General features: G+C 44.1%; 2 protein-coding genes and 1 long non-coding RNA gene across 15 annotated transcripts; 2 read left to right on the top strand and 1 right to left on the bottom strand.

The window, feature by feature from the left end:
- Positions 1 to 9,040: 9,040 nt before the first annotated feature.
- Positions 9,041 to 74,396, bottom strand: C12H6orf89 (chromosome 12 C6orf89 homolog). Of its 11 annotated transcripts, none has more exons than XR_007401426.1 (11): positions 74,262 to 74,329; positions 67,400 to 67,495; positions 66,281 to 66,382; positions 61,650 to 61,857; positions 60,982 to 61,195; positions 45,804 to 45,958; positions 45,346 to 45,485; positions 43,859 to 43,988; positions 40,950 to 41,073; positions 10,314 to 16,476; positions 9,041 to 9,597 (listed from the first exon to the last, which is right to left on the bottom strand). XR_007401426.1 is itself a non-coding variant. In XM_049092548.1 (9 exons), coding segments are annotated over exons 1-9 (1,281 nt in total). In that variant the 5' UTR covers positions 74,264 to 74,393; the 3' UTR covers positions 9,041 to 16,264. The 11 variants fall into 11 exon arrangements, 4 of the variants coding, with proteins under 4 accessions (XP_048948505.1, XP_025274385.3, XP_048948507.1 ...); XR_007401428.1 differs by lacking the exon at positions 74,262 to 74,329 and adding an exon at positions 73,956 to 74,206; XR_007401424.1 differs by lacking the exon at positions 66,281 to 66,382 and having other exon boundaries at positions 74,262 to 74,393.
- LOC112641502 (uncharacterized) lies at positions 43,788 to 47,807 on the top strand. The gene is made up of 2 exons (XR_003124666.3): positions 43,788 to 43,926; positions 47,699 to 47,807. It is a non-coding gene; the product is annotated as an uncharacterized LOC112641502 (long non-coding RNA).
- PPIL1 (peptidylprolyl isomerase like 1) lies at positions 74,263 to 100,212 on the top strand. 3 transcript variants are annotated; one of them, XM_049092551.1, is made up of 6 exons: positions 74,263 to 74,401; positions 75,238 to 76,233; positions 80,540 to 80,983; positions 84,104 to 84,258; positions 98,394 to 98,462; positions 99,015 to 100,212. In XM_049092551.1, the coding sequence occupies exons 3-6, from the start codon at positions 80,928 to 80,930 to the stop codon at positions 99,233 to 99,235; spliced, it is 501 nt and encodes a 166-aa protein (XP_048948508.1). In that variant the 5' UTR covers positions 74,263 to 74,401; positions 75,238 to 76,233; positions 80,540 to 80,927; the 3' UTR covers positions 99,236 to 100,212. The 3 variants fall into 3 exon arrangements, with proteins under 3 accessions (XP_048948508.1, XP_035553282.1, XP_025274386.1); XM_035697389.2 differs by lacking the exon at positions 74,263 to 74,401 and adding an exon at positions 74,489 to 74,763 and having other exon boundaries at positions 80,736 to 80,983; XM_025418601.3 differs by lacking the exon at positions 74,263 to 74,401 and adding an exon at positions 74,489 to 74,763.
- Positions 100,213 to 112,281: the final 12,069 nt, after the last annotated feature.

Below are 112,281 nucleotides of genomic sequence, written 5' to 3'. Positions count from 1 at the left end.
AGTATGGTACCTGGCACTGAGTAGCAGTAGACAGGAACTACCCACATGGCATGGCCTTGGCCAGCTCTCAGCCCCGTGAGGAGGCAGGACTCCTGCTCACAGGAGAAGAGATGGGGTGTTTCCCACTCTAGTTGTATCCTGGAATAGGGCTTTTCACTATGGTTAAAATATTGGCTTCTGCGTACCCTTTGTGAATGCATGTACTTGAGGTGCTTGTTTAGAAGTGGGATGCTGGAACCTTTCCTGCTCTGAATATCTAGAATATTGAATGTGTCTGTTTTTGAAATCGAGAGAGCAGAAAAGCAGAGGGAAGGGTGAGTTGATGCAGTAGGAGCTTGGAGGGGAGGGTATTAGAGGGGAAATAGGCCCAGTGGTCAAGCACTTGCACCATAATGACCATGCAGGGCAGGGACCAAGGTCTTGGCCCTTCATGGGTCAGGAGTCTGGAACTAGTACTATTGAGTTTAGCTGGGATCCTTAAAGCCTGTACTCTTAGTGAATGGGGACCTAGAAAAAGCCTGCTCATTGGCTTTGGAAGAAAACCCATTTCTGCTCACATCTCTGGGTTAAAACAAAAGCAGAGACAAAGACAGCTTGGATCACTCACACACACACACACACACACACACACACACACACACACCCCTATTGTGTAGAACTAATTTTAAAATCCAGCAAAGTTGTAAGATATGAAATCAACACACAAGTGGTATTTCTATATCCTAACAATGAATAACCCCAAAAAGAAATTAAGAAAATAATTCTGTATACAATAGCAATACAAATAATAAAATACTTAGGAGTGAACTTAACCAAGGAGGCAAAAAACTTATACATTTAAAACTATAGGGGCAGCCCCCGTGGCTCAGCGGTTTAGCACCACCTTCAGCCAAGGGTGTGATCCTGGAGACCTGGGATTGGTCCCACATCAGGCTCTCTGCATGGAGCCTGCTTCTCCCTCTGCCTGTGTCTCTGCCTCTCTCTCTGTGTCTCTCATGAATAAGTAAATAAAATCTTTTTTAAAAAAAACTATAAAACATTGCTGAAAGAAATTAAAGAAGATAGGAAATAAATGAAAAGACATCCCATGTTCATGGATTAGAAGTCTTAATACTACCGAAAGCAATCTACAGAGTCAATGCAATCCCTATCAAAACCCCAGTGATGGTTTTTTGCAGTAAGAAAAAAAAAATCCATCCCAAAAAATCATATGAATCTCAAAGGACTCCAAGTAGCCAAAACAACCTTGAAAAAGAAACAAAGTTGGAGGTTTCACATTTCCTGATTTTAAAAGTGACTTCAAAGCTACAGTAATCAAAACAGTGTGGCATTGACACACAGACAGACATATAGACCAATGGAATAGACTACAGATCCCAGTAATAAACTCTTACGTATATGATCAAATTATTTTTGAGAAGGGTGTCAAATCAAGATCGTTTAATGGGGAAAGGGCAGTCTTTTCAACAAATTGTGCTGGGAAAACTGGATATCCACATGCATAAGAATGAAGTTGGACCCTTACTTTGCACTGTATCAACTCAGATCAAAGACCTGTGCATAAGAGCTAAAGCTATAAGACAAGAGAAGAAAACATAGGGGAAGAGCTTCATGACATTGGATTTGTCAAGGATTTTTTCGATGTGACACCAAAATATAGGCAACAAAATAAAATATAGATGAATTTCATTCAAAGGATGAAATCAATAGAGCAGAAAGGAAACCCATGGAATGGGGGAAAATATTATCAAATCATATATCTGATAAGGGATTAATATATAAAGAACTCCTATATTCAAGAACAAAACAACATGATTAAAAAATGGACAAAGGACTTGATATCCTTCCAGAGAAGATATACCAAAAAGCATGTAAAAAGATGCTCAGTGTCACCAGTCATTAGGGAAATGCAAATCAAAACCACAATGAGATATCCCTTCACACCCATTAGGATGGCTATGATAACAACAACAACAACAACAACACTCCCCCCAAAATAGTGACTGTTGACAAAGAAATAGTGAAATTAGCACCCTTGGGCCTTGCTGATGGCAATGTAAAGTGGTACAGCCACTGTGGAAGACAGTATGGTGGTTACTCAGAAAAACTAAACAGAATTACGTTTTGATCCAACAAGTCCACTTCTGGATATATATCCAAAAGAATTTAAAGCAGAGATTCAAACAGATGGTGGAGCACCAATGTTCATAGCAGCACTATTTGCAATAGCTGAAAGGTGGAAATGACCCAAATGCCCATCAGTGAATGGTAGATGTATACAATTACATATTATTCAGTCTTAAAAAGGAAGGGAATCCTGTCATCTGCTACAACATAGATGAACCTTGAAGACATTCTGCTAAGTGAAGCAAGTCAGATACAAAAGGATAAAAATTGTATGATTCCACTTATATGAGGGACATAGAGTAGTAAGAATCATAGAAACAGAAGTAGAATGGTAGTATCCAGGGGCTGGAGGAGAGGAAAATGAAGAGTCTTCTTTTTAAAAGATTTTATGTATTAGAGAGAGAGTGAGCAAGCGCACACATGCACAAGTGGGGGTGGGGGAGGGACAGAGGGAAAAGCAGACTCCTCACTGAGCAGGAGGCTGGATGTGGGGCTCCATCCCAGGATCCCAGGATTATGACCTGAGCCAAAGGCAGATGCTTAACTGACTGAACCACTCAGGTGCCCAAGAGTCATTTTTTAATGGGTACAGTTTCAGTTTGGGAGGATGGAAAAATCCTGGAACTGGATGTGATGATAGTTGCACAACAATGGGAAGGTACTTAATGCCACTGAACTATATACATAAAAATGGGTAAGATAGGGGATCCCTGGATGGCTCAGCGGCTTAATGCCTGCTGTTGGCCCAGGGTGTGATCCTGGAGTCCTGGGATCGAGTCCCGCATCGGGCTTCCTGCATGGAGTCTGCTTCTCCGCTTCTCCCTCTGCCTGTGTCTCTGCCTCTCTCTGTCTCTAATGAAAAAATAAATGAAGTCTTTTTTAAGAAATGGGTAGGATAATAAATTTTATGGTACATATATTTTACCACAAACAAAACAAAACAAAACTTGGGGAAAAAAGACTTGGAAATTCTTTTTTAAGATTTTATTTATTTATTTATTTATTTATTTATTTATTTATTTATTTATTTATTTAAGAGAGTGAGAGAGAGAGAGTAGGGGGAGGGGCAGGGGAAGAGAGAGAAAGAGAGAAGCAGGCTCTCCACTGAGCAGGGAGCCTGATGTGGGGCTTGATCCCAGGACCCCGAGATCATGACCTGAGCCGAAGGCAGACACTTAACCGACTGAGCCACCCAAAACTTGGGAATTCTTAAACTGGTCCAGAGTGAGATGGATATGGAGTAGTAGTGGTGGTGGTGGTGGCGGGAGTAAGCTCAGCAGGAGTAAGTTAAAATCATGTCTGGAGGGAGCTTTCACAACCCAGGCCACTTGGACCATCCACGAGGGAAAACAATCCTCAGGTTTAGTGCACAATCAAAAATTCTGAAACACATGAGGAACTAAGCTCCTGTGAGCAGCAGTATACAACACAAATGGGAGGATTTCTGTCTCTCAAATTTGAGATAATAGAACAATCTGGAAACCTTTCAAATAACTATATTTAAGATGATGAAGGAAATAAATAGGTAGCTGGAAAAGGGAGCAGGTGTAATTTATTTATTTATTTTTGGGTGGGGAGCAGGTGTAATTTAGGAGGGAGAGTGGAGTATAGTCGGAGAGAGAATGTGAGTCTGTGGGGAGGAGAGAAAGCTACTGGGTAAAGTTCCAGTGTAGGAGAGAAGGGTAGGAGCCACCAGATTCACAATGGCTAAGCCCTCAAGGGGGCAGCTCTTCCAGCGTGTTTAGCTGATGAAACTGCAAGATGGGGTATCTTTCCTCTAGGGACAGAAAAAAAGTAGCAAGTGCCAGACAGCAGCTTGAGCTTGAAATAGAAATAAGGAGACTAGGGATCCCTGGGTGGCTCAGTGGTTGAGCGTCTGCCTTTCACTCAGGGCGTGATCCTGGAGTCCTAGGATCGAGTCCCGCATCGGGCTCCCCGCAGAGAGCCTGCTTCTCCCTCTGCCTGTGTCTCTGCCTCTGTGTATGTCCCTCATGAATAAATAAATAAAATCTTAAAAAAAAAAAAAAAAAAGGAAAGAAAGAAAGAAAGAAGGAAACTCAGAAGAATACTTCCCAGGGAGTAAAGTGCTCAAGAGCCAGCCTGGGAGGTGCTGGATGGAAGTGGGAAGGATAAGGTTCTCAGATGCCTCTCGGGCAGAAGCAGGCAGGTGCTCAGGGTGCCCTGTGTGGCCACCCCCAGGCCTCTGCCTTGCCCCTTAACAGCAGAGAAGAACAGCTTTGTAGGCTCAGTATGATGGGCAGCATTCACTCGCACCTCATTCATTCATTCAACAAGTAATCACGGAGCCTCCACTGTGCCAGGTGCTGAGCTGGAACATGTAGACCCGGTTCCCCCTGTCACAGAACAGGAGACCTAGCAGGAAACATGGATAGCATTGCAGATTAGAGTGTGGGGCTTTCAAGCTGGGTGGCCTCTGGCAAGTTATTTCTCTGCTCTTTGGCCTCAGTTTCCTCATCTGTAAATTGGGTTTATTTTATTTTTTTTTAAGATTTTATTTATTCATGAGACACACAGAGAGAGAGAGGCAGAGACACAGGCAGAGGGAGAAGCAGGCTGTATGCAGGGAGCCCGATGTGGGACTCGATCCCAGGACTCTAGGATCACACCCTGGGCCGAAGGCAGCTCTAAACCTCTGAGCCACCCAGGGATCCCCATGTAAATTGGGTTTAGAACAGAACCCACCCCATAGGATGGTTGTGGGCATTAAATGAGTTAATACATGGGTTAGGGCTTAGGATAGTGCCTGGCCCTTCTAAGTGCTCACTGACTTAGCCAGTGTGAATGTATTCATTTTTATTATCATTCTTGTTATTACAGGTGGGAGTGAATGAACAGGACCTCAAGTTGTAGCAAAGAAAAAAAATACAGTGGCTTCGTTTTGCTTTAACCCTGGGCAGCTGGAAGGGGAGGCACAGGCCTAACTCTGAGGGGCTGGGTTGCTCCTGTGAGTCCGGGGTAGAGGGGCCAGAGAAGGAGGAGCCTGGTTTTTTTGAGAGGGACGGGGTTAGATGGGAACAAAGACTAAGAGGTGGACCAGAGCTAGCCTCCAAGTCTGGGGACAAGGACAGGCTGCCAAAAGGGCCCGCTCTGTACGCGCTCATTCCCAAGTGGTTCTCAGAGCCCTTGCCACGTGGGTGATCTCATTTACTCCCCATACGACAGCTCCAAGGTGGGTCTCATTAACACCGCACGCAAGGATCTGCTCAGAGAGGGAATGACCCTGATACTGGGGGGGGGGGGGCGGGTACACAGTGGGGACCTGGTGGTTTGCAGGCCAGAAGCCCAGAGAGAGAGAGGCCGGGAGGTCAGGGAGATCAGGAGGTACAGTAAAGAGAAGGCAATAGGGAAGGAGACCTGGAGGGACAGGGAACAAAATCAGGCATATGGAGGATTGTGTGGTTTCCATCAACTGTGTTTTTTATCTATAAACCAGGATTGGGGAGGAAATAAATATTTTAATTATTTTAAAATTTCATTTAATTAATATAAATGTATATATAATTTATTTCTAAATGCAATTTTATATAAATGTGCATTTATTAGGATTTCTTTATTATTATGGTGTTATCAATCTATAGTTTATTATTATATTTTAATGATTTTTAAAATTTATTCATGAGAGACAGAGAGATACACAGGCAAAGAAGAGATACACAGGGAGAAGCAGGCTCCATGCAAGAGCCTGATGCAAGACTTGATTCCGGGACTCCAGGATCACGACCCAAGCCCAAGGCAGACACTCAACCACTGAGCCACCCAGGCGTCCCTCAATCCATACTTCAAATCAAGTTTCATTTCTAATAGCAAAATATATCTTCACTGCAAAAAAATTAGGCCTCTTTGGGGAAAAAAAAAATCCACCTCTAGTATTTTCTTCTTATCTCTGAGCAGGTGCTCCTCCAAGTGTGGTCCATGGCCTGATGCCACTCTGCCAGATGTTCGTGACTACCCCTCAGCCCGAGGTGCAGAAAACAAGAGTGAGCATTGAGAAACTCCTGCAGCAAGCCAGCATACTTGTTCTACATCTGTGTAATCTGTGATCTACAAATTGGGCTTTGAGTTTTGTTTATCTGCTTTTTTTGTTTTTAAGGTTTATTTATTTATTCATGAGAGACACACAGAGAGAGGCAGAGACACAGGCAGAGGGAGAAGCAGGCTCCATTCAGGGAGCCCAATGTGGGACTCAATCCCGGGACCCGTGGATCACGCCCTGAGCCAAAGGCAGATGCTCAACTACTGAGCCACCCAGGTGCCCCAGTTTATCTGCTTTTCATCTCACTTTCCTAATAACTAATTTTTTAACTTTTGATTTTGAAATAATCATAAACTCACAGAAAGACACAAAAATAACACAACCTTCCATGAATCCTTTGCCTCGTTTTTCCTCACGGTGACATCTTCTATAACCATGGCACAATACAAAAATCAGGAAATTGATGTTGGTACGGTACTATTAACTAATTATAGATTTTAGTCAGATTTCCTCAGCCATGTATGTGTGTATGCATATATACAGCTGTGTGTGTCATTCGTTCTGTGCAGTTTGACCTCAGATGATCGTCCTCACCACAAACAAGGCACAGAACTTGAAGCAGCTCTCTGTTTCTACCCCTTTAAAGTCACGCACCCTACCCCAACACTGTCTCTGGCAACCACTATTTTGTTCCCCATAACTATAGTTTTATTGTTTTAAGAATTTATGTAAATGGGGACACCTGGTTCGCTCAGTCAGTTAAGGGCCTGCCTTCAGCAGGTCATGATCCCAGGGTCCTGGGATGGGGATCGAGCCCCACATTGGGATTCCCTGCTCGCTGGGGATTCTGCTTCTCCCTCTTTCCTTTCTCATGCTCTCTCTCTCTCTCTCATTCTCTCTCTCTCTCAGATAAATAAAAATAAGATTTTATATTTATTTGATAGAGAGCATAAACAGGGACAGAAGGGAGAGGGAGAAGCAGGCTCCCTGCTCAGCGGGGCTAGCAGGGGCTAGATCCCAGGACCCTGGGATCATGACCTGAGCCGAAGGCAGATGCTTAACTGACTGAGCCACCTAGGCACCCCAAAAATAAGATCCTTAAAAAAATTCCTTAAATGGAGTCCTACAGCATGTATCCTTTTGAGATTGGCTTTTTCACTGAGCATAAATGCCCTGGAGATGCAGCCAGGCGTTACATGTACCAATAGCTCACTCCTTCCTATGGCTGAGCAGTATTCCATGATAGAGATGTATAGAGTTTGCTTAACCTTTCACTGGCTGAAAGGCATTTGGATTGTTTCCATGTTTTGTTTACTATGAATAAAGCTGCAATGAACATCACGTACAGATTTTTGTGTGAATATGAGTTGTCATTTCTCTGAGATAAATGCAATAGACTGTGATGGCTGAGATTTAGGGTAAGTACGTATTTAGTTTTATAAAACTTTCAAACTTCTCCAGTTGCAGCGAATGAAGGATCCAGTTCCTCCCGTTCTTGTCAGCATTTGTGGTTAATTCTTCTTTTTTTTTTTAATATTTTATTTATTTATTCATGAGAGACACAGAGAGAGGCAGAGTCCCAGGCAGAGGGAGAAGCAGACTCCCTGCGGGGATCCCAAAGACTCCCTGCAGGGATCCCAATGTGGGACTCGATCCCAGGACCAGGATCACGCCCTGAGCCCAAGGCAGACATTCAACCACTGAGCCACCCAGACGTCCCTAACTCTGTTTTTTTATTCTAGCCACTATTGTGGGTTGAATTGCGTTCTCCAAAAAGATATGTTCAAGTCCTAACCCTGGATACCTGTGGGTGTGAGTTTATGCAGATGTAATTGAATTAAGGAGAAGTCATCTGGGATTAAGGTGTGCCTGAAATCCAGTGACTGCTGTGCTTCCAAGAAGGCCATGGGACAGCTAGTGTGTAGTGACACAGCTACAAGCCAAGGAACATGAGGATTGCTAGCAGCCACATGGGGCTGGAAAAGGAAGGAAGAATTCTTTCGTAGCCTTGCTCCCTCCTTGGACCCGGCCAACACTTTGATCTCAGATGTCTAGCTTCTGGAACTGAGAAAATACATTTCTGTTGCTTGAAGCCACCGATTTGTGGTGATTTGTCGTGCGGCCCCCGGAACCCACCACAGGCCTTCTAATAGTATGTGGTGAGGCCTCATGAGGTTTTCATTTGTATTTCCCAGTGGAGAAGGAGAGTGAACATGATTTTATGTGCTTCCCTGCCATCCTCTTTGGTAAAGGGTCTATTCGTGTCTAATGCCCATTTCTAGTTGGATTGTTTTGTTTTGTTTTGTTTTCTCACTGCTGAATTTTGAGAGTTTTTATTTGTTTATTTTTTAAGACTTATTTATTTATTTGAGAGAGAGAGAGTCCTAAGCAGACTCCCTGCTGAGCTAGGATCTCAACATGGAACTTGATCCCATGACCCTGAGATCATGACCTGAGCCAAAACCAAGAGTTGAAACTCAACCCATTGTGCCACCCCTGCACCCCTTGAGGGTTTTTTAAAATACACATCCTTTGATAGACATGTATTTGTCATTTATGTTTATGGTATTTTACCAAACTGTTGGTTTGTGATGGACTGGAAATATTAGGGAAATAAACTGGCCCTTCACCTCTGATAGTTTGAGAAGCACAGTTTAGTATGTTTCCCTCTTCTTTCTTTCTTTTTTTTTTTTTTTTTTAAGATTTTATTTATTTATTCATGAGAGACACACAGAGAAAGGCAGAGACATAGGCAGAGGGAGAAGCAGGCTCCCTGAGGGGATCCCGATGCAGGACTCAATCCCAGGATCCTGGGATCATGACCCGAGCCAAAGGCAGACATTCAACCACTGAGCCACCCAAGTGTCACCCTTCTTTCCTTAGTGCAACAATAGCACCCGTACCAGGTTGGCTCCTGACTTTTGTTCCCCAGATATTTTATTGTGAATACTTTCTCCAACTTGCTCTGTGTTTTATAACAACCACTCATGGAGTTTGCACCATATGCACAGAGAAGGGCTGTGTATAGCTTCCTCAGCCAGTCCCCAAGGTCAGACATCAGGCTACTAACAACTGGGGGACTTAGAGACAACTGTGAGTCTCCCGCCTTTGGGCACAAAGCCTTTTCTCATATTTTGGATACTATCTTTTAGTTCTCGTTCTCACCATTGTAGCTCAGCTTGCTCTTTTCTTAGGATCCTGGTGTCAGGCTGGGTTGGCACATTCTTCGTTTGCATGGAAACAAAAGGTCACTGGCATTGACTGGAACACCCCGACCCCTTCATAGAAGCCTGGCTTTTACAGTCCCAGCCACTTGATAGAGCAGTAGCTAAAGTTTACTTTCATTCCATGGCAGTGGCTCCAGAGCAGGAGTAGCAGTTGGTGAGAAAAACACAGATCCTTTTAAAGGACAGACAAGGGCCTCAGAGAGCATCGGAGAACCATGTCGAAGAGTGGAAGGCAGTCTGCTCAAAATGCTGAAAATAGACAGTTCTGACTTAGGGGATCATAGAGAAGAATATGCCAGGCCTCCTTCCCTCACACTCACTCCATTTATGCCTCTTCCCCCGTACCCCAGGCCTCCAGCTCACGTGCAAACTGCCGTCCTGGTTTTCAGGACTGTGGTGTGGGCAGCTGCAAACATGCTTCCCTCTACCCCTTTGTCCTGAATCAAAGTATTGCTTCTTCTGGTTTACCTTATCTTGCTTCTCCTTTTCTTCAGCCCTGAACAAGGGATGTGAGACTTGTAGTTTGCCATGGACCACCTGAGCCAGTCTACCCATGGCCCTCTGTCCAGTGCTGTTGGGAAGTAGATGAGTGGGGAATGGCTCCACCCAAAGGTCAACCGCCAGCAGTCATTAAGGAGCTTCTGTGGCAGGGGCTCAGGAGACTGGAATCCTCTCTCATTCTATGCCGCCCACACTTATACAGTGCCTGGCACTTTCTCAGTTTATGGAGTAGCCCCCTGCCTTTGCCTCCCATTGCCCCCAAATCCTGGGCCCTAACACCTTCTTCCTGTCACCTCTTCCTCAAAAATGATACTTCTGTAGCAGTTTCAAGGACCCCTCTCCTCAGTCTTCCCCAGATGGTGGGGTGTGTGTGGTGTCCCCAGGGAGGGGAGCCCCCACAGAAGGGCCACCTTGCTCCTGTGGGCTGGCAGGCCTGAGTTCCTGAGGACACAGGCCTCACTCACCTGGAACCCATTGGACCTGCACTTCAGACCACTCTGGGAAGCCCACCTTCTTTGGACAGTGAGTTATCTTTGTGCCTCTGGGTCCCATCTTCAGGACAGGGCCCAGGTCTTCGTCCTTTGGGGATTCTCCAAGCCCAGCTAAGACGGGGCACCATATAAACCGGGGCTGAACAGATTTTTCCTAATAGCAAGTAGAAGTAATTTAATTTGCTTTGGGTATTTTTCAGTTAGGAAAAAAAAAAAAAGACATTTGAATGATTGAACTCACCTAAAAATAAGAATGGTGAGCTCAACACTTTACTCAACACTTGACTCCCATGATCAGGAAGGAGAGAGCAGAGCAGGGAGTCACAGGTGGACACCCAGAGGGAGACCGGGGAGGCCAGTCCGAGAGGCCAGATTGGCCAACTGAGCACCGGGGAAGAGAGAAAGAGCAGGTCAAGGGGGTTCAGAGGCAGAAGCAGGTTGGACCCATCCAGGCTGGTAAGCTCATTCACTAGCTGGGCAGAATCATTTACCCCTCGGACTTGACTTTGTTTGTATGTAAAATGAGATCCTGACGCCTGACCTCAGAATTGCTGGGGTGATTCAATAAAACGGATGCCAAACACTTGGCACTTGGTAAATGGTGGCTGTTTTGAATAGATGGAAAGAGGCAGGAGGTTCCCAGGTGCCTCAACAGGGACTGAATGGAATCTGCTAATCTGGTGGTGGTGATAGGTGTTTCATGGCTCTGGGAATGGGTGCTGAGGGGCTCTGAGAAGAGGGTGTCATCCTCAAGGCGAGGACTGCAACGTATTACCCCAAAGAGGAGGGCCTGGCTGCCTAGCTGACACCAAATATTAACCAGGCCCCAGCTCTTTGCAGCTCCACAGAGGCTTCCTCCCCTCCTGAAATACCAAGCTCAGCCAATGCCCAAAGCCTGCGGCCAGGAACCCTTGGCCTCCCCAGGGCTGGGCACTGGGCCCAGACCTCCCCTGGGCTGCTGGCTTCCTGGTGCAGACAAATTCCTGACGGAGCACAGCTGTCTCAGGCCTCACTGGGACTCTAATGGGGCAGAAATGGCCCTCTTTGATGATGCTAATCTTGCCCTTCCGGTGTCTTCCATCAGCGAGGACCTGTCAATTTAGGATGACTCTGCCTCAGTACTCTGCTGAATTCCCTTTTGTGCAAGCCCCTTCATGAATATGCATGCACCCTTAGCTTAAAACCTCTCCAATTCTGCAGACACTGCTTTGGGGAACATTCCCCGTGTTCTCCCCACTTGTTGCATGAAAAACCCTTCCTTTTTCCACTCTTTGTCTCGGTCGTGTCTCTGAGCTTCACACCCACTGAGAAGGGAACCCAACTTTGGGTAACAAATTTTGGCAACCCAGATAGTACCTCACCCTCTGGGGTCCTCGGACTTTCAGCAGGTGACACGGTGGGCGGCTCCCCCAGGTAATGCCATCTATGTTGCTGGGGAAGCTGCAGGGAAGGGCACAGGAGAATCTCTCTTGGCACCTGATTTGTTGGGTCCTTGTGCCTCCACTTGCTGAATGGGCTCATTGGCCGCTCTGATCATCTTAATTGGAGAGTCCCTTTAGAGAGACTAGTGGCAATTACCCACAAATCAGCTTTAGATCTCTGTCCCAATCTCAAGGCGAAGGGAGGAAGGACTCAGGTCTGCACAGTTCACTGGTCTGATCAGATTAGCTCAGGAGGGTGTTCAGGGTTTGTCAGGAAGCAAGAATCCCTGTCCCCTTCAAGGGGCCTTGTAGCTAGATTAAGAATCTAATTGACATGGGACAGATTAACAGGAAAAAAAATCAGATTTAATAGCATATATACAGGGAATCCATACAGACACAGAAATTTCAAAGGCAGCCAGGCAAAATAAGGTCTATATGTCATCCTGAACTAAGGAGAAAGGGATAGGGGTCTGAAACTTTGGAGGAAAGGAATGTATAATTCACAGAGCAAATAAGAAGAGAGGTGTTTGGTAAATTAGATGTTTTCCCTAGGATACAAATGGGTCACTTCAAATAAAATTTATCTCTGGTACTAAGCCTTATTCTGGGAAAGACCCCTAATATAGATTTTTCTACGTAATTAAAAAAAGGGGCAACAGTTTCTCCTGAGCCATAGGATCTCAACTGCCTTCATCTCCAAATAATCTTCATGCCAGAGCGGTCCATCTTAAGGCAGCCTGCCCTTGGCTCCTAGAGATTTTAAGACATCCCTGTCTTCCTGAGTCCTAGAGGCTGATCAGGGAGGCCTGATAATCAAAGGCCTCAATGAGGTAGATCACAGGTTTTGGGAAGTATTGGTAGAGAGGCAGCAGTTTGGTAAAGGTGAACAATCTGCTTGTGTACTTTTTTTTTTTTTTTAAGATTTTATTTATTTATTCATGAGACACACACAGAGAAGCAGAGACATAGGCAGAGGGAGAAGCAGGGTCCCTGCAGGGGGCCTGATGCAGGACTCAAATCCAGGACCCTGGGATCACCCCCTGAGCTGAAGGCAGATGTTGAACCACTGAGCTACCCAGGCGTCCCTGTGTGTGCACTTTTAAATTATCAATTGGAAGAGCTTACTTACTAGCTTTCTGGAGAAGGGAATTTTCAGTGGGCTCAGAGAAGCTGAATCTGTGTCTCCACTAACCCTTATTATAGACCTCTTGGCAGTTGAGGAACAAATCCTTTACAGACAGATCCAAGGATATGGGGAACCAAACATTGATCCTGCCAGACAGCCTGTTAGGGGACCTCCTGAGTCATTGGAAGCTCTTTGGGTATATCCCAATTACAAAGAAAACTCGTTTTCTTTTGTGATACAGCCTGGCCTCAGTACCAATGAGGAGACCAGAAGAAGCAGCCAGAAAACAGCTTGTTAAATTCTAATAGCATACTGCAATTAGACCTATTTTGTAAGGAGGAAGAGAAGTGGGATGTGCTCCCTTATGTACAGTGCTTTATGGCCCTCCACCAGAATCAGGCATTGCAGAAGAAATGTGGGCTTAAGCCTAACCAACTATCTTTTTTTTTTTTTTTTCCTATCCAACTATCTAACTCAAGGGGTAAGACCATGCTCTTTTGGAAGGACTCCTTAAGACCACTTAGGCTTCCCTTTGCCCCGAAGATCCCAAACAGATCCCCAGCCCTCAATCCCTTCTGTCCCCTCCAGATCCTGAGTCTTTGCCAGGTCCACTCTGAGCTCAGCCCCGCCACTACCAGGAGTGGTAATTCTTATCAGTCTGAGAACACCTGCCCTCTGAGGCAGGTCCCAGATGGGGAAGGAAATTTGATCACTGTGCTTGTCTCCTTCTCCACCTCAGACCCATACAGCTAGAAACTGGATACTCAAGGACTCAGGGCAGACCCTGAGGGGTTTGTGAATCTGATGAGCACCATTTTTATGAACCATAATGTAATATCAAAGGGGTGTCAGGAAACAGAAATACAAGAATATTTTTGGAATCTCTGAACTGTGAAATAGGCTCAAAACCTTTAAAGCATCCCTTCTTCTGTGTTACAGAATGCCCAATCCCTCTGGCCAGGAGAGATCTGCTGGTCAAATTGGGAGCCACTGTACATCTAAATTAAGACAAAGGGACAACCGGGTGGCTCAGCGGTTGAGCGTCTGCCTTTGGCTCAGGGCGTGATCCCGGAGTTCTGGGATCAAGTCCCACATCAGGCTTCCCATATGGAGCCTGCTTCCCCCTCTGCCTATGTCTCTGCCTTTCTCTCTCTCTCTCTCTCTCTCTCTCTCTGTGACTCTCATGAATAAATAAATAAAATCTGAAAAAAAATAAACTAAGATAAAGTTGAGATAAATGTGCCCAAATCACTAGAGGCTACACTTCTGGTGTTTCTTAATGAAGATCTCCCTGTGCCAGAACCTATTCCCACCCACACACTTGATCAAGTAAGGCCAGAGTTTGGGCAGGAGAGAATACTTTCTCTGAGCTGAGCTGTGAATGCCCAACCTGTGAGGGTTTGTGATTTTTTTGTTCTCCCCCAGGGACTGTTCTCCCCCAGGGGTTTAAAAACACTCCTGCTATCTTTGGGGATGTCTTTTATTTTTTAAGATTTTATTTTTTCAAGTAATCTCCACACCCAGTGTGCAGCTCGAACTTATAATCTTGAGATCAGGAGTTGCACGCACCACTGACCAAATTGGCCAGGTACTCCTGGAGTGGTCTTGGGTCAGGATTTGAGAGGACTACACCCATAAAAGGGGACAATCCTCCAATATGTTGATGACATTCTGATAGCCAGCCCAACAAAGGAGGACTTGGATCAAAGTTCAGAACTTTCTAGGAGAGAGAGGATATAGAGTCTCAAAGACAAAGACCCAGATACCTCAGATCCTTGATCTCTGAAGGACAGAGGAGACTCTCAGAGAAAGCAAGCCATATATTGGCTAACTGTCCCACACTTGAAAGCAATTGAGGGGTTTTTTTGGGAACATGGGGGTTTTGCCAAATAAGGATTCCCAACTTCCGTTTGATCACAAAGCCCCTTTATGAAAAATTGCACGGAGAGAGACTATTCCCCATTGAGTGGGACAGCCAAAGTAAACAAGACTTTCAGAAACTAAATGAACCACTGCTCAGTGTTCCTGGGTTGGGCATTCCTGATCTCTCAAAGCCATTTGGACTGTATGTCCATGAGAGGCAGGGACAACTCTGGGGACCCCTGAGAAGAGTCACAGTGTACTTTCTTGTGTGTGTGTGTGTGTGTGTGTGTGAGAGAGAGAGAGAGAGAGAGAGAGAGAGATAAAGAGAGACACACAAGGGGCAGATGGAGATGGAGAGAGAGAACCCTAAGCAGGCTTCACACCCAGTGCAGAGCCCGATGTGGGGCTCAATCTCACAACCCTGAGATCATGACCTGAGCCAAAATCAAGAGTCAGACACTTAACCAACTGAGCCACCCATGCGCCCCTATCGAATACTTTCCAAAAACAGTTACAAACTGTAGCAAAGGGATGGCCACCATGCCTGAGGGTAGTGGCCTGTTAACCTGCTAACTGATGAAGGAGACAAGAAAAACTCTTATGAGGCAACCTTTCATAGTATGGACCCCTCACCAAGTGAGACAAATTTTGGATGCCAAAGGCCACGGCAAATGGTAACAGATGGCAGACTAGGCCAATTTCAAGCCTTGTTACTTAATACCCGAGGACTACTTAGCAAACCCTGTCAAACTTTGAAACCTGCCACCTTGCTGCTGGCCTCCCAGGGGTCACATGTCCATAACTATAGTGAAACCACTGATTTGGTGTTTCCAGTGGCAAAGATCTAAAAAGGGAGGCTTTGCCAAATGCTGATGAAGCATAGTTTGTGGATGGAAGAGGCTTTATGGAGGGAGGCAAGCATCAAGCTGGATATGCTATGATCTTCCTGCATGAAGAAATAGAAGCCAAATGGCTGGCCCTGGGGACTTCTGCCCAGGAGACTGAGCAAATAGCCCCGACTTAGCCTTCTCAGTAACATATGCTCATGGAACTATCTGGAGAAAGGGAGGCCAACTCTCAGTCACTAATAAAGAAATCAAGCATAGCAAAGAGATTCTCCAGCTCTTAGAAGCCATCCGCAAACCAAAGAAATAGTTGTGCTTCATCGCAGTGGACACCAAAAGGGAGAAAAGGAAGAGGTCAAGGGACCTGGCAGACCAAAAGGGCAGCCCGAGGAATGGAAGCCTTAGAATTTCAATTTATTCCTTCATTCCCTTTACAGATTAAAAAAAAAAGAATTTATTTATTCATTCATGAGAGAGATACAGAGAGAGGCAGAGACACAGGCAGAGGGAGAAGCAGGCTCCCTACAGGGAGCCCGATGTGGGACTCGATCCCAGGAACCCTGGGATCACACCCTGAGCTGAAGGCAGACACTCAACCACTGAGCCACCCATGCATCCTTCCAGATTTATTTATTTATTTATTTATTTATTTATTTTTTAAAGATTTTATTTTTTTTTAATTATGATAGTCACAGAGAGAGAGAGAGAGAGGTAGAGACACAGGCAGATGGAGAAGCAGGCTCCATGCACCGGGAGCCCGATGTGGGATTCGATCCCGGGTCTCCAGGAACGCGCCCTGGGCCAAAGGCAGGCGCCAAACCGCTGCGCCACCCAGGGATCCCTCCTTCCAGATTTAGACCAACTACTCTCCCGAGGACCTGCAAGAGGCACAATCAAAGGGTTACAAGAGGGCAGCCCGGGTGGCTCAGCGGTTTAGTGCCACCTTCAGCCCAGGGTGTGATCCTGGAGCCCCGGGATCAAGTCCCATGTCAGGTTCCCTGTGTGGAGCCTGCTTCTCCCTCTGCCTGTGTCTATGCCTCTCTCTCTCTCTCTCTCTCTCTCTGTGTGTGTGTGTCTCATGAATAAATAAATAAAATCTTTTAAAAACACAAAGGGGTACAAGAGAACCCCAGTCTTCAAAGGCTGGCTAACCAATGATGCCAGGAAAATTTGGGTACCACTAAGTCTGGAGTGGGCAATTGTTAAAAGCACCCATGACCCCTCCACTCCTTTTTTTTTTTTTTTTAAGATTTTATTTATTTATTCATAGACACAGAGAAAGAGAGGCAGAGACACAGGGAGAGGGAGAAGCAGGCTCCATGCAGGGAGCCCGATGTGGGACTTGATCCCGGGTCTCCAGGATCACACCCCAGGCTACAGGCAGCGCCAAACCGCTGCGCCACCAGGGCTGCCCGACCCCTCCACTCCTGATGGTAAAGAGACAATGTACAACTGGCTGATGAGAATAATCAGCACACCTGGCTTATGAGACCTGGTTGAGGAACTCATGAGCCCGTGTGCATATGGCCAGAAAAACAATGTTAATAGCAGGCCTCCTGCCCCATCTCTCAAAAGGGCTGTTCAGCTTCAGGGGCACCCAGCTAAGGGAGGACTGGCAGGTAGATTTTACTGGGATGCCTCCTGCATCAGGTGGCTTCAAGTATCTCCTGATCCTCGTTGATTCTTTTACTGGCAGGGTTGAAGCTTTCTCTTGCAGAAGAAACAGGGGAAGTAGCTAAAGCCCTCCTACAAATATTATTCCTAGGCTGGGAATAAACCACCACCTCAAATAGTTCAAAGTAACAATGCTCTAGCCTTTACTTCCAACATGCTGGCTGGACTTGCTCACTCCTTGGGTATAAAATGGAAACTCCATGCTGCCTGGAAGGTCCCAGTCTTCAGGCAAAACTGAGAAGGCTATCAGACCCTGAAAAAGACATTAGACAAATTTTGCCAAGAATCCCACAAACTGATGCCTGGGTGGCTCAGTGGTTGAAAGTCTGCCTTCAGCTCAGGTCATGTTCCCGGGGTCCTGGGATCGAGTCCCACATTGGGCTCCGTGCAGGGAGCCTGCTTCTCCCTCTGCCTATGTCTCTGCCTCTCTCTGCATCTCTCATGAATAAATTAAAAAATCCTAAAAAAAAAAAAAAAAATCCCACAAACTATGGCTAAAGCTGTTGCCTGTAGCTTTAACCCCCTTCCAGGCAGCCCTCAAAGGAAAGAAAAGACTCAGTCCCTTTGAAATGAGGTATGGGAGGCCATTCCCAGGGACAAATGTGACCCTGCCTGAAGTAGATATGGAAACAGAAGATGCTGTAAAACCTATAGTACAGCTAGGGCAAGTTGTGCTCAGACCAAGCCACTATGCCAACCTAAGCCTTCCAGTCCCCAATTCATCCTTATGAACAAGGAGACTGGATATATCTAAGACTTGGAAAACAGGAACACCCTCAACTCAACTAAGCCCTTATGGGATGGGCCTTATCCAGTACCCCTGGCCACACACTCTTCCCTTCAGTTGGAGGGATTAACACCCTGGATCCTCCATCCCGAGTGAAAAGAGCAGCTGAGCCCCCATCAGGCAGCAGAGAAGGGGATCATGCAAACTACAGCAGTGAACCAGTATTGACTTTCAAGCCCCTCCTCAGAAAATCCAGCTAGATAGAGACTTAAGTTCCTAAGAGAAAACAAGGTAAGTCTAAAGCCCATGTCTTTGTGGGAAATGTCTCTTTTCCTCCTATTCTTGTTAATGGAACAAAGTCTTGGAACCTACAGATGCCCTCTCTCACCAGCCCTAGATAGTCTAGCAAAGAAGGCTAACATCTCCTCTTATTGGTTATGTGCTCAATGGAATCACACTGGAAATGAACCAAATATAGAAATACCCCTCATACTAGAGGAACTGTAAATATTCAGTTAAACTGATGGATATAACTATATAACTTACTTGATAAGGGAGAGGCCTGGAGTGGCCAAAAGAGGTGGGCTACCTTTGAGATTCCCTTCCCAGACAGGGGAATCAGATACAACTTTCCCTGAAGTGGTGGGAATAGTATACACCTTGCCTTTCAGTGCTGTCATATGCATGCACAGTCTACATGGATGGGAACCATTGCTTGGGACCTTGCCAGCTTCCTTTTGCAATTACGCAGTAGCATACAATCCCACTGACCCCTCTCTAGTTCCAGTAAATATAAGCACTGAGTGAGTATGAGGTTAATGAGAGCCTTGCTTGGGGTAATAATAAATATAATGCCTCTGGAAAATGGGAAGCAGAATAATCAGGCCTAATCCAAGTGGGAGCTATAGATGAATAGTCTGGCAACATTTGGCAGCTTGTAAATGGTTCCCCTGAATATATATTCCACCCATTCCTGTCCAGTCCCTTGATTCCTGCTCTAACGTAATCTGCTGCTGAACCCGTACACACCTTTCTTGCCCTTTGCACAGATGACTCTAGGCCAGGAACAGGAACAAAGGGTATAGATTCCTGGAAGCCCAGGGACCCTGCTGTCAACACTGATACTTGACCCGCAGAAACTAATCATACCTGGATCTGGGCCCAAGGGTACACCACAGCAAATACTCTAAAGAGTACTGGTGACTTCTTCCTCTGTGGAAGAAATCTCTTGCTTACTGTCCCATGAAAATAAAACCTTCTGCTGGAGGTTTATAACATGACTTCCCTAGGACCTACAGCCTCTATCTCTAACTTGGGTTCACTGTTTGCCACGGCCTTAAATGGGTCAGGAGTTGGATCGGGGGATCTGGGCTAAGAGGGACTTGGATTTTGGCATTGTAAGCACAAACAACCCCAACAATAGACTGGAATGGTCTTGGTAGTACTATCTATAGGGGCTTTTCCTGATTCAGTGAGATCCCAGAACTAGAAAAGTCAATCAGAAATACATCCATTCAGGACACCTGGGTGACTCAGTTGGTTGAGCATCTCTCTTCGGCTCAGGTCGTGATCCTAGGGTCCTGGGATCAAGTCCCACATCAGTCTCCCTACATGGAGCCTGCTTCTCCCTCTATGTCTCTGTCTCTCTCTCTGTGTCTCTCACGAATAAATAAAATCTTAAAAAAATACATCTAACCAAATTGAAGAAAGCCTAGAGGTCATAAAAAGATAATATAGAAATAGAGGCGCCTAGGTGGCTCAGTTGGTTGAGCATCTGCCTCTTGGCTTCAGCTCGGTCATGATCTCATGGGTTGTGGGATTGAGCACCGCATCAGGCTCCCTGCTCGGTGGGGAGTCTGCTTGAAGATTCTTTCCCTCTACCTGTACCCCCACTCTCTCACTCTCATAAAAAAATAAATCTTAAAAAAAAGAAAGATAGGGATGCCTGGGTGGCTCAGAGGTTGAGCATCTGCCTTTGGCTTGGGGCATGACCCCGGAATCCCAGATTGAGTCCCACATTGGGCTTCCTGCATGGAGCCTGCTTCTCCCTCTGCCTGTGTCTCTGCCTCTCTCTCTCTCTCTTTCATGAATAAATAAATAAAATCTTAAAAAAAAAAAGAAATATAGAAATACTAGAAAAAACTGAATTGTGGCCCTGGGACTCAATCTCTAACAGTCCATTTGAGGGATAGTTTTCACGGTTATGATCTTTGATGGGGCCCCCATTAACACTTATACTACTGTACTACTTTCATTGTTTGGCCCATGCATCTTCAGACTCCCAGGAAACCTGTCACAAATTCAGCTTCAGCTTGCTCTGCTGAAGGGACACCTGGAGCTGAAGGAAACTTGTCTAGCTTCAGTGAGAGTCTCACTCTTCCAGTGGGGGAGACAGCATGCACATTCTCAGCAGGAAGTGGCTATAGAAAAATGGACTTCAGCCCTATGCCCCTCAAGAATGAGGAGTGATAGATCTCCAGGAGGGATTTTCTAGGCAGATAGGGTTAGGAAAAAGAAAGATGAGACATCACAGGAGAAGTCATTTTAGGTCTACAGCCATTTTGTGATCTATGCCTGGCCAGCACTAATGGCCCACGCACATTTCCTGCAGAACTTCTTTGGATGTGTAGAAATGGCAAAAGAACTAGACCTCAGTAGTTAAGGGCTTTAAGGGAACCAAAGAACATAAGAACAAACAGCCACTACAAGGCCAGGAAGTAGTCTAGCCATATTAGAGACAAGAAGTCAGGGGTAAAACTCCCAGTGCTGTTTCAAAAGTAAAGATTGACCTGAAGCATTCTAGAGTTGAAGTCCTTCAAAAAGGATTTGAATCCCTTTGAGCACTCAGATACTCGACATGGTGGAGCCTGAGAACCAATGATGTTGACTCTTGCTGGTCCTCATGACTTTAATCAATTGAAACTTGTCAATCTAGGATGACTTTTACCCCAATTCAATACTGAATTCCCCTTTGTGCAAGCTCCTTCATGAATATGCATGTACCCTTAGCTTAAAATTTCCCAAATGTTGTGTTATATGCAAGTGATTAATCACTAAACTCTACCTCTGAAACTAATAACACACTGTATGTTCATTAATTGAATTTAAATTAAAAAATAAATTTAAATTTAAACAAAGAGTCCCCATTGTCATTGTTTGAAGAGACACTGCTTTGGGAAAGATCCTCAATGTTCTCCTGACTTGTTGCAAGTAAAACCCTTCCTTTTCCTGCTCTTCGGCTTGGTTGTCTTTGGGCTTGACACCCATCAAGAAGCAAACCCAGTGTCGGGTAACGTCTTTAGGAGTATGGGTGCCGGCTTGGTTTTAGAACTGAAGTTGGGGAGACTGGTGGGAAGGGGCATGCGGTCAGAGTGGTGGGGGCCACAGCTGAGCAAGAGAGAGGGACACCCATGAGGTGTCTGGGACCAGTAGGAGGTCAGCCTGTGCAGGTGTTCAGCTTGACCCCGTCATAGCTGGTGGGATGCTAGGTAACCACAGCCACAAGTACCAGAGGAGACTATCTATGAGGATGCAGGACCCTGGTCATCACGAGGGAACAAACGGCACACGTGGGATGGTGTGGATACAGAATGAGTAAGGTCAGATGTCCCCACAGCCAGTCCCTTTGCTCGGACTCCCAGGCAAGAAATCCAGGCTACTACAGTCTCTGTTTGTCCTAAGCTCAGTCTCCATCCCTGGTGCACCAATGTCCAGCCCTGCTTCTTTAGAAATGTTTTACTGTGGGGGGGTCTGGTGACTCGGTTGGTTGAGTGTCGACTCGGTTTCAGCTCAGGTCCTGATCTCTGAATTGTGAAATTGAGCCCCATGTCAGGCTCTGAACTCACTGGGGGAGTCTGCTTGAGATTCTCTCCCTCTACCCCTCCTCACTGCACTCTCTCTCAAATAAATAAATAAATCTTTTAAAAAAATGTTTTACTATGAAGTGGTTGTAATGAAAGCATAAAAGTATAGATAATAAAAAAGCATAGATAAAGGTATAGGTGTAAAAGTATAAAGTATAAATAATAAAAAGGCATAGGGCAGCCTGGGTGGCTCAGCGGTTTAGCGCCACCTTCGGCCCAGGTTGTGATCCTGGAGACCCAGGATCCAGTCCCACGTCAGGCTTCCTGCATGGAGCCTGCTTCTCCCTCTGCCTGTGTCTCTGCCTCTCTCTCTCTGTGTGTCTCTCATGAATGAATAAATAAAATCTTTAAAAAAATAAAAAATAAAATAAAAAATAAAAAGGCATAAATGAAATAAATAGGACTATAGATAATAATAATCTGCCTTCAGAGATAAAACATGGAAGCCCCCAGCATCTCTTCTCTGGGTGGAGTACTCTCACCTTTTCCAGCTGTAATTTTGGTCTGAGTGTGTTGTTTGACATTCGCATGATTTCCATTGTACTTTTACTAAACACTATCCACACACAACATGTAATACTATTTTGTAGGCTTTAAAACATTAGCACTGAGATGCCTGGATGGCTCAGTGGTTGAGCATCTGCCTTTGGCTCAGGGCCTGATCCTGGGGTCCTGGGATCGAGTGCTGCATCAGGCTCCCCGCAGGGAAGCCTGCTTCTCCCTCTGCCTATGTCTCTGCCTCTATCTGTCTCTCGTGAATAAATAAATTAAAAATATTTAAAATAATAATAAACTAAAATAAAACATTAGCACTGTCTGAAGGAACTCTATGGACATGTTCTTTGTCTGCGCTGTCCAAAATGATGGCCACTAACAGCATGTGGTTATCAAGCACTTGAAATGTGCCTAGTGTGATTAAAGAACCGCATGCTTTATTTTAATTCATTGAAGTTTAAATAGCCAAATGTGGGTAGTGGCTACTGTGTTGAATAGCATGTGTCAGATCCTGCTAAAACTTGTTTTTCTCTTTGTGTGTGTGTGGTTTTTTTTTTTTTTTTTTAATGCAGGGCTCAATCCCAGGACTCCAGGATCATGATCTGAGTCGAAGGCAGACGCTTAACCAACTGAGCCACCCAGGCACCCTACTTTCTCTCTCTCCTTCCGTTCTTCCTCCTTCCCTCCCTTCTGGCTGCCTGCCCCTCCTCGATTCCCCCTCCACACACCCATCATTCTCCTGCCATCCATCAGCCCAGCCAGTCAGACTGATGATTCTCAAGCATCCCTCTCACATGTGTCTTTCTCTCTCAGGAACTCATTGGCTACAACTGCCTACTACCTCTGTGCCTTCATTTTCCTTGTCAGGCACCCATCTCCTCACGCTGGAATGTATCTTCCTGCTCCTCCTTCACATGTGTAAGTCCATTAATATCTATGAGAGTCTTGCTCAGGCCTCATCTTCTCTGGGAGAGTGTTTCACTGCAGCATCCATTCCGGAAATGTTCATGAAGAGCCCTGCCCTCATGGAGTTCACAGTCTGGTTTTTGTCGGGACCTCAGTCCACTCGTTTCCCAGTTCCCAGCAGTCCACACTCTCCTTGCAGCTTGGCGTGGGTGCAGTGGTGAGATGGAGCCCCGGGTGGGTGAGGCCTGCGTTGGCCAGGGGTGAGGATCAGGCGTGGCTGGCTTCCTGGAAGTCTGCAAAGGAAACTGGAGGTGGCAGGAACCAACCACAGCACAGGCTTGGCCCTCCACTCACAGCGTCCTGCCCCAGAGGCTCCGACATGACCATGCTTCTCTTGGGTGCTGCCAAGACACTGACGCATATGAACAGGAATGCTTGTTTACAGGCTCACACTTCTCTTCTGGAGACACATCACATGGGAATCCAAGTCGTAGAAGGTTGCTTTGTGAGTAAGAAGGCAGAGAAAGGGAACGCTTGCTAGGATCTGAGGCTCACTGATGAGAATCAGGCCTCGACAGCTTGCAGTACTGCCAATACAACAGGAGCAGGCCTGGCAGCAGGCAGGACACTTACACCAGCACCTGAGGGGCACGGTCTCCCTGCCCAGAGAGGCACTGCCAGCTTCTGCCTCTAGAGCTCTCCTTTTTTGGGCTTCCACTGGTGGCCACTCTCCCCCTTCTGATGGACATAATCTTTACACTAATGTTTTTCTGTGTCTATTTTGAGATAAGTCAAACCTGGGAGCCATTTTTTTCAGGTGATTGTACATACCTGTTCTGATTAATTCCCTATTGATTTAGAGTCTAATTCTCAGAGAATGTCTGATGAAGGAAAACATTAGATGCTGGGAGTCAGCAAAGGGGATGAGGTTTGGGCTTGATGTAAGCCTGGGAGATGGTATCCTTTAGGTGAATTTTAGGGGGCTCAGGAAGACAGTGGGCTGAGTGGGGTGGGCAAGGTGGACTATGGAGGTGGTCAGGGAACAGAAACAGACATTGTTTCTGTAAACTTAAGAAGAATGGTGATCAAAAAAAAAAAAAAAAAGAATGGTGGTCAAGAGCACTGGGTGGGTTCTTCTGCTCCTGCTACAGCTGTGAGCCTCAACTTCCTCACCTATTCATAAAAAAGAAAGGGTGTGGTCAAAGAATCTTTTGGGTTTGGTCTAGCTCTGCCCTTGGTGACTTTGAAAATGGCTCTTGAGACTGGAGCAGGCCTCTCCACAGTGGAGGGGAACATGCATGATATACCTGCTTTGTGCAGGGACAGAGCTGGGCATTTCACACATAAGGTCTCCAGTATCCTTAAACTGACCCCCTGAAGACAAGAGTAGCCACACTGACTGATGAGGGAATCAAAACTAGGGAGGTTAAGGGAACTCCTGCCTCACTGCCCTAGCAAGCCAAAACTAGGAATCCTACCAAGGCCTCTGGCTCCTGAGTTCACTTCAGGGGAAAGCTTCCTGAGCAGTAAGGGAGCCCAGGATATGTGTCTGGGTGGTTGGGAAGGAAGGGCTATGAATCTATTGGTTTCTCAATTGATGCTATATTTTCTTGTATTTACTTGATTTTTGTTAACTTAATTTTCAGTACTTTCTCTTGCGGGGGGGGGGGGTTGTGGAAAATAAATTTCTCTCTTTTTTTTTTTTAACCATAGAAAATGGAATATGGTAGATAGTTAAGAAAATAGGAGTTCCTGATTGGGACGGGGTGAAGAAGACTTGAGATCAGGAAGAGAAGGAGAGAGTCTCACTCTACTTAGAGAATCCTCAGTTATGAAAAAGCAAAAATGGGGCTTTTGTAGCAAGTACCAAATGGATTGTATAAATCAATACTTTGTTAATATGATAAAATGTTAACATTTGTTAAATTTTAGTGGCGGGCAGAGATGGTGTTGGAATTGAGAATATATCCAGATGGTCTAAATAAAAGACCTGGCCAGAGCTGCCACATTTAAGCACAAGACATTGAAAAATACGGTATGGTAGCTATGCAAATATATGGGGAAAATGTGAAAGAGAGGAACATGCATATATAACCGATGAAAACCAAGTCTAGGAGAAAATGTCATCTAAGGAACATAAAAAAAAATCCCTATAGCATGCTGAGCCATAGAAAAATTACATAACATGATTTCAAGAAAGTAAGCAAAGATGAAATGATAGAATGAGATAAAAGAACAAACTGAGTGCACTTTCATAAAACTAATGCATCAGAAATAACAAGAAAGTGGATATGACTGAAAAAATAAGCTAATCTAGAAGGAAGTCTTAAGAGAATTATAGGAAACGAGAAAAAAAAGATAAGTATCAAACTGAACACAATGCTTGCAAAAGATCAGGACCATAACACATGTTACAGAGTATGAAACAGAAAATCCCACAAATGGAAAAGAAAAAGTATTCATAAAGAACACATACAAGTTATGAAGAGACTAGACCTGAAGAGTTCTAATCACATTTTTTTCACGATTTTTAGTTTTATTGTATCTACACGAGATGACAGATGTGAACTAAACTCACTGTAGTAATCATTTCACAGTATCTATAAATCAAACCATCATGTGGGACAGCTTAAATTTATACAGTGACATAGGTCAACTATTTCTCAATAAAACTGGAAGAAAAAAAAACTGAAAGAAAATATAAGGCATCTTCTCCCAAAAGAAGAATGGAAATGCAGCTCGAAAGAGCACAATTTAGGGCAGCCTAGGTGGCTCAGCGGTTTAGCACCGCCTTCAGCCTACGGCGTGACCCTGGAGACCTGGGATAGAGTCCCATGTCAGGTTCCCCGCATGGAGCCTGCTTCTCCCTCTGCCTGTGTCTCTGCCTCTCTCTGTCTCTCTCTGTGTCTGTCATGAATAAATAAATAAAATCTTTAAAAAAAGAGCACAATTTGTTCTAGGAAAACCTGATAAAGAATAAGAAAAATAGAATTCTTCAGGCAGACAGATTTTTAGAAGGAAGAAGAAAATCACCTTCATTTTAAGGGGGATTCCTTCCTGTTTTTACCAATAGTCAATGCTGCCACACAATAATGGTGAGATGTCCCCAAAGTTCCGAGCAAAAGGAAGTGTGATGCAAGAATGTTTTACTCAGCCAAATTGCATTTAAGTATAAAAACCACAGAAACATTCTCAAACAGAAAATGCTGAATTCATGAGCCATTCTTGAGGAGCTTTATGATGAAATTCAACCAACTGAGAGTTTAAAAACAATTCAAAAGTGACATTAAAAGTGCTGGTAGTGAGTCACAAATTAGCTTAAATATAAGATGAGGGCTAAATAACTTTGAGAATTACAGTTTCAGAGCAGAAGGCAATGCATAGATTTTGAGAATATTGATACAGGTACAGGTTAATGCAAACTGAGAAGCAGAGGAAGAGATAAAGTGAGAGTGATTTGCTCATGTTCAGATCCTTGAACCATACCATTGAAAAAGAAAACCTTATTTTTAAAAAAAATATTTTATTTATTTTTAGAGAGAGAGTGAGCATGCATGTGTGCAGGGGGAAGGACAAGGAGAAGGAGAGAGAAAATCATCAAGCAGATTCCCCACTGAGCACCTGACATTAGAAAATCTTATTAAGACTCATTCAAGTTTCTTGATGTTTCTCATAATCTTAACCTCAGAGAGATCTTTTAAGAACTAGCTATTTTAGGGATCCCTGGGTGGTGCAGCGGTTTAGCGCCTGCCTTTGGCCCAGGGCGCGATCCTAGAGATCTGGGATCAAATCCCACATCGGGCTCCTGGTGCATGGAGCCTGCTTCTCCCTCTACCTGTGTCTCCGCCTCTCTCTCTCTCTCAATGTGTGACTATCATAAATAAATAAAAAATTAAAAAAAAAAGAACTAGCTATTTTTTGTAGGGAAGAAATGTCTACTTTGGTTTCTTTTTCTTCTGTTAGATTCACATAAAGTTGCTTTCTTTTATTCTTTAAATAGCATGACTAGTTCCATTTTAATAAAAGCATTTCTATCTCGCCTAGCTAGAAGTGTCCTAGGGATGCCCCAAATACTGTTCATCTAATGTTATTTTCTCTGGGTGGAGATTTTCATAAAATCACATGAACCATCTTCAATTCTTTTAAGAAGAATGTATCATTTTGACAAAAATATAAAGTCATTATTCTGGAAAAAATAAGATTGGTGAAATGTGTCTTCAACATCGTGTCTGGAAGCTTGTCAGTTGGACTTCTTAAGAAAGCCTAAAGGACATGTGTCATGTTAGAGGAATGTGCACTAATAAGCCGAATTCAAACTGAGCAAAAGAAAGGACATATCAAAATTCACAAATATTATCATGGGACAGGAATTATAACTTTGAATTAACAGCAACCTGGATGCAACTTGATCTAGAGATTCCACACAAACTCAACCAAAATTTTAGCAAGTTATTTTGTGAATATTGGCAAATTGATTCTAAAGTTTTGGTTTTTAAAATTTATTTAGTTTTTTAAGATTTTATTTATTTAAGAGAGAGCATAGAGAAAGAAAGAGCACAAATGAGGGGGAGAGAGACAGAGAGAGAGGGAGAAGCAGGCTCCTCACTTTAGCAGGAAGCCTGACCTAGGGCTTGATCCCAGGACCCTGGGACCATGACCTAAGCCAAAGGCAGATGCCCAACTGACTGAGCCACCCAGGTACCCATAAAGTTTTGGTTTTTAGAGATTTTTTATTTTTTTTTATTTTTTTATTTTTTGAGATTTTTTAAAAGTAATCTCTACACCCAACATTGGGCTCAAACCCACAACCCCAAATTGCATGCTCTACTGGCAGAGTCAGCCAAATGCCCCTGATTCTAAAGTTTATATGGAGAGGCAAAGGATCCAGAATCATCAACACAGTATTGAAGAAGAACAGGGCAGTCCGGGTGGCTCAGCAGTTTAGTGCCTCCTTCAGCCCAGGGCCTGATCCTGGAGACCCAGGATCAAGTCCCACCTTCGGGCTCCCTGCATGGAGCCTGCTTCTCCCTCTGCCTGTGTCTCTGCCTCTCTCTCTCTCTCTCTCTGTATGTCTCTCATGAATAAATAAAATCTTAAAAAAAAAAAAAAAAAAAGAACAAAGTCAGAAAACTGACACCACCTGACTTTAAGACTCAATATAAAGCTGCAGTGATCAAAACATTGTGGTACTGGCAAAAGAATAAGACAAATGGCCAACAGAATCAAGAGAGGCCAGAAATAGACCCATATGAATACAGGCAGCCAATCTTTGACAAAGGAGCAAAGACAATACAATGTAGTGAGGATAATTTTCTCAACAAATGGTGTTGAAAGAACCAGACATCCACATGCAAAAAAATTAAATAAAATAAAATAAAATAAAATAAAAAAGGTCTGAATCTAGACACAGACCTTACGCCCTTCATAAAAATCAGATCCTAGACCTAAATGTAAAACACAAAACTACACAATTCCTAAAAGATAACATATGAGAAAATCTAAATGACCTATGGTACAGTGAGGACTCTGTGTACAGAGCCAAAGGCATGATCCATGAAAGACACAATGAGAAGCTGGACTTTATTAAAATGTAAAACTTCTGTAGTACCGAAAGACAGTGTCAAGAGAATGCAAAGACAAAACAGTGAGTGGAAGAAAATGTTTCTAAAAGATATAGCTGCAGGCGCCTGGATGGCTCAGTCGGTTAAATATCCGATTCTTGATCTCAGCTCAGGTCATGATCTCAGGGTTGTGGGTTCAAGCCCTGTGGGCTCCACAATGGGCATGGAGCCTACATGGAAGGAAAGGAGGGAGGGAGGGAGGGAAGGAAGGAAGGGAGGAAGGAAGATCTGATAAAGGACTGTTATCCAAAGTATACAGAGATCTCTTAAAATTCAACAAGAAAGCGAACAACATGATTACAAAATGGGCCAAAGACCTGAACAGGTATTTCAGGGAAGAAGTTACACAGATGGCAAGAGAGCAAATGAAAAGATGTTCAGCATCACACGTCATGGAAATGCAAATTAGACAATGAGATTTCACTATTCAACTATTAGAATGGCCCAAATCTGGAACACTGACACCAATGGCTGGTGAGGGCGTGGTGTAACAGGAATTCTCATTCATTACTGGTGGTAATGCAAAATGGTACAGCCATTTTGGAAAAGTTTGGCAGTTTCTTATAAAACTAAACATTACTCTTACCATATGATCTATCAATCATGCTTCTTTGGGTATTTATCCAACAGCACTGAAAACTGTGCCCATGTGAAAAGACACACACAGATGTTTATAGCAGTTTTATTCATAATTGCCAAATCTTGGAAGCAACCAAGGTATTCTTCAGAAGGTGAATGGATAAATAAACTGTGGTATATTCAAACAATGGATAATCATTCAGCACTATAAAGAAGTGAGCTATTGCGCCATGAAAAGACACAGAGAAACCTTAAATGCATATTACTAAGTGAAAGAAGCCAATTTGAAAAGGCTAACATACTCTATGAATCCAACTATCTGACATCCTGGAAAAAACTATGGAGACAGCAAAAAGATCAGTGATTGCCAGGGGTTAGCGGGGAGGGCAAAGCACAGGGGGTCTTTAGGGCAGTGAAACTATTCTGTATGATACTACAGTGGTGGATACATGTCATTATACATTTGTCCAAATCCATAAAATGTACACCAAGAGAACCCTAACGTAAACTATGGACTTTGGGTGATAATGACATGCCGATGCAGGTTCATTGATTCTAACAAATGTACCACTCTTTGACCAGTAGTGGGGAGACTGTGTTGGTGGGGTAAGGGTGAGGGGACAGAGGGTATATAGGAACTCTTTCTGCTCAATTTTGCTATGAATGTAAAAGTGCCCTAAAAAATAGTTTTTGGAAAGAAAGAAAGAGAAAAAGAAAGAAAGAAAGAAAAAAAGAAAGAAAGATGGGATCCCTGGGTGGCGCAGCGGTTTGGCGCCTGCCTTTGGCCCAGGGCGCGATCCTGGAGACCCGGGATCGAATCCCACATCGGGCTCCCGGTGCATGGAGCCTGCTTCTCCCTCTGCCTGTGTCTCTGCCTCTCTCTCTCTCTCTGTGTGACTATCATAAATAAATAAAAAATTTAAAAAAAAAAAAAGAAAGAAAGAAAAGAAAAGCAAGAAAGCAAGAAGCAAGAAAGAAAGAAAGAAAGAAAGAAAGAAAGAAAGAAAGAAAGAAAAGAAAAGAAAGACCAGCCTAGATGTTTCCAAGAATTAGAGATGGTTCAGAAGAGGTAAGGCACCGTAAATGAGTGGAATGAGGCTGAAGCGGATGGCCAGGATTTATCCTGTGGGTAACGGAGAGTCACTGAGGAGTGCTGAGCAGGAGGGAGGCATGTGCTTTAGCAAGGGCACTGTTGGCCGCTCTGTGGATGGTGAATGGAGAGGGTGGAGTGTGAGAGAAATAGGCAACCACCGGCAGGGTCTAGGTAGGAGTGGAACAGCAAGGTTCTAGGGGCGCCTTGGTGGCTCAGTGGGTTAAACATTTGCCCTCAGCTCAGGTCACAATCCCAGGGTTCTGGGATCAAGCCCCACATCAGGTTCCCTACTCAGTGGGGAGCCTGCCTCTCTCTCCCTCTGCCTGCCACTCTCTCTGCTTGTGCTCTCTGTCAAAGAGGTGAGTAAAATCTTAAAAAAAAAAAAAAAAAAAAAAAAAAAAATGCTACAAAGCAGACAGAAGTGAAAAAGAGAAGATTCAGGAAGTAGTGATTCTCACAGAAGCCAAAGGAGGGAGATGCTGGCCCCCTCCCCTCCCCGCCCCAGTCGGTGTCAAGTGCTATAGAGAAAGAAGGGGATGGAAAACTGGTGACTTTGTCATCTTTTCACATGGAATCAAGACCCTCCCCCTTTTTTCTTGTTGAAGTCCAGCTTTCAAGCAGGTAAATGAATAGCACTGTGGAATGAGATGATTTCTAAATTTTTGAAGGATATATATTAGCTGAAACAAAGAAGGATGAATATACATTTTGTCAAAACAAGTATTTTTAAAACTAACTCTGGACTTCTTGATTTATAATCCAAATAATCATTGAGCAGGATGTGACTTAGCTTCAATCAGAGAACAGTGGAATAAATGATGGCATATCCACACCCTGGAGTATCAGTCATTAAAAAGAAAGGAGTAGAGCTATGTCAGTGGACTTGAAGAAAACTCTGGAAGGTACTGAGTAGACAAAGCAACAAATTAGTGCCTCTGTTATGATTGCACTTCTGATAAAGCAATGACAAAAAACTTGATTTATGATCATGATTAGAGAGCACAGAAGAAACCTCAGAAAGATACACAGAAAGGCAGCAAGGATTGTGGGGAAGACAGAGGTCTACAAAAAGCAACGAAGGAAAGTAAGATAGGACATTAAGCAGTATGTTAGAAACAGGTTGCTGTTGTTTTTTTTAAAGATTTATTTTAGAGAGAGAGAGAGTATGATCCAGAGGGAGAGAATCTCCAGCAGGCTCTACTCTGAGCACAGAGCCTGATGCGAGGCTCCACCCAGAGATCAAACCTGAGCTGAAAAAGAGTCGGACACTCAACCGACTGAACCACCCAGGCACCCCCAAAACCACCCAGGCATCCCAAAGGGAAGAGACTGAGTGTTAGTTCTCTTTATGCATTTATATAAAACTTGTGTGTAGATTAAAAAAAAAGAAATTACAAAAAAAAATATGAACACACCAAAATGACTTAACTCAAACCTGTACTCAGCTAACTGAATGCCAAGAGTGGCCCTGATCAGTGGCAAGCTGGCTCCCATGGGCCAGCAAGGGACCTGGCTGTCCTACTGCAAGAACAGAGGACATCTAAAGGTCAGGTGACACTGTGATGGCATCTGGACCATGTGCAGCTAGCTGGGGAACAGAAAAAGGCATTGAGGGTCTCATTTAAATTCTGGGCAAAAGGCAGGGAGGAGGGAAAAGAGGAGTCTGGGAGAGACTGGAAGCTGGGAGAGAATGTTAGAGAGGACCATGGCCAGCAGGGACAGGTGACCGGGAGGCGCCCAGAAGGCCCCTTGGGGCTGGCTCACGAGTAGGATGTGGCCAGGGATCTCCTGAGTTATGGAAGAAGAGAAATCAGGCAATTTAAAAATGACACGGAGTATAGGAAAGTTCTTATCAACCAACATACACTTTTAATTGCAAAAGTAAAAACTTTCATTACATAAAACTTTAATTTACATACATTCTTTACATGGTGAAAGTCTTTACGAGTTTGCAGTACATTAAGTTACCATCAACATTCTGCACCGAACACATAATAGTGCACGCCATTTGGTGCATGCGCAGTTGGGACAGGTGTCTCCCTCTGCCTACTGGGACCTTCCCTGGTTCCCTGAAGATGCACAGCAGCTGTCCTGGGTCCTGTCCCTGACGAAGGCAGGGAAGAGGCCGCGTGTTAGTTCCTTGTCTACATCTGCCCCTCCAGTCTCCACTCCCCACAGGAGGGAAGGAGACTACAGCCAGCAGGTTTCTGGCAAAGTCTGGAGGAAAGTGCCAATTGCAAGACTAGGGTTCTTGGGAATACCATGTGTCTGTCTGATTCTGTCACCAATTCTTGTGGATAAGTGAGTCTGTTCCTCAAAGGGCCAAAATTGCTCTGAGGGGTTGGGGCTTGGAGGTTGGGACACTGCTGATCTTTGAGTAGAGGTGGCTTTACAAGATGACCACTCCTACTCCCTACCCCACAGAGCTGTTGTGAGGAAAGGATGTAAATGAGGCTTGGTACACAGCTGATGGCCTGACTTTCCAGTTTCTGTTTGAAACTCTAGACTGGTTTCCCTTCTCTGCTCAGGTGCCTGCAGCTGGGGCTCACTCTTGGATTTACGGCTGCCGAATGACAGACACACAAAGTGCAGGAGGAATGGTCTCTGGGTTGTCCCCAGCCCCTCCATGTCTGAACGGTTCTGGGCCTCCACGAGCAGTTACATAACATTTCTTCTCTCCACTATTCTGAAAAGCTCTGGGCATTTCCCAGTCTCCAGAGAGGAAAATGACAGATGTATTTAGCTCTAATGCTTAAATTATGCAGGGCAGGGAAACCAGACTCTAAGGGACCCAGACAACAGACAAGCTGGCTGGACGGTGTCTCGCCAAGGCCAGCATATAAAACCATACTGCGTCCAAGGGTGGACCAACTTGGGTATGATGCACAGCAGCGACAGCACCTGTCCATCTTCTTAGAGATACATTTGTGGAAGAAGCCACTAGATATCAGGAGGCTGGGGGTGAGAAGGCCGGGAGATGTATGCTGATGGCAATATTAGTGTACTCCCAGAGCCTCTCATTTCTCATGTGCTATATAAGGCTATCCCTATAAGCACCAGCACCTTCCTAGCCTCCCTCCCCCAACAACCATCAGCACTGTGCACAACAGGCGCAGCTCCAAACAGAGAATCTCAATCTAAAATGCCATCTAAACCAATTTTGCACTGTATGGCAACTAAAATTTAAATTTTAAAAAAGGAAAAATGCCATTTAAAGCACATCTCACATGGCATTCCTTTGACCAATTTTAGTGGGTAGATGGGCCACCCTCAAAGTTAATGAGTGTGAACTTAAGAACTCAGGAGAGTTTCTCTTCCATCACTAGGGAGAGCTCAAAAGCGTAAAAGACCCCTCTGATTAGTAACTGATTCTCAAAAGGTGGCCCGTATTGCCTCTCTCCATGCAATCAGCAGGCAGTTTTGGCTCTTCCCCCTACAACGTGGCCGCTTCCTGCAGGCAAGGATTAGGTGAGAAGTGAACATCTGCTTTCGGTTTTTGGATGTTCATTATGGAAGCCACTGGTTAAGGAGCAAATTCTCATCCCAGAGTGAGGATATTAAAATGAGTGAGGCTATCACCTGCAGCTAAAGACACTGAGAGTTTAAAAAAAAAACAAATTGCTCCTACACAGAGGTCTATACTGGATTTGGGAAGAAGGGACAAGAAGACAGAGAGCTGAAAAACAAGTGAGGTAAACTCTAAGGGGAGTCACGACTGGAACTGGGCAGAGTCCCTCTTCTGGTCACACATCTGGAAACATGTGTGATGGGAAAATGGCTGGACACATAGTCGTGTTCCAGCTACACTCACTCTTCAAGAGTTTTCAAATGGGGAGGGAAAAAAGTGAAAGGATTTTTATAAAAGTCATCTGGTTAGATTCTCTCCTCTTCCATCTCTGTCCAAAACAATCTTGAAAACAAACCCTGAAGAGTTCCTGGCTTGCTGACCCTCTCCCGAGGTCCTCCTGTCCCAGTGGGGGCACGCCCCAGGTAATGAAACCCACAGCCTCGTCCATCCTGGGGCACCACGCTGTGCTGAAGCAGGGAAATGATATGCGGTAAAACCAACTACCTACTGACCAACAGTTAACTGCCCTAAGCCCGAGTTTCATGTAAAATGAGGATCTAACACCTACTTGACAGTACTGAGGAAAGATGAAAGGAGATTACGTCTATCAAGGCCCTCTTAGAAAGGACTGGACAAACATTACTATTCTTTCTCTCAGAAAATGACGCCAATTCTGGCCATTTTGTTTTTCACCAAATAAGTAGGGTTTTTTGTTTTGTTTTGTTTTTTAAGATTTTAAGTAATCTCTTCACCCAACATGGGGCTCGAACTTCCAACTGGAGATGAAGAGTGGCATGCTCCACTGGCTGAGCCAGCCAGGCACCCCTAGATTCTGTTTTCATAAACCATATTATTTTACTCCCTCCCTTCCCTAAAAAAATTGAGTCAGGAGAGGTTAAGTTCTGCCTCTTTTTATTTTTTTTTTTCTGCCTCTTTTTATAAGCCTGAACAGGTGTAATGTCTTGTCAATACTTGACCCCTACAGATGTCAGGACACCTGGACATAAATGCTTTGACTGGTGCCAAAGCAGCCTTTCTCCCCAGAGAGCTGATCAGGGGATATAAGTCACTACCCTGGGCACCTACAAGAAAGTGGACCTAATCCATGTGTGGAGGTCACCACCATGTCACCTCTTAGTAAACACTCAACACATTTGTGAGCATTTTGTTCTTGTGTTGCAGCTTGGGGGTTGGTTAGGTAGTCCCACTATGCCCCCCCTCCCCTTCTTGATAACCTTCTTTTGCTGCCTGGGTCATGTGGAGGGACTTCTGCTGCTTCCACAGAGGAGCAGAGAGCTGGGTGAGCAGCACCCTCATACAAAGCCTCAGGCTGGCAATCGAGGTCATTCCTGAGGGAAGCCATTCCTGTATTCCACTTATCAGAATTGCCTTGAGAAGAAGGCAAATTACTTCTACATCTCCAGTAATTAAGAGTGGGAAACTCTCTTTGGAAAATTTCTTCCTTCACAGAAATCTACCCTCAATTCTGAATGGGACATATTTTAAGTTTAGAGTAGGAAATGCACAGTAAGTCTCGCCTCATCTGCTGCCACGTCATTTTCTGTTGAACTGTAGACAGCTCAGGGGCTTAGGGCACTTTCCAGGGGATGCCCCAGGATGGCAACACATGCGAGGGTTTCTTAGTTATCAAAGTTTTGAGCTGAAGTGGATATTTTATGAACGTTTAAGATGTGAAGGGCAGGAGTGAAATGGGGAACTAATCCAGGGTAACTCGAAGACAAAACAGAAATCTCAATCATCCAGTTTTTCTTCTAAGAAACCCTCTCTTTTGTTAACTCAAAGGACCTAATTTAAGAAAACTCTAAAGAACTTGTTTACATATAATCCTTCTCCATGCACAGCAGGGGTAAGGACACTGCAAAGGCTCTAAAAGCTTGCGCAAAGCTGGCCTCGAAATGATCCCTCTGATTTAGAACCTCTTAAATCATAACTGCTTAGCAGCGTGACTTTTATATGTACAAAAATTTTTGTTTTTCCTGTATTAAGCCACACAAGGCCTGTACAGACTGGTTTAAGGAAAAATTCCCTCTGGTACCATTTATCCTAGTTTTATTCACGTCTGCAGAGGCTGAATATTTCCACCTTAAGTTCTGTGAACCATTCTTGTCCCGTACAAGTATACAAACAAGCCCTCCAGTGTCTTGATGATCCCCAGTGCTGCTTAGGAGATGTGCTAAGAGAGGGCCCAGGGATAAGGTACAAGGGTGCCTTCATGGATGAAAAGCACCCTGCAAGGACTCATAGGTCCCTCTCTCACCACTGTCCGCCTCTGGTCCATTAAATCTGCCATGGGTACCTGTACTCATCTGATTTCTGTAGTTCAGAACCAGGTGCGATGGTGGGTTGTCTTCAGCTTGGTGATGGCATGACTAAAGGCCAAGTATCTAGCAGCATCAATAAACGAATAAAGGAAAAAAAAAAGAGGAAGAAAAGTATGCCCTATTTATACCGTTTGATTGATACATATTAAAAGCACTTGGGGAAAACAATAAGCATAGTGAATCAGTCACCCAACTGAAAGAACATAGCTTTATGTCATTACAAATGATAAAAATACCTCACCTTGTTTCCTGATACAAAGAGAGAAATAATTTTAAGACAGAGGATCCCACAGTCGCACACCCAGTTGGCAAATATGTTGGGCCTGGAGCTCCTTCCCCAACCACATTACAACATCAGCCTGACACATCTGTAAAACATCTTCCCTGCTGAAAGTTGGACCTTAAAGATCAAACCCGGGGAGGCACACACTCCCCAGGCCAGCATTCTAACTTGTCTCCTCTGAAGACACTTGGTAAAAGCAACCCAGTTGACAGAAGCAGTGCTGCCTCAGCAGTAAGGGCTCTGGACCAGCCAGGGAAGGGGTCCAACTTCTGAGAAACCAGCCATAGTGGCAAGCAAGAAGGAAGGGAGCTAAAGGTGGGGATCGGGTATGGTGCATAAGAACCTGATCAAATGGAAGAAAGTGCTACCCCTAGGAATTTGCGGTTCAATTATAATCAGACTCCAATCTGGCATCACTGAGACTCCCAAGAGTCAGGGACACTGGGAAAGCAGTGCATTTCTTGAGTGCAATGAGATTATTTAATCTTGTTTCACTGCTTCTAGATTCCACTCTGCTTGGGAAACTGCAAAGACTTCTTTAATCAGCCATGGCTTTCCAAAGTATAGGATGGTGTGACCAGTAGAGAGACAAGCAGGTCCACCTGGTAAGGGATGGCTCTGAAGTTGGGACCTGCTGTCTGCCCTCTCTGTGGCTAGGGAGCTAGCAGAGGGGATCATGCCATGCAAGTGAGGGAAGGCACCAATCTCGTTTCCTGCCTGAAGGGCAGCCTCAAGGCTGTGGCTCCAAAAGGTATAGAAGATAGAAGAGCCCAGTCTCTCATAGACAGGTACTGGCAAAGCCCTGGCCAGGCAGCTAGGCTGGAAGAGTCGGGAGGGCCAAGATCTGGCCAGTGCCTCCAGCATACAGCTGGCTCATTCACGCATGCATAGGGCAGGTAACTAAGTAACCTTGGCAAGTGGTTTCATCGTTTTTTGTTTTTATTTCTCCCCTTTCAATCTGGTCTTCAGCACTCAAAGTTGTTCCTCTGTATAGTTCTTGTTTCCTATAGTTCTGAGAGGGTGGTTCCATCACAGATGACCAAAGGCTGGACCCCTCTGGCTATAACGTAGGCCTTCCTGGCACCGGCATAGCCTTGAAGGGAAACAGCAACAGGAAAGCAGGTGAATGTCAGGGATGAGGCACACCTGTGGGCACCAGCAAGGCAAGTCTGCCCAGCATAGCATTCCCAGTTATCAGTCCTCTCTGTAACCTGACATCCAACAGGAGCCACTGTGAACCAAAGTGCTTCATTCAGGAGGTTTACAAGGGCAGGATGTTCTAGATAAGGCTGGTGCCAGGCATCGATTCTCAGGCCCGCCTCATCTTTATCAGCAAGGAAGACAGGACGAATTCTGAAGGGGGAGCACAACACCCCCCTTCACCATCCAATTCTCCTAATGTAATCTGTAACACCATCTCATTATAGAACATCCAGATTAGCTCAAACCAGCATTCCCTAACTTGTGTTCTGCAAACAGCAGCATCCTGTAACATAGTCTAAGGAAAATGGGTTCCACTGTCAAGTAGGTTTAAGAAACATTAGGTTCCTCCAAGGCTTCTGGAGCCTTTTGTTTACTAATGTGCACTATGTATTGACAAGACAGACAAAACAAACAAACAAACAAACAAAAAAACCAAGATAGATAGTTCCCAGAATCCACTGACTCAAGAGCCTTACTTGCCAAGGGCCTTTCTAAGGGGTTCCTGTTCCCAATCCCAGGGTCATCAGTGATCTGACGAACTGTTTAGGAAACATTGACCTATATTATGAGTGGTGTAAACTTAAAAGCTTTAAAAACTTGAACACTTAAAAAAAAACTTGAATGCTTCAATAATCTCCCAATGGAAAATTTTCTAGAGTATGATGTACTTTACCTATCTTTAAGCTGAGAGCACTGAATAGAACTTAAGCTCTATTTGGTGACTCAAGAAAGGTCACTATGAGCAGTGACTCGTCAATCATGGCACCAGAGTGGGCTTACCCCTACATCATTCTTGAAAATGCCTCTCATCACAGGTTTCCTGGTGATCAGTGTCCCTGTCCTCTTCCTTCAAAAAACAATGCTTACTTTGTCAAAAACCACAGCGTCCAGGACACCTAGGTGGTTCAGCAGTTGAGTGTCTGCCTTTGGCTCAGGGCATGATCCCAGAGTCCCCAGATCAAGTCCCATATCAGGCTTCCTGCATGGAGCCTGCTTCTCCCTCTGCCTGTGTCTCTGCCTCTCTGTGTGTCTCATGAATAGATACATAAAATCTTAAAACAAAAACAAAAACAAAAAACAAACCACAGAGCCCGCTTGTCACAGTGCCATTCTTAAGGATCCCGGGAGTGCTAGAGCTGCCATCTGTCCTATAAACAGCATTGAATTACTCCCCTTCGCTGTCAGGGTCTGTTTTTCCTGTCCTCATCTCTTTTATTTATGTGTTTATTTATTTTTAAAGGCTTTATTTTTATTTATTTATTTGAGAGAGAGTGTGTGTGTACGCGTGCACAAGCAGCGGGAGGGGCAGACATAGAGGGAGAAGCAGACTCCCCAATTGCTGACCAAGGAGCCGATGCAGGGCTCGATCCCAGGACCCTGAGATCATGACCTTACCTGAAGGCAGATGCTTAATCAACTGAGCCCCCCAGGAGTCCCTCTTATCCTTGTTTTTAACTGCGGCAGCCACAGCCATGGCTTCTATTACTGCCACTGCTTTAGAAGCCCACTATCTTCCCTATCACCCCCTACCCAGCTATTCTCTGAGACCTGCTTTCTTCCTCCTGTTCTAGTCAGCCCCCCATCCCTTCTCTATGTCCCTGGCCTGTGGCTGGCTATTCACGGACACTGCCGCCCACAGGGCTCCTCTCCTGGTCTGCAAACTGGCCAGTGACAGCACTGATAGGCTATCATGCTCGGGATCTGAAGTTTTTCTGCACTATTCCCACCAGACTTTGATGCTCAAAGCTTCTTTGATCACTGCCAGTCATCCATTTACTTCCCTTAATTCTATAATTAGCATTCTAGAGGTTTGTGGGATCCAGAAACCTAAAATTTGGATAACAGGTGTTTCTGTAGTTGTCTGAACTCTCAGACATTTGTAGAACATAAGACAGAAACTTTTTCAAGCATAACTACACATTCTCAACCCGAAATGCCACTCAACTTGTGTAATAGTCATGCCTCGTGGCAGGGTCACTTCACTACAGGAAAACAGCTTCAGAACCATTTCTACACAAAAATCCTCCTTTTTGCAGTAATTCCCAAGGGCCAGGCCAGCTGTGCTCCATTATCAGTTAATGCTTAATCTGTGCATTATTTTCATTTCTAAATTGAAATACATTATGTAACATGGATTAAAGCTAGTCACAGTCTGTAGTCTGTACCCTATTTCCAAATGAGGAAAAAGGTTTCCAGAGACTGGGGTCTTCTAAAAGATAAAATTAAAAGAAATCAGGTGGGAAAACCAGCCTGGGGTCTATTGGGGGCATTAGGCTTCCCCTGGGCTTCTTAAGGAAAAAACACAGAGGTGACACTTGGTATTTGCTTCTGCCAAGAAAACTTTACTGTCAGACTGATTGCTATGGACAGCAGTTGATTCAAGTCTGTTTCTTTGGACTAGGTTGTTAGAATATAATGCACAGAACAGGCCACAGTTGGGAAATCACAGAGCCAAGGGTGAGTCATGACTGTGAGGCTGGGCTTTGGCTGTGAGACCCACACAGAAGGTATTATTTCCCCATGGGCTGTTGCCCTTGCATACTGCTTGCATTGTCTTATTAGCAAAATAGGCACAGAAAGGGTTTCCTGGATCTAGAATTGTACCTCCCCTGGCCTGACTCTGTTGAAGGAGACACTTAAAGCTTTGCCTAGCTGATGGTGGGAACTTGAGATGGTCTGGGTCTCAATTTCCTCATCTGTAAAATAAAGGACTGCTATAAGTATTTTCCATAATGCCTTCTAACTTGAAATTTCTAAGATCGATGGACACATCATCCATTCTAAATGTATATACAAGGCATTTCTCTGTGCTACGTTTCCTCCTTAGCATATTGTTCTACTTAAGTATAAATATTAACTGTATCCGTAAAAGAATGCTAGTTTTGACTCTACCTAATTGAAACTTTGTGAAGACCACATTTAATTTTCACAATATTTTTTGAGTTAAAAACTACAAAGATCTTGTGACTGACCTTGCCCTCTGGGGGCCCCACCTACCAATATCCCCTGGCTCTAGTGGCATCGCCACAGACTGGCAATGTCTTCGGCACTGGACGGGAGGGATGAACTGCAACATGGCCTCACCGCTGCCAATGATAAACAGGTCATGCATCCTATGCATCTGGAGGAAAAAAAGGGAGAAGGAAAAGGAAACAAAATAAAACTCAGTGGCATGGGAGAGTAACATACAAAATTATATATATGTCTCTGACTTTTCTAGCAGCCTAAACAAAAAGGAAAACGGAACCAATGACACAATTCACAATTATGCCTGAATGACAAAAACAAAGTTTCTCCTAAGCCTGGCATCTCCTAGTACTGAGACCGGGTTAAAATCCCTTCTGTGTGTTCTCCTAAAGAGACACTGTGATTTAGTGGGAGACATCTTCAACACCAGCCCTAATACAGATCAAGCATGAGCTTCATAATTCATGGCTATTTCTAGCCACAGCTCCAAAGTAGGCCAAAGGCAAATTATCTAGGTACAATTTAACAGAAGTCTAGGAGAGGCCAACACATAGTGGTCTAAGTACACAATCTTCTGAGGGTCTGGTTGGATTCAGACTTTTCAGAGTCTGCATATCTTTGGGCATGTTCCATGGAATATTACAGAAGTAATATTGCCAGGGTTTCGATGAGAATCGAACAGCAGGAAGTTCAGGTTCACACTTTCTGGCAAGACGTAGGTGAACAGAGATATCATACTGCTGATTAAAAACTAATGACGGTAAGACTGGGCTTAGATTTTGAGTATTAAGGAGGCAACCAGCCTGTGCACCTGCACAGGTTACCTACTGCACTTATGAGGGCAGACTACCACCACCATTGGGCATTAAGTGCAACCTGCACTTAATGTGTGGTCAGTATGGCTGCGAACCCTGGTGCCAGTAGACAGGGAGCAGGAACAAAGGGAGAGGCTAAAAACAAACAAACAAACAAACAAACACAAACAAAGGGAGAGGCTAGGCTGGTCTTGCTCAGGCATTTCTTCCTACCTAGATAGTGAGAGAAAACCTCTAGGGCTTCCCCTCCCTAGGCCCTCCAGGAAGAGCCTTTCTATGTCCATATAATGAAAGGGTCTGAAGTCTGACTCCCCGGGCCACGTCCTGGTTTAGTACTGAGGCCTTCCAGAGCCTTGTTTTTGGCCCCATCTTCTCCTGTCCCCAAACCCCATTTTTCTTGCTCCTGCAGGCCCTGGCCAGGACTCCGTTTCCGTGGCAACACCAGAGCCATTCAACTGCCACTGTGGTGACAGCAGGAAGACTAAGGCAGGCTAGTGGCTTGCAATTGATGGGCAGAGGCCCTACAGTCTTAAGGAAATCCCAGGAGACCAAAACCAAATAAATGCAGTTCTTCATACAGGGCAGAGAGGGGGCAGGACCCTGTGCCTCTATACCCAGGATGGGAAGAACCAAATAACAGGATGGAGCAGGCCAACCCCCCAGGCAACACTGTGAACTGGGTGAAGTGGGCCTTGGAGCCCCTCACCTCTTATGATTGGATCCCCACTTCTTATCTTCTATCCCAAGGTTGACTCTGGGATCCGAGGCCCACAGACATATGACTTTACCAGGGTTGAGAGCTCAGGGATATGGACAACAGGGTGGAGTAACAAGGCTGTAGAGAAAGGAGAGCCTGGGCCAAGGCGGGGAGCAGATGCTCTAAGAAACAAGACTCTCAGGATTTTTGCCTATTTGGACCACTCCCCTTCCGAAAACATGCTTGAGTACCACAAGATGACTCTGATAGGCGTCTGAGTAACTTAGTATTTACCCTTTTGGCTGAGATTCTTGGTGTCCCTATTAAGCAGACTGGTGAAATTAACTTCAGATTCAAGTGGGAAAATCAAGATAAAGATAAAAGCTCTCGCCCAGAATTATATCATAATTGTGAAGATGAAATCATACTAGGGCCCTGAGTTCTAGATGGGGACAGCAGAATAAACTTCTCTAAAATCTGAGGCAAGAGCCCAACACCTCCACCCTACTGCTGGCAGACAGAAGTTCTTACTTCTAGACAAAATGCTTGTTTTTATAGGCTTTGAAATTCCTTTAATACGATTCAGCAAGTTTGGAGCCAAAGAATAGTATTGGGAGGGTGAAAACACAACTCGGAGTTGGTAAGGGTCACAGTTTGGGAAATTTCATCCTTTTAATTCTTCCAAACCAACCTAAATTCAAAAACCTTCCTTGGGAATGAGATTTAACAAGAAAGCAATTCAGAGAAAAGTAAACAGACACAACACAGAACAGCTTTACCCAGTCCACCGGCCCCAGAGAGGTAAATGTGGGCTCTGGGTACTTGGCCATGGACTTGAGTAAGAAGTGTTGCTACCCAAACTGGTTGGCCTGCCTTGGGCATATCCTGTCAACCCTTTTATCCCCAAACCTCTCAAGCTTTTTGCTTTTCCCAGTTCTCCACTTGAGGTTTCTCATTTATTTCTGGGGAAAGTGAACCTGGGGATGGGGGCGGGGTAGAGCCTTCCTGTTAACTTGCTGTGTCCTTGGGCAAATCATTTACTTTCTCTGGGGCTCAGTGTCCTTATCCACAAAATGAGTAAGTTGGGCTACTCATTTCCAGCTTGCCTGCTTTCTCCTTTGACGTAGGGAACTCAGACTAGCTACAGCTTGGGTCCCTTCAAATTTCAGGATTTTACTTCCTAATGTAGAAAAGCAGCTTGATCTTAGGTGTCAAGGGCAGGAAACAGATTTGCAAGGTAACCAGACTTTCGGTAAGCATGCCTTCATAAAAGGGTGGGCCACTGCAGGGGAGAGAACTTTAGATTATGTGGGTGTCCCTTTAATTCACCCTCTGGGTTGACATGCAAGGAAGGGAGGGATTATGACATCAGACCAGGTGCCAAAAGAGGAAAATTCTAGACCCAAGTCCTCTCAAAAATGTCCTACCTTACTACCCACAATAGGTTCCGGTTGAAGAAGGAAGCACTTTTTTAAGGAGGCATCTTTTGGAAATGGTAGGTAGGTGAAAACAGGAAAAAGCTCGCGTAAAATGTGTGATCTGTTTAGAGGTCTTCTCCTGTAAAAGTTTGAAAGAGACAAAAGTAATTCAGCTGGGCGAGCCAGCCTCTATCTCCATGACTAACAGAGAGCTAAGCAAGGGTGGGAAAACTGTGGGTGGTAGGTAAACAGGGAAAAATATCAGGACAATATCTCAAGTATTAGGTTTGTGAAGAACAGTCATGCCAAATCAATTAATTGTGACACGCACACATACACACAAAACTCCACAGCCCTAATTTGTACGTGTGGGTGGGGTGTTTATAAAATCCAGCTAAAACAACATATAGAGGAAGGAAAGAAATGGTCCATTCATTTCATCTTGGAAAAGAGACTGAAGTAAACTACACAGTAGGCCAGGCGGGAGAACAGGAGGGGGGAGTAGAAGGAGGACAAAAATCATGAACTTTCTTCTAAGGTGGTATGGCATGCAGTGGGATGCCTGACTAGCTTAACTAGAGTATTCGATCATGCATATAAATGGCAAATTTTTAAAAAGACAAGCACTGAGAAATTAGCTAACAAGAAGGCAAAAAAATCCAATTTTAATTCTCTCTTGGAAAGGTTCTAGATGGAAACTGGCTTTCCTCTTTTTTCTAGAGAGCAACTTTCACCCTAAGAAATGGACTAGGTTTTATTTCTTTTTTTTAGATTTTATTTTTTTTTAGAGAGTGAGCACAAGCAGGGGGAGGGGCAGAGGGAGAGAAGTGGACTCTTCGCTGAGCAGGGAGCCTGATGGGAGGCTCAGTCTCAAAACCCTGAGATCATGACCTGAGCTGAAATCAAGAGTCGGACGCTTAACTGAGTCACCCAGGTGCCCCAACCATGTCTTCTACTGGACACAGAAAGGAAGAAGGAGACAGACCTGGATTTTAATCCTGGCTGGGTAACCTTAAGCAAGGTACTTAACTGATCTGAAAAATGACAATGATAATTCCTACTTCCTGGAGCTATTATGAGCATCATTAGTGAGGAACAGATACTAACGACTAAGGCACACAGCCTGGCACAAACAAGTGCCAGGAAATGAAGTTTCCCTTCTATTATTCATGCTTTCTCATTAGCCCTCAACACTCAGGAGCATTCTGTACAAACAAATGCTAAACATGTACTCAGAATAAAATTGTATTAGGCAAGCTCAATATCCACTCATGGTGACAGCCTTCTGGAGACACCTCTTTTGATTCATCCTCTTTATTCCTCATTGATGAGTTTTCAACAGTGAGCTCCTGAGTATCATTTGACTTGAAGAGTGTACTGGAGAGTGCTTACCTGGCACAAGGCATGGGAGCTCTCAGTGGTGGCTAGTACTGTTTTGATGTCTGGTCTGCCCCCTTTCTACCACATGTTGGCTAAGTGCCCTTTTCCACACTCACCATGGATAAGGAAATGGGAACCACCGTTCGGGAAAGCAGCGCCACCACTTGGTGAAAAACCCTTCATTGAAGCCTTCTGTTACTTCAGGATACCAGCACAGGAAATGCTGAAGCTCCTCTGATAACAAGAGCTGTCCGGTCTTGGCAAGGCAGAAAACAAAAGCAAGGAAAAAACAACACAGGATTACTTCTCAGCAATGTCAGAGCTTGATGCTTTCTAGCCATTTTAAACAGATAATCTTTTTTTAAGACTTTATTTATTCATGAGAGACACAGAGAGAGAGAGGCAGAGACACAGGGAGAGGGAGAAGCAGGCTCCCTGTTGGGAGCCCAATGAGCAACTCGATCCCAGGACCCAGGGATCACACCCTGAGCCGAAAGCAGACGCTCAATCACTGAGCCACTCAGGTCTCCATTAAACAGATATCTATCAGTGGACAATCAGGCTTCTTGCTCACCTTGATCACCAGAGGATGGAATCTCTCAAATTTCTTCGGGGTATCTTCCAGGAGCATTACCTTGAGGGGTAATTTCTGGGCACAGCCAGTGCAGTTGGCAGGGATGGGGTTGGACTCATTCTGCTCACAGCTGTTTGTCCACCAAGGGTCAAAGTCTAAGAGGAAGGGATATGGAGAAGCCAGATACAGAAAGAACACAGCAGGTAAATCTTCAGCCTCAGCAATTTAAGTAAAAAAGATGAAAATTTTTAAAAAATATTTTTAAATTTATTTTATTAATGAGAGACTCAGGGGGAGAGGCAGAGACACAGGCAAAGAGGGAGAAACAGGCTCCATGCAGGGAGCCTGACGCGGGACTCGATCCTGGGTGTCCAGGATCACGCCCTGGGCCCTGGGCCGAAGGCAGGCGCTAAACCGCTGAGCCACACAGGCATCCTGAATTTTTAAAAGCTAACAATGATGAGCACTGAATCACCTCTGAAAAGGTACATATGAAATAAGTAGCCTCAGGGCACCTGAGTGGCTCTGTTGGTTGAGCGTATGCCTTTGGCTCAGGTAATGATCCCAGGGTCCTGGGATCGAGCCCCAACATCAGGCTCCCAGCTCTGCGGAGAATCAGCTTCTCTCTCTCCATCTGCCTGCCACTACCTCTGCTTGTGCACTCTCTCTCTCTCTTAAATAAATCTTTTTTTTTTTTTAAAGTAGCCTCTGAAGAGGGAGTAGAGGACATAGGGATGGGAGTGGGTGGAAGAGGTATGTTCTTCTGTATATTCTACATTTTGTCAAAAATATTTTTTAATATGTACATGTATCTCCTAAGTCCAATCAACAATGTCAGCCAGTTGGAGAAGATACTCAGTGACATGTGGCTGGAGATACAGCTCTCCCACTGTTTTCTTTTTTTTTTTTTAAGATTTTATTTATTCATAGACACAGAGAGATAGGCAGAAACACAGGCAGAGGGAGAGGGAGAAGCAGGCTCCATACAGGGAGCCCGATGTGGGACTCGATCCCCGGTCTCCAGGATCACACCCCAGGCTGCAGGTGGTGCCAAACCGCTGCGCCACCAGAGCTGCCCATCTTCCACTGTTTTCTACCCAGTGACCCACATGTCTGAAAGTCTATAGCACATAAAGGCGGGGCAGGTAGAAAGGGTGGTCCCACCATCAGTGATGAGCCCCACTGCGTGTTTTCTTGAAGTGGAGGCCAGGATGACTCTGGGAAAGAATGAGAAAAGAGGGCAGAGAGAAAGGATGGAGAGGAAACAGGACTTCTCACAGGCCCATCTCTGGTGTAAAGTGAATTGCATGTGCCCATTAAGACAGTGCTCCGTGGGGCACCTGGGTGGCTCAGTCGGTTAAGCATGTGACTCTTGGTTTCAGCTCATAATCTCAGGGCCGTGGGATCAGGCCTGGATGGGCTCTGTGTTCAGTGGGGAGTCTGCTTGAGATTCTTTCTCTGCTCCTGCCCCCCGCAAGCCCATTCTGCTCTCTCTCAAATAAATCTTAAAAAAAAAAAAAAAAAAAAAAGACAGTGCTCTGTCCCAGCTCGGGTGTGGGTAGGGCCTACTGACCATGGTGTCTACTCCCAAGGACTAAGGGTTGGTGAGCAAGGGAAGAACGGCTCATCAGTCCTTGATGTGAGTGCTAGTTGCCTCTGTCTTCGTTCTCTGGCTGGTCCTCTGCTGAAGGAAGAGTTGGCTCGTCCTCTCCAGACAGCCCTTCTCAGTTTCCCTGTGTTCCTTCCTTCTGACTCTATTCTGTTTCTAATGTTATTGCATTATTTCTTGTTTGCTTTCTGTTCCACTCTGGGTTTCATATGTGTTCTCTGAGATATGTGCTTATGATAAACTCTAATTTGGATCCAAAATTTTCACAAATGTTTTCTCATTAAAGCCCAATGGAAATCAAGTCAGGAGAAGGCCTGAATAAACGACACACAGACCACCAGATGTGGCTGAGATGAAGTCAATTCGCTGAACCAATAAACGCACTTGGAAACTGACTCTTAACCACAACACATTTGCTGTAGTCGACAGCAAGTGCTTTTTCCCTGTTTTCTTTTCTTTTTTTTTTCTCCTTGTTTTCTTAAAGCAACAGTAGTGGGGTGGAGGAAATCCCCACCAGGGAAGGACTGCGTTTGTTCTCAGCTTGTCTCCTGAGCACACCCTCCAAACACCCTTCATCTCTTGCAGACAGAACCTGTGTTTCCTTGGGACAGCTGCCACCTCCCTTTCTCATGTGCCTCAGCTGTGGGCAGACTGCCACCCTTATCCTTCCAGGGGCCTCCTGGGACAGCCAGAAACCCTTCTGTGGCACCTGTTTCAGGTGGCACATCAAGGCTACAAAGTTACGCTTATTTTTTCCTTCCGGATTCTTTTTTTTTTTTTGAGAGAGAGAAACATTGAAACGATGGGGCAGGAGCAGAGGGAGAGGGAGAGAAAGAACCTTAAGCAGGCTCTCTGCCCAGCACAGAACCTGACTCAGGCTCCATCTCACAACCCTGAGATCATGACCTGAGCCAAAACTGAGAGTTGCATGCTTAACTGACTCAGCTACCCAGGTGTACCTCTTCTGGAATATTTTCAAATGTCCTTCATTAGAGATCAAATATGAAGATTTCTTGCCCAAATATAAGCACTTTGGGTAATGGACATACAACGAGGCATAAATAATCCTAACAATATGTTATAATTGTACAGCATTTCAGTTTCCAAAGTCCTTGTGAGGGAGTTCAGAGGAAGGAAGGGGAAAGGAAATAGATGTGCTAAGTGTCAGGCCGTGCTGGTCATGTTCGCATCTATCATTTATTTTTTACTGTATAACTATTGAGAAGGCATTGCTCTTCTCCCTTTACAGACGAGCAAGTGGAGACTGAGGGGCAATAGGAGTTATCAAGGCACCAGAGTGTGCTGGGAAGACCACAGAAGGGGTGAGGGCGAAAATGAAAAGTATCTGCCAAAGTAGCTGCTGAGGAAGGTTGAGAAGCCCCCTGCAGGGCATGAAGCAATTCTGACTCTGAGCAAAACAAGGAACCAGCAAAAGCCTTTGGGTAGGGGTTTCCAATGCTTTAGGAATGTTATTGTGGGCTGTGTATAAAGTGTTTGAGGAGAGAGAGGCTTGGAAGAGAAAGACCAGGTTGTACTTTGTTTTTGTCCTCTTGTTAGAGGGGTGGAAGTTATACTGTGATGAGAGGGGACATATAATGAGAGGTAAACTGAGGCAGCGACAGTACAATCTATAGATCTAAGCAGCGCTACAAGAATGCTTGTGTGCTGAGACTGCCCGAGCATACCTTGCCTAAGAGAGCCTGAATGCAGGACATGCTGGAGACCCACAGATTTATCATGCCATGTTCCTGCAGGCATGTGTCCTATTCCAACTAAATCAGTTAATTGCAGCGATTTTTCCAGGAGATGAGTCAAGTGTCAGGATAAAGGGGTATGTTCTCTTGGTTCACACAAAGGTGCTTCAAGGGCTGGCAGCATGTGGTTCTGAACCTAAGAGCATGGAGAGATTATTTTAACTATGACTTATTTATTTAATTTCAGTTTCATTCTGAGCTTTTCAGACACTCTTGGGATTTCTAGGTAGAAATGCCCTGAAAAGCAGGTGGAGGAAGAAAACTCTGGAAAAGAAAGATCAGGAAAGAAAAAGAAAGACTAGAGTACTACAAAGATGATTCAATAAGGTGTCAGAATGTGAGATATACACATCTAGACACACAAACATCAATTACTTCTTTCTCTCCTCACCACAGTCATTTCAAAACTGAAAAGGAAAATGGCCTCATTCCTAACTAGTAATCAGTTTCACAGGAAAGGTAAAACTATAGAATTTGACTGGAGGACATAAAATAAGACCTGAATAAATAAACATATCATACCATGATCCTGGGCAGGAAGACTAGGTATTATAGAGAGGCCAAGTTTCCCCAAATATATATTTAGTAGAACTTGGATAGCCTCCCATCAGAGTTTCTTACTGGTCAAGGTTGGGTGGAGGGTTGGGGCTGTGATAATCTCATTCTGAAGTTCATCTAGAAAAGTAAATGTGTGAGAACAGCAATGCAACAATCCATCCCCTGCCCAAATTAACTCCAGAAATAATTTCAGGGACAGAAGGCATCCTTGGTAATACAAATGACTTACAAAGTATGGTCCCTGCTTCAGAGCTATTGAGGACACCCCCCCTTGGGGACAGATACCATTAGAGAGTACAGTAAGAGCCCACGTATTAGACCCTGGGCAGATGGCAGACCTGAGGACCCTCACCCCTGACTACTCATAGGTCACTGGATGGCTCAAGCCTCTCTCCATGCTGGGCATGAAGAGGGCAGGCAGGAGGGAAAGGGCATTATTTTGCTTTCTCTCTATAGGTAAAACATTTTAAAAAAACAGATTTAGGGACGCCTGGGCGGCTCAGTGGTTGAGTGCCTGCCTTTGGTTCAGGGCGTGATCATGGAGTCCTGGGATCAGGTCCTGCATGGAGCCTGCTTCTCCATGTGGTCTCTGCCTCTCTTTGTGTCTCTCAGGAATAATAAATAATTTAAAAAAAAAACAAAACAGTTTTAGGGGCAGCCTGGGGGGCTCAGTGGTTTAGTGCCTGCCTTTGGCCCAGGGTGTGATCCTGGAGACCCAGGATCAAGTCCCATGTCGGGCTCCCCTCCCCGCATGGAGCCTGCTTCTCCCTCTGCCTGTGTCTCTGCTTCTCTCGTGAATAAATAAAATCTTTGAAAAAACAAACAAAAAAACCCCCAGTTTTATTGAGATTTAATTCCCAGACCATAAAATTAATTCACTTAAAGTACACAATTCAGCGGCACCTGAGTGGCTCAGTCAGTTAAGAGGCCAACTCTTGGCTTTAGCTCAGGTCATGATCTCAGGGTCCTGAGACTGAGCCCTAGAGTTGTGCTCTGCACTCAGTGGGGGGTATGCTTGAGATTCTCCCTCTGCCCCTCCCCCTGCTCACACTTTCAAATAAACAAATCTTAAAAAAAACAACATAAACCATATAGGGGCGCCTCAGTTGGTTAAGCATCTGCCTTCAGCTAGGGTCCTGGGATGGAGTCCCGCGTCAGGCTCCCAGCTCAGTGGGGAGCCCGCTTCTCCCTCTCCCTCTGCCCTTCTCCCCTCCTCATGCTCTCTCTTTCTCTCAAATGAATAAAGTTTAAAAAAAAAACTGTATAATTTAGTGGCTTTTAGTATATCCACAGAACTGTAATAACTATCACTATTACCTAATATTAAAACCATTACATAATATTAAAACATTTTCATCACCTTAAAAAGATATCCTATACCAGGATGCCTGGGTGGCTCAGCAGTTGAGCACCTGCCTTCAGCCCAGGGTGTGATCCTTAAGTCCCAGGATGGAGTCCCACATTGGGCTCCCTGCATGGAACCTGCTTCTCTCTCTGCCTATGTCTCTTCCTCTCTCCCTATGTCTCTCAAGAATTAAAAAAAAAAAAAAAGAAAAAAAGATATCCTATACCTATTAAGACACTTTTCCCATTCTAACCCCTCTCCCGCCAGCCCTAAGCAACCATTAATCTTTTAGTCCCCAAGGATTTGCCTATTCTGGTATTTCAAATAAATGGAATCGTGCAATATATGGTCATTTGTGTCTGGCTTCTTTCGTTCAGCCTGTTTCCAAGGTTCATCCATCCTACGATGCATACTGGTTGCCCTTTTCTTTCTATTGCCAAGTAATATTCCATTACATGGATAAACTACATTTTTACCCTGGGGCTACTATGGACAACACTCCTGTGAATATTTGCATGCAAGTTTTTGTGGACATGTGTTTTCAATTCTTCTGTGTACATACCTAGGAGTGGAATGACTAGGTCATTTGGTAACTCTGTTTAATTTTCTGAGGAACTGCCAAACTGTTTTCCAAAGCAGCTGTACTATTTTACATTCCCATTATCTGCATATCCTTTTTGGAGAAATGTCTATTCAAATCTTTTGCCCATTTTTAATTGGGTTATTTCTCTTTCTACTATTGAACTTTAAGAAAATAAATTCTTGGAAAAGAAAAAAATAACAAGGAATTTGCTCTTCTAGATGTAAAAACAGCATTCTATAAAGCCACTGTAATTAAAAGAGTGTAGGCAAACTTCACTATTTACAGATTTCGATCTGTGAATTTGTCTATTCCCTGAAATTTATTTGTAATCCCAATCAATTCTTGTGGTGCTTTTGCAGGCATCCCCAGCCATGCAGGGCGGCAAATCTTAGCTGAGGTGGGTTAGCTGAAGTGGGTTTTCATTGCAACTCTCAAACTGTAAACAAGTGTCCTTTTTGCTATGTGCTGTTACATTCTTTGCATTTTTATTATGATTTTGCTGTTTAGAATGGTTCCCAAGGAGGCTATCATTTGTGAGGATACTGGCATATGGGAACTCCCGGTACTTTCTGCTTAATTTTGCTGTGAACCCAAAACTGCTCAACAAGTAGTTTGTTAATTAAAAAGGGGCCTCTGAGCATAGTGCAAATGAAAGTACTCTCTAGCATTCCCAAGTGTAAGCAAGCTATGTGATGTGCCTTACAGAGAAAATACACCTGTTAGATAAGCTTTTTTTAGGCATGAGTTATAGTGCTGTTGACCGTGAACTCTATGTTAATGAGCCAACAATCTATATTAAATAAAGTATCTTTAAACAAAAACATACATAAAACAAAAGTCAAGTATTCATCAATTGATGAAAATGTACCTAGACATTCTCAGGAACCTAACTCTGATTTCCCCTAAGGGCAATAAGTCAATATGCACTAATTCACTGTTTGCCAGGACTTTACAGAACATAACTACAGAAAATAATGAGAATCAACTGTATTATTTTATAAAGCAACAGACAAAAAGTTGGCAGGGACTTTATATAACATAACCATAGCAAATAATGAGAACTATGTTCTAATAAAGTAACAGACAAAAAGTTTAATAAAACCAAATGAAGATGGGATCCCTGGGTGGCTCAGCGGTTGAGTGCCTGCCTTCAGCCCAGGGCGTGATCCTGGAGACCTGGGATCGAGTCCCACATCGGGCTCCCTGCATGGAGCCTGCTTCTCCCTCTGCCTGTGTCTCTGCCTCTCTCTCTCTCTCTCACGAATGAATAAATAAAATCTTAAAAAAAAAAAAATGAAGAATGCAGTTAACAAATCCAGTATAGGGGTCCCTGGGTGGCTCAATGATTTAGCATCTGCCTTTGGCCCAGGGCATGATCCTGAGTCCCCGGATCAAGTCCCACATCCAGCTCTCTGCATGTAGCCTGCTTCTCCCTCTGCCTGTGTCTCTGCCTCTCTCTCTGTCTCTCATGAATAAATAAAATCTTTAAAAACAAAACAAAACATATCCAGTACACACACACACACACACACACGAGAATATTTAATTTGTAATAAAGGTCAATTTTAATTCAGTGGAAAAAGTACAGATACAGTAAATGATGTTGGGACAAGTAGCCACCTATTTGGAAGAAAATAAAGTTTGATCCTTTTCACTATACACTGAAATAAATTCTAGATAAAGATTTAAATGGATAAAACAAATTTTTAAAAATAGAGCGAAGTATGAGATGATTCTTATAATTTTGGGAGAAATAAAGGCTTCCTAAGCAAGACACTAACAAGATGCCACGAAGAAAAAATGGGCAGATTGAGCCAATATTTGCAGATGAGGCAAAGAACATCTCTAATGTATAATGAACTATTTATTTAAATATTTTATTTATTTATTTGAGAGACAATAAGAGAGCCGGAGCAGAGGAGGGAAGCAGAAGTAAAAAGAGACTCCCTGCTGAGCAGGGGGCCCAATGTAGGGCTCCATTACAGGACTCTTGGATCACGATCCATGCTGAAGGCCGACACTTAACTGACTGAGCCACCCAGGTGCCCCAGAGCTCCTATTTAATAAAAAATATTAAAAGGGCAAAAGATATAAGTAATTCACAGAAAAACAAATATAAATGGCTTATAAAACACATGAAAAAGACACCCAACTCCAGAATAATCAAAGAAATGCAACTTAAAATAAGATATCATTCTTTAGTTTTCTAACTGGCAAAACAATGCCAATATCCAGTGCACATATGCTGTTAATGAAAGTACACATTAGTATAAGTTTATGAAGACAATTTAGGGTAGTATTTATTAAAATCTAAAATGTGCAAAAAAATTAAATAAATAAATAAAATGTGCATGCCCTTTGGCACAGTTGTTCTTTTTTTTTAATAATTTTTTTTATTTTTTTGAAATTTTTTTATTTATTTATGATAGTCACAGAGAGAGAGAGAGAGAGAGAGAGAGAGGCAGAGACACAGGCAGAGGGAGAAGCAGGCTCCATGCACCAGAAGCCCGACGTGGGATTCGATCCCGTGTCTCCAGGATCGCGCCCTGGGCCAAAGGCAGGCGCCAAACCGCTGCGCCACCCAGGGATCCCTGGCCCAGTTGTTCTAAGAATTTCTTACAGAAATAATAGTACAAGTATATAAAAATTATATATATGAATGTCCCAGGTGCATTTTTTTTATAATAGAAAAAAAAAGGACAAAAAAAAACCTCTCTAGAAACTTAAATTATGGGATATTCACGAATAGAATATAAAATCCTGAAAAGTGTATATATTGCATTGAATAGATCTCCCAAAATTCAAGTCCTTCTGGAATGTCAGAATGTGACCACAATTGGAAATAGGATCTTTGCAGATGTAACTAATTAAGATGAAGTCATCCTGAAGTAAATCTAATTTAAATGGTATCCCTATAAAAAGATGAGAGGACACACAAAGACACACAGAGGAAAAAAGGCCACATAAAGATGGACACAGAGATGGGGTTATGTTACCACAGCTAGGGAACACCACAGATTACTGGCAACCACCAATAGCTGGAAGAGGCAAAAAAGAATCCTCCCTAGAGGGAGTATAGCCTTACTAACATCTTGATTTTGGACTTCACGCTTAACAGAAGTGTGAGAGAAGAATTTCTGTTGTATTAAGCCATCCAACCTGTGGTACTCACTGGAAGTATGAACATAAGTGCTTTTCCTATGTTGCATGTACCAAAATATCTTACATTTATATATGTTAAGTATACTTATCTATATAGCCATGGAAAAATTCAGGAGTATGTATATCAAATTATTACCAGCAGTTAGCTACATAAAGGAATTAGAGGGATCAAGAGGAATTTCCTTATTAAAAGTATATTTTTAAAAATAAAAATCTTAGGGGTGCCTGGATGGCTCAGTGGGTTAAGCATCTGCCTTTAGCTCAGGTCATGATCCCAGTCCTGGGATCAAACCCTGCATCAGGCTTTCTGCTCAGTGGGGAGTCTGCTGCTTCCCCTCTGATCTCTCTCACTCTTGCTCTCTCTCAAATAATAAAAAATCTTAAAAAAAAAACAATAAAAATCTTATACCTCTTCATTGTCTTTGTTTGTGTCCCATGTATTCTCCAAATAAAAATTTCTTTGAAGACCATGAAAACTTAAGCTGAGGATATCAACTACAAAATGTAGAGTTCAGTCATCTTAGAAGAAGGGAAGGCCTCTGAAGTGGTACCTGACAGGAGCAGAGACACTGGCCAAGCTGGTAGCCAGCAAAGGAAAAGGGGAAGTGATGAGGAAAAAGGATCACTGGAAGGGGGTAGCTTATGCCATCCATCTGAATTAGGGAAGCCAAACTTCACGGGGAAGAGCTACTTTTGATCTCTCTACAGCCTTGAGATCACCAAGGTAGATAAAGAATGTGCTTGTATTTTTGTGGGAAGGGATTGGGGAATGGCCAGGTAATAAATTGTCTGGGTATATGTGGGGGTGTACGGTTGGGGCTCCTTTTTCTCTTTCCCGTAAAATCCCCAACAGCAAAAGGAAAAGTACCCACACTCCCAATCTGGCCTCCATCTATCTGAAAAGGCTTCATCTGATGCATTCTCTATACATCTGGCTGGAACCATCACACTGCAAAGTGAGCAAAATCTCTCCCTGGAAAATAGCCAACAGCACATAGCAGACCATCCCATGTCATTCCTGTACACAGGTCTTCTTCAGCCACCTTACATGCTGTATCTCTTCTTTCTAGTCCTCTCTTTCTACCTATTCCCTCTTTGAGTAGCACCAGACAGATAGGCCTGCAGAAGTTGGGATGGTCATCACCCAACTTTCAATGTCTAAGGTTTCTTTATTTCAAATAACTTTAAACTAGCTGTTTTATATTTTAAAAAGGTGTGACAGGGATCCCTGGGTGGCGCAGCGGTTTGGCGCCTGCCTTTGGCCCAGGGCGCGATCCTGGAGACCCGGGATCGAATCCCACGTCGGGCTCCCTGGTACATGGAGCCTGCTTCTTCCTCTGCCTCTCTCTCTCTCTGTGACTATCGTAAATAAATTAAAAAATAAAAAAATAAATAAATAAATAAATAAATAAAAAGGTGTGACAGAGAAGTGAAATCCCACATATTACACACACACAGGAATATTACTCAATCATAAAAAGGATGAGAACTTGCCATTTGTGACAACACAGATGAACCTAGAGAGTAAATTATGCTAAGTGAAGTATTAAGTCAGGCAAAGACAAATACTCTAAGATTTCACTTACATGTGGAATCTAAAAAAAAAACAAAAAAAGTAGCAACAGACCCATAAATACAGAGAACAAACTGATGGTTGCTAGAGGAAAGAGGAGTGAGGGGGGACAGGCAAAATGGGTGAAGGAGACTGGGAGACACAGACTCCCAGTTATGGAGTGAATGAGTCACGGGGATGAAAGGCACAGCTTAGGGAATCCAGTCAATGGTAATGTAACGGCACAGTATGGGGACAGATGATAGCTACCCTTGTGGTGACCACAACATAACATACAGACTTGTTCAGTCACTGTGTTGTACACCTGAAACTAACATAATTATCATGTGTCAACTATATTTCTGTTTTTAAAAAATGGTCTCTAATTGTGAGACTTTGGTCAATCCTCTGGCACATCAGTCTCTTCATCTTTGAAACAATGGTTAACTACTCTGTGATTGTTGTGACAACTGAGAAAATACATGGCCGCTGATATACAGTAGGTGCTTGACACAGTTGCTATTATCCCCTCAAATTTTATTTGCAAATAAACGAATAGGATATTCCCTGAGGTCTGACTTTTCATCTTCAGGCACTGGCCTAGACTCTGATTAGGTCCTTAGTTCTAAGTCCATGAATGATCTGCTATTCTCACAACTCCTTCATACTACAAGATCTACGTTCATGGATGCATGAAGTTCCAATGCAGTTCAGATACAGAGATACACTTTCTCACTGTATATGAGGTCTCCTCAGTATAAATGGGTGTCATAATTAAAAATTATAGATGCCTAGGGGTGCCTGGCTGGCCCAGTCGGCAGAGCATGTGACTCCTTATCTCAGAGTTATGGGTTTGAGCCCCATGTTAGATGTAGATATTACTTAAAAATAAAATCTTTTTCAAAAAAAATTACAGATGCCTGAAGTAAACAAAATAATTTGGGCCGAACATGCAGGAGCCTGGCTTGGCTGAGGGTGAGACAGCAGGCAGTATGGCATGATGGAAAGAATACTAGAGTTAAGAAACAAAGGTTCAAGTACCAGTTTGGTATTTTGAGTTGGGTAAGCAAGTTACCTCCCCTCTCCTGTCCTCCATTTGCTCTTTACAAAATGGGGTTATGCACTAGATCCATGCTAAAGTTCCTTTTTAGCTCTAAGACTCAGCGATTCCATGGTAGGGTGAAAAATCAAGAGGATGGCTGGTAAGATCAAAGTGGATATAAAAATATGAGCCAGAGGGGGGTAAAACAAGAACTGAGAATTTGACTGAGAAGGGAAAACTATGAGTTAATAAGATAAAGGTTTCAAACAACAAGTCAAATATTACCCATAAGGGTGCAGACTGGGAAGATGAGCTGGGTTGAATGCCTAGGAAAAGACTAGATTGGGAAAATTCTAAAGAGCCAAGAGCTTAGCTTATCTTTGGATCTGTAGTATCAGCCACAAAACCTTGTTCCAGGCACTAGGGAGCTGAAATAAAGCTTCTGGTGAGCTGAGACAGAGTGCAGAACTCCCAAATCAACCTTTTTTCCCCCCAAAATCAACCGTTCCCCCCCCCCCCCAAATAAAACTTAAAGCTAGATTCTTCAGGTATACTGTGTAGCTACACACTACCCCCAGCAGAAGCTAAGAGCTCAGACTCTGAGGATAGGATGCCAAATCATGGTTTCACGACTTACTAGCCTTGGGACTTTGGGCAAGTGACCTAATGTCACTGTACTTCGGTGTCTCCATCCTTAAAACGGGCATAAAACCAGAACTTACTTCACAGGGATATTGTAAAGATTAAATGAGGCAACATATGGAAAACCCTTTGAACAAGGTCTGGCATCCGGTCAATACTAAGTAAGTGTCAGCTTATTTATTTTCTGCTACAGAGTGGGAGGATGACATGAGTCACTACAGAGTCACTTCATTTTTCGCATCAAGAGGATTCAGAAGCAGGGTTTCCTATCCAAGGCTGGAACCGAGAAAAAGAACCTTACTTCTGTTGCCTTTAGTTCCCCAGGTGGAGTCAAGAGGAAAAAGTACCAGAGGTCAGGAGGAAAGCTAGTACCATTGGTGGGGGTGCCTCGGGTACATCAGCACTGCATTGCCCTCCATCATTCTCAAAAGGCCACTGCAAAAAGTGTCAGATGACCAGGGGGTGGGGGGGATGGACAGACGGACAGATGACAGGTTACACAGACAAGCCAGCCTGTAGGAAATAATATGCTTGGGGGCCTTCCTTCAGGGTGCTGGATCTGTCATGCCATTCTCTCTACATTTATTTCAAAGTTATCACTAAGCAATCTTGAATAAAAGGCAGTTGTTTTTTGGTACCAAGACATTAGGAATAATAACTTTATTTTTTTCCTTTTCTAGCCCTCTTGCAGGCCCAGTTCCTATTTCTTGTACCTAATTCTCCCCAATATGTTTCTATTTACTCCTTATAATATATGCATTCTTTAGTTTCCTCCCAAATTATATGCAAAATACTATTAGTTTTACGTGGCCACAGCTTCCCAGAATGATTATACGCAGGAAAATATGGTGCATCAATATCCACATTTACAAGTAAAAGCAGCACTTTTAATAGAGTCAACAACATTAGAGCTAAAACCACACCCTTCCAATGCTTTCTCTTTACAACTGAGCTTCAAGGAGTACATTTTATTTCCATCTGCAAGGCAAAATATTCATTTGGAGTAGACCCAACAGTTAGGCTTGCTGATGAGACGCTAAGGTTTCTTGAATTATTAGACTCTGATTTAGAGAATAAGGAATCATGGTCCAACAACTCTCACTTCTTAATTCAATAGCCTGTGGAAATTTCCCTTATAGGATGGGGAGAAAAGAAAGTAACTACCATCAGCTTGGTGCTAAACACCGCTGACTTCATCTCTGTGTGCCAAAGAGCAGAAGATACCTTGAGGGAGGCAGTGAGAGGAAGACTAGAAAGGAGGCTGATGCATGTGAGGAAGCACCATAGACTGGCCTGACAAGTTTCTCTGGATCTTTCCCTCACGTGCTCTGGACCTTCCTGATAAGGGTGTTGGAAACATCTTTTTTTTTTTAAGCTTTGTTGATGCCTTTTTTTTTTTTTTTTTGGATGACATTTGAAAAACAACCCTAATTTATACCTGGAATTAAAAACTTTCTATATATGAGCTAATTAAGGAAAAAAAAAACCTCACGAGGCTTTTTGTCTTATGTTCCTTCCCTCTGATTTTAGTATAATTTTGGATATCTTTCCATAATTTCCTCCCTCGAGTATACAAAAATAGCTTTCAAAGAAGACTCAGTCCAAGTGATCTTTATGACAGACTAGATCTTGGCTTAAAGAGTGGCATTATAGGGGGATCCCTGGGTGGCTCAGCGGTTTAGCGCCTGCCTTCAGCCCAGGGTGTGATCCTGGAGTCCTGGGATCGAGTACCACATCAGGCTCCCTGCGCGGAGCCTGCTTCTCCCTCTGCCTGTGTCTCTGCCTCTCTCTCTCTCTCTCTGTGTCTCTCATGAATAAATAAATAAAATCTTTAAAAAAATAAATAAAATAAAGAGTGGTATTATAAAGCGTAACTTCCAATAGGAAATTTTGCTGGAAACAACACTGAAGAGGAAACATACTTCCTAAGCCTAAAGGTTTCAGAACACAGTTACACAAAAAGTTCTGAAATCCATCTGTGAAATTAATCTACATATTCCTTCATATAGGCAATAAGATTAACACAAACAAAATAATAAAATCCCCCCTTCTTTCTCAAAAAGTAAATTTCAAGTCTTATATTATGCTATTCTCAAAAGGAAAGTCTCAAATGGTGTGTCAGACTAGAAATTCCTGTGCTGCAACTGATGGCACCATTACTAAGTTTAAGTGCCTCTTAAGTCCAATTGATTGGCCAAAATGAACACTTCAGAGTATTAAATAAGCACACTGTGAAACAGAGAAAAGACTAAACTAAAAGACCATGACAAAATGGGACAAAAACCTAGTCCAACAGGCAAGGACTATTAGAGGACCTGGTTAAAAGTAAACTGGACTCAGATGCTTTCAGTAAATCAAGAGCTATTTATTAAAATGTCTATTACGGGGGATCCCTGGGTGGCGCAGCGGTTTGGCTGCCTGCCTTTGGCCCAGGGCGCGATCCTGGAGACCCGGGATCGAATCCCACGTCGGGCTCCCCGTGCATGGAGCCTGCTTCGGGCTCCCGGTGCATGGAGCCTGCTTCTCCCTCTGCCTCTCTCTCTCTGTGTGTGACTATCATGAATAAATAAAAATAAAAAAAAATATATCTATTACGGAGAGGGTACACAGGGGAGAAAAGGATGAATAAGACAGGTTCAGATCCTTCCTATAAACAAAAACACTCCTCTCTATCACATGTGCTTTGGAATCAGGGGGTTTGAATATGGCTCCCCCAGAAGTGTTTTTCTGGCAAGTTTCTTAATCTCTCTGAGCCTCAGTTTCTCAATCTGCAAAACAGGGATAATAAAACCCATCCCACAGTTTTGGTGGGGACTGAATTAAATGAGACAAGATAGGGAAAGTGTCTTTCATTAGATGTCAATACATGATACTCCTTTCCCATTGTATACTGTCAAGAAAGCTGATAAGTAGTAAAATGCAGCATTCTACCTGGAAAGAGTCTGTCTTCATCACCCCCATGCAGAGGAACTCCCTTATTTTCTGGCATATACTTCTTGGCAATGGGCAAGGACATCAGCCGGATGTGATGGATGAGTGAGCGCCAGGTGTGAGCTCCAGAAAGCACCGGTTCAGGTGGTAATGGGCTGAAAGGTTGAATCACAAAGTAGGCAGTGAGCAAGATTAATCCCAGGGTTACAAGGACCTATAAGGAAAGACAGGGAAAGGATTAATGATTGTCTCCAGAAACAAAATACTTTAATGCCAAGGAAAAAACCGACCTCTTCTATTATTTCCAATGTGCCTTAGGAACTAATCCATTTTCATAAACAAGCTATTTACATTCACTTCTGAAAACATTTAAAGTTTGAGAACTATGAGGATTGCAAGGCTCCCCAAGCTTCTATCATATGACCTGGGGCTATGTCCACCATTAAAAACTACACACAAATACAGTCTAACTATACATAGCTTTCATCTAGGATACTTAACAAAATAGTCAAGTTTCCTAGAAACACATGGTAACAAAGGCATTTGTTTATTTATTTATTCCCAGAACAATGAAGGTTCAGTGGTGGAATAGCCAACAGCAGTTTTGGGAGAGAAAGTTGAAGAGTTTGTGCTCTGTAAGGTATCTCCACATCGGAACACATTTTTACCTTATAAATCGCTATCAGAAGAGGATACTGGGGCGGCCCCCTCTGAGGTTCATTCTTTTCCAGCAGCTGTCGGATAAATTTTTCAATTGCCTTCTCTGACATGCCACACTGATGGCCTGTTTGTCTCACCAGATCAACAGTCTCTGAAAGTTTGTCATAAATGCTGAGCTCATTGGCAGCAAGATCCATGTCTTCCAATACAAAATCCCTGAGAGAAAGAAAATAAAATGTAAAAAGGAGGATGGTTTATTTCAAGTACTTCCTCCTCAAAGCTCCTTCCTTTAGAAAGGTGCTTCCTGACTACCTACGGAGCAGGACCAACTTTGTTTTTCCCAACCCACTGCAGGCCAATGATGTTTTGCTTTTTTTTTTTTTTTTTTAATATTTTATTTATTCATGAGAGACAGAAAGAGAGGCAGAGACACAGGCAGAGGGAGAAGCAGGCTCTATGCAGGGAGCCCAACGTGGGACTAGATGCCTGGTCCCCAGGATCACGCCCCAGGGTGAAGGCGGCGCTAAACCTTTGAGCCACCCGGGCTGCCCCAGGCCAATGCTTTTTAAGCATTCCTTAATTGTGAGCTAGTAACAGTTTTAAGGACCAGCACCAGTTGCCACACACTTTGAGCAGTACTAGTCTAGAGCACAATAAATCCCTAATAGCATTCTGAAACATTAGTGCCGTCCAAAATGACTGCTGAAACCAAAATGACTGCTGAAACCAATCACAAGAGGTCCGCTACTGGTAATTTACTTGAATAAAAAGAAATGCAATATGGAGTGTTGTTGATTTTATTTCTTGGGCATTTACATAAGATATGCCTTTTAGCAACATAGAGGGAGGAACTAATCACTGAAAGCCAGATTTACTGTGGGGAACATGCTGATATGCTTTGTTACTGGCAGAGCAAGAATTCCAGGCAACACAAAAACCATGGCTCTGGGACTCTTCAGACCTTGCAGGTTGCAGTCCTCATGCTTTTCTGCAAATAGGATTTTAGACAATAAAGAGCCTTTTATTTGTATTTCTATATACTTAAAAGACCTAAGATCTTTCATTTCAAAATTCAACTTGTTCTCATAGTTACTTCAGAGCAAAATTGTTTCACAGTGGCCATTGAGAATAAAAGGTAAAAATCAAAGTGGTAAAGTAGAATACTCACTTGTAACATCTGTAAAATGCAATTAAATAGTTCTTTTTAAAAAAGTGTTTCTTACAAAACAGTATTTTCCTTCATTTACAGAAGGAAAAATAGTACTTGGGATTTATGCTCTCTTCTATTGGTCTTTTTCTCTCTTAAATGTAAAGGTCCTTTTATCTCACATACTTCAATCCCAAAGTACTTCTAACCCCAAACAGCACTGACATGGTACAATTCTATTTTTTTTTTAGTAAGGAGATGCTGCCCCCTGTAGAGCAGAGGACAACAGTCTTTGGAGCTCAGTGGAGAAAAGCAGGCCCGCAGTGCCACCAACCAGCAAGCCCTCAGCCTATCTCCCCCTCTGGCAGCGCCTCCTGGACTGTTTGGTTCTCTTTAGGACTATTAACTCTTTAGTTCACTAGTTTTCATTAGAATCACCTGGAGAGTTTTTAATGAACGCTCATACCAGGGCCTCAACCCAAACCAATTAAATCAGAATCAGACTTCTAATGGTGAATTAACAGGCAGGGAATATCAACTTTGGGGAATTGGTTTGGGAGGGGAGAACACCCCACACCCAAAGAGGCTAAATCCCTTCTCCAAAGTCTTTGCTCTTGCTCAGTGTATGGTTTTTGTTTGTTTGTTTTTTAAGATTTCATTCATTGATTCATGAGACACACACACAGAGAGGCAGAGACACAGGCAGAGGGAGAAGCAGGCTCCATGCAAGGAGCCTGACGACGTGGGACTTGATCCCGGGTCTCCAGGATCACGCCCTGAGCGCCTAACCGCCAAGCCACCTGGGCTGCCCTGGTGTGTTTTTTATAGGCTTTCATTTCAAGGTTCGGATAAAAGGATGGTATAAACTCTTTTTAAAAATGTGTATTTTCAACAAATGGTGCTGAGACAACTAGTTATCTACATGCAAAAGAATGTGAAGTAGGACCCTTTCTTCTACCATACACAAAAAGTAACTCAAAATGGATCAAAGACATAAACTTAACTGAAACTATAAACTCTTAGAAGAAAACATAGGGGAAAATCTTCATGACATTGGATTAGGCAATGGTTTCTTAGGGCACCAAAAGCATAAGCAGCAAAAGAAAAAAATTACATTACATTACATTAAATTAAATTAAATTAAAATTTAACAATTTTTGTACTGCAAATGATACCATTTAGGAAAAGTGAAATGACAACCCAAAGAATGGGAGAACATATTTGCAAACCATATATCTGATAAGAGACTGGTATTCAAACATTTTTTTTTTATTTTTTTAATTTATTTATGATAGGCACACAGTGAGAGAGAGAGAGGCAGAGACACAGGCAGAGGGAGAAGCAGGCTCCATGCACCGGGAGCCCGACGTGGGATTCGATCCCGGGTCTCCAGGATCGCGCCCTGGGTCAAAGGCAGGCGCCAAACCGCTGCGCCACCCAGGAATCCCAAGAGACTGGTATTCAAAGTACAAAAAGAATTATTACAACTCAATAATAGATGACCCAATTTTAAAATGGGCAAAGGATGTGAATAGACATTTCTCCAAAGAAGATACACAAATGGCCAATAAATTCATGAAATGATGTTCAACATCATTAGCCATCAAGGAAATACAAATCAAAACCACAAAGACACCACTTCACAACCACTGGGATGGCTATAATCAAAAAGTCAGATAATAAGTTGGCAAAGATGTTGAGCACCCGGAACCCTTGTACGCTGCTGGTGGGAATATGATATGGTACAGCTACTTTGGAAAACAGTTTGACAGTTTCTCAAAAATTTAAACACAGAGTTATCATATGATCCAGTAATTCCACTTGTATGAACCCAAGAGAACTTAAAACATATTTCCACATAAAAACTTGTACAAGAATATCATATCCAAGCAGCATTATTCATAATAGCTCAAAAATAAAAGCAATCTAAATATCCATGAACTACTAAATGGATGGATAAAATGTGGTATATCCATACAATGAAATACTATTGGACAATAAAAATGAATAAAGTATGGGATCCCTGGGTGGCTCAATGGTTTAGCACCTGCTTTCGGCCCGGGGCGTGTTCCTGGGGTCCTGGGATAGAGTCACGAGTCGGGCTCCCTGCGTGGAGCCTGCTTCTCCCTCTGGCTGTGTCTCTGCCTCTCTCTCTCTCTCACATGAATGAATAAATAAAATCTTTTTAAAAAAATGAATAAAGTATTGATATATGCTACAACATAGGTGAACCTTGAAAATACTACGCTAAGTGGAAGAAGACAGTCACAAAAGATCACATAATGCTACATCAATAAAATGCAAAAAAGTCAAGAACAGAGGCGATCTATAGAGACAGGAAGTAATAAGTGGTTATCCAGGGGAGAGACAGGAGAAGAATGGGGAGTGTTAGTAAATACAGGGTCTCTTTCTAGAGTGAGAAAAATGTTCTAAACTGAAATTGTGGTGATAGGGGCATCCCAGGTGGCTCAGCGGTTTAGCGCTGCCTTTAGCCCAGGGTGTGATCCTGGAGACCCGGGATCGAGTCCCACGTCGGGCTCCCTGCATGGAGCCTGCTTCTCCCTCTGCCTGTCTCTCTGTGTCTCTCATGAATGAATAAATAAAATCTTTAAATAAATAAATAAATAAATAAATAAATAAATAAATAAATAAATAGATTGTGGTGGTAGTTGCACAACTTTGTGAGTATACTAAAAATATGCTAAAAATGTACACTGAATTATACATTTCAAATGGGTGAATTTTATGGCATATAAAGCTCCATAAAGACATTTAAAAAATGTGTATTTCTAGAATTTGAACCTAAGCTTGTTGTGGTATTTATTACACTACACTGCTATGATCTAAGTCACTTGGTCTATATCCTCATCTAAAAAATAAAAGGACTAAACTAAGGTTTTCAAAGTCTCCTTTGGCTCTAAAATTTTAAGAGTAAATGAAGACTTCAGGAAGTAGAAAAAATTCAATTCATTAGAAACTAAAGACTAGTGCTGAACTGCATTCCTATGTTACCACTTCCTGTTATGCCATCCTATATACCAGGCACAGTGAAAAATTATCTTAATAAATTATCACATCAATCCCAGAAGGTAGGTGTGATTTTTTTTAAGTTTTTAATTTTAATTCCAGTATAGTTAACATACAGTGTTCTATCAGTTTCAGGTGTACAATATGATTCAAGAATTGTATACATTACCCAGTGCTCATCATAGTTAAGTGTACTTTTAATCTCCTTCATCTTTTTACCCCACCCACCCCACCAACCTCCCCTCTGGCATGCCTCAGTTTGTTCTCTATAGTTAAGAGTCTGATTTTTGTTTTGTCTCTTTCTTTGCTTTCTTTGTTTTGCCAAAAGGTAGGTGTGATTAATCCCATTTCACAGATATTGAAACTAAGACTCAGAAAGGTTCCATAACTTGCTGGGATGTGAAGTCAGGTGTGCCTGACTTCAGGGCTGATGCTTTTAATCTTTATGTATGCTGCCTCCCTTACCAAGTATTTTCCTATTCTGAGCTGGTGCAGAAACCACACTGTGTCGCTCGATTATCAAAACTGAGTGGTTGAGAACTGGAAAAGTGACAACTACAATGATTCCTGGAAAAAGAATAAAGCAGCAACTTATTACAATATTTTCCATATCATGATTTTGTGACTAGTGATTCTAGAGACAGCATTTTTCTGTTGAAATTAACAAGGACATTCTAGGCAAGCAAGCAAAGATAATGTTCATTCAAACAAACTACAATTAATTACCCAACAATATCCAGTCAAAATCCATTAAAATTCAGTAAAAAAAAAAAAAAAAAAAAAAAAACAGAAAAGAGAGCAGTGAGAATTCTAGAAAAAATTTCAGTAAAAAATTTTAAAATGTTGGAAGGTGGAGCAAATGTAGGTATCCCTCAGGCAGAAAAAAACATCATATTAGTGTGCCTTTAGGAGAACCGTGAAGGGAACAAAAGTGTAAGCGAGGAGAGCCAACTACCATCTTTTCTGATGACTATTTCACAACTTTCATAAATCTCCGCCTAATTTTAATATACATAAACATCTCACTAGACTCCCAGTCTGTATTGCAAAAACAATGGGATTTTTTTTTTTTTTTGTAATTCAAGTAATTTTTTGTAATTCAATACAATGGCATTACGATACTGAATATATTTTTGCAAGCTGTACATCCTTCTTCCTGGACATTCTGACATATTTCCCAAGTTACTGGAAGGGGCATTACTAATAATTTCATAAAGTTTTTAAGAGCACATGGGGATCTTCATAAGAAGCCCTTCTTTCGGCTTTGGTTAGACCAGTGGTCCTCAACGGGGGTGATTCTGGACAGACGACATTTGGAAAGTCTGGAGACATTTTTGGTGTTCACATTTGAGGGGTACTGGCATCTAGTAGATATGATGTTAATTAAATACACACAAATAATGTTTCTTTGGGTTGGGATTTCATACTAGCAAAGTAGCACCCTTGCTGTAATCTGAAAGTTGGCCCTCAACACAATGATTTATATTACAAAAAAAAAAAAAAGTCAAACACCAAGTCATGACTAAGAAACAAGTATCAGGGGACTGACTGTAATCAGTTGAGCCTTGACGGCAATCCCTTTACCTCCAGAAAGAAAGAAGATCCAACTCTGGCAGGAATGAACTTTGCCACAGAGGGAAGTTCCAAAGAGTGAGCTTGACTCCCAACAGTGGCTTACACCTGCAAGGGCACAGGCAGGGTCACTAGCAGAATTATGACAATCAAGGTATCATGCACTACCCTAGACATAATAAATTGCCAGAACCTCTGAGAGTGGGACCCAGGTGCAGAAGTATTCAAGCTCTTCCCTGTTGATTAAAGGCACACCCTCAATTAGGAGACACTGCTTTAGAACAGCAGGTCTCAACTAGGGGTGATTTTATTCTCTGGGGGACATCTGGCAAAGTCTGAAGATATTTTAGATTGTCAAAACTGGAGGGGCACCCCTGGCATCTAGGCGGTAAAGACTAAACGTCCTACAGGGACAGGCCCCCATAACAAAGAACTGTCCCACTCAAACTGGTTAAGAGTGCTAAGGTTAAGAAATATTGCTTTCAAGGGAGGCCAGGGTGGAGATGAGGGGGGAGGTAAACTAGGAGGCTGTTCACTTCAGAAGGAGCATCTAAGGAATAGAAGGAAGCCACTGACAGCTCTGATGAGATGTTCTCCACAATTCCTTCTGGGTCTCAGTCTAGAAAAAAAACAGGACAGAGGCACAGCTGATAGAATGACTCTGACAGAACTTACCAATAAAAATGATTTAAAGCAGAAAATAGATTAAGAGGTCAGACTGCTTTGTCCTGTTTAATACAGAATTCCTTTATAGTTATAAATACATCCTAAACACTGATTTGACATCACCCAGGAGGTTCTTAGTTTTCCAAACTAAACAGCTGTGCCAACTACGCAACTCTGAGACGCAATATTGATGTATCTAGCTAAAACATGAAAGGAGAAATGCTATAATTCAAAAAGAAAGTTTCAAAAGTCCATCTAAATAAGTCCTAATTAGGGGCGCCTGGGTGGCTCAGTTGGTTAAGCATCTACCTTCAGCTCAGGTCATGATCCTGGGGTCCTGGGATTGAGCCCTGCATCAGGTTCCCTGCTCCCTCTGCCCTACCCTTCCACTCCCCTCTGCTTGCTTTCTCTCTCTCAAATAAATAAAATCTTTAAAAAATATAAATATGTCCTAATCTTCAATAGTAGGGGCAATATCCAGAGTAATATTAAATTTTCTTTTCTAGTACTAGGTTCTTTAGTACTATGCTAGCTATGCAGTTTGATAATCCATTCCTCAGTTTTAGGAACAAATTCCATTCTATTTTATCCATTGATTCCCATCAATTGAAGATGTTCTACTAAAAGGAAAAACATGAGGCCTTTGGATTGTGATAAAAATCACTAAGAAAAAATAAACATCGGGATCCCTGGGTGGCGCAGCGGTTTAGCGCCTGCCTTTGGCCCAGGGCGCGATCCTGGAGACCCGGGATCGAGTCCCACGTCGGGCTCCCGGTGCATGGAGCCTGCTTCTCCCTCTGCCTGTGTCTCTGCCTCTCTCTCTCTCTGTGTAACTATCATAAATAATAAATAAAAATTAAAAAAAAAAGAAAAAAGAAACATCATATTAAAAGGAAAAATAGCTGATGAATATTAAAACAACAGGACTTAAAAGAGTAGGGATTTAAAAATGTAGAAAGTGCTTAAAATGTACAACTGAGGGAAATCTTTTTTGTAGTTTTATCATCACTTGACTCTTTCTGGACATCTCTGTCCAGTGAAACTTAGTGAGTCATACTTTCTTCACTCGCTGAAAATATGCCTCTTCCACTTTTTCCAATTGCTTATTTTGAAAAATTTCAAGATTCCAGAAAAGCTGAAATGGTACAATAAACACTTGTATATCCTTTACTTATTAGATTTGTCGATTGTTAACATATGACCACATTTGTTTTATCTGTCACTTCTCTTTCTGCTTTTGCCAAAACCACTTAAAAGTTAGTTGCAACACTTCATGGAATCACTTCTAAATATTTCAGCATGCATCTCCTCAGAGTAAGGACACTGTTGTACTTAATCATAAGCATAATTATCATACCTATTAAGACAACTCTCTAACATTACCTAATATCCACTCCACAGTCAAATTTCTGTTAAAAAAAAAAAAAGCCATATAGTTTTTTAGAAACCCAGGATCCAATCAATTGTCATCCAATCACAACTAGCTATCATGTCTCTATGGTCTATTTAAATCTAAAACAGATCCTGGGTTTGTTTGTTGTTTTGCCCTTTATGATATGAACATATTTGAAGTAGTAACCCCCACATTTTAAAACTTATTTCTACCTGGTCCTATCCACACCTTTTCCAGTTTCTACCATTAAAACAACAACGACGACGACAACCCCTTCCTTCAGAGCCAACCTCCTTTACAAAAAAATTTAAAAAGACAAAACTTCACCTTCTTCTTTCTCGGGTCTCCATTTGTTTATTAACCTCTTGAAATCATATTTTTGCCCCCCTCACACCACTGATACTACTCTCACTCAGGTCACCAGTGGTTCTCTACATGCCAAGTCCAAAGGATGTTTTCTCAACTATCACCTTACCTGACCTCTCTGCAGAAGCTGCTATTGCTATCTATGCTCTCCCTCAAGTGCTCTCAAACTCTGGCATAATTCTTTCTCTTTTCTGAAAGACTATACCCCTGAATGCTGGTATTCATCACAGTTGTCCTTGATCCTCTCACTTCCTCCATAACTTTTTTTTTTAAGATTTTATTTATTTGGGATCCCTGGGTGGTGCAGCAGTTTGGCGCCTGCCTTTGGCCCAGGGCGCGATCCTGGAGACCCGGGATCGAATCCCACGTCGGGCTCCCGTTGCATGGAGCCTGCTTCTCCCTCTGCCTGTGTCTCTGCGCCTCTCTCTCTCTGTGACTATCATAAATAAATAAAATTTTGAAAAAAAAAAAGATTTTATTTATTTATTCATGAGAGACACAGAAAGAGGCAGAGCCATAGGCAGAGGGAGAGACGGGCTCTCCACAAAGAGCCCAACACAGGACTCAATCCCAGGACCCTGGGATCATGACCTGAGCCAAAGGGAGATGCTCAAATACTGAGACACCCAGGTTTCCCATCATTCCCTCCATGGCTTTAACCACCACCTATTAGTGATTCCCAAATCTCTTCTCCAGTCTTAAACTCTCCAGAACTCCAGACCCATCCATCTATCTACCAGACACAATGACCGAAATTTCCTGCTGTACCCCTCTATGTAATGTGTCCATAACTGACTTCTTATTGTCCCCCTGTAACTCATTTCTCCTACTATATTGTTTTGGAATTTATATCTGTTTTGGAACAGAAATACTAGTTCTCCAAATTTAAAACCCTCTTCCTTCTTCCTCACCACCAATGAACTGATCACTAAATCCTCAATTCCACCTCCTTTATGGTTCCCACATTCATCATCTCCTCTTTAGTCCTACATTAATGGCAGTGAAGGCCCTCAACATTCTCTCCATGGACCATCACAAAGATATACTTAATCTCTATACTATCCTCCTCTCCAATCCATCCTCTACTCTCCACAAATTGCTTTTCTGAAACACAAACTAGTTCATGTTACTTGTCTGTTTAAAGCAACTTCCCTGAGGGCGCCTGGGTGGCACAGCTGGTTAAGCATCTGACTTTTGATTTTGGCTTAGGTCAAGACCTCAGGTTTGTGAGATCAAGATCCAGATCAAGACCCAGCATAGAGTCTGTTTAAAATTCTCTCCAAAAAAATAAATAAATAAAAAAATAAAATAAAATAAAATAAATAAAAATAAATAAAATTCTCTCCAGGGACGCCTGAGCCTGAGTAGCTCAGGGGTTGAGCCTCTGTCTGCAGCGGGGGGGGGGGGGGGGGGGGGGGGGGGGGGGAATCCCAGGTCCCAGGAATCAAGTCCCCATCTGACTCCCTGCAAGGGGCCTGCTTCTCCCTCTATTGTCTCTGTGTCTCTCAAGAATAAATTAATGAAATCTTTAAAAAAAAATCCTCTCTCTTCCTCTCTAAAAAATAAATAAAGCAACTTCCTTGAATCCCCATGCCCTGCTGCAGAACAATTTAGCACCATGGGTTAAGCAAGCAATGGAGTTGGGAAAAGCTGGATAATTCCTTGATCTTCCATCTCCTCTAGCCATGAGACACAACTTAATCTAACCTCAGAGTTTTCATTATTTTATGAAACGAGGATAACTCTGTTTCCAACACTGTCATTAATGGATTACAAGATGATAAATGTAAAGCATTTGTCCCGATACCCAAATTTAATATTTAATAATATAAGATGAAGTCCAGATTACTTAGCATGGCCCTTTCCAACCTGGTCACTGATTACCTGTTCAGTCTCATTTCCCATTCCTTCCACACACATTTCACTGCCATATCATTACACATCTTTTTGCTTTTGCACAAATAATTTCCTCTGCCTAAAAAGTCTAGCTCCCGTGCTTTTCCAATGAATGAACTCCTTATTTCAGCCGCGATGTTTGTCCTTGGAACCTTAAACACAACCCTTATCATTCGGTATTATACCTATTTCCATGTCTCCTCACACTAAATTGTTTCTTGTGTTAAAAAGAAAATCAAAGGCCCAAAATGGTGTCCCTTAGCTTCAGTCAGTTAACCAAGACTTACCACCTAACCTAACTGCACTTTCAAAATCCCCTAAAACTTTAACCAATCAACATGGAATTTCTGGTCAGCTCTAGAGAATTTACTGATAGAACTCCTCCCATTCAGAGTGACTTTGCCTTTTAAAAAAAAAAGGGTCTTGGGGATCCCTGGGTGGCTCAGCGGTTTCGCACCTGCCTTCAGCCCAGGGCCTGATCCTGGAGTCCTGGGATCGAGTCCCATGTTGGGCTCCCTGCATGGAGCCTGCTTCTCTCTCTCTCTCTCTCTATCATAAATAAATAAAAATAAATCTTAAAAAAAAAAGGGGGGTCTTTATTCTACACTCTTATTTTTTTAAAAGATTTTATTTGTTTTTAGAGAGAGAGAGTGAATGAGGGGAGGGGCAAAGGGAGAATCTCAACTGAGCACCTCCCACCCCCCACCCCCCCCAACTAGGGCTCCATCTCACAACCAAGATCATGATCTAAGCTGGAATCAAGAGTTGGATGCTTAACCAATTGAGGTACTCAGGCACCCCTCCACTTTTTTTTTTAAGATTTTATTTATTTGAGAAAGACAGAGAAAGAGAGATAGCAAGAATAGGGGGGAGAGGGAGAAGCAGGCTACCCTGACAGGAGGCTCAACCCCAGGACCCCAGGATAATAACTGTAGCTCAAGGCAGACACTTAACTAACTGAGCCACCCAAACGCCCCCCACCAACCTTTTAAAGATTGTATTCTTTATTTGAGAGAGACAGAGATAGCGATGGAGACCCTCTCTACTTTTAAAAACCTTTCCTTTCCTGTAGCCCTAGAAGCTCCCCTCTACTTGCTAGATGGAATGCTGCCGGATTCATGAATTGAATAAAGCCAACTGTATCTTTAAAACTTACTCATTTGAATTTTTGTTATTTAACACGTGAAAGCAAGAGATAAATGGAATACATAACAACAGAAAAAACTAAGAACAGACATGGAAATTCACCTCAGGGAAAGGAAACCTAATCAATGTCTACTAAACAAATGCATAGGAAGGCTCCAAAGCGATCGTTCATTCCCAAACTATTCATTTTACCTCTTATTGTTCTTATTCTTAAAAATACATCAGCCTAAGGAGGCTTTAGATGAAAACTAAATGGAAGGTTTAGGAACCTCCCATTTAGACAATCTCTATGCTGTTCTAGGGCAGCTGTAAGAGGAACAGGGATTCAAACCAGGTCTTGAAAACTGTTTTGGGGAATCCCTGGGTGGCTCAGTGGTTTGGCGCCTGCCTTCAGCCCAGGGTGTGATCCTGGAGACCCGGGGTTGACTCCCACGTCGGGCTCCCTGCATGGAGCCTGTTTGTCCCTCTGCCTGTGTCTCTGCCCCTCTCTCTGTCTCTCATGAATAAATAAATAAAATCTTTAAAGAAAAAAAAAAAAGAAAACTGTTTTGGTCAAAAGCAGAAAGGGCCTGACGGGCAACAAAGGTATGCAAGCTGGCCTATGTGAACTGCAGTCAAAACTTCGATGTAGAAAAATTGTATTTGGGTTGTTCTTTGCAGAGAAATTGTGATAAACTCAAATGCACAATTTTATTAAGGGACAAATGCTCATAGAGCATTCCACCAAGGGAACAACCAAATGAGCAACCTTATTAAAAAGTCGGAGGTAATATGTATCTGGAAGTAGTTCCTATTACAAAGTGATGACTGACTAATGTACTCGCAAATACCAAGGCTATGCAGGCTCTTAAGCAGGAGGTGTGCCAGCAGGGTTAATGATCTTAAAACACTATGGAACACTAGACAGGCGATTTTTCTGTACTAAAAGGTGATAACGAACCGCTCAACCGGCCAAACCAACTTTCTGGAATTCTAGATGCTACGCTATTATGTACCAAGTCCACACTTAAAATGTTTCCTCATAAAATAAAAAATAAAAGATAAATTTCCTCAATAGGAAAAGATATGGGGGGGGGGGCGGGGAATCTATTCTCAGTATACCAAAAAAATTAGAGATCCGTCAGCAAGGCAGGGACATCGAGACTTGGCTGGCGCCAGTCGTGTTTCGGACACTGCTGTGACCGGCCCCGCCGAGCCAAGGAAAGCAAAGCCGTCTTGAAGGAGCCGACCCTGGCGGGGGGCTGGGGAGGAGTCGCCGGGGGGCCGTCAGTCTGCGAAACACCCGCGGCTCAGATACGGGGCTTGCGCAGGGGCAAGCGGCTGCGCGAGGATGTCACAGACGGGCGCGGCGGTGAGGCTGTCACACGGCGGCCGCCCCCCTCCCGGCCTCGGGCCCCAGTCACTCACATGCGGGGCCCGCGCCCCCTCGGGCTCCTCCCGCCTCGGGGACTGCAGCCGCCGGGCGAGGAGGGTAAACCGACTTCCTGCTTCCGGGGGCGTAACCCGGAAGTAACTCCCGCGCCACAGCCGAGGCCGCGCGCCCTCGGGTAGGTCTTTCTTGGTGCCCCGCGCTGCCGTCAGCAGCAGAACCCGCGACAGCGGCCGGGCGAACTCCCGCGAGATCTGGAGGGCACGGGTTCTGGCTCCCCCTGGCGTCAGACTCTTCTGGTGGGGCGGGGTCAGTCCGTGCCCGGCGGGGTCTGTCCTCTTCCCGTTGTGGGACGGGCGTCGCAGCCGCGCTGATGCGCTGAACAAGCGTGTGCTGAGCCCCGCACTACCTGCCGGGCCCGATGTTGGGCATTAAGGGGTGGGCGTGGGAGGGACGGGTAATGGAGGGCAGGCCCTTAAAGCCTCTGGGCGCTCTTAGTCTAACGGCAGCAAACTCAAAAGAACACACCACCGCCTACTCGTGAGTATTTATTGAGGCTTACTCTGTGCCAGATATCACCAAGCCCTTCATATTCGTGAAACCAATTCAACAACCTTATATAAAGAGTCCCTGTAGGGCCAAGGGCAGACCACCCCAAGATGGGGCACTTTAGCATGGGGATTATTTTGAACTAAAAGCAGTCAAAACCCAGCAGTTGTAAGAAAACTTCTACCTCCCCTTCAACTGCCTGCCTGTACCAGCAAGAGAACTATTAACACAGATTACTTTTTACCTAAGAAATTTACAGGGCCACCTTTGTTTTCCAAACATCTCTCACCTTCTGCTAACAGAAGGGGGCCTTTCTCTTCTTTGTATGCCCAGACCCTGCCCCTCTGCTAGCTCAGGTTGTCTCAGATAAGCCTCCTGTTGGCTGTCTTTGGAATTGTGAGAGTGTGTGTGTGTTCCCTGTATGTATGAACCTAAATTTGATTTTCTCCTATTAATCTGTCGCAGGTCCATTTGATGCTTTGTCCAGCTGGAAGAATCTTGAAAGTGCAGAGGAAATTCTTCCTTCATACCCCACAACATTTATCTCATACCAGCCAAACTGAGGTTTATGGAAAGGTTGTCTTGCTCAGGATTACACAGAGTGGTGGGGTCATGATTTGAACCCAGGCTCCTTATTTTGCCCTGTCTTTAGTGCCATGATCATAACTGCTTTTTACTAGAGATCAGCCATCAAAATGCTATGGGGTTTAGACCAACAAAGCTAACTACAAAGGCAGTGTGATACTGATGCAGGGATAAGCAAACTAATTAAGCAGAACAGAGAGACCAAAATGAGAACCACACATATATAGACACTTGCTTTATGACAAAGAGGTACAACAGAGAAGCAAGGAAAGGATAATACTTTCAATAAATAGTTCTGATAAATAAATAAAGGGTTTTGGGTCAGTTGTATATCCTTATAGGAAAAAATGAAACTTGACTCCAACTTCACACCATATACCAAAATAAATTCTATGTGCATTATTGCTCTACATGAGAAAAATAAAGTAATACAACTTTAGAGCAGCTCTTGTCCAATGCCATTGCCATGCAAGTGATTACTAAATACCTAAAGGTGGCTAGTCAGAATTGAGACATTCTGTAAAAGATAAGATTGATACAGTGAACCACATTAAAATTAGCTACCACCTCTGATCACTAAAAGACACAATTAAGAGAACCAAGAAGACAACCTACAGATTGAGAGAAACCAACAAAGAGCTTGTGTCCAGGATACATAAAGAACTCTACCAATAAGAAAAGACGGACTAAACAGCCAAATAGAAGAATGGGCAGAGGATTTGAACACAAAGATAATACCACAAAAGAGCATACCTAAATGGCAAACACATGTAAAAGAGTGTTCAACTTCACTAATGATTAGTTGTTTGGGAAAGGACTACTGAGATCTTATACAGGTTCCAAAATTGCTTCAATGGAAAAGACTAGTGACACTAAGTAAGTGTGGATGAGGAAGTGGAGTAACAGCAACTCACACAGAGCTGGTAGGAAATGTAAACTGCTATAGCCATTTAGGAAAACAGTCTGGTTAACTATGAAATTATAATATACATATAACCTAATCTCATACCAGGCCCAGCAATTCTACTTCTACGGATATACTCCAAAAAATTCACCTACAAGTGCACCAAGATACAAAATATTCATAGCAGCACTATTTGTCATAGACACAATCTGGAAAAATTCCAAATGCCCATTAAGAATAGATTGTATAGGGGTGCCTGAGTGACTCAGTCCATTGACTATCTAACTCTTTTTTTTTTTTATAAATTTTTATTTATTTATGATAGTCACACACAGAGAGAGAGAGAGAGAGAGAGAGGCAGAGACACAGGCAGAGGGAGAAGCAGGCTCCATGCACCGGGAGCCCGACATGGGATTCGATCTCGGGTCTCCAGGATCGCGCCCTGGGCCAAAGGCAGGCGCCAAACCGCTGCGCCACCCAGGGATCCCGACTATCTAACTCTTGATCTCATCCCAGGTGTTGATCTCAGGATCATGAATTCAGGCCCTGCATTGAGCTCCATGCTGGCATGGAGCCTCCTTTAAAAAGAAAAAAGAAAAGAAAGTCCTTGTAGTATATTCATGCAACAGAATACTACACGGCCACTGAATACAATACCATGGATATACCTTACAAACATAATGTTAAGCAAAAGAAGCCAGACGCACAAAAAGTACTATATGATTTCATTTATGTAAATTTCAAAAACAGAAGAACAATTAAGAAGTCATAAAGTGGTTTCTTTTGTGGGGAAAAGGGTCTGATTGGTAGGGAGAACTCTGGAGTTGGAAACATTTTTTTCTTGATTTAATGGTGGTTACACAGGTGGGTTTTTATTTTATAATAATTGAATTGTCATGGGATCTGTCCACCTTTCTGGATATATTCAAAATTTACATTTTTACTTTAAAAAAGGTACTCTGGGGGTGCCTGGATGGCTGAGTTCGTTAAGCATTTGCCTTTGGCTCAGGTCATGATCCCAGGGTCCTGGGATCAAGTCCCACTTTGGGATCTCTACTTAGTGGGGAGTCTGCTTCTCCCTCTACCCCTCCCCGCTGCTTGTGATCTCTCTTGTTCTCTCTCTCTCTCTCTCAAATAAATAACATCTTTAAAAAATAAGACTTGGATGAAATAGCAGGAAATCAGGCTCGAGAAATCATTGAGCCAATGGTGAAGGGCCTTCAAGCCCAGGCCAGGTGTCTGCGACTTTTTTTTTTTAAGATTTTATTTATTTATTCATGAGAGACACGGGGGGGGGGGGTGGCAGAGACACAGGCAGAGAGAGAAGCAGGCTCCATGCAGGGAGCCCAATGGGGGACTCCATCCTGGGACTCCAGGGTGATGCCCTGGGCCAAAGGCAAGCTCTAAACCGCTAAGCCACCCAGGGATCCCAGTCTGGGACTTTAATAGGCAAAAGGAAACCATTTAACATTTCTTGGCAAAGAAATGACATACAACAAGCAACATACTATATCTCTTGAGGAAAGCTTTGGTTGCTATGTGTGCATAGGATGGATTAGTGGGGAAAAGCCAAAAGGCAGGGAACTCCACAAGAGAGTTTCTAAAATAATCCTGGTGTTAAAGGTCTGAAACAGCAGTGGAAATAGGAAGGAAAGGATACAATTTGGGTATCTTGGGGAAAAAAGAATTGACAGGTCTTGATGATGTATCACAGGGAGCAGAGAGCAAGAGGATGAACTTCAGTCCTCTAGCGCCAAAAATAAGGTTATAATTATATTCAGAAGACACATTAAACTTAACAGAATAGATGAAGTAAATACAAACTACTCTGATTAATTTAATGTGGACTATTAGTTTTAAGTTGGAAAAGAAATCTTTGTCAATTCCTCCCTGTAGTCACCCAATGTTCTCTCGGGGACAAAAGGCCAACAAACATCGAGTCTCTTGGGGAAGGACTTTGGGATGAGACAGCAAGTCACTGACTTTTTCTTGTGTAAAATCCAAATGCATCCTCACTGTGCCCTAAGACTCCCCAAATATATAGTAAGGAACTACATAAGGTCCAGAGGAAGGCAATTCAAATAACAAAGCACAGAATTGGGACAACTAGGTGGCTCAGTGGTTGAGCATCTGCCTTTGGCTCAGATTGGCATTCTGGGATCTAGTCCTGCATCGGGCTCCCCACAGGGAGCCTGCTTCTAACCTCTGCCTATGTCTCTGTGTCTCTCATGAATAAATAAAATCTTTAAAAAACAAAACAAACACAGAATGGACCAATGATGACCACTTTCCTGACCAGCTCAAGGGTCACAAAGAGGACATGAGCATGAGACTGCAAAAGGTGTAAAATGTATTACACCTTAACTTAGCACAGCACTCGTCAGTGTAAAATGTCACTTTCTGCCCATTTTTCATTCAACAAAACCTGAACACCCTGTTTTCAGTACTTTGAGAGGACACAGAGATGGAGGAGGAGGCCCAGCTTGCTCACTGTCTAATTTTATCTTCACAACATTGTATACCTTTATCCCTACCTGATAACTAAAGAATCTAGAATTAAGCCATGGTTAGGCACAGAGGCTCACAGCTGTGGTAAGTTACTTAATCTTTGGAAGGTTCAGTCTCCTTAAAGTAAAAAGAGAATACTAATATCTATGTCGTGGGGTTTGGAAGATAAGCGTTGCCAAAGGTTCAGAAATAGCAGAAGCAAAACCGCTGCATCACCGACATAGCAATTAGTAAAAGTTCATGGGCAAAAAATAGTTTGCAAACTGGAAGCACTCCAACTAAACAGGGAATGTTAAATTCAGAGGTATATTGTCACGAAGCAGTTCATATGGTGAGGAGGCAGTGGCTTTTTACTCTTCAAATCGGTTATGATGTTAGTTTTCCTAGTGATAGGGATGGGGTAAAAGTAGTTACTTCATATCCATCTTGAGAACACTTTTAAGTTTCATTTTTGGTTTTCAGAGGCATTAATAAGAAACGGCCCAAGTTAAGTTTTGCTTATTTTACAGAACAAGCTAAATTCAGATTTGCTGATAGGATTAAACTGGTTTGCCTGCTCAGGAAATTTCTTTTTTTAAAGATTTTATCTATCTATCTATCATCTATCTATCTATCTATCTATCTATCTATCTATCTATCTATCTATCTATTTATGGGGGACAGAGAGAGGCAGAGACATAGGCAGAGGGAGAAGCCAACTCCCTGCGGGGAGCCTGATGCAGGGCTCCATCCCAGGACCCCAGGATCACCACCTGAGCCAAAGGCAGATGCTTAACCAAAGGCAGGTGCTCCCTGCTTAGGAAATTTTCAAGTCTGGTCTCCAACTGTGTTTGATTTTAACAATGTGAAAGTTATATAATAGTGCTTAGCTCCATGCCTGACATAAAGTAAGAATTCATTTAACCATGCTTATGAATCAGTGTGCAAAGTATCTATAACATATGTTTACTTACCCCATTTCCTTCTTATCCTCCCTCCAAACCTTTCAGGGCCTCTACTTTGCTTCTCTTTCACCCTGAACAAACCCCTCCTGACAACCTTCTATCCCATCTATCCCAGCCAGTCACTCTGAGCCTTGCTTTAACCCTCATCTCTTTGTTCTTCATTCTCCTCTCTCTTTCCTTCTTATTTTCTTCCTGGCCCTTCCCCTTCTTCTCTCTCCAGACCCTTCTCTCTTGGGAGTCTGGAGAATCGAGCTGGCTGTACTGCTTTGGACAAATGAACAAGTCACTTCACTGCTGGGTCTGTTTTCACAACTGAAAAATGGAAACAATAATACCTACTTCGCAGGACTGCTTTGTGGAGTGGATAAGAATAAAGTGTAGAGGGATGCTTGAGTGGCTCAGAGGTTGAGCATCTGCCTTTCGCTCAGGGCGTGATCCTGGGATCCAGGATGGAATCCCACATGGGCTCCAGGCATGGAGCCTGCTTCTCCTTCTCCCTATGTCTCTTGCTCTCTGTGTCTCTTGTGAATAAATAAATAAAATCTTTTTTTTTTTTTTTTTTATGATAGTCACACACAGAGAGAGAGAGAGAGACAGGCAGAGGGAGAAGCAGGCTCCATGCATCAGGAGCCCGACGTGGGATTCGATCCCGGGTTTCCAGGATCGCGCCCTGGGCCAAAGGCAGGCGCCAAACCGCTGCGCCACCCAGGGATCCCTAAATAAAATCTTTTTAAAAAATTATAAGAATAAAGTGTTGAGCTACGTAAACGGTACAGACCCTTACAAAGGTCAGGGACTGGCACTAACCACTTGCATTTCCTTTCAGGTCCTTGCCCTTTTGTAGGACTAAGAAATTCTTCTAATTGATAGTTAGGATGTTAACTCCAATCAGAGTGCAGCTTTGCTGGTTGTTCCCGCCTTCCACGCCTAAATGAGCCAATCAGAGCGTCCGGAGGGCGTCGCGGTCTCTCCCTGCCTGGCGACCCCGACAATGGAGCTTGCCCTTCTCTCCGCCCTTGCAGCTAGCTTGTTCTCGCCTCGCATCCCAGCTTCTCGGAGGTGGAAGGAGGATCCTCCTCCTTCCTTGTCTCAGCCCGGCGGATCTTGGCATCGCGGAGGTTGAGCGACGAAAGCCGGAAGTGTGCGCCGCGGCGGCGGGTCCCCACGAACTGACACCGGAAGTAGCCGTGCTGCGGGATCCCGCCTGCTGCGCTATGGCGGCGATCCCCCCAGACTCCTGGCAGCCGCCCAACGTGTACTTGGAGACCAGGTGAGAGGGCTCGGGCCTCTGGGGCTGGGCTGGCGGAGGCGACGCGGAGTCCAAGCTGTGCCGCGGCTCTGGGCTCCCGGTGCGCTCCGCGCAGGGGCCCGGCCTCCTGGGGGAGAAGCCCGCCGCGGCGGCGGGGGGGGCCGCCTGAGGGTTGAGTGGGGAGCGCCGCCGCCCGCGTCCGAGCCCCGCACCCGCTCGCCCCGAGACCTCAGGTTCATGCCTCCGTTCCCTCAGCGAGCGTGTGTCGAGTCTACGAGCCGGCGGCGTCGGGCTGGAATCGGGCTGGAGGTGCAGAAGACGCGCACCGCCTTGCACTTAGGACCTTGCAGTGTAGTGAGGAGGGCAGGTCTGTAATACGAACGTTGTAGGTAGTTGAGTTGCATAAAATAGGATTACTGGGAAGGCACGGAAGATGCACATTTTCCCCGCTATCAGAGAGTGGTATCCTTGAGCGCCCACCAGCTAGTGCCATGCCCCTGACGTGTAGAGCATGTTATTGAGTTTGATCCACTTAGCAACTCAAATCACATAGGTATTAATACACCTTCTCTCCAGTCTTAGCGGGCGAAATGGCAGCGTTTACAGATTAAATGATTTGACCAAACCCATCTATCTAGCATGTAGGGGATCCTCATTTGGAGCCTGGACGGCCTGCCTCACGTGTGCTCTGTCCTTCAGCCCCATTCATTCCATTGCCTCTTTGGAAAAAGTCCAGATGGTCTTTCCAAATAGGACAGTAACCGTTAGGAACTTCTTACTGCTACAACAGTATCAAATGAAAACGTCACAGTCTGACATTCAAGATGGTTTTCCTCATCTAGGCCTTCTGCCCAGCTAGCTCTCCGGCTGCATCTTTTGCCATTCCCACATCAGAAGCCAAGGTCCAGTCCATGGTTTTCTGTCTCCCCAATGCTCTTGGCCATGTGTTTTTCCCCCAGAGCAGTTCTCAGACGCTGCTTTTGCTCTTTGGTCATCTTCTGTGTCTTATATTACAAAATTCTACTTCTTCAGGCCTCTGCTTGAAAGTAATTTCTGAATTCATCTGTTAACATTTTTTTAAGTTACAAAATAAAATGAAATCTAAATCTAAGCAGCATGGAAGTGTATAGACTAAATAAAAGCCGCCTCTTCCTGTAAAAACAGTTAATAGTTTGTTGGATGACTTACATCCTTGTCTGTGAACAGATAAACAAGTGTTTTTCTCTTTTATGTTCTGTTTCTTAAAAACAGGATTGTATGCTGTATGCTGTATGTTTTTTTTTTCCCCCTGTAATTTGCTTTTCTTTCACTTGCTCATGTGGCTTCCCATAGTATTGATATTTTTTTGTATTTTAATCATTTCCTCTTTGAGGGGCACTTTTTTTTAATATATATATATGAGGGGCACTTAAATTGCCTCTCGATTTTTGTTAGGATAAATACTGGAATAAATATCCTTGCACATACTGTATCCACATTTGTAAGTTTTGCTGTAGAATACTTTGAAGTTGAAATTGCTGTCAACAGATATGCAGATTTGAAAATTATATGGGTATTTCCTGAATGCCATTGCAAAAAGTTATTCCCTGTATTTAAAAAACATGCACCAAAATACAAGCTCCACGAGGGGAAAAGCACCTAGAACCATGCCTTACACAGAGTAGGTGTTAATCCCCGTAGAATGTTAGTAGTACGAAAGATGATTTGCTGGTAGAAGGGCTTTTGGAAAGGTATGTTCTAGCACACACCATATATATATATATTTATAGAGTGCTTACACTGTGCTTGGCACTGGGTATCCAGGCTATACAGAGTTGCCTCATTTTTCACATTTTTGGAGCTTAAAATCTAGGTGAGTGATTGAATGTAGGGGAAGGCACCTGTCTAAGTCTTTTTCCTTTTCCTTAGCCATACTTCAGGGGAAGAAGTGCTCATCCTGTTTGGTAGGTATAGAGATTAGAAGTAGTTAGGTTTTTCACTTATTGCACCCCCTCCTAAATACACACAAACTGTACTTTTTTCCCCCATTAAAATGTTTATATTTCCATGGTTCAAAAATACAAAAGTTTAAAATAAGATTCTCATTGGGATGCCTGGGTGGCTCATCGGTTGAGCACCTGCCTTTGACTTGGGGCGTGATCCCAGAGTCCCAGGATTGAGTCCCATGTCGGGCTCCCTGCATGGAGCTTGCTTCTCCCTCTGCCTGCGCCATTGCCTCTCTCTCTCTCTCTCTCTCTCTCTCTCTGTCTCATGAATCAATAAATAACATCTTTAAAAGGAAAAATAAGATTCTCGTTGAAAGCCTTGTTTCCCATTTACCCAGTTTCTACTCCCACCCAGAAACTTATGCATGTATAAATAAGTACAAATTCCTGATATGTTAATGTCCTCTTAAAAAAAATTAAGTGCAATTTTTTTCCTAGTTTAAGGGCTGATTATATTGGTTTCCCATGATCAGTGATTTTTAAAAAAAAAAAATAAAGTTGGGCCACCTGGATGATCCAGCAGTTTAGCGCCACCTTCTGCCCAGAGTGTGATCCTGGAGACTCCAGATCGAGTCCCACGTCAGGCTCCCTGCATAGAGCCTGCTTCTCCCTCTGCCTGTGTCTCTGCCCCCCCCCCCGTGTCTCTCATGAATAAATAAAAAATAATAAATATTTTTAAAGTAATAATTATAAAGTTCAGATTTTTAGTTGTCCAAAATTACCTCGTTTTTTATTTTTTTAAGATTTTATTTATTTATTCATGAGCAACACAGAGAGAGAGAGAGAGAGGGGGCAGAGACACAGGCAGAGGGAGAAGCAGGCTCCATGCAGGGAGCCCAACGTGGGACTCCATCCTGAGTCTCCAGGATCACGCCCTGGGCGGAAGGCGGTGCTAAACCGCCGAACCACCTGGGTTGCTCAATTACTTTGTTTAAAAGCAGTATTTTAAGCTCCTGTATGTTTTACTCAAAATATGTATGTTTATGTTACTTTGTGAATGTGATGTTTTCCTTTGCCAAGCATGAAATCTGGTGTGTATTACAATTTCATTAACTATATAAGCTCGAAAATAAAGAGTCCCGGATGCGTCCCATAATATTCTTTCCTGCTGTGACCTTAATCTTGACTGGAGCTCTACTGTCCTCTCCCCATGCAGCATGGGGATCATTGTGCTGGAGTTATACTGGAAGCATGCTCCGAAGACCTGTAAGAATTTTGCTGAGTTGGCACGTCGAGGTTACTACAATGGCACCAAATTCCACAGGATCATCAAAGACTTCATGATCCAGGGAGGTGACCCAACAGGGACAGGTATAGTTAAGCCGACCTTAGCTGAATTCAGTAAAATAAGGCTGAGAGAGGAGCATGTGTGGAGGGGGGGAAATTTTTGTTGTTGGTTTTGGATATGTTGCATTTGAAATACTTGCCAGATCTTCAAATAGAGATGTTGAATAAGTAAAGGGATACTGAATGTGGAATTCATGGACAGACCTGGGATGGAAGTACAAATCTTGGAGTTACTATCATTTAGATGAAACTTATTAGTGAAATTGGTGGATGCCAGCATTAGTTTCAAGGCCCCTTTTAAGCCTGCGTTTTCTCCCTGCTGATTCCTGCTCCTGCTTTTTTGCCTTTAAATAAGTTTGATATTCTTTGTGGCAGTCTTTTCTTAGTCCTGTTCCTCTTTGTCATTCTCAGTTGTTCTCTGTTTATCCTTTATGACCAGAGGCATTCCTTTTTTTTTAATGTATAAGGACACATGTGAAAGTACAGTATGGGGGCACCTGGGTGGCTCAGTTGGTTGAGCGTCCGAGTCTTTGATTTCAGCTCAGGTCATGATCTCGGGGTCATGAGATTGAGCCCCGAGTTGGGCTATGGGCTCCACATGGAGTCTGCTTGAGGTTCTCTCTCTCCTTTTGTCCCTCCTCTTGCTCGTGAACACATTCTCTGCCCCCTTCTCTCAAGATAAATAAAAATCTTTTAATTTTTTTTTTTTTTTTTTTTTTTATGAAGTCACAGAGAGAGACAGGCAGAGAGAGAAGCAGGCTCCATGCACCGGGAGCCTGACGTGGGATTCGATCCCGGGTCTCCAGGATCGCGCCCTGGGCCAAAGGCAGGCGCTTAACCGCTGCGCCACCCAGGGATCCCAAGATAAATAAAAATCTTAAGAAAAAATACAGTATATACAGGAAACTACAAAAAAAGAACACTCTTTTTTTTTTTTTAATTTTTTTTTTTAAATTTATTTATGACAGTCACACAGAGAGAGAGAGAGAGGCAGAGACACAGGCAGAGGGAGAAGCAGGCTCCATGCACCGGGAACCCGATGTGGGATTCGATCCCGGGTCTCCAGGATCGCGCCCTGGGCCAAAGGCAGGCGCCAAACCGCTGCGCCACCCAGGGATCCCAAAAAGAACACTCTTAAGTATGCTTCCTAAAGATCTCTAACCACTATTAGTTATTAATTATTCCCACAATATTCCCAGTTCTTAGAAATGATTGATGTTAACTGTTGGTGGCCATTATTCTAGACATTTTTTTTTTAGATACCTAGTCAAAAGGATGGATGGATGGATAACTAGTTAAATGGAAATAACTGTAAGAGAATAGGCTATGTCATGCATGCTGTTGTTTTTTAAACCAAAAAAATATATTTAGTTTTTGTGTGTGTATACACACACACACACACACTACAAATCTCTGACAAGTGGGTGTCTTACTATTTAACTCAGTTCCAACATCATCTAAACAGGATGTCATCAGACCCCGCAAGTTAAGGCCCAGTCCCACAAGATTGCCCCCTTCCCCCCTCGCCCTACTTCATTTGCAAGCCTAGGTTATCAGATGTTCCAGTAACCCACTTGGGTTCAATTAATTTGCCAAAGCAGCTCACAGAACTCATGGAAGTACATTTACCAGTTTATTAAAGGATATGGTAGGGACGCCTGGGTGGCTCAGTGGTTGAGTGTCTGCCTTTGGCACAGGGCATGAATGATGGGATTGAATCCTGCATCAGGTTCCCCGTGGGGAGCCTGCTTCTCTCTCTGCCTGTGTCTCTGCCTTTCTCTCTGTGTCTCTCATGAATAAATAAATAAAATATTTTAATCATGGCTTGGTCTTCAGGTGACAGTCCCCATCTAGGAGCCATCCAGGAACCCACCTACCTCTTTAGAACGAGATGATCCTGGTGCTTTTATCATTTAAGAATTTAAAAGGGTTTTAGAAGCTCCTGTTTCAGGGACAGGTCAGATACCAAAAATTAGAACAAGAGATGCTCCTAGTGTTGTTATCATCTAGGAAATTACAGGAGTTTTAGGAGCTCAGTGCCAGGAACTGGGGACAGATTATATGTAGATATATATAGTTATATCCTTATATCTTCTATTACCTCACACCTATACCCCCCCTTCATCTCGCGCTGTCCCGCCCCCCCCCCCCCCCCCCCCCCCCGCCCAACCTGGCTCTCAGTTTTTGTCATTAGTTGTATTTTTCCTCGTCAGAGCACATTTTGCACACCGTGCTTGATTCCCTCAGCTACAGTATGGGTTCTGCATTTCAGAGGGTTTGGTGCGTACCACTAGACTTTTCTGTTCACAAATGCTAGAAGGCAGAATTTCCTGCTGAGTGGTTTGTGCAAGGGCTGGAGGGTGTTATATTTTATAGCTCAGTCATGTTTGAGAATTTGGAAAAGACCATGACTGGGTCTACTGTTCTTGGACCACACTCATTCCCTCAGATCTTTTTAGGCAGTTCGGCTCTGTTGCTTTCTGGTTTGAAGTGTGGCTTTGGAGAACACTAAGGCCAGATTTACTCCTTCCTTCAGCTCAGGGAAAATGTGTTTGTTTGCTTTTTAAAGATTTTATTTATTTATTCATGAGAGACACAGAAAGGCAGAGACACAGGCAAAGGGAGAAGCAAGCTCCTCACAGGGATCCAGATGGGGACTCAGTCCCCAGACCCGGGATCACGCCCTGAGCCAAAAACAGACGCTCAACTGCTAGCCACCTAGGCGTCCTGAAAATGTTTTGATTTGTATTTTTTGAATATTTTCTTGTTACTTGCTCTGATTTTATATTTCAGGAAGCCAGTTTTTCTTTGTTTCATGACCTCTGCCTTCCATATCTATAACATTTCTTTTAAGTGTGTGAGATGATGTTTTCCTATTTTTTTTCTGTGTCCACTGAGATAATGTCAGACCTTTACTCTGTGCCTTACTCAACTTTTAGTTATGTCTATTCTGTTCTTTACTGCTCTAATTGGTTTATTAGCTCTGTATTGGTGTTATCAGACTCAATCTGTTTCCTTAGCTCTTCAATCTTTTCACCTTATTCTGTTGGTATATTATCTTGTTTTTGAGCTCTTGTTTTATTGGATTCTTATTTCTGTTGAAGCATCTATAGCTTAAGACAGCTGCGGATAAGCCCTTCTTGGACTGGCTTGTTTTCTCCCAGACTGAGTTCCTGAGGTGTGTTTTTGTTTTGTTTTGTTTTTTCTTACACCCTTTCTTTCTTTTTCTCCATTTGTTGTAATATGTCTGCATAGTTTCTGTGCCACTTCTTTTCATCTTTTCCATACTTGATGTCGGCACTGATGCTGTCTGTACCTTTTATTTGCTCAGATACAGTATAAGTGGATTCTCTTTGTCATTATTATCACCTTTGTGGGACCAGTTATCTTCATTCCAGATGCTAGATTACTTTGTTTCCATCTTATTCTATCTAGCCCGAAGAGGTGGGGTAGGAGAGCTAATCCTGAGTGCACCTTATGGGAGGGCTCAGCTCTGTTCTGTTTTCCAGCCTCCATTAAAGTCGTGTCCGTGGGTCACCTGCACCAATCAGTGATATCCATCTCCCCCACTCCAGGCTCTGGGTTGGCTCCTGAGAATAGCTGTACTGGAGGAGAAAGATCCTCCTACCCTTTGTCATTCATAGCTGGGTCTCTATAACAAGACAGATTAATGAGGGAAAAACATGCAAATATGTTTGCTGTAGGTGTGGATGACACCAGGCCTTGATAAAAGAAATGAAGATCCCGATTGCAGATTCCTCTTGGGGTCCTTCTGTCTTGGAGATGGGATATTCTTTTCCTCCAGGTATAGGGACAGCACCTCTCACATGAAGGTCTTGTCTTAGGACCTACTTCAAGGGAAAGTCAGAATGTCATTCTTGTACCTGACGTTTCTCAGATTCCTTCAACTTGAAATGTTCAATGTATCAAAGCGCTACATTTTGGGGTAGCTTGTCCTGAAATCCATCAGGGCCCCAGTGTTCCCCACAAGATGCCAGGTGCTGATGGGCACTGGTGGCCTGCTGCATTCCTCCTGTGATATGCACAGGCTTCTGCCTTTAGGGGCTTCTCTTTATCTTTTTCAGGACTGCTGGCCCATCCACCCACCCACCCTTCTATTGGTTTCTTGGAATTGGAGGGTATTTGTAAGAATCCTCTGGTTTATACTCTTTCTTTCCTGATTACTACCTATAGAGAGTACAGGCAGAGTCTAATCCTGCTTCACTCCACTTCTTTTTTTTTTTTTTAATTTATTTATTTTAGGAGGGAGAGAGAGCATGCACATGGAGGGGGGCAGAAGGAGAGGGAGAGAAGCAGACCCCACGCTGAGCACAGAGCCCACAGGGCTCAATCCTACCACCGTGGGATCATGACCTGAGCTGAAATCAAGGGTCAGACACTTAACTAGCTGAAATCAAGGGTCAGACACCCAGGCACCCCTTCACTCCACTTCTTTATCTGAAAGTGTCCTGTAAACACTTTGATGTACTTCTTTCCTGTCTTCTTCCTCTTTCTTGTTATGAGATAAAATTTTAATTATAACACCAGTGAGCTGAGAGAGTCCATGATGAGTGTACAAGAATTGAGAGTGACTCCAATGTGAATTGCTTATGTCGGAGCTTCCCTATATTTCTATAATTGGTTTGCAGTCCTTCATAATGTCACATTTCCATGATGCAGTTTTAATGAGACTGAATCACTCAAAAAGGATTTTCAAGTAAATTGCACCCAGCCTCAAGTATAATGAATGATTAAGCTAGCAGGTCTGTGGTAGAAGGCAAACAAGAGTTAGACCCTCCTGGGTCATTAATGTGAACTGCTAGCTGATCAGAAACTTTTTTTTTTTTTTTTTGCTAAATATCTCAGATGAGCAGCATGAGGCATCCTGGGCTCATCAGCAAGCCAGTGTACTATTTCTGTCCCCTACTGGCCCTCAGTCTGGCTACTGTGCAACCATTCTTTCCACGGTTTTTCTTAGACACCTTTGCCAGGTGTTTTTCTATTTGAATTCCTTTGACTTCCTGCTGGATTTTAAACTATCTTTCCTCATTTAAATTTCTCTTCTTTTAATGACTGTATGCTGGCTTTTTCTTTAGCTGTCTAAATATCTTTTTATCTTTTTCTACTAACTTCTTCCCTTTCTTCTTCCTATAAGACATGACATCCTGTGAAGCCCTTCCTTTTGCTCTTCATGCTCTGTACTTAGCCTCTCAGTGCTCACCAGCTGGTGTGATTGTAGTGATTAATTGCATGCTGATTATGCTGTGCATCACCCTCCCTCTGACTTCGTGTCTCCTCTTGGTAGCCCCAGGAACACCTGAAATTTAACGTGTTGAACAGCAAGCTCATCGTTAATTTTATTCATTTGATGAATATTTGGCAAGAGTCTGCTGGGTATCCTGTGCTATTCTAAGTCTTAGGTGGAGAGACTTAGGTGTTAGAAGCCAAGGCATTTTCTTTTCCTTGCAGTGTTCCTTCTCTGTCAGGAAGACAAGATAGTTCTTTTAAGAAACAACTAGAGAGTAATGATGACATAATGTGCACATTTACAGTGGTACGCTTTGGATCACATATAAGAGAGATTGGAAGAATTCATAATATGACAGTGAAGTGGGATTAGCATGGGATAGAGGCATATTTTGAGTGGGCCTTGAGGGAAAGATAGGATTTTAACTCTTGGGGGAACAGAGAAGGGCATTATAGATTTAGGAAGAAGAAAGAGTACAGAGCAGAGGCACAAATGACAGAGACACGTCAAGTGTGAAGGAGAGCCCAGCACCCCACATGTCGTGTCTCACGTGCCTGACCGGCTCTGTGACATAATCTAGCTATCCTCTCCGTGTCCAGGACAAATGTGTATGATGTGATCCCTGAACTGCATAGTTAGGGGACAGTTAAGAAGCAACTGGGGACAGAGTGCACAGAGTTGTTAGAGATAGCACGATGCAGTAAGATCAGACCAGTTTATGGAGACTCCCAGACAGGAATTCAGGTTTGATCTAACCTCTTCTGGAACCATTCTGGGCTCCAGAGTTTCTTGAGTCTGGGATAAGAAAAATATGTGAGGAAGTTTAATTCAGTGGTAGTATATGGCAAGGTCATGTATGGGATCCCTGGGTGGCGCAGCGGTTTGGCGCCTGCCTTTGGCCCAGGGCGCGATCCTGGAGACCTGGGATCGAATCCCACATCAGGCTCCTGGTGCATGGAGCCTGCTTCTCCCTCTGCCTATGTCTCTGCCTCTCTCTCTCTCTCTCTCCGTGACTATCATAAATAAATAAAAAATTAAAAAAAAAAAAAAAAAAGGTCATGTAGCATGGGGTGAGCAGCCTGGGTTGTAGAGCCTGGTGGGTTTGGGGTTGAACCTTAGCTTCACATGAACACTTACTAAATGTAGGCAAGTTCTGTAAGCTCCCTGAGCCTTCTTACCTATAAATGCACAGTGTGGTTTGGTTGTATGCACCTCATGGAGTTGTGAGCAGTAAATGAGCTGATGTTTGTAAAATGGTGACTACAGGCTTGACACAAAATAGCATTTAAAAATGTCATTTATTATTTATTTTGGTGGTTAACTTATTTAACAAATGTCTTTTGGACTCCTGCCACATTCCAGACTTTGTTCTAAGAGCTAGTATGTAATATACTATGAGGCCATAGCAAATGATATGGAAAAAATACTCTATAAGCCAAAATGTTCAACCTTGGCACTATTGACATTTTGGGCTGGATGATTTTTTGTTGTAGAGGGCTAGCTAGCTGGACATTGTAGGATGTATAGCTGTTTCCCTGACCTTGCTGTGCTGGATGCCAGTAGAACTCCTCAATGTGACAACTACCAATGTCTCCATACATTGCCCAATGATCCTAAGGGGCAAAATCACCCCCACAAAATCACCACTGGGATGGATAGAGAGTGAGGGAGGTGCTATTTTGGATTGTGTGATTAGGGAAGACCTCTCTGATAAGGTGGCATTTGGGCAGACCTCTAAATAAAGTAAAGTAGTGAGCCTGAGAGTGTCCGAGGCAAGGACATTCCAGAGGGAATAGCAATCACAGGCCTTAGACCAGAGTGTGCTTGGCAAGAAATAGCACAGACTAGTGTCCCTGGAGCAGGTGAGTGAGGAGAAAAGGTGCATGAGGGCAAAAGTGTTAGGAGATAACTTTGGAGGGTAGCAGAGCACCAGGTCGTGGAGTCTCATAAGTTATGATGAAGACTTTGGATTTTGTCCTAAGCATGATAAAATACCACTGGAGGATTTTGAGCAGAGGACTGCCATGATGCTTGTTTTAAAAGGATCCTCCTGGCTTCCATGTGGAAAAATCAGGTGGTGTGGAAAGGAGAGACAAGGCTGGAAACAAGGAGACCAGTTGGAAGCTTGCACGGTTGTCAGAGCCAGAGCTTTTTGTATTTGGATTAGGGTGATATTGGTTCTGTTGGTTCTGGTCCTCTGGGAAACAGGTGGCAAGACAGAGTTAGACATTTAGGAGATTGATTGGAATAACACCTGTGAAAGTTAAAGGGGCAAGAAAGCAAGAGTTGGAAGGGGAGGTCTTCAGACATCAGTGTAGGTCTAACCTGTGAAAGGAGAGGGGGCAGAGAAGAAGGAGCCAGTATAGAAAAGGAGGAGCCACCAGTAAGGTGGGATTTCAAGAGGGGTGACATCAGCTGTCAGATGCTGCTCCTGGAGCAGGCAATGCTAGGCCCAAGGATTGACCATTGGATTTAATGATGTGTGGTCACTGATAACTTTGACAAGAGCCAGGTCATTGGAGTGATGAGGGCAAAAATCTAAATGGAGAGTGAACGTTCAGAGGCAGGAGAGGAAGCCAAGATATGAAGTGTTGACAGCATTTTTGAGGAGTTTTTCTGTGAGGGGATGCAGAAATGTAGGGGGATACTTGCAGATAGAGTTTTTGGTTTATTTTTTAAGACTGGAAATTTTTATTTTATTTTATTTTTATTTATTTATTATTTTTTTTTAGGATTCCACCCATTTATTCATGAGAGACAGAGAGAAGCAGAAACATAGGCAGAGGGAGAAGCAGGCTTCCCATGGGGAACCTGATATGGGACTCTATCCCAGGATAGAGCCAAAGGCTCAATCACTAAGACACCCAGGTCCCCCAAGACAGGAAATATTAATACCATTTTTTTTTTAATGCAGATAGGAATGATCCACTAGAAAGAAAAACTGATACAGGACAGGGAGGAATTGCAGTTGCAAAGTTCCTTAAAGGTGAATGGGATTAGATATGTGGTAGTGGGAAGGTCATATGAACAGTGTATTAATACAATGTATTAATAAGGGAAGAAGGAAGGTAAACAGGTGGATATGTAGAAAGGGAAGTGGATTTGGTGGTGAGAGCATGTGAAAGTTCTCTATGAAATTTTGTCAGTGAAATAAGCCAAAGTTAACACAGAGTGATGAGCAGAGTGTGCAGTGGTGCAGATTTGCCAAGAGAAGAATTGCAGTAAACCCAAGCAGGCTGGCCCCCAGGCTGAACTATTAATCTCTACCTACACTTTCCTCATGGAAAACGCCCAGGTTATCTCAGTGCCTGGAAACGAGTTGTGTAAACCATGAAGCAAACACAGTATTATCAATGATGATGAGTTCCCTTTAACTATCTCATGACAAGCCTGTGAGATAGAAGTACTACTACTACTATTCCTCTTTTCCAGACAAGGAAATTGAGGGGCTTAGAGAGGACAAGTAGTTTGCTTAAGGCTACATTACTGGTAAGTGATGGAGTTGGAACAAAAACCCAGATATCTCTCTGCCCCGCAGGCTGGTCAGGAAGAGAACACACCTAAGAACTGCAAAGCTGAGTTCTCAGAGAAAGGAAGCATACTTTCCCACCTTAGGTCTGGTATCTGGGCTTTGCCCTGGTAATCCATCCAGCAGCAGCTTCACTGACTCTGTTACTAACAAGCAATTGTATCAATTTGGGATGTTTTTTGCTACAAGTAACAAAATTCAAGAGCAGGAGCTTAAAGGAAGAGAGCTTTTGTTTTTCTCACTTAACAGAGTGTCTGAAGGTGTTCAGCTGCCCAGCAGAGCAGTCAGGGGCAGGGCTCACTATGTCTTTCCATTCCATTTGTCAGTGTGTTGGCTTTTTTTTTTTTTTTTTAAAGATTTTATTTATTTATTCATGAGAGACACAGAGAGAAAGGCAGAGGAAGAAGCAGGCTCCATGTAGGGAGCCCAATGTGGGACTTAATCCTGGGTCTCCAGGATGAGGCCCTGGGTTGAAGGTGGTGCTAAACCGCTGAGCCACCAGGGCTGCCCAGTGTGTTGGCTTTTGATCTCAAACTTGCCTTATGGTTGCAAGATGGCTGCTGCTGCTCCTGACATCACCTCTGCTTTCAAAGAAGGAAGACAGAAAAAGAGCTATGGTGAAAGACAAAAGGAGTATATTATGCCTTTTTATCAGGAAAGCTATAGCTTTCCCAGAAACTGCCGGCCCCCCCCCCCGCCGACAACTGGGTTCTGTTTATATCAGGAAGTCAGAACTGGATCACCTGACCACCCCTAGCTGCAAAAGGAACTGGTTGGTACCTGCCTTTCTTGTCTCTGAAGTTGATGCAGGCCATGAAGAAGGGGTTTAGAAATGCTGGGAGGATAGCTATCCTGCAGTTAGATGCTCTCTTGCCAGAAGAAAGGTTTCAGTTGGTCAGTAGCCTTGTGGTGTCTGGTGCCCCCAGGCAGAGCTTTCACTTAGGCCTGCTAATGGGTCACTGGCCCACCTGTGGCTGTTTGGGGGCTGGATATGAATGGCATGGGAGCAGTGGGGATCAGTAGCACCAAGTATGGCCATCTTTGTGTGAGAGCATGCTACATGTCTGAGTTGCCACTCTAGTTCATTGTGAGAGGTTTCCACATTGTAAACAGGAAGAAGGGATACCAGAGGAGTCCTGGGGATAGGAAAAGATCTTAAAGCAGAAGCACCAATCATAAAAAATATTAAGGAATTTCAACTGTAAAACATTCTGTGCATCAGAAGACCCCATTAAATAATAGACTGGAAAAAAGGGGGGCACTTGATGTAATGAGCACTGGGTGTTATTTTGAACAGATGAATCATTAAACTCTACCTCTGAAACTAATAATACATTATTTGTTAATTAATTGAATTTAAACAAAGAGTGAAGAGAAGTCCACTGAGAAAAAGTATTCGCAAAAAGCATTTACTGACCAAGGATTAGTATCCAGAATACTAATCTTAATAATATGCCAAGTATGTATATATGTATGTAAAAAAAAGTAAGTGTCAAACCACTCAGTAGATAAGTGGCTGTTCCCAGAAGAGGAAAGCTAAATAGCCAGTAAACATGAAATTCTGCACACATCTTCAAGGAAATGCAGGTTAAAACACAAGAGATCTGACACCTCTCAGGCCGACGAATGTTAGAAAGTCTGGCTAAAGGACCTAGAGCAGTAAGAGTGAGCACTGTGGATGAGGGTGCACATTGGGGCCACTTCTGGCAAGATAAGTTGAGGACATCTAGTAATGAGGAAATACTCAAACCATAGCCCTGCCCATCCCCCATAATGTGTAGCCCCTGAGAGGTCCTGCACTTATGTCTCGGAGACTGTACAAGAATGGTTATTATTTGTGTGGTTTATAACAGCAAAAACATAGAATGGATGCTAAATATCCATCAGCTTGAGAAAAGAGAAGATTGGTGTTATAATCTGTAGTGGAATGAATAGCATAGAAAGCTGCATGGAACCAGATGATAAATATCACTTATAGTGGTAAACACAGAAAAGCTAATTGCCGAAGAATGCAGAGTATTCTTTCTTTCTTTCTTTTTTTAAAAAATATTTTATTTATTTATTCATGAGAGATACACACACAGATTGAGAGAGAGAGAGAGGCAGAGACACAGGCAGAGGGAGAAGCAGGCTCCATGCAGGGAGCCCGATGTGGGACTCGATCTGGGACTCCAGGATCATGCCCTGGGCCAAAGGCAAACACTCAACCACTGAGCCACCCAGGCGGCCAGCAGCCATACATGTTTTTTAAGGGATGCATACATAGGTGTAGAAAGGAAAAAATGCACGGAAGTGACCAACTAAGTGACAGACTCCTGGTCAGCATGGTGGTACCCCAAAGGCAAACTGTGATTCTTTGTTGCATTGTTAGGTAGGGAGTGCAGGGGGTGCATACATGGGGGTCTCAGGCTGGATATGCTGCACTGTTTCCTGAGTTGAAGGTGCAATTCGTCATATTCTTTCTCTTTTATATGTCTGAAATATTAAGTACATTGAATAAACGTTGAAGACAAAGAGTAAAAGAACTTTCAGGGTGCAGAGTTTAGAAAGCAGATCAGTGCCTGTCGCCAATGTATGTACCCTGGACCCGGCATTCTGCAAAGTTCTGAGTGCGAAGCTTCCAAATTGTCAGCTTTGTAAGTGATCCTTGACATCTGTGTAGCCTGCTCTGTACCAGAAAACTGTTTGCTCACTTTGTCCCCCTCCCATCTCTCCCCTCTTCCACATGCCCAAAGGAATGTTTTGATTGGAATTATTTTTGTCTTTTCTGACATTTTGTTGCAAACCCTACTGGGTTGAATTAGGTTATGAAACCATAACATATTATGTATAAATGGTGCTGTAGAGAACCAGAACTAGTTGCGGCTGGCCAAACTCTGCCTAGTAAGTACAGAGGAGCCCTCCATGCTCTTCCCTCTCATCTCCTGATGACTTACAACCCCTAGCTTCATCTATGACTCTTGACTGGCCCATGCTTTAACCCACTTGTTTACAGTGCCATTTACGTGATGGCTTTCGGTTTCTTTCTTTTTTTCAGTATTTTATTTCTTTCAGAGAGAGTGCGAACTGTGGGGAGGGACAGAGAGAGAGGGAGGAACAGACTCCACACTGAGCAGGAAACCAGTGCAGGCCAATCCCAGGACCCTGGGATCATGACCTGAGCTGAAGGCAGATGCCTAACTGAGCCACTCAGGTGTCCCAGCTTTCCATTTCTAGAGGGCAGGGGCCCTGAGGTTTCATCCTGGCAACCCCAAATTTGCAGGGATCACACTTCCAAGGCTCAGCCCACAATGGACAGCCCACTACTGAACTTCATCCTCCACTTGCTCACTCAGTCCCTTAAGATTGACCAGTTTTCCCCCATGGCCTTCTCTTTTATTCAGCCCTAGCACTCCCACTTACCACCCCATTAGCCCCTAGCCTCAGGTGGGAACCTTGACTCGCTGGTCAGAGAAAATATAGTGGTCTTATAATTGCTGTTTAGAAGTATATTGGCAGGCTGGAATTTGGGAAATGAATTTTTACAAAATTTGGTAGTTGAGTACTTTTCCAGAAGCATAAGTAGCCTGGGTCAGACGGGAGACTTCCGTTAGTCAGGATTCACCCCTATTCCTTTTTGCATGAGAAGTGTTTTCTTCTAACTGAAACAGCCAGGCTCCCCTTAGAAGTGTTTTCTTCCAGGGGCACCTGGGTGTCTCTGTCGGTTAAGCATCTGCCTTCTGTTCAGGTCATGATCTCAGGGTCCTGGGATTCAGCCCTGTGTGGGGCTCCCTGCTCAGCGGGGAGGCTGCTTCTCCCTCTCCATCTGCCCCTCTCCCCTGCTCATGCTTTCTCTCACATGCACGTTCTCTCTCAAATAAATAAAATCTTAAAAAAGAAGTGTTTCTTTTTTAGAGCCAGGGGCTCTGACAGGCTCTCTGTGGTGGAACATCCTAAAAGGTAATGCAAGGGATTTCACTGTGGGAACACTTCAGCTGGTCCCAGGGGTCTGGGGAGGGTCTAGGGGGAAGGAGGATGTGGTGCTTTAATTTAACACCCTACTTTCATAGCAGGCTGGAGAAGGTGAGCTAGTCTGGGCTAATTTCTGGCTGCCAGGCAAACAGTAGGGTGTTAAACACAACATTCACTTGGTTCCAGGCTATTTTGTCTTAGCTGGCCAACTTGGAGAAACCAAAGTAGTTCAACAAGTCCTATTTATTTTAGTAAATAGTTGATCAGGAGAGTTGCCTCCTATTAGGACTTTTTTTTTTTTTTCCATTGGGAAAACCATATTTATTACATCACTTTCCTCTAAGAACAGAACCTGGGTTAACAGCACCATACTCTTGTGGACATAATATAAATAGCACGTGGTGGTTATGTTGCTGGTAAATCATTCCTAATCCCATGTTTCTTCACAGTATCCTTGTGATAGACTACCTCTCCTCTCAGTGGACTCTGCCTGCCGTACCTCTCCTCTCAGTGGACTCTGCCTGCTGTAATATTCCTTTCTGCCACATTGCCACTTTCCACTGTCTCTCTTCTCCTTAAGCTGGATATCTTTGACCGAAATAAATGCTGTTTTTCTTCATTGAGATCAAGGACGGCAAATAGGTTTTAATTCTTGTGCCAAATCTGATTCATTAAAAATGGCTGTCTAGAGTTCTAAGTTGGTAGGATGTAGATCAAAACTCAGCAGGGAGGAATGCTGATTGACTAGCAATATCTGATGGGCACAGTGTTAAGGCTTGGGGGCACTCCTGTCTAAAATACTCCTTTAAAAAGTTAAAAATTTAGAAATCTTTTTATGTCTCAAATTATAGATGGTAGTTATCTGTAGATGGTTAGATTCTAGGGGACTTTAATGTTCTTTTGATAATGTTCTATGCCTTCTGCATATTTGACAGCGAACGTGTATTACTTTAATACCCAAGACAAAAACACTCTTAGTGTCATTGTTTTTTTTTTTTTTTTTTTTTTTTTTTTTTTTTAATTTTTATTTATTTATGATAGTTACAGAGAGAGAGAGAGGCAGAGACACAGGCAGAGGGAGAAGCAGGCTCCATGCACCGGGAGCCCGACGTGGGATTCGATCCCGGGTCTCCAGGATCACGCCCTGGGCCAAAGGCAGGCGCCAAACCGCTGCGCCACCCAGGGATCCCCTTAGTGTCATTTTGAAAACAAACATCTTACCTGAATGAAACCAGTGGTTTGAATGTGCTGTGTCAGTGCTTGGTTCTGCTGCTGGACTATGGAGTTGGAATATGTTTAGCAGGGGCTAGGCATGCTTGCTGCTTTTTCCTTTCCCGTACTCTGAGAGATCTTTTGACCCTAAGCCATAATCCTTGCTGTGAAGTAGAGCAGGGGACTGACCGACTCGTTTCTTGTCTTCTAATCTGGCAGGTCGAGGTGGTGCATCTATCTATGGTAAGCAGTTCGAAGATGAACTTCATCCAGACTTGAAATTCACGGGTAAGTATATAATTTGGCTGCACTAGGTGGGAAGGGGGAGTGGATTTTAAAAGCTCACTCTTGGCTGGGATTCAGGGTGTGTGTCTGACACCATGGCGTGGTGCCACGTAACTGCCCAGCTGTGGCGCCACAGAGAGCCCTGGTGGATTAGAGAAAGTGATGCCTCTCTCTCCTGAGTAATTCAGACAGCTGATCTGAGTGTTCTAGACTCTAATTGTTGAATGTTGATGTTATAAACTATAGGAAAGCAAAAGCTTCCTCAAAGAAGCCAGATACCTTGCTGGGATTTTGAGGGGCATAAGGAACATGGTCCAGCAGTTAGTGGGGATTATCATGGTTAGAGAAGCTGGGGAGTAGGTGAAGACTAGGAAGGTGCAGTTGTTGGGGTAGGGCAGTGATGGTCTTTGTGTAAAAGCAGAGAGCCTGGCCTCAGAGGAAGAGTGTTCAGGTCACATCGTTGATGACAGAGACCAGAATAAAGTCTAGGATAGTGTAATGTGTGCCAGGCTGGAGCAACGGAAGTTATTCATACTCCTTTCTTTTTCCCACCAGGGGCTGGAATCCTCGCCATGGCCAATGCAGGGCCAGACACCAACGGCAGCCAGTTTTTTGTGACCCTAGCGCCCACCCAGTGGCTTGATGGCAAGCACACCATTTTCGGCCGCGTGTGCCAGGGTATAGGAATGGTGAATCGAGTAGGAATGGTGGAAACCAACTCTCAGGACCGCCCTGTGGACGATGTGAAGATCATTAAGGCATACCCTTCTGGGTAGGCTTGCTGCTGTCTTGGGCACACCCAGATCTTCTGAGATGGCCCAGTGAACTAGCTTCCAGATGACCTAGAAAGACACGTACTTAAACTTCATTTTGGCATTGCAAATCACAGAGCTAAAGAGACCTGGGGTCTTAAGTGAGTTAGAGATGGAAGTATATTTTAGGAGGATGCTTCTTTTCTCTTCCCGTGGTGCCTAGGTTGACAGAGCATTTGCAGACATGCTCATAAATGATCATTCACAGGGAACCGCTCATTGCAAATGAGCATACTGCTCCTCCTTGCGTGTGTCTGTTCTAATACACTTGGAACAAAATGAAGCCGACTCTGTCATTTCATAGTGCCTAACCAAACTTCTTTTCTGCAGAGATTTATATTCTACACTGCAGTCTTCAGTGGCTGACGGCCACAGAATTCAAAACCAAGTAGTGTCTATCAGCCTTCTTAACTCTCTGCACACCCTATTTCAGTCTCCTATATTTGTTCTTCCAAGGAACGTATCCATCTCTATATATATTTTCCCTCTCAAAACCAGAACATCAACACTGCTGTTTCTGACACTTAGACATCCCACGCAAAGCCACATTGAATTTTTGCCAAATGAAAAATGCATCCAACAATCAAGTTTCTAAGAAGGTGTCAAGTGGGGAATGATAATGTGTAATAATCGAGAAAGGAGTTTATTAAAAGGAAGAAGAAGCATTGACCATTTTTTCCCCAGAAAGGAGCAGAAATCTGTAGTGAGCATAAGGACAGACTATGAACTCTCCTTAAAAAGCAGTATTGTCATAAAGGAGAGGCACCACTTAAGTTTTTTTTAACCTAAGTCTAGAGAAACTAGATGAGAGATTTTATATGTTAAGTTTTTTAAGTGTTTCTGATCTTTTTTTTGGGGGGGGGGTGAACAGTAAGAGAAAGGAAGTTAACACCTATGTAATACATAGAAACTTCCAAATAAAATGCCACTGATGGTTGAAATTGCTGCTGTGGTCTGATTTATAAATAGAGTTGTTGTTGTTGTTGTTGTTGTTGTTCTTTAAAGATGTTATTTTTTTGAAAGAAAGAACACAAGTTAGGGGCAAAGAGAGAGGCAGAAGCAGTCTCCCCACTGAGCTGGGATCCCAATGTGGGGCTTGATCCCAGGATCCTAGAATTATGACCTGAGCCAAAGGCAGATGCTTAACCAACTGAGCCACCCAGGCACCCCTACTGTGTGAAGTTTTAATAGCCATTTTAACCTATAAACCATCTCAAGTTGTGTTGCAGGGCTCAGCCTCAAGATTTCACATTTTAGGTTTGTGCATCTCCAGTGGACTTCTACTCAAGGACAAGTCTAACTTTAAAAAAAGTAAGTACCAGGGGTGCCGGGGTGGCACAGTCGGTTGAGCATCTGCTTTTGGTTCATGTCATGATCTCGGGGTCCTGGGATCGAGCCCCATGTTGAGCTCCTCATCCAGCAGGAAGTCTTCTCCCTCTGCCCCCTCTCTCTCTCTGCTCGTGCTCTCTCCCTCTCAAATAATAAAATCTTTATAAAAATTAAGAAAAAAGTAAAAAGGCAGTACCAAAGAGCTTAAGTGATATCAATTGGCATTTCTGAATGAGAGGGAATCATCTATACATTAGCCAGGTTGATGTGCTGAGAGACCTAAAGCATCTCTTGAATTTGTGGGAAATCTACATTTTTGTTGTTAGGGACCCAGAGGCAGTGCGTACTGTGCCTTCCTTAAATTGATAGCTCCTCGGGATCCCTGGGTGGCTCAGCAGTTGAGCATCTGCCTTTGGCTCGGGGCGTGATCCTGGAGTCCTGGTTTCGAGTCCCACATCGGGCTCCTGTGGGGAGCCTGCTTCTCCCTCTGCCTATGTCTCTGCCTCTCTCTCTGTCTCTCATGAATAAATAAATAAAATCTTTAAAAAAAATTGATAGGGATCCCTGGGTGGCGCAGTGGTTTAGTGCCTACCTTTGGCCCAGGGCGCGATCCTGGGGACCCGGGATCGAATCCCACATCGGGCTCCCAGTCATCCCAGTACATGGAGCCTGCTTCTCCCTCTGCCTGTGTCTCTGCCTCTCTCTCTCTCTTTAATTTATTTAACTAATAAATAAATTTTAAAAAAATTGATAGCTCCTTGGTTGAAGGGATTATAGCTTTAATGTTCTGTATCAGTCTAAAATTTTGGAAATGATGATTTGCTTTATGGAATGGCCAAAAAGTTCTATTCCCCAAGCTTGCCCCATGTTCAGCCTCTTTCTCCATCCTTCTCTTCCTTTTCTCTCAACAACAAAAAAGCAAAACCTAACAACAAACTATATAAATGACTTTGTAACTTTTCAGAGGTAGTGTTGGGCAAAGTACTGTTCTAGACTCTGGGGGAAATAGAAACTTCTTCTGGCCTGGACTGGGCAGACATAATTGGATCCAACTCTAGGAGCAAAGAATAAGATGCCCATCCACTTTCTTCCCAGAGTTAAAGTCCTGAAAATGCCCAATTTCACCCAGGTCATGGAAGGGGTGGAAACGTGCCATCACTATTTTGAGAAGGACAGAAGGACCTGAGTCCAGTACTCTTGACCACACACAAGAATCACTGGGAGAGGGATCCCTGGGTGGCGCAGCGGTTTAGCGCCTGCCTTTGGCCCAGGGTGCGATCCTGGAGACCCGGGATTGAATCCCACATCAGGCTCCCAGTGCATGGAGCCTGCTTCTCCCTCTGCCTATGTCTCTGCCTCTCTCTCTCTCTCTCTCTCTGTGACTATCATAAATAAATAAATAAATAAATAAATAAATAAATAAATAAATAATAAATAAAAATAATCACTGGGAGAGCCTGCTGGAAAACAAATCAGGATTTGGCATCTGGCTAGAGATTCTGCATCTCTGTCCAGCTCCTAGGAAATGGTAACTTCTGATCCAGACACCACACTTTAGTGAGATCCCAGAGGTCGTGTTTGTTCAATATGACTTTGGAGGTGGGGGTAGGGGAGATTTTCCTCAGAGCATGGGGCAGTGAGCACCATAACTTGATCTGCCTTCCTGAGCAGTGGTGGTCTTGGAAGGATGAAGAGATTCAAAGTGCAGGGTGAGCTTCAACATTTTCTGGCTTTGGCTGCTGAGATTAAGCTTTTAGAAACAGTGTCCTAATGCCCCCCCCCCCCCCCGTTTTTAAATATTTATTTATTTATTTATTTATTTATTTATTTATTTATTTATTTGAGAGGGCAAAAGCTTAAGCAGGGGTGTGGGTGGAGAGGGGAGTCAAAGGGTGAGGGAGAAGCAGGTTCCCTGCTGAGCAGGGAGCCTGATGTGGGACAAGATCCCAGGACCCTGGGATCACAACCTGAGCCAAAGGCAGATGCTTGGGATGCCTGGGTGGCTCAGTGGTTGAGCGCCTGCCTTTGGCTCAGGTCGTGATCCCTGGATCCGGGATCGAGTCCCGCATCGGGCTTTACCCCATCTCCAGACCCAGGCTTTAGCTGGTGTGGCAGCAAAGCCTTTCCAACTAAGCCCTCTGGAAGTCCTCAGCTTGATTTATTTTTGGATTGTGTCTCCAGAATACGTCAAAATAGCTTTCCCCGCGGAAGGGAAATGATTCCTATTCCTACCTACAGATCCTCGAACCAATCTGAGCCATCACTGTGGCCCCTTCTGGCACCACATTCTTGCAGCTTGTGGAGGAGGAAACATTGAGAAGCACATTTGTTCGAGTGGCGGAGTTTACTGCCCACAAAGAGCTTCGTGGCCTCGGAGCCTTGTTGCCTACAGAGTAGGTTACTACTCCAGGTAAATGCCAAGATAGGGATTTTCCAGCAACATTCTTTTACAGATAAGAGAGAAGCAAAGTGCAGGGGAAGAAAACATGTTAGGGTCTCACTCTAAGGTTGGCTTGGTCTCATTTTAGAAATTGGATCCCCCTTTGTTCTTCCAAGTGGGTAAAATTCACAATTCCTTAACTGCAACTGAAACCAGAGATGGCCAGTTTGGGGCAAAGTTTGCAGACAGACAGATGCGAGGCTTTTGTGTGAACTCTGGCAAAGCTTTCCCTCTGGAACTCGGTTTCCTCATTCGTCAAGCGAAGATTAGCACGAGGCTCCTGTTAGCCCTAAATTTCTGAATCTAGGTCATTCTGAGAAGATTCCTTCAGTCGCCAAGTTTCCACGGAGTATTTGCTGTTCTGGAAATGTGCCACTAGAGGCCGCTGTAAATATGGTTTAGCCCTGCAGCCGCTGTGGAAGGCCAGGCCTGCCATTCATTGCCATTCATGATGTTGCTAAGCCAGGCGGGCCACCCCTTAGATGTGAAAACCAGAACCTGTCCAGACTGCAAGGGGCTAGAATTGAGATGGCAGCCTCGCAGTAGATGCGTCTGTTGGTACATGCCGACCAGCCCTGTTTCCTGTCTAGATGGAGGAGAAAGCCCTCTGTGCGTGGCATGACAGGCAGAGGCCTTGAACCACAGGGCCTGGCTCTGTAGCATGCCCCGTTATCCAGGGCCAGTTCCCATTTAGCTGCTTAATATTCTGACTCACAGCTGAACTCACTCATTCAACAAGTACTCTTGGAGGCCCTATTTCACGCCCAGTAATAGCAAATATTTTTATAGAATCAGGCAACAGGAGGAAGCTTGAAAGGAAAAGTCATGGCCTTTATTCCATGCTCCATGGAAGCTTCTTATCTGTATTTTTCTCTTAATCCCCCAACTCAGTCTCTGAGGTGGGCATTTGTATGCCCATTTGCAGAGAAGCAAACTGGAAATCAAAGGTAAGGAGCATCAAACCTTGTACAGAGTGAATGAATGAATGAATAGAATATCCGCTCCACAGTTGTGTGGCTAGTACAAGGCTGGGCTAGGACTTGACCTTGGGAACTTCTGATCCCAATTTCAGACCTTTTATCTCCACTTCTGGCATATGGGAGAGGAAGAGGACATAGAGAAAAAGAGAATGATCTGGTGGCGGGCAGGGCTGAGAACCTGAGTCTCTTGCCTTGCAGGCTGGCCTGTCCAACCTGACTGCTGCATCCTGGAGTGCCCCCTGGCAGAGTTGGCTGGGGAGGCTCCAGACCTGGCTGTCTCTAAGCTCCTTCCCACCAGCCTGAACCAGGCCTGTGGAGGCACAGCAGGAGGGAAAGGGGGGAGGGAGCCCAAATGACCCTAATCAGTGTGTTTATTGGATCATAACTGTATTAGCCTCACAACTCAGTGAATCGCACAGAAATCACTTTCCTCTCCTTGAGGATCTTACCGCAGCTCCATTAAAAGCTGCTGGCCCACGTGTACCTGTGAGGAAGCTCTGGTATAGCAGAAGCCGTGGGGGAGGAGGAAGAAGCAATATTTCTCCTTCCTCATTACACTGACAGGGAAAATGGCCATTTCACATTCACTGTATAAGAAAAGCCCCCAAAGGAAAGGGAATCCAAGGTTCACAATTGTCTTTTTGGCAACATTCAGCTCAGAGAAAATTCTCTTTGTGCCTCCCTTTTTGAAAGTGTTTGTGATGCTGTTTAAGATAAAACAAGAGTCAGGAAGGAACTTGCATTTGGGGAACATACCAGGTGCCAGATGCCTTGCACATATTATTCCACTGACTCTCTGAAGGCCCTGCGAACAAGGCATTATGACATCTCATTCATAGATGCATCCACATCATGGGTGAAGATTCCACCCAGTTGGCAGGGCTAAGCTGGGAGATCTACTCTTTTCCCTCCACCATCCTCTAAACTCCCATGGGTTTGGTTTCTCCCTTTGCTCTCTTCTAACACTCAAAAAAAAAAAACCCAAAAAAACAGAAACTAGTATTCAAACCAGGTCACTGTGTGACCATGGCGGCTTCCGTCCCCAAGCCTCCATCTGTAGCCTGAGGACTAACCCCTCTCTTGTCTAAACTTCAGTGATTTTTCTTCCCTGGTGGCTCCCAGCACATCCTCAGCTAATTAGAATCTCACACCAACTCGGAGGGGAGGGCAGTATGGGTATTATTCCCATTTTTTAAGCTAGGGGAACTTGAGAAAGCAGAAATGCAATGAGGTGTTCAAGGTCACAGCATGAATGCAGAAGCAGGCATTCTGCCTCCGGCCCCCAAGCTTGCAGGCAGGCTGCCTCTGAGGCTGTCAGCAGCAGCTCTGGGAGCCTGACACCTGAGCCTCACCCTGGCTCCTGATAGAATTATCAGAGAACCAGGGAACACATACTTCCCGTAATCAGGGCAACTTTTCTTAGCCAGGGGTGGAGGAGGCAAGATGTGAAGTGTGTCTGATGAGCTCCTCTCCCAGTGCAGGGCCCCGAGTTAATAAAACCCAGGGAAATCATGGCAGACAGCTGGAGATGCAAGCAGGCGAGCTCCAGGGGCAGGGCCACTGGGACTTCAGCTTCTGCACAAAACCAATCTCATGGCATTTTGTGCATGTTTAAGTTTTCTCCAGCAGCCAGGCAAGCAAACACCAGGCAGCTTGGCATGAAAATTAATTTCGACCTTAAAAAAAAGTGTTTCATCCTCAGTGGCTCTTCAGGCCACCCCAGTACAGGTACAGCCAGAAGAAGTGCTAAGGAGCGATGGTGATAGAATCTGAGGGCTTCGGTGAAATGGTAGCCCTGCACCCATCAGCCTGAGGTAGGGAGGGGCAAAGAGTCCTGTGGCCAGGACACTCATGGCCACTGGGGCAGGGGAGAACTGAGAGGGGTTTCTGCAAATAGAATCAATCTAGGCCACTTGGGTACAAATAGAGCTGTTCTGTCCCTCACCCAGGCCTGCACATGCCACTCAGGAACGTGACAAGTGTGTCGGTGGAAGGCTGGGACTTCAGAGAGGGACACAATTTGTTTTGGAGCTTGTGAAGAAATGTGAGGACTCACTCTTCATTTCCCAAGATGCTCAAACAAGAGGAAATGGGCTTCCATCAAGTGGAGAAAGAGTTCAGGAGGCCCAGGAGCAGACTGGCTGACTGGCAGTAATGTATTCAAATGCAATTAAGTCCAGTGAAAAGAAAGGGAGGCTGAGGCCCTGGGGGAAAGGCCAGGCTGTGGAGGACCAAGGTCCAAGGCCTGCAGGGCACACTCCCTGCTAGTGGAGAGAGGAGGGGAAAAAATTACCTAAGAAGAGTTGTGAAAGGAGAAAGGTTAGGAAAATCCATTCTAACTTCTTGGAAATGGTAATACTTGAAAGATGGGGAGGATTTGGGCCTGGCAGAAAGGAAATGGCAGGAGGAAAGGCCAGTGGCACCCAGGTGCAGCTGACTCTGGTTGGGTGCAAAAGCCCAATGTGGGTGGTGGGGAGGTGGACAATCACCCTGGCTTTTCTTGTGGAAGGCCCAGAGACGGCATATTTGTGTTTATCGATCAACAGAAAGTCAAGGAGGCCCATCTCTTCTTGAAGAAGCCAAGGTGAGAGAAGATTCCCGAGACTGATTCTTTTTTTTTTTTTTTTTAATATTTTATTTGTTTATTCATGAGAGACACACAGGGAGAGAGAGGCAGAGATACAGGAAGAGGGAGAAGCAGGCTCCATGCAGGGAACCCGATGCGGGACTCGATCCCGGGCCTCCAGGATCAGGCCCTGGGCTGAAGGCGGCACTAAACCACTGAGCCACCCAGGCTGCCCGAGACTGATTCTAATCAGAGCTCCCATTCATTTTTATTTCTAGTTACTGCCTCTCAACAGAACAACCTTGGGCGAATTTCTTCTCCTCCCTAGGACTCACTTTCCAGGTCTGTAAAGTCTAGGCAAGTTGAATTATCTTTAAAGTCGGCAGTGCTGAGCTCTCTAAGATGGTAACTAACAATACTGAGCTGAATACTGGGTTACCTATTTGAGGGAAGGTGATGGACTGTGAGGTCTACACTGGACAAAGTGAGAAGTGTAAGGGTCATGGTCCTGAGCACAGATCAGATGGTGCAGACCAGTGAGGGGCTGGGAGCTAGAGACTCCTGGTCAGGCGCTGAAGGAGGACGGGAAAGAGGCCCGATGGTGTTGGGCCTTTGGACCCACACAGTCCTGGGTCTGCATCCTGTCATTGCTTACCTGTGTGTGCTTGGGCAGGTTAAGGTACTGAACAACTTTGGACCTCAGTTTCTTTATCTGTAAAGTGGAGCAGATAGTGCCCATTATTCTACAGATTTCTAGAACCAGTAATTCAAAGTAGGTGCTTTAACTCCACTGGACAGCTTCTGAGGAGACTGGGTCTCCCTCATTTCTACATCCCTGGTGATGAACTAGCACAGCTAGTTTGTACAGCTGGTTTGGCACAGGGGAGTATTTGCCAAATGGGACAGTAAGTAGCATCATGGGGTTAACGTGAGGATTAAATATGTGACATGTTAAATTCCCCCTGCTATGCCTAGTATATGGCAGCTTCTTGGTAAAAAAGAGATACATAAAAATCCCTCCTCTTCTCTGTGGTCCTGGCCTAGGGGCCCAGAGATTCGCCATCTGACAGTTGTCAAACTGAATTCATTATAGATGTTCACTAAATGTTTGCTGGACAGAAGGCTAGATGAGATGTGTGTGGTGGGGAAGACAGGCTCTGTTTGGGACCAGTAGGAGGAGGCCGAAGGTCCTCCTGAATGAGTTGATGTTTCAGAGGGAAAGGGTGGACTTTTATTTAGTCTTTAAAAAAAAAAAAGATTTTATTTATTTATTTATTTATTTATTTATTTATTTTTTTAATTTTTTAAGATTTTATTTATTTATTTGAGAGAGTGAATGAGAGAGAGCACAAACTGGGGAGAGAGGCAGAGAGAGAGGGAGGAGACTCCCCACTGAGCAGGGAGCCTGAGGTGGGGCTCCATCTCAGGACCTTGGGATCATGACCTGAGCCAAAGGCAGATGCTTAATTGACTGAGGCACCCAGGTACTCCTCATTTAGTCTTTTGACAAGCTGAGCACTCACAATGTACCGTGCACTGTCTCAGGGACGGGAGTGCACCACTGAACAAGACCAAGTCCTTGCCTGCATAAAACTTAAATCCTAGTGAGAAACTGACGAGATTAATGCTATAAGGGAAAATAAAGAAGGTCAGGGGATGAGAGTAATGAGGTACTGTGTTAGCTAGGATGGCCAGGAAAGCTTCCATGCAGAGGGGGCATCTGGACAGAGACCTGAGGGACTGGGCTGAGGGAACAGCAGGACACAAAGGTCCTGAGAAAGGAGTTACAGGGCCAACAAGGAGGTCAGTTGGCTGGCACGCAGTCAGTGAGGTGAAGAGAAAGATGAGATGAAGTCAGAGAAATCACAGGGAAGGGAGGGGACAGAGCCCATAGCCCAGTAAGTCCTCTTACCACAGAGTAAAATGGGAGCCAGGGGAGGATCTCCAGCAGAGGAACATCACAACCTCACTTTGGTCTCACGGTCTAGACTTTGGTCTAGACTTTAGATGACTTTGGTCCATCTAAAGTGGATCCCATGCTGCTGTGAAGATTCCAGTAGCTAGACTGTACTGGGTGGGAGGTGCCCTTCACTTGGAAAAGCATGAGTGGGTGGAGGGAAGAAGAGAGCAAGAGACATGAGAGCAAGCTAGTGCCCACTGGGCTGCCATAGATGCCAGGGCAGGGTGGGTGGTGGGAGGGGTGGATCCTAGGGCAAGAAGGCTGCTGGGCTGGCAGAGAAGGGCCCTGGGGCTTCTCTTTGCCCCAGTGAATCATGGACCCAGTTAGCTGGCCCTATGATCTGGGGAGAAGTAGGAGGGAGGGCTAGTGTGCAGTTCAGGTTGGGATGGTAGGGCATCTGGCTGGAAGACCGCTGCCACCCTCTGGGAAGAATGGGTACTGGAGGTGTGGCGAGCTCTGTGGCTGGCTTTTGCTTCTTTCACCCTGACAGAACAGGGCTTCTCTCCACACCTCAGGCGGGTCCTCACTGTTTTGGGTCCCTGACCTTGCTGCTATTGGTGGAGTTTCTTATTGGGAGGAAAGAGTTCAGGCGAACTTGAGTGCATCATTCTCCCTCTCTAAGCTTCTTAGTCAATGAAGGGGTTTAGCTAGATGGTCTCCAAGCCCCTTCTAGCATTTCTATTAATGGATGGAATCAGACACTACATCTTTCCCACCTCTGTACTGCCGTGGAGGTTTCAGGTTTCTGTTGTGCCCTCTATTTTTCCTTTTGTCTTCAGGGCTGCCATGTATGGAGGTGGAGGGTATTCACTGCACAAGGACACCCAACCAAGGGAGTAAGTGGAGGCTCAAAGCCAGCCCACACTCTGCTCAACAAGCCATGTGCCCTGTCTGGCTCAGAGTTTCATGTCCCTAGAATAAAGAACACATTTTTCTAGTTTATTCTAAGGTGTGGTATGGGCAGCCCCCACTGCCCTGTCGCATGCATAGTCCTTCTGCTCTTCTGTGTCCTTTTTCTCCTACCATCACAAGTCTGAAACAGGGCAGATCTGAGGGCAGCATTTACACGAAGTGTCTTGAGAGGGTGGGCAGCAGCTGTCTTCGCTGTGAAGATCTCTGCCTCATATACCCCGCGGTGCTTTTCCTCTCCTTCTTATCAATGCTGCAAGTTGCCTCTCGAAATTGCTCTGCCATCATTAACACCGCAGATTAGGTCAGATGAGAGCGTGTTTGCAGTCTTGGATGGCAAAGGCAAAGCGCTGATGCTGATTATTCCAGATCTTCTGGGCATGGCCCATTCCGTGCTCACAGTTCCTAATCAGAGGGATGAGTACTGGTTACGTGGCCGGGCGGGCCAGGGCCGTGGTTGGTTCTGATCTGGCCACCAGGCCCAGACAACACGTCTGCAGCACCTGCTGGCCTATCGGCTGGCTTGCCTCAACATCACAGGGGACCTCAGTAACTTGGCACTAGCGTAGCCCTCAAAGGAGAAATGACCCATCAGATGGCACATCTGCTGGCTGCTTTTGAACCACTGGCACTTCATTTAAGCAAGGACTAAAAAAAAAAAAAAAAAAAAAAAAAAGCAAGGACTGTGAGCATTTTGCCCTGGGCCTGATCAGCAAGCTTTGGATTCTGGGGCTCACTCTGTTGACCATGTAGCCGAGGAGTGTCTTGCAATCCTTCAGCGTTCCCTTCTGAAAAGCTCATGTGCCTGGAAGAGGCCAAGACCTGTGGCCTGGTGCCATGGCCCCTCACCTCTTGGCTTCCCGCTCTTACTGCTGCCACCTTTACCCGGCGGCCCAGCCACACCAAGCTCCCCCAACACGGCTCTCTGGCCCTTGGTCGTGCTGGCTGTCTGCCAGGAGCACCTGCTCAGCTTTGTGCTTCGGGCAGAGGTTCGTCATCTGTGGCGGCAGCTCTTCTGGCAATGCCCTCATCTTTACCACTTCAGTGCGCTCCAGCCCCGTAACCTGCTGGCAGCACTTGCATTCCTTTGCCCAAAGCTTTCTTGGCCTCTTGAACCTGCATTCGCCACTCTGTGCTGGCTAGGCCAGAGTGCCCGGGAGTTCCCCCTTGCCCCCACAAAACAGTGACCCTCAGCCCCTGAGCCAACCACCGACAAACGCTGGTGTATACACACCCTGCTCTCTCACCCTTCTACGGGGCTAAATTTGAGGCGTGTTCTACATAATTTGCCCGAGCTCCTCTGTGGGAATGAGCCCTAGCTGCTCAGGGATAACTGGCCTGATAAACCCCCCGTAGGGCCTACTTATCTGTCTTACCCCCATCCTCCCCACATAGTGTTTCTTTAACTCCCAAATAAACTACTCACATTCAATTAGCAATAATCGCTCCTCCGATAAACCTCATTGGCTATGACACTGCCACTGTGCAAAGCTAACTATTCACATTCAAACCTTTCTCTCAGGGTCTGCTTCTGGGGGAACCAAACAGACATCATTTCCAATGTCCTTTTCAAGAGCACTTTTTTTTTTTTTTTTTGAGAGAAAGAGCACACACGTGCATGATCATGGAAGGAGGGAGGCAGAAGGAGAGGGAAAGAATGTTAAGTAGGCTCCATGCCCAGCACAAGGTCTGACGCAGGGCTCAATCTCATGCCCCGAAGATCGTGACTTGAGCTGAAATCAAGAGTTGGACGCTTAACCAACTGAACCACCTAGGCACCCCCAGATCCTCTTTTTGCAGTTTCCCCTGATCCTCCCTTCTTTCCACTCTTAAGGCAAAACTGTTGGCCACTCTTTTCTGTTCCCAGGGACTTTATACCTACCTCCAAGGCACTCCTCCTGCTGCATTGTGGCTTATCTGTCTGCATGTCCTGGGGCCCCTACTAGCCTGAGGACTCCTTGGGGACAACATGTTATTTGTCTCTTTATTCTCGGAGCCTAGGATAGCATGTGGCACAGAACAGGTACCCAAAACAATTTTTTTTTTTTTGCCAAAGACCCAGCAGTGGAAATGCAATGACTGAGAGGGAATGGAGAGAAATAGACAAGTAGAGAATCCTTCTAGAAAGGCCTGGGGGCTGCTAGCCCAGATGCTGTCACATAACAAAGTAACGGGGTAGAGTTTCAGTCTCACTATGCACCGGCTGAGCAACCTGCAATAGCTCCCTATGGTTGCCCTCCCCAACATGGCCTGATTTCATATATGGTTTTAAAGACCATCATCTGGCCCCATCCCAAGAGGCGGTCAAACTTGGGTCCCAAAGACTGGGGTTCAAATTCTTCTGTCAGTTCCCACCTGGCTGTTCAGGGACAAGTTCCTTAGCCTCTCTTGACACTAGCTTCCTTACTTATTAAATGTGGATAGTAATGCCTCACACTTATATTTTGAGAATATAAAATCATACACAGCCCTTATGAGAGATTCTAAAACCACTGCGTTGTATACTTTAAATGGTGAATTTTATGCTATGGGAATAATATTTTTTTTAAGATTTTATTTATTTATTCACAGAGACAGAGAGAGAGAGGCAGAGACACAGGCAGAGGGAGAAGCAGGCATCATACAGAGAGCCTGATGTGGGACTCGATCCTGAGTCTCCAGGATCACGCCTTGGGACCTGCACCACCAGGGCTGCCCCGGGAATAATATTTTTTAAAAAAGAATTAAGCATGGTTTCTAGCCTGCGGTAGGCTCTCTGAAAATAGAATGGTTGATTATCAAGAAGTTTCCCAAGTGGCCCTAGCAGTGGGCCAGACACACAGTAGG

This window comes from Canis lupus, chromosome 12, assembly GCF_003254725.2.
Source record: "Canis lupus dingo isolate Sandy chromosome 12, ASM325472v2, whole genome shotgun sequence".
Classification (NCBI taxonomy): Eukaryota; Metazoa; Chordata; class Mammalia; order Carnivora; family Canidae; genus Canis; species Canis lupus.
Note: the sequence above shows the minus strand (reverse complement) of the source record. Positions and strands in the feature narration are given on the sequence as shown.

Bases quoted from the DNA above. Each gene is read 5' to 3' on its own strand.
- PPIL1 (XM_049092551.1), top strand. From the start codon at position 80,928: ATGGCGGCGATCCCCCCAGACTCCTGGCAGCCGCCCAACGTGTACTTG. The intron at 84,259-98,393 runs GTATAGTTAAGC...CTAATCTGGCAG, and splicing joins AGGTGACCCAACAGGGACAG to GTCGAGGTGGTGCATCTATC. The intron at 98,463-99,014 runs GTAAGTATATAA...TTTTCCCACCAG, and splicing joins TCCAGACTTGAAATTCACGG to GGGCTGGAATCCTCGCCATG.
- C12H6orf89 (XM_049092548.1), bottom strand. The intron at 45,959-60,981 runs GTAGAATGCTGC...CCTTCCTCTTAG, and splicing joins TGAAGACAGACTCTTTCCAG to ACTTTGACCCTTGGTGGACA. The intron at 41,074-43,858 runs GTAGGACATTTT...TTTTTCCTCCAG, and splicing joins AACCTATTGTGGGTAGTAAG to ATGCATAGGATGCATGACCT.